Below are 141,724 nucleotides of genomic sequence, written 5' to 3' on the forward strand. Positions count from 1 at the left end.
TCCTTAAGGGGAGTGAAAGGTGGAATATCAAGTCCAAACTACTACTACTCTTCTTCTTCTTCTTCTTCTTCTTCTTCTTCTTCTTCTTCTTCTTCTTCTTCTTCTTCTTCTTCCAGCAATGTTCCACTGCCACTAAACATTTCACTAGCGGAACAGGTGCACTGCTAAGTGGCTTTAACTTACCTTGAATATAATCCTATATGTCAGCACGTGAAGTTTTAAAAAATATATATTCTTTATTGAAAAATAAAAAGTACGAAATTACAAGTGCACAGAATCACAAAAACGAAGAAGAAACAAGAAATAGTACCCATGTTGAAAACAAGCAAACAAAGAAATATTGTGTGCATTGCAAAAAAGGGGAGAAATTTGTTATTGTAGTTAACCAGACCTTAATCTAATACGGTATTTATAAAAATGAATTCCAAAAAATGTCAAATTTGTCCACGGCAAGTTTATGTTTCTACACAAAGTTTATACATGTCTTCGATCATGAAAGGGAGCTGCATTTTTATTTTTCCGGTTCATCAATGTGTGGAGCTTTTCAAAGCACGATCACGAGCATCGTCGCTTGACAATAAGGACCAGCCAAGCTGCTGTTAAAGGCACAGAAGCTGGGGTCATGGAAGAAGTTGGCAGCTTTCATGACCTCTGTTTGGAAGGGGAATCCCCCCCACCAGGTGCAGTGTATCCTGGAAAAGTGTGGCAGGGACTTGGGACCGGCGGGGCCGAAGGGCAGAGAGGTCAGTCGCAGACAAAGGCAGAGCCCAAGACAGGCAAGAGACAACGGGCTCTCCATTGATCCCTGTCATCCCTGCTGAGTTCTGCAAAGGCAACCCTGAGACTAAGGAAGAGAAGGAGGAATCCTTGTCATTGTCAGGGCCATCTTTAGTATATGTGGCGCCGGGGTGCAAAGATCCACCCAATGCCCCCCCTTTTTGGGGGGGGCAGGTCAAAGTTGTTGAGCTTTTTTAATGGGCGCAAATCTAAGTTGTTGAGCTTTTGAGGGGAGAACAGCGAAAACCTCTAACATGAAAAAAGCCATTTCTGAGCTTGGGAGGAGAGGGTGTTACGGGGCTATCCCCTCCCACACACGCAGGGGCTGGCCTTTTGCCCCCCCCCCAGAGAACAGGGAATCCCCGGGCGTGCCTTCGACCCAGCCTGCCAATCGGCGGGCTGGAGAGGCGGGGCCTAGCCTATTTAAGGCCATGCACGCCTGGGGACCGCCCTCTTTCCCCTTTCCAGCTGAGCGGGTTGTTGTTGTTGTTGTTTTTTTCTAACATGAAAAAATAGAAAGCAGCAGTGATAACACCCGTCTTCCGTTTTTGTGATCATGCGAAAATGAAAGACACCACTAGGGGGCTCTACCGGATACATTGATTCTGCAGCTCTTCCACAAAAGACAATGGAAATGATGATGATGATGATGGTGATAATAATTTATTATTTATACGCCACCCATCTGGCTGGGTTTCCCCAGCCACTCTGGGCGGCTTCCAACAGAACACTAAAATACAATAACCTATTAAATATTAAAAGCTTCCCTAAATAGGGAAGTCTGGTAGTTGTTTATCTCTTTGACATCTGATAGGAGGGCGTTCCACAGGGCGGGTGCCACTACCGAGAAGGCTCTCTGCCTGGTTCTCTGTAACTTGGCTTCTCTCAGTAAGGGAACCGCCAGAAGGCCCTCGTAGGAGGACTTCATTGTCCGGGCAGAACGATGGAGGTGGAGACACTCCTTCAGGTATACTGGACCGCTGAAAATGACCCAGCGATCGAATGCGATCACCCGGGGAACGACCTGTCGATCCCTCTCAACAGGTTGGGCATCCCTGAGGTAGATAGTGAAGAGCTTAGGTGGCTTCAGCGGCGGGCGCCTGGCACCCCCCAGAGTTCAGCGCCTGGGTGCCCCGTACCCCTTGCACCCCCGGGTAAAGATGGCCCTGGTCAGGAAGAAGGCAGGCAAGTGGGAACTGAACTGTGGTTGGGTGCTCCCCTGTTTGCCCTCATGTATGAGCCTCCTCTCCAGTGGCGTAGCGTGGGGGGTGCAGGTGGGGGCCGGCCGCACCGGGCGCAACATCTGGGGGGGGGGCGCTCGCCGCCTCAGGAGTCGCCGAAGAGCCTCAGGCGCAGGCTGTAGCAGAGCCCCATGTCTCGCGGAACCGCCGAGCTGTGAACGCGTCCGGGCTGAAGGCGTCCGGCAGGCAGCGGCTCTCAGCGCTCGCTGCGGTCCCCGCGCGTCAGGGCCGCGGAGGGCGCACCAGGCAGCCCCTCCTCACAGCCCCCCCGCCGCCGCCGCTGCTGCTGCAGCTGCTGGGCCATGTTGCATTTTCCTCGCCTCTCTGCCCTCCTCCTCCTCCGGGCAAGTGGCGTCGTTTGGGCAGCAGCGCCAGTGGCAACTCGCCTCAGATCACCTGACACGGACCCGCCGCCGCCGCTGTGGCTACCTTACCGTAAATACCCCAGCCCAGGCAGCAGCAAGAAGAAGCTGGCAGCGGCGGCAGGTTAGGGGTTAGGGGCGCAAATTACTTGCCTTGCCCCGGGTGCTGACAACCCACGCTACGCCGCTGCTGCTCTCTGCAAGAGACAACACTTGGCTACTTCGATGAATGGCAGAAGATGTGTTTATATAACATAGCTTAATGGGGCTTCCTCTTGTAATCTTGTGAGCATATCTAAAACTAGCAGACTAGGAGCACAGTCATATTATACCTGTCTGCTCAGGAATCCCATTGAGTTCAGTTACTCCCAAGTAAGCGGGTATACAACTGCAGCCTAAAAAGGCCTCTCCCTTAGGAGCTCTGACGATTGGGCAGGAGGGCAAAATAATATTTCAAGGAGTAATAACAATTCCTAGCATACTTTGGAGGAGGCAGTAATAACGGTTACACCCAGCTCTCTCCAAGTGCTGAGAAGTTTACTAGTGAGACGTTTGCTTGCTCTGTTTTCTCTGAATAAAGTGCCTTGAAGTTTAGTGGTGTTTTGAGACAGAGAAACAGACAGACTACATTAGATAGATAGATAATATATTACGGTCAAAGACCACCTCACATAACATAACACAATAAAAACAGCATTCATAAAGATAAAATATACAATCGGAGCAGATTGCAGCAATAGCTCGTGGGTTAAAATTGAGATATATACACACACCTGTACAACTGAGATTTGGGCTACCATAAAAAATTGACCCTGAGGCGCCCCAAAGGGAGATTTCATCATTTCCCTGGTAAGCTATTTAATTCTAGAGGATGATCTGTGCCTACAAATCTGGGTTGAGAATCTGACTACCAGCCAGGTCGTCTTGTGATCTTTGCCAAAGATCCATGCATTTGAAAGGCATCTAGGAACTTGCAGAAGGGCTCTGAGGAGTTTAGATTGCACTCTTTCAAGGGGAATAAACGAGGAGGGAGGCGGGCCCAGGACAGACTATATTACAAAAGTTGAGCATATGGTTCACAGCTCTAAACACACTCATGATTGACTGTTCCTCGGTCTGATTTCTATTGAGGGTGTTGGGTCACTGATGCTGAAGGATTCTTGCAGACAGCAAGTCGCCTTCTCCAGTGCTTCTGCCAGCCTGGCTTTAGCTGAAGATCCAGTTTGCACAGAGACAGCTGGATGGCAGCACCCTCACCCTGGCAGGGGGAAGCAAGAATGGCCACCTTGTACAAGGAACCTCTGTCCGTTTCTTTACTTATGCAAAGGACCACCCCTGCCAATCCCCCGGCAAAAAAAAAAAAAAAAATGCGCAAGGATAAGCTTCTCCAAACACACTGACCGACTCTAGCAATCTCTTTTTGCAATCGCAGAGTTGAGGGCAGGCAGAGAAATCATTCAGACCAGTCTGCCCCCCACCCCACCCCCTGTCTCATTATTATAGTTCAACTGATACAACTGGTCCAGTATATTTGAAGGAGCGTCTCCACCCCCATCGTTCTACCCGGACACTGAGGTCCAGCGCTGAGGGCCTTCTGGCGGTTCCCTCCCTGTGAGAAGCCAAGTTACAGGGAACCAGGCAGAGGGCCTTCTCGGTAGTGGCACCCACCCTGTGGAACGCCCTCCCACCAGATGCCAAAGAAATAAACAACTACCAGGCTTTTAGAAGACATCTAAAGGCAGCCCTGTTTAGTGAAGCTTTTAATGTTTGATGGACTACTGTATTTTAATATTTTGTTGGAAGCCGCCCAGAGTGGCTGGGGAAGCCCAGCCAAATGGGCAGGGTATAAATAATAAATTATTATTATTATTATTATTATTATTATTATTATTATTATTAGAGTGTGGTGCTAGTACTGAACGGTTGGCTGTCCCTGGACTTGATTTTCCTCACCCGGAAAACCAATAATTTGCTTAACTGAAAAGTGTGGCGTTTGTCATAATTTGCCTCAGGTGTGGGGAAACCGTTTGAACTCCCAGAAGTTGCTGAGGCTCAAAATATTGCTATTGACTTTTATTCGCAGAAAATAACAGAGCTGGCTCTACTCCTCCAGCTTTAGGCCGTTGCTGGAAATGTGATTTCAGGCCAAGGGTTCACTTTTTTTCATGTCTGGGATCTTGCATGACACCCCAAAACACATTTTTTTGTGTGCTGTGTGTGTGTGTGGAAACCACTTTCCCCAGGGCTGCAATCTTACACGGATCACGTGACTCACGCAGAATTGGGGTCCTGGACGATGGTGTCCTGCTTTTGGGTTGTGTCGCATTGCCTCTGTGCAACTCTCAAACTTTTGAGACTGTTGAAATATATACAGCGAAAAAGCAACTGATTTGAGTCATACAGACTAAAGCCACTTCTGGGGCTCCTCCATGATTAGAAGCTCTGAAGTTTAAGCTTTCTTAGTTTTGTAGTAGAGCCTTCATTGCATGTGCTCTAGACATGCTTAACAACCTTTTGCATACCCTCCACCATTTCCCGGATGAAAATAGGGAAGTTCTATTCATCGTCATCCTTTTACCCACTCTGGGGGTTTCCAACCTACATAAAAAAATAATAAAACATTTATTTAAAAACACAAAAAAATACTTCTCTATAGAGCAGGGGTAGGCAAACTAAGGCCCGGGGGCTGGATCCGGCCCAATCGTCTTCTCAATCTGGCTTGCGGACGGTCTGGGGATCAGTGTGCTTTTACAAGAGTAGAATGTGTCCTTTTATTTAAAATGCATCTCTGGGTTATCTGTGGGGCATAGGAATTTGTTCATATCCCCCCCCCCAAATATAGTCTGGCCCCCCACAAGGTCTGAGGGACAGTGGACCGCCCCCCTGCTGAAAAAGTCTGCTGACCCCTGCTACAGATGGCTGCTTTCAGACTGTTCAGGGGGTCAGATAACTCCGAAACCACCAATGTTTCTGAATAAAAAATAAATAAAAGTTGTCCAGTAGCACCTTAGAGACTAAGTTTGTTCTGGGTATAAGCTTTTGTGTGCATGCACACTTCTTCAGATACTTTGCATGCACATTAAAGCTTATACCCAGAACAAACTTAGTTGGTCTCTAAGGTACTACTGGACAATTTTTTTCAACTGCGTCAGACCAACACAGCTACCTACCTGAACGTTTCTGAAGTGTAGCAAGAACCTTTATTGAGCTACATAACTGGGAAACAGGGGCAAAGCAACTGCTTATATACATTCCTGAAAGCCTGGGCCACTCCCACTCCAATGTGATTGGCTGTCTAAGCTTCCAAGCTGCGAATCACGGCTCAGAGTTCAAGAGCCAATGGCAGAGGCCCAAATCCTGAAATGTTCTGTGATTGGACATCATGTATCGAATCAGAACACAGGGGCTCATAATCCTTAGTCCGGACTCAAACACAAACTACTGAACAGTTTCTCCAATGGAAGTAGGAACATCCTAAGGAAAAGGGGGACATTCTGGGATCAAATCAGAAACTGAGAGGGCTTCTGCAAATCTGGGATTGTTCCTGGAAAATAGGGACGTTTGGAGGGCCTGCATTTGGAATGCAGCTGGAAGGAGCAACTGAAGCTGTGCAGGTCCAGAAGCAGAGGTCAGCCTTGGCCCATTTTGTGGGAAATGGCTTTGTGTGTAATTTAAGCAGGGTGCAAAATAAGGCAATGTTGCAGCTGCTCTCTCTAAATCAATACAAATATGAGGTTCTGCACACTTAACAAAAGCCTGCCCCCCAACAAAAATCTTTGCTTATGCTCATGGCTGGAATGAGAAAAAGGACAAAGGAATCAAACTCAGATATGGAGGAATCATATTTATTTTGATACAATAAAAGTTGCTGTTTGGATCCATAAGAAAGTCGAGGAAGCGAGGCGGCGAGGGGGAGGGGAACCTCCTCACGTTTTTGGTTTTGCGTGTGGAAACCTCCATGTTCGAACCCCCAACTTTTAAATGAACAATTCAATACATTTGAATGTTGAAACCCGAGGGAGTGTTCAACTCTTTAGGGTGAGATCGCACCTGCTACTGGGAATGTCTCTCCTCCCCGCTGCCCTCATAAACAAATATTAAAACTCTAGTATCAAATTCCTCTCTTCTAAAAAAAAAGAAGCATTTTTTCATGAATAATAATTTGAGCTCTTCTTTGCTAGTGAGAAAACAGAAATATGTGATTTAAGGCGCTTTAATTATAATTAGCACACACTTTGGAAGGGGAAAAAAATCCACTTCAAACAATCAACGTGTTTGGATTTGCACATGGAAACCAAGTTTAGATTTTTTTAAAAAACATTGCCAAAGTACATTCTTCCCCTGCTACATGAATTACGAAACCCATTTCCCTACTTAATTCAATGCCCTGCATTGTCTGATATTTGTGAACTCCTGTCTCCAAATCTTTGATTATGTGGCCGGCATGAAATGTATGTCTTGTGGACAAAAAAATTGCGGTTTTTGAGAAGCTAAAAGGCAGAAGGAGAATGTTACTGGATCAGCCTAAAGGGTCCATTTTAATCCAGTGTCCTGTTTACAGTCAATTTCAGAAAGTCCACATGCAAGGTGTGAAGGGAAACAGAAAAGAGAGGAAAACGATTCTTGAAATGGTGAGGCTGGAGGAAAATAAAAGCAATAAAAGTGTGGCCTTGAACTGTTGAGAACGCGACTACACACAGCTCTCCCTTCTGACACTTGTAACGTAAGTAGGCAAAGGGCTTGTCTATACTTCTGCTTGTCCTGTGCGTAGAAACCAAGGGCTGAGAAGTTTTCTATTTCCCCCATCTGGCTTTCCTGAGGAAAACCTGATTGACGTTTGCACCAATTCAGCCGTAAAGACTGGGTTTCCCCGTGGGGAAGTGGTGGCACCGGCAGAAGTGTGGACAAGCTCAAAGTGTGTGTTGTGGGAACTAAGCCCATTTCTGCCTCCAGATGTGTGTGTGCAGTGCAGCTGCAAATGCACAGCTGGATGTTTGCAGGTGTGCGCTAATGGACACATCAGTCCCAGGTGCTTACCCCTGGGGCAGGCAAAATGTGGAGCTGTGAGCCCATCGCTGTGGTTGCAGCTCAAATGTCAGGGTTTCTTTCTCCCCTCTTTCTGTAGATGGGCACTTGGACACTACCCAGGTTGTAAAAGCGCCTTTTTTGTGGGGAAAGGGGAGGAGGGTTTTTTTTTTTACTTTGGATACTTGTACAGTTTAATTTGCAAACAGAATTTTTATAACAAATTTCATTTTTCCAAATCATGTCTACTTGTAAACTTTCCTCTGGGATCTCCCTCCAACTGTCTCCCTCATTGACACGCCGTTGTCATCAGGAGAAGTCAGGGGAGAGTAAAAAAGTATGTGATGAATCCCACAGCCACGTTGAGAGGGAAGGAGTGGTTATGAGTAACCATGTTATGGGTGATTCATGTGACAAAGAGACCGCAGACAGTTGTGAGGGAAGCACAACACCCCTTTTGCCGCCCTAGGCGGCTATAAAATGAAAGAGCTTATAAACAGTCCATTAACAACAATCAAAAAAAGGAAGAACGAGAGAGAGAGAGAGAGAGAGAGAGAGAGAGAGCGAGCGGAGCGGTCAAAGCAGAATGTGGAACGGAGTGTAAATGGTTGAAAAGGCCCAAGAACAGGTAACAAAAAGAAAGCCTGAGGAGAAAGTGTATCTGTAAAAAGAAAGGCAGGCACTGGACAAGAACGAGTGAAAAGGGAACAAGAGACAGAAGAATACAAAGAAGATGGAAAGGGAGGATGATGGATAAAACTAGGTCCAGTCTCGTGTTTTTATGGGCCCCAAGCAAAATATGAACATCAGGAGCACTGCCTGTGGTCTAGGTAGATCCCATGCTCAGCAATTTTGTGCAAAAAAGCACAAGGGACTCCCTGGCACTTTCATACTCTGTGAGCTCCTAAAATGGAAACTGCCAGACCTGGAAAAGTTCAGACAGGGAGTGGATGGAGGCAACTAGTTTACCGGCCATTGACACAATGCCATGTGTTATCCAATTGTCTAAAGCCACCTGGATGATCTGACAAACTACCTCAGGGCAAACGCTCTCACCCTGAGGTAGCTTCTTCATCTGTATCATCCCGCCAAGGACAGGAATAATTTTTACCATGGGCCAAGTGTGGCGAAATGTGTGGCACGTTGATAATCTCCAACCATTTTCTGTATTATTCTGTCAGGCGGTAAGCAGAATTTTACCACACACCAGGAGTTAGATGTGAGGTAAAAAGGTTGTCCGCAACCATTCTCTGTACCATCCTTAGGGGCATTTACATGCTTCGTTCAGTGAGGGTTGAGCCGTACGTGGATATATTTATTCACACGCAAGGTTCGACCCGTACACAACAGCTGAGCTGTACAAATCAACATTCATATCCACTCTTTTATACACATGCAAGTGCAGAGACAACTTTTACTTGTGCCCAAGGTGAACAAGCAAACTGCCATGCGGTTACAAGAATTTTATTTAACCGCTTGTCAGGTTGAAATGTGTGGTTAAAAACGACCCGTAACGAGGCTTTGTGTCTTCCTGTCAAATGGTAAGGAGAATTCCGCCACGCACCTGGCGCAGATGTGCGGCAAAACATAGAATAAAATGCCGCCTCTGCACCTTCTCGCGATGAAATAACAAAGCGGATGGGTAAAGCGTTGGCAGGCAAGGGAAGGAAGTTTTCTTCTCCTAACATGGCCCTAGTCTCTCCCTTCCAGCCTGTAACCTTACCCACTTGCACGTGGTTCTTGTTATCTGAGATAGGGAGCAGAAAAACACAGCCCACGATTCATAAACAAGTGCCTTTTTTAAAAGTATAGAGAAACAAAATGAAGGAAGGAAGGGGTAAATCTACTTGATACAGTGTTCGGTATGATTGGATGATTATTATTTGGGGGCCTTTTTTTTGCTATCCTGTAGAAATTGCTGCTGCTTCCTCCTCCTCCTCAGGAGAGGGCTTAGAGGAGGCGAATGAGCCAGACGCCCAGCATAGCCAGAGCCATTGGCAGGGAGAGACGGCTGGTGGGAAGGGTGGCAGCCGAGTTGCAGAAATCGCCTTCGCAGCAGTAGTAAGTGGTGGTGTACTTAATGCCTGCATAACTTTCAGTTTCGTTCTTGTTGCATTTGTCGCTAGCGACGCAGTTCCTCTTCATGATGAGCTCATGGCCAGCTGCAGCAAGGAACAACAAACAAACAAAAGGCAATGAATAAGGTGCATTTCATTGAACCTCACATGTTGGCAGCTTCTCTGCTTCCATCGCCTAAGGCCAGCATGGCTAATGGTTAGGGCATAGCTGTCAACTTTTCCCTTTTCTTGCAAAGAATCGTATTCGGAATAAGGGAATTTCCTTTAAAAAAAAGAAAAACGTTGACAGCTATGGGTTAGGGAGGATGGTGAGCTTTGGCCCAACAACATCTGGAGGCTGCCCTAGTTGAGGAAGACAAACATTTTGGCATGCGGGACCCTTTGTGTGTTTAGCGAATGCGTGAAAGTAAGGTTGCCATATTCCCAAAAGTGAAAATCTGGACAAAGCTCTTTTTTGTCAAGGTTGTTGAGCTTGCGGGGGGGGGGGCAGTGAAGTTGTTGAGCTTTGTTTTGGGGAGCATTTCAACTCAACGAAAATGTGCCTGGATGCAGTTTGGGCAGCCCAATTCCCAGACGCGTCCGGGAAAACCTGGATATATGGCAGCCCTAGAAAGGTTTTGCATGAGAAAGACCAAAGGGAGCTGAATGTGGTTTGGCGAGGCATTGCTTCCCAGGTAAGGCTTGTCTGCACCATGCTTGTCCCGTGCAGGGCTGGCTCACAGATGAGGCTGTTAAGATATTCCGTTCCACCTTAAGAGGAACAGGCTGTTGTGTGTCACATGCCTGTTTACTTTCCAGCACAGCTTGCTGGGAACATCCGTTTGTGTATAGCTGTTGCTTATGCTGCTTGCTTGGATGTGAAAGAGAGAAGTCATGTTTTTCCTTTGTCTTGAATAAACTGCTTGTAAATCTGCTTTATATATGCCTCTTTCTGCCCTTGTGAAGAGTTACTTACTCTGCTGATTAGAGTGTGCTCCAGCTTCTGAAGAGTTTTGAAGCTGCGGGTCGCTGTTTTATGCTATGCCAAGAACCAGAGATCGCTTGGCTGCCGGCCGGTGGGCTGGAGCCAGCTGGGGGCTTGTGAATTGCCCCAATTTCCTTGGACGCATCCAACAGAGGCAAGTTGAAGCGGCCGCCTCAGACAGCAGAATCCATAAGGGGGCAGCAGATCCGGTCTCCAAGAAATGCATCTGCCGCTGCACGGGCATGCGAGTTGGAGGCCAGATCTGCCACGTCCGCAGCAGCCCCCGCTATGCCACCTCCACAGCAGCTTCTTGGTAAATAGGGGACTCTACTGGTCTCCTCCCAGGGAGGAAATGGCAGGAGCTGCCCTCTGGGGCTTCTTGGGCTTTGCACCTGGCCAGCCTGATTCAGAGAGGGCCTCTTTCCCCCGCAACAGCCTTTGATTCCCAATTCAACCAACAGATAAGGTTGATTTGATTCCTCCCTTGTTCCTGATGTACATCTTCACTCACACCTTCCTTCATGGCGCGCGTGCGCAAACACACACACTCCATTTTGTGGTTCACCTCAGGCACCAAAATATCTTGGGCAAGCCTTGGTCCTGTGCCTACAAAGCATGGATTCAAGCGGTTTTCCACTTAGAATCATAGAATTGTAGAGTTGGAAGGGACCCCTAGAGTCATCTAGTCCAACCCTCCTGCAATGCATGTCCTTTGCTTTCTGGGCAGGGGTCCTAGTGCTTTTCTGTTTGCCTCACTGCTTCCCCCCAGGAAACCCCTCTTTACTGCAGAATCGGAGCAAATGTCCATCTGCAGAAAACTCGATTGATGTTTGCTCTGATTCTGTGGTAAAGAGCAGGTTTCCTGGGGGGAAGCAGGGGGCAAGAAGAGATGATGAGTCCATGGTCACTGTAGACCAGCTTTCTCTAATCTGATGCCTTCCAGATGTTTTTGGACCACAATTCCTTCCCATCTGCCTGAGCATAGGTGCCAACCGCCTGGGGCCCTGGGTGCCCAAGCACCCACAAGATTCCCCATGAAGGGGCCGGGCACCCACAAATTTCAGCGCCAGGGGCGTGCACGCTGCATGGCACCCACAGTTGTGGGGCCAAGTTGGCACTCCTGAGCCAGCCTGGTCTGCGTAAGTCTTGGGGGGGGGGGAGAAAAGGGAGTTTGCCACGGCAGCACAAAACGAACAACTCATCATCATAGACTTTCTGATTGGCAAGTCCTAGGCTCTGTGCTTTAACCCACAGCGCCACCCGCGTCCCTTATGTTGCAGAATATGCCAGTGATAAAAAACAAGCCTGACACCCCCTCCCCCCCCGAAAACCCAGGATCAAGCTTTGTCTTGAGTTCCAGAGAAATCTTGTTATGTACTAAGCTGAATAGGATCCAAAATGCAGCAGTCTGATTGGTCCTAGAACAATAGGAACCAAAATGTAGCAGTCTGATTGGTCCTAGAACAATAGGATTCAGAATGCAGCAGTCTGATTGGTCCTAGAACAATGCAGCAGTATGATTGGTCTGCAGGAGCCACCCAATCCAGCTCCAGGTGGAAGTGAATCCACGACCTGATTGGCCTACAGGAGAATCTTGGAATTAGCCAATCACGTGGGGCCCATTGTGTAAATAATGTACATAAAGCAGATATTTTGGGGGAACATCCATTCCTGCTCACCACTATGAGCTGAATAAGGAGCATGAAATCCTTCAAATCTTATGCACCACATCCCTGCCTCATGCTACTAGGATCTATCTGGCTTCAGCGGGTGGAGCTTCCTTACATAAACAGTGTTTTGTAATGAATGCTAAGGGAGAGGAAGACGTAGAATTACAGCGGTAAATTTTGTTTGATTTAGGGTGAAATTGAAAAGGAGAATGAATTTATATTTAATTGGCTAAAAGGGTTGTTGAATAATTGTAATAAAAAAAGGATGCAAAAAGGGGAAGGTATGGGGAAGTCCGAGAAAAGAGGCTTATGGAAATAAGGTTAAGAAATTATGATTTTTTTGTGTTTGTTTCCATGTTGTTTTTGTTGTGTTTGTTAAAAATTGGAAAATTAATAAAAAAAATTATTAAAAAAAATAATGTAATGAATCTGAGTCAGCCAGATTTAAGATGGCCGAGCAGCTTTAAGAAAATGGGAGAGTTTTTTGCCAGGCTTATGCATGTGGACTCTTAAATAGCAATGTAATTTATTCCACATGCGTGACTCTTTCATGGGGACCGGCCCAAACGCTCTCTTGGGAGGGGGGGGGAATTATGCCAGGAACGGCTCATTGGAAGACGGGGGACGGCAGGGCAGAGAACAGAAGTAGGAAAAGGGTGGGGTTTGAGGGGGGGGGAAGAGAATAATCTGAGAAATTAAAGAAGTATCTTTACCTGCTGCTCCCCGGATGGTAGCACAGACCTCTCCTGCTTGGCAGGTGGTGGTGGATGTATGGCAGGGCATTCCGTGAAACGTGAATGAACATTTCAAGCACTGCAGAGCAGATCCTGAAGCACAGAGAAATATATATTTTTAAAAGGTGAGAGATATAACTGAGAATTCTTCTGATCAGACATTAGGGCACAAGTCTTAAGACTCTGGTCAGGCTTAACCGGCGGGGGGGGGGGGGAGCAGGAGACGCCCTTGGCTGAAAGCCTCTAGCTGAACGGTGGACCTCCGATTTAGAAATTTGTTGGTTTGCAATTTCTTTTTTTAGGTGCACCAGTCCAAAATGTGGCATACACTCCCAGCTGGAAAAGCGTTTCTTTCTTAAGAAATATCTGTATTCTAGTGCTTTTATTTTGGTTTCATGTGCTGTCACTTTTAATATTTATTATGCTTAGGGGCATAGCTGTCAACGTCTTGCTTTTTTTTAAGGGAAATTCCCTTATTTCGAATAGGATTCCTCGCAAGAAAGGGGGAAAGTTGACAGCTATGCTTAGGGGCCTCAAAAGCTGGGAGTAACCTGGGCATCTCTGGCAGAGAATGGGGGCCGCACCCGACTTTTATGACAATATAATAACATACACAAAACAGTTATAACAATAATAACGATTTATTGTTTGTTCCCTGCCCATCTGACTGGGTTGCCCCAGCTACTCTGGGTGGCTTCTAGCATATATAAAAACATAGTGAAACATTTAACCTTAAAGAGCTTCCCTATACAGTGGTACCTCAGGTTAAGTACTTAATTCGTTCCGGAGGTCCGTTCTTAACCTGAAACTGTTCTTAACCTGAAGCACCACTTTAGCTCATGGTGCCTCCTGCTGCCACTGCGCTGCTGAAGCACGATTTCTGTTCCCATCCTGAAGCAAAGTTCTTAACCTGAAGCACTATTTCTGGGTTAGTGGAGTCCGTAACCTGAAGCGTATGTAAGCTGAAGCATCTGTAACCCGAGGTACCACTGTACACGGCTGTCTTCAGATGTTTCCAAAATGTTGTAAAAACAGTTTAAAAACCATGATATATAAAATGAGTGCGACAGCACTCTCCCTATTTGTGATCGAAGCACCTGACTATCTCTACCAACCTGGTGCCCCCCAGATATTTTGAACCACAGTCCTTATCAGCCTACGCCAGACAACAGATAGGGCTGTCTTTAGAGATGGTGCCTAATCTTGCCCAGGTCCTTTTTGCTCCGCCTGAAATTCCTTTGAAAGCTTTGCCTGAGAAGGGCTCAGATCTGCCTGTGATTTCGTTTGAAGTGAAATTTGGGGGCAACTCTGCTTAGGATACGGAGAGGCATACAGTGGTGCCCCGCAAGACGAATGCCTCGCAAGACGAAAAACCCGCTAGACGAAAGGGTTTTCCGTTTTTGAGGCGCTTCGCAAGACGAATTTCCCTATGGGCTTGCTTCACAAGACGAAAACGTCTAGCAAGTCTTGCGATTTTTTCCCACCCCCCCCCTTTTTCTAAGCCGCTAAGCCGCTAATAGCCACTTAGCTGCTAAGCTGCTAATAGCCGCAAAGCCGCTAATAGCGCTAATCCGCTAAGCCGCTAATAGGGTTGCTTCGCAAGACGAAAAACCCGCTAGACGAAGAGACTCGCGGAACGGATTCTTTTCGTCTTGCGAGGCACCACTGTATCTGCTAGAGATTCATAGCCCCCTCCTCATTTAAAAAAGCAACAGATCTCTGTGGCGAACGCCGCCTTTGAATGCTGTCACTGTAGCGGCATTTGACAATTTAGCAAGCTACGGAAATGTCTATCTTTTAATTCCATCATCGTTGCCAATGGGATTAGAAAATGACGCACTAAGAGGCGGGCTAATGCAAGACCTTTAAAAGCAATTGTTCCAGCTGTACGGGCTTGTCTGCCTTTAGAGCTGTGGCTTAATTACAAGTTGCAAAAAGTGTTGCTTCGGGACAAATGGTTAACTTTAGTGGCAAACTGGACGAGATGGGCTACAGGCATGATCCATCAGATTCTTCTTAAGTTTTGGGTTGTGGGACTGAAATGAGGAGGGCGAGAACCATGCATGCCACCTTGAGTGCCTTGGAGTAAAGAATATAAACGCAATAATAATAATAATAATAATAATAATAATATGCAATAATATGCAATAATAGCATAGAAATGTACTTTCACGGTCTTGCTTAGGTTCTCTAATCTTTACATTGAAGAACTGAAGGACCCAGCCCGCTTGGCTGAATAGACTTCCTAAATATTATCATTTTTCAGGAAATACAGGGAAGGGAAGACCTTCCAGGGTGAGAGACTGGGAGGTGGAAGGAAAGTTCCCAGGTTTAGAGTTGGGAGGGTTCACAACTTTCTGTGTGAATGAAGGGTTAGGACTGCAGGCACAGGCAAACTTGGCCCTCCAGATGTTTTGGGACTACAACTCCCATCATCCCTAGCTAGCAGGACCAGTGGTCAGGGATGATGGGAATTGTAGTCCCAAAGCATCTGGAGGGTCGAGTTTGCCTATGCCTGGTTAAGAGCTACCTTTGAGGGAGTACTCTGTGTTTTCTTTTCTCTCTCTCTCTTTTTGTTTATACTTGTGTGGCCGGAGACCCCCCCCCCTTCTTGTACACCCACACGTAATGCACAAGCACCACACTCACACACGCACATACCTCCCCACCCCGACCCTGGAAATGTCCCTTTAGAGGGCCATCTCCTAAAAGCCTTCCGTAAATAAGGAAGCGCGCTATTTGACAGTTCTACGGGAAACCCTATCCTTACCATATAACTTCTCCAGTAGACCGGGCACACCGTTCTCACCCTATCTTTATTACAGGAACCCCGTTTCGCCTATCTTTATTATGGGTTGACCGGGCGCCCAAACTCTGGGTCAGCCGCCCGCTGTCTCAACCAATCAGCATTAGCGAACAGCGCCCCTGGCGACGGCTACGCAGGTACTACAGCTGGCATCTACTACTTCCCCACTTTGACAGCTCGCTGATACAATATTTCCGGATTCAATTGACCGTGACTGATCTAATCAAAGTGTTGCAACATTGTTTCGGGAACTTGGGGGTACTTTGAACTTCAAAGTCCTTTTCCTTTAGATATTCGCCAAAAATCAGCCCTACATCGGATTTTCATCGGACCACTTCTATTCTGCTTCAGATTACAAGGACTACCAAAGGGGGGTGACCAGCCATAATCCCCCAACCGAGCAAGCACGTACACAGCGCCTCCTCCCAACTGACCTATCTACCCTGATAGCTTGCTTGATGGGCTCAGACAGCAAACGGCCAAGGACACAATGGACTGCATAAGATAGTGTATTCTGCTTCTGCCAAGACAAAGGGACTGTGTCCGGATTCCCTCAGGGGGCAGGAAACTGCGCCCTTTTCCTTTGTCTTCCAAAATGACTCACAGGAAAGGGGGAGAGGGACACTGACCAGGTGTTGAGATACTCGGGTTACCTGCCCGGTCCCTCCCCTGACTCCTCCTGTTTTCTAACATAATCGTGATGTAAATATGATGTAATTCTGAGGGTGTAGCTAAGGGGATTAGCAGTTAATAAAAGTAAGGGTCTCTCTTTGTTCAGGGCTTCCATCTTGCTTCACCTCGTGGGCGGTGGGAGTCCTGTCGCGACAGTCTTTCCTTAAATAAAGACTGAGCCTACTGGCTGCTGTTTTGCTCTGAATTGCTCTGGTTGGTGTCTTTGTTTTGTCCAAGGGAGCCCTCGGATTTTCCGGTAACACTTGGATTAGTTTCTTTTTTCTTATTGCACTATGAAAAAAGTTTTAATAAAACCTTTTTAAATAAGAAAAAAAAAGGAAATCAAGGTGCACGCACCACCAAATGTAGGCATTTAAAAAAGGCACACCCACCCGTCACAAAAGATTGACAGATAAACTCACAAGTAGGATTTGGTCCCCAGAGAGACAGGGACATGGGTCAAAACTGCCTGTGATTTTTGCATCCTTTAACTCTCTATTCCCTCATGCCTTCGGTGTTTTGCAGTGTGGGATTATGTGCATACACAGCTCTTTTAAATAAGCAAGCGATGCCCCGCCAAAGGCTCGCACAAATAAGACACTATAATCTCAAGCACACACACAAACAGAACCAGCAAGCAGTCTGCAGTGAGCTTTGCTGCAAGAAGCAAACATTGCAGACAGGAACCAAGTGGATGCCCAGTCTGGAAAAAACAGCTCCGCTCCAAACCACAGCCCTTCGTGGAAAACAAGACCTTTCCCAGGGCCTCTAAAATGTGTGTTTTCTGCAAAATGGAACAGTATGCCCTGTTTGCGCGCACCCTTGAAAGGGGTGGCGATGGCAACGTTTGTGGGGAAAGAAGGGATTCCTGCATGAAGGCAACTTTTCTGAGTCAGACCGGAGGGGAAGTATAACATTTGCTTGCTTGCTGTCCCATTCCCCACACTGCAGATCAGAATCCTTTTGCATATCAGATAATCCCTGCTGACAAGACACTATTTGGTTAGAGGACAGAATGACCGCTCCCCACATTAAACGGAGGGCGCCCTTTGCATGGTCGAGCACAGCCCCCTTGGACCCTATGCGGCACCATTAGCACAGGCTTGGCTTCGCCTCCCCCCAGGTGGGATACCTGGAGGTCTCCGCCTACCTCAGCCAGTTATCCAATCCCACCTGGGGAAGCGTTGCCAAGGAGACCAGTCCAGGAAGGGGATCGACTACCTGCCCACACAATAGAGGGAGGATATTACCCGGGAATCGTCACTTGGCTCCAGATTTTCTCCCACCCTACCCAGTTGAGACTTCTTTTGCAGGTTAACCTTTTCTCCACAGGTATGCGGGCGCTGCTGCATCAAGGTCACTGTTAAAGGGCCGGAAAGGAATTCCCCTGCATTGGCAGGTTTTGCCTTTCCCGTAGCCAAACGTCACAACTTTGGCGGTATCAGGCCTTGGACAGAATCCTTTAGTCTATCTTCCTGAATGGGGGGGGGGGGCGTGCAGCGGTGACCCACGCCCCCTCCTCTTTGCGGCGGCGATACCAGGGTTCCACGTTAAAGGGGTTTTTGAGGGGAGGCTTTGACCGTATACCGAGAGGTCGTCATTGCTCTCCCCTGCGACGGCAGCGTAACAGGGGTGGCTATCTCTGCTTAAACATATGTTCTCCAGAGCCGGCCCCCCCACCCCCCCACTGGATAACCCTGATGTTCCCTAGGTCCCCAGGTGGGGACTGGGAGGCATAAACGCCCAATGCCTGAGCCAAGGTCTACCCACATCTGAAATATAATAAAGTTGTGGCCAATTTTAATCCCACAGCACGTTGTCTTGAGTCGTTATTCCACATGACGGGGCACCGCCCAGGGTTTGGGGGACTCTGCCTGTCCACGAAAAGCACTGCCTTCGAAACGAGAGAGAAGTAAAGCTCCTGAAATCTACCTGGAAGCATCCATGTGCCTGGCCCCTGGTTCCCAGAGACTGTGAAGCCACACTGTGGTTTGGAAAACTCCCTCTTCTTCCCCACTGTGTTTCTCCTCATGGCTGAGCCTAGCACAGACATCAGATTTGGAGGCCGTGTTCACAGGGTGTAGTTCTGGAGCCAATCCCAAGCGACACATTATTTGCTAACAGATGCATCCGCTACCAGTTCCTGGGTTTGTTTTTAAATAGCAAGAGGGCAATTTGGAGCAGAGAAAAGTGTGTGGTGCGGTGTTTACTGCTTCGAATTGTAAAGGCAAGCAAGCGTTTGCAAGCTCCCAGAGAGGAACACAGATAGGACAGAGGCTCAGGCAGGAAAATAGAAATTACGGTATCTGTACATCCTGCCCTGAAGGGCACAAGGAGGAAAAAATAACGGTTTGGGGAAGTGCTGCTGGCACTTTAAAGATTTGGCTAGAGCCATTAATGCAACAAAGCGAACTCAGGTACCAAAGCTTAGGAGACAGCTAGACTGACGGGGTCATCCAGAGGACATCCAAAAGACCCCCCCAAAAAACCCTCAATGTTATAACAACTATATTTAAAGACTGCCTTCATGTTTTGGTGTTACTGCATAGAAGCCAGCCACACAAACAGATAAAAATTCAGTTTTTCATGTGCTACTTTCATTTTCCCCATTGGCATCAGGTTGGGCACACTGAGAAGATGATGGATTAGATGCCCCCTCTTAGGCCAAATCTTACAATTTTTAATGCAATCTGGCCATACGTTAGCACCTCCCTCTCCCTGATAACCAGTTTAAGTCTTGCACTTTTCTCTTTTTGTAGTGCGGTCGTCGCGGCCCAGTTGCTCTTGTGATTTATGAAAACGGCTTTCCAGCTTTTTTTATTTCCATTCTCCGCAAGGCAGAGGAAAACAGCCAAAAGGGTTTGCATAACAGGCAGCGTGTTTTGGGGTGTGGCAAATGAGTAACGGGGGAAGATTTTAGCAACGGCTTTCTCCGATAAATGCGAGCGAGTGAGTTGAAAGAATTCCACTCAGGAGGGATGCTGGCGAAGAAGGGCTGGGAGGGTGCCGTGTGTTTCTGAGTCATTGGGAAAATAACCGCAACACTCCAGCTTAGCTTGAGGCGGAAATTTCCAGATTTCTCTGTAAGGGTGGTAGCCTTTGATCAACAACCAGTTCCTGGCTGGACAATACTGTGACCCGTGGAAGTGAAGCAGGAAACTGGTTGAGACATGTTTGGGTTGCAAAGCGAAGGAGGGTTGCAATTTATTGTGAGGGTGGAGGGAACCCCCACAAGTTGTGAAACCGTTCTTGAAGGTGCTCGACTCTCTCTGTGTGAGAGCAGTTTTGGAATTCCTGCCCTAAAAGGCGGGGACAGATCGTGATGACTCAAGTGGACCATGTGAAGAAGACATTTTGGAGCAGGGGCCTGGCTGAGGAAAGGGGGTTGTTGTTTTATTATTATTATTGTTGTTGTTTTATTTATTATTATTATTGGGAGCCAGTGTGGTGTAGTGGTTAAGAGCGGTAGTCTTGTAATCTGGGGAACCGGGTTCGAGTCTCCGCTCCTCCACATGCAACTGCTGGGTGACCTTGGGCCAGTCACACTTCTCTGAAGTCTCTCAGCCCCACTCACCTCACAGAGTGTTTGTTGTGGGGGAGGAAGAGAAAGGAGAATGTTAGCCGCTTTGAGACTCCTTAAAAGGGAGTGAAAGGCGGGATATCAAATCCATTATTATTATTATTATTATTATTATTATTATTATTATTATTATTATTCAGCCTCTCGAGACAAGTGGGCTTCAAATGCTCCATCCTTAGGGAATCTTTTCAGCCTCAATTACATTCTTTGCCAAGGAAGTGTTGTGGTTTGGCTGGGAAATCGCTGAGTGCTTGAAAGAGACCCTGGGGTGTATTCTAAGATGTGGCAACAGTTTGGCCAGGCTGTGGGGTTACGCCTTGTTCCCACCCCTCAATAACATTCCTCTGTAGCAGCCACACAACGCAAGGGAATTTCAGTCACGTTGTGCAAGCTTTCTGCAACGATCTTCTCATGGAGGGTAAACTTTCAAGGTAGACCGTTGGTCTAGGGCCACATTCCACCATATGTTGAAACCACACGGCTTCCCCCAAATAATCTTAGGAACTGGAGCTTGTCAAGGGTGCATGGAATAATAATAATAATAATAATAATAATAATAATAATAATAATAATTTATTTGTACCCCACCCATCTGGTTGGGTCTCTCCAGTCACTCTGGGCGGCTTCCAACAAAGATGAAAAATACATTAAAATGTCACACATTAAAAACTTCCCTGAACAGGGCTGCCTTCAGATGTCTTTTTGTCTGGTAGTTGTTTTTCTCTTTGACATCTGGTGGGAGGGCGTTCCACAGGGCGGGCGCCACTACTGAGAAGGCCCTCTGCCTGGTTCCCTGTAGCTTTGCTTCTCGCAGTGAGGGAACCACTAGAAGGGAACTGCAGCTCTGTGAGGGGGCAAACTACAGTTCCCAATATTGTTTGAAGGAAAGCCTAGATCGAATGAACACTACATTTCATCCCCAACGTTAGCCGGCAGGGCTACATATTTATTTTATTTATTATATTTCTGGCTAACAAGTTAAAAGTCTTGACAGGGGGATTAGACAAATTTGTGGGTCAGGGTGGCTGTATGCTCCCTCTGATATTTGAAGTCGTATGCTGCCTCTGAATACCAGTTGCCTGGGAATTCAAGAGGTTAGAGTGTGGTGCTGGTAACACCAAGGTTGCAGGTTCGATCCCCTTATGGGACAGCTGCGTATTCCTGCATTACAGGGGGATTGGACTCGATCCTCAGGGTCCCCTCCAATCCTACAATTCCATGATTCCTGCGCTCCTGTGTGGCCTGTGGGCTTTCCCTAGGCAACTGGTTGGCCACTGTGGTAATGGGATTTTGGACTAGATCATACCTGTCAAAGTTCCCCTTTTTAAAAGGGAAATGCCCTTATTCCGAATAGGATTCCTCGCAAGAAAAGTTGACAGCTATGGACTAGATGGGTCACTGGCCCAATTGGGTTCTTCTTGTGTTCTGTCCTGATCCTGGGCCTCAAAACAGCTGGTTTAAGGAAATGGCAAGGGAAACAGCAAGAGAGCAACATGAAACGAAGCAACGTGCGCTAGGTTAAAAGTACAAATCTGAAAACAGGAGATCTGAAAGGCCATGGCAAAAAGAGAAAAGGGGGGAGGGAATTCATCTGGTAGTTAAAATGCCAGGAGGCTCATGAACCGAGCCAAGCAAGCCAACGTAGATAACTGTTCCAAAAATAGGGTGTCATGAGTGAAAAGGCTCTTTCTCTCATCACTCTCTCCCTCAGCTCCACAGGTGAAGCGGACCAGAAAAGGGGCCTCAGAGGAAAACAATAATATCCACGCAGATACACGGAGCACTGTAATCTCACATATTCCTATCTGGCAATAAGTCCCATTGAGCTCTTGTCAAACACAGTGATGACTTCGGTCGAAAAGTACGACCTCGGTCTCTACCTTAATAAATTCCAAAACAGTGTTTTTCTTCTCTTGGTTGAAACCTACTGGAAACATCTATTCCCATTTTGGTACTTAGGGTGTGCCTACCTGTGGTTTCTCCCAAGGGCAGGGCACACGTATAAATTTTCTTTTTATTGACTTGTTCCATTTATATCTTGCTCTTCCTCCTGGAAGAGCCTAGGGGCGGGTGGGAGGGGGGCAAAAAACACTTTGATAATAAAACATTCTGACCAAAAAAAGGAGAGAAACATTCTAAAAACAGTTTAAAAGATTCTAAGAACGATTTCCTCAGGGTTGCCAGGATTGGTATCTTTTTGGGTAAAGAGGAATGTTTTTTGAATCTCTCTGAAAGTCAACAATGACGCAGACTGTCAGCTTTATCTCTAAGCCACAGGTGTGCTGAGTTGATCCCATGATCACCCATCTGTGTGGCAGACAGAGATAACTGTGAAGTCAACAGCAACCAGCCCAAGACGTGACAGCAGATTCTAGGGCGCCGGGCCAGCTGTTAGGTAGGTGAGGCAACCATCCCAGCAGCCTCCTCTACCACCAGCAGAGAAGTGGCGCTGGCACTGATCTGAGGTGAGATCTCGTGTGCTCCACAAGATCTCTTGAGATTTTGATGAGATCTTGCCTGAAATTGGCCACTTCTCTGCCACCTGTGGAGGGCAGGTGGTGCAGGCAGTGGTGGCAGGGACAGACAACACTTCCTGTTTTGCCTCAGGTGGTGTAACGGGATGCACATCCCCCAGTAGACACACAAATGAGACTGTGAATAGATGAGGTTGTTTGCTCACCTTTTTACCTGCAAGGAAAGCAGGGTAAGGAGAAGAACCCTGATAGATCAAACCAAGGGGAGCCCATCTGATCCAGCATCTTGTTCTCAACCAGAGTTACAATGTGAATTGTAAAACCAGACGCCCCTATGGGAAGCCTGAAAGCAACAGCACTTTCCTAATTATTTTCCAATTTGTCAGATATGGAGGCATTTCTGCCTGTGTTTTAAGGCTTCTGAGAACCATGGAACCCCCTGTTGTTGGGGTTTCTGGGCCACTGTTTCTGCTTAAATGTGACCTCAGCTACCTCTCCTTCCTTTCCCTTCTTAATTGCTGATCCTGCTAGCTATTCCATAAGCAACCGATCCCTCTCAACAAGATGGACAAGCTGTCAGTGGTGGGTGGAGGTCTGCCCAGTGATGGCGATGTGATAGAAGCCCCACTCCCCTTTTCCCTGAAAACGTACTTAAAGAAGAAGAGTAGTAGTAGTAGTAGTAGTAGTAGTAGTAGTTTGGATTTGATATCCTGCTTTATCACTACCTGAAGGAGTCTCAAAGCGGCTAACATTCTCCTTTCCCTTCCTCCCCCCAACAAACACTCTGTGATGTGAGTGGGGCTGAGAGACTTCAGAGAAGTGTGACTAGCCCAAGGTCACCCAGCAGCTCCATGTGGAGGAGAGGAGACGCGAACCCGGTTCCCCAGATTATGAGTCTATCACTCTTAACCACTACACCACACTGGCTCTCTTAAGACAGTAACACAGTAGGTCATGAACTTATTGAAACCAATGGGCGTCAGCTGGTGACAAACAAAAATCTACTGATTTCAATGCCTTGGGACCCTAGGGACTAAGTGACTCACTGACCCAAGACAATGGGCGGTGAACTCAAGTTGGTCTGCAAAAGAAAACAGTTCATTGTGATATTGGGCAATTGACAGGTAAGCGGCCCTGCCTGGCAAACATAGGTATTAGGGGATGTCACGTTCTGGCTTGCTGTCTGGATCCAGTTCCGCACCCTTGATGTAGCTGGTTATACAACCCATCGCTTCTTTCCCGCATTCGCAATTGCGAAATTTGCATCTTGTTCTTTTGCTTCCTGACACGAACCACTTTGCGTGGCGTGAGAACGGAAGAGAAGCCCAATGAGATTAGGCCAAAGTCCCATTTAGTCCTGTATCCTGACCTCACAGTGGTCAACTGAAGAGAAATGAGGCTCTCCCCACTTGTAATTCCAAGCAACCAATGTTGAGAGGCATGCAGACAGTGTAGGAAGAACAGGGGTATTGGGTCTAGGAGGCACTAATAGCTGTATCTTCCAGGAATTTGCCTAATCCTATGGCCATCACCATGTCTCGTGGGAGCAAAACCCAAAGTTCAACTGTGTGAAGAAGTGCCAACCTTAATCTTCATTAAATGAGTTCATTGTCAATGAGTTCTAGTGTTATGAGAAGGGAGATAAGCAAGATATACAACATTTGTTGTTGTTGTTGTTTAGTCATTTAGTTGTGTCCAACTCTTTGTGACCCCATGGGCCAGAGCAAAGCAGGCACTCCTGTCTTCCACTGCCTCCCACAGTTTGGTCAAACTCATGTTAGTATACAACATACAAACATCTAAATAACAGCCTTTGCTACACCTTTGATTATAAGGATTGTTAGGCCTTCCTGCGTTCTCAGAGTCAACTGTCAAGGCACCCACACTGACAATGCTCTCACCCACCCACCCGTCTACCAAATTTCCCTTATCCATGCCCTCCACTGTAGGGCAGAGAGCTATCATGGAATGAGACTACCTGAAGGAGCGTCTCCACCCCCATCGTTCAGCCCGGACACTGAGGTCCAGCTCTGAGGGCCTTCTGGCGGTTCCCTCCCTCTGAGAAGTGATGTTACACGGAACCAGGCAGAGGGCCTTCTTGGTAGTGGCACCCGCCCTGTGGAATGCCCTCCCACAAGATGTGAAAGAAATAAACAACTATCTGACTTTTAGAAGACATCTGAAGGCAGCCCTGTTTAGGGACGTTTTTAATGACTGATGTTTTATTGTGTTTTTAATATTCTGTTGGGAGCTGCCCAGAGTGGCTGCGGAAACCCAGCCAGATGGGCGGGGTATAAATAATACATTATTATTATTATTATTATTATTATTATTATTATTATTATTATTTTCCCTCACAAAGAATTTTGAATTCACATCTGCCAATAGAAAAAAAACAAGGCCAACTTCTGAATTTCAGCAGAAATGTGAATGCTGAGGGCGAGTTTTAAAAAAACCAAAAAACTATCCTGTTTTTACTGAAGTGCTAAGGAAACAATTGTCAAAGGTCTGCATTCTCAGCCCTGTATTTCAAAACACCTATAAAAACTCAAGAGCATAATCTGGAATGGTGTGGGCTGAAACCGTGAATAAACGTTTATCCCACTGCTTTCCCCTGAGGGGGAAACGGCTATTTAGTGCTCAGATCGGAGCAAGTAACAATCGAGATGTCCCTCGGAAAGGAATGGTTCAAGTGGGAAACCGCTCAGACCTGCGTTGTCTAGAATCGGGGCAAGCCGAAGCGTGGAATATCCCTCAGTTCCAAAAGTTTTGTGTGGCACCCTAAGGGCTAGTCATTTTTACTGGAACGTCAACTTTCCTGCGTGAACACCCACTTACGATTACTTCCAGGGAGGAAGCCTTGCCTACACAATGCTGCAATACGTTTGGTAATCTTAAGGCTGGCTCAAGACTTTTAGACACCCTCGCCCATCGTTAAAGGAAGAAGAAGTGCTTGGGGAAGAAGAAAAATCCCCTGTTTTTTTCCGACTCTTCTTCGTCTTCTTTTTTGTCAAGTTGGCTGACCATGGTGTGAATAATGGTGTTGGGGAAGGAAAAACAGATGTCTTAAGAAGGGGAACCAGAATGCTACATGTTTGGATATGCATTTTGTTAACTAGTCTTTAAACATGGGAGCTATCCCTGGCCCATCCCTGATGTGATGGGTGTTTCGTCTGTTTCTAAAGATCCCCACCCTCTCTAGAGACTCCACAATATATCCTTTGTCTTGTCTGTGGCATTCCTCTTTTCTCTTTTTTAAAAAAGAAACTTGTTACCTGATTATGACTCCCCCCCCATTCCATCTTAAGTTCAATGCTTTCAAGCTCTCCACCTGTTCACTTTCTCCTTAAGCTCCTTAACTTATTTCCCCGTGCTTTCTCAACAGTTTCAAAGAGAGTTTCACAGCCATGACTCTTAAAAAGCAGGGTGGGGCAAGGCAGCATCAGGGAGGCAAATGACCTGTAGTTTTCCATGTAAAAGATGAGGTTTTAGTACATTAGAATAATGCTTAAAAATTGGGGTCTTCTTATACACGGATATATGAGTGGTTGCTGCCGTGAGCAGGAGATTGCCAGCGACGACGGTAGTGCGAGTGATTCAACAACTCTGGGCAATCCCCCCCCATTTTCTTAATTTTGAGTCCCCCCAAATAGGGGGCATCTTATACACAGGGGCGTGTTATGCACGGAAAAATAAGGTATTTGGCACAGTAGAAATATGGAGGTTTGGGGGTGATCCCAATAGGGAGGTGACCAGTTGGTGGTGCCATTACAAAAACAAAACACACACACAGGACTTGCAAAAATGAATGACGTAGGGAACATTGGGATGCCTTGGTTTTTTCTGAATTGCAATAGGGACACATTGCAGTAAGGTCATCGGTTACCTGTGCAAGTGGTCTTTGGAGACCACCCCCAAATGGCCAGAGGGGCATAAGAACCCAAGAAGAGCTCTGCTGGATCAAAGGTCAAAGGGGGCTCATGTCTTTTCAGCATCCTCTTCTCTCGGTGGGCAACCAGATGTCTATAGGAAGCCCACGTGCAAGAGCTGGGTGCAACAGTGCTCAGTCCACACCAGTGATTCCCAAGCAGCTGTGCATTCCAGCTCTGACAATGGAGGTAGAACACAGCCATCATGATTAGTAGGTAGCGATTGCCATGAGTTTGTCTGGTCCTCTTTTACGGCCACCCAAGTTAGGGGCCATCACTACCTATTACAGGAGCAAATCCCACAACTTAACTACCATATTGGCCTGAATGCAAGCCTCACTTTCCCCCCAAATTCTGACTATGAAAAGCTAAGGTGCGGCTTATATTCACGACTTTACGGCGCGGGGCAAACAGCGCCAGGAGCATGGCAAAATGGCGCCCACCCCATGCGTCTCTCCCCCAAAGCCAGGAAGGGAGAGAGCGAGGCTGTCGGCAAAGCAGCCCGGCTCTCTCCCCGCCACCCTGTATGCAGCCAGGAGCAGCAAGGAATGGAGTGCCTTATATTCAGGTATTTTTTCTTTCTTTGCTCCCCCCCCCAATTTCAAAGGTGCGGCTTATATTTGGGTGTGGCCAATATCCTGTGCAAAAAAAGCGAATCAAATCACCTCTTCAAATGGCCACTGGGATATATTTTGGGGGGGAATGGGTGGTAGCCAAGTAAGTTTTACTCAGAGTAGACCCACCCCATCCAATGGAGAAAACTGTCATGTGCATTAATATCAATAGGGTTTACTCTGAGCAAGGCTTACTTGGATACCACCCAAAGATCTGTATGCGTGTATCTCCATCTTAATCCACCTTGGGTGACTTTCAGATTGATCAGTCTTGACAAGTGAGAAAGTTTTGCCCTGAGAGAGTCTTGTGGCAACTTTAAGGATAACAAATTTCTTTGTTTTTTTGTTTATGGTCAAAATATAGCTCTCCCACTCTTCTGTCACCAGTGTGACCCCAGGGGCAGCAGCTGACAGCATCACAACATTGGCTTATACTGTGGCTTAAGCTTTTGTAGATTGGAACCCAGTTCAAGAGATGCACAACAGTTAGAGCCACAAATCTTTTTGTGTCTTTAAGATGCCACAAGAAGACACTTTTTTCCTGCCAAAAACTAACAGAGGTAAACCCTCTGAGCTGGTTGGAGTTGTAGTTCAAAACATCTGCAGGGCACAACTCTGGCAACTCAAAGATAAGGAGGAGGCAGACCATCCTGACAACTCAAAGATAAGATTCGGGGAAAGAGGTGCTAGAATCAAGGTTTGCTGTTTAGTAGCCAAAACCCAGGAGACTGGGACTCCTTGTTTTCTAAGGGATGGCACTGAGCCCATTTTCCCCCCTTTTAGTTTGCAATGTAGAGCTATTTTAATGTATTTATTGAGAATACTTCCACCCCAGTTTATAGCCTCAAGGGGCTCACAAAGCGACTTACAAAATATTTGCACAACATCACGTTCAAAAATATTGTACATATGCTCACAAATAATCCGGTGTGAAGTTTATTTAGGTAGCAAGGTTTTTTGCCCTTGTTTCCTGTCTTCCTTCGAGCTGTCCAGTTTGGAGGGTTTGTTGTTTTTTTTTTTAAAAAAAGGTCAAGCCTTTATTTGGCACAGCAAAAACAACCTTTTTCCTTCCTTCCCATTTTGTTGCAATCCATCCATTTTTTTTTTAAAAAACAACAACTTATTTCTTTATCCAGGTCAGATATAGTGGGAAACACATAGTTTGCCACAAAAGCAGAAGTTTTCTACTTCTCTTATCCAGCAGCTAAGGGAATGACAGCTTTGGTGACAGTTACCCCTTGCCCCAATATATAAAGGGCAATACCTTTGAACCCCCCCTTATGAGACTATTTCTACCAAGAATAAAGAGTTTGCTCTCCCTGCTGGTACATTTCCTAGTTTGATCAGTCGAATGAGGAATTGTTCCTAGTTAAAAAGATTCTGGCAAGCTACAAAGTAAAGGAATTTGGGGGTGGCAGAGAGGTAAAGAGATGAGAAACAAATGCATTAGGAAATATACAAGAACAGGGATAAAGCTGGATGTTTGCCTTACCAATACCGATGCAGGCAAGAACTGCAACACACAGGACAAGGAGTCTGGCCATCATGTAGCTGCTGAGCTGAGAAGAGTTGGGAATGGCAGATTTTCCAAGAGGAGCAATCCCAGTGGCTATGAGTCAGTGAAGGGGTTCATTTCATCTGTGCTATATATATGCATGCCCCACCCACCTGAGGCTAGGGAGCGTCTCCCAGCAGTAAACAGCCTGCCTCTGAGTGGCATATGATCCTCCGAGGCAGAGAATAACCACAAGGGCAAAGTGAGTCAGAGAGCAAAGTATTTGGAGCAAGCGGGAGAGGGATCCACTCGTGGCGGTGGGTGGGTGCATGTAAACACACACACACACACACACACACACACACACACAGTCCGGGTGGTACTACTATTTGTGACAAAGATGCTGGCACAACAGCTAGGCTCTCCAAACCACTTCAAACAGAGGGCTGCCGGATTTTGCCGGATGTTAGGCAAGCCATTCGAAAAGCGGCTCAGCAATTCTGGTGGTTTTCTTTTTATAAAAGGCTCAACAATTTGGGGGTCTTCCTAATAGAGCTTTTTGAAAGATGGCAACCCTAGACTAGATGATCCTCAGGGCCTCTGAGCTGGACTCCTTGGCAGTTTTTGAATAAACATACACAAATTTATTACTGGTAACATAAAAGGTAAAGGTAAAGGGACCCCTGACCATTAGGTCCAGTCGTGGCTGACTCGGGGGTTGCGGCGCTCATCTCGCTTTATTGGCCAAGGGAGCTGGCGTACAGCTTCCGGGTCATGTGGCCAGCATGACTAAGCCGCTTCTGGCGAACCAGAGCCGCGCATGGAAACGGCGTTTACCTTCCCGCTGGAGCGGTGCCTATTTATCTACTTGCACTTTGACGTGCTTTCGAACTGCTAGGTTGGCAGAAGCAGGGACCGAGCAACGGGAGCTCACCCCGTCACGGGGATTTGAACCGCCGACCTTTTGATCAGCAAGTCCTAGGCTCTGTGGTTTAACCCACAGCACCACCCGCGTCCCACTGTCCCTATTGGTAACATATAGATAGCTAAATTAAGGATCTTTACAATTCTTTAATATGCAGAGATTAACATGTGCTGAAAAACCAGAGAGAGGAGCTGAGGGAAGTCCAGGAGGGGGTGGGAAAGGGGGTTCTGGTTTGGGGAGGGGGGAAATGAGGATGATATGTTTTTGATAAATTGTTAAAATTCTTAATAAAATAAATAAATTTAAAAAGATGATCCTCAGGGCCTCTTCCAGCTGTATGATGCTATGATTCCTCTGTAAAGTAAGGCATGTGTTGACAGGGCTGTCTTAAGCATATGCGACACTAGGGTGCAAAGATCTGCCCAGTGCCGCCCCCCCCCCAGGTTGCCCAGTCTCAGGCGCACAGGAGGGTGGAGCTGGCTGTCTGCCTCAGCGTCTTGCTGGCTCAGTTGCCCCCGAACTCGTGGTGCAGAGCCACCTGCAGCAGAAGAGCTCGCCACGGCGCTCTGGCCAATGGGCAGGCTCTTCCCCAAACTCAACTCTCGGGCCCTGGACTCTTGGCCTTGGCACCCCTGAGAGCCCTGCGCCTGGGTGCCCCACACCCCAGCACCTATGGGTAAGACGGCCCTGCGTGCTGAACCTGCTTAGGGATGGCTGTCATAACTGGCCTGTCCACACGCAGAAGGACTGTAGATGCAATGATGCCCATGCTGCTTTGTAAAGCCCCACAGGGCTGGGGAGGTTGGGGGAGGGAGTTTGGCTTGTTCTCTAGGGTTAATAATGGGTTGGGTTCCACTGCCTCTTTACTAAACAGAAACTACATAATAGAAACCATATCCCTCCCTTTATGTATCAGACAGGTCCTTTCTAAACGGATAGTTTTTATTCACAGTTGGTGCCTGTGTTGGATCTGAATTTATTTTACATATGTGCTGTTGTTTGTTTCAAACTGATAGCTCATTCAATGGAGCATGAGACTCTGAATCTCACACTTTAATCATATTTATCGGAGAAGAAAAAATTAAAACTATTAATAAATCAAGCCAATGGAATGTGGTATTCTGCTGCTGGAAATTCCCCAAAAAGAGAGGAGTCAGTATTTGGATTTTCCATATTTCATTTTTAAAAGACGGGATTTTAAAAGACGGGATTTTAAAAGACCCAAGAGGATGTTTTATTTTCCTGAAAGGCACATTAAATAATTTCGAAGGAGAGAAGTAACAGGAGTACACTAATTTGAATAATTCCAAAGTTAAGTGCCACAGTCTCTTGTTGATGATTCTGTGGGCTTCAACATGTTTTTTTAACTCTTAGCTCAATTCAAGGCAAAGATGATGTAAAGCATGAATTTAAAGCTGGACTAAAGCATCACTGGAAAACACAGCCGGACGAAGTTGCAAACAGAACTTTGGCTGCTCAGTTTTTCCACACATGGTTACATTCAAGGCAGAAGAGGAAAACAAAAGCCCTGCCCCTGGAATCAAACTCGTGATTATAAAAGCTCTTCCACCGGGACGCATTTAGTCTCTTGCAAAAGAAAACGTTTTCGTCCTTGGTTGGAAACCGTCATAAAACACAGAAGTTAGCACCGGCTGCATTAAGAGTCCACATGTAAAAATGATCTCTTGGCATATTGCAAGAACTCAGGGTGCAAAACAGGCAGTCAAGTTTTCTTCCAGCTGAGAAACATGGCAGCGTCAACAGTAAGTCCAGCAACCATCTGGGAGGGTTACAAACCTAAGCAAAATAAAAAGGCCACAGCAGAAGAATTGACAGGATGGAAAAGTTTGAACAGAAAAGTTTGGTAAGAGAGCCAACATGTCATTCCACTCGGTAGTCCCAAATGGAATGGGACATCACAAGATTCACAGAAGCCATGGCAACTTTTGTTTGAATTCTGGGATGTCCTGCTTCCACTTCCTCGCTTCTACTGCCTCCTCTGGGGTGGCTGTGGCTGTCATGGCAGCCTCTGTCATGACCTCTGCCACCACACATCCAGAATTGGGCACAGCATATCCAGAAACACACTTCTGGAAGCAGGAACGCCGCTTCTTCCAGCTGCGGTGAGGCAGAAGAGGCCAGGAGAAGCCCTATGGCCGAGGCCTAGCTGCCGTGGCAACGGTGGCTGAGAGACAGCTGGTAAGGGCCTTTTCAGTGATGGCTCCGACTTGGTGGAATGCTCTGTCCCATAAGATAGGGCCCTTCAGGATTTAACCTCCTTCCATCGGGCCTGTAAGACAGAACTATTCCGCCTGGCCTCTAATTTGAATTCAGCCTGATCTTTTATTTCCCTTCTCTTCCCTCCCCCTCCCCTTTTATCACCCGCTCTGAGACCCCACAGCTAATTCTCCCCTGACCTCCTCGCTGGCCCAAGTAGCACCAATTCAGCCAGCTAGCCCTGGGGATTATCTAACTGATTTTTGAATTTTATGCTGCTTTTACAATAAAGTGTTTTAAATTTGCTGTTAGCCGCCCTGAGCCTGGTTTTTGAACCGGGAAGGGTGGGGTATAAATAAAAATTTATTATTATTATTAAGGTGGCGGGTGGAGGTGCTTGCATCACGAATATCGGGTGGGTGGAGGTGAAAAAGAACATGGCTTCCATTGGGGTGGGTGATAGAAGGAACGAGGAATTGGGGTGGGGCAGAGCCATAGCTAGGTGAACTTGACCCCAGATCAGGGGTCAGCAACCTTTTTCAGCCGTGGGCCAGTCCACCGTCCTTCAGATCATGTGGTGGGCCAGATTATATTTTGAAGAAAAAAATGAACGAATTCCTATGCCCCACAAATAAGCCAGAGATGCATTTTAAATAAAAGGACACATTATACTCATGTGAAAACACGCTGATTCCCAGACTGTCTGCGGGCTGGATTTAGAAGGCAATTGGGCCACATCCAGCCCACAGGCTGTAGGTTGCCTATCCCTGATCCAGATTGTACCCCCTAGGAATGTGGCACAGGAAAAAAATAGGGAAAAACTGGGCCCCCACATTTCACAAAGACCCACTATTTAAAACCTTTTATTATGAGACACTCATGAAATTAAAAGACTCCTGCTTCTTGGGAGAAAAGCAATGACAAACCTAGACAGCATCTTAAAAATCAGAGACATCACTTTGCCAACAAAGGTCCGTATTGTTAAAGCTATGGTTTTCCCAGTAGTGATGTATGGAAGTGAGAGCTGGACCATAAAGAAGGCTGATCGCCGAAGAATTGATGCTTTTGAATTATGGTGCTGGAGGAGACTCTTGAGAGTCCCATGGACTGCAAGAATATCAAACCTATCCATTCTGAAGGAAATCAGCCCTGAGTGCTCACTGGAAGGACAGATCCTGAAGCTGAGGCTCCAATACTTTGGCCACCTCGTGAGAAGAAAAGACTCTCTGGAAAAGACCCTGATGTTGGGAAAGATGGAGGGCACAAGGAGAAGGGGACGACAGAGGATGAGATGGTTGGACAGTGTTCTCGAAGCTACCAACATGAGTCTGACCAAACTGCGGGAGGCAGTGGAAGACAGGAGTGCCTGGCGTGCTCTGGTCCAGGGGGTCACGAAGAGACGGACACGACTAAACAACTAAACAACAAAAACAACAATTATGAGGCAATAATCAATATTTTCATTTATAGACATATTTATGGACATATTTTTTAGCTGATTTTGTGCCCTCCTCATCTGCACCCCTAGTGGGGGCCTTTCTCCCCACCCCCTAGCTATGGCCCTGGGGTGGGGACGAGAAAGAGCGTAACTTCGGGTGAACTGGGTGGGAGAAAGAGCAAGGAATTTGGGTGTGTTTTGTTTGTTTGTTTGTCCCACTTTCTCATCCATGGCATGCTAGACTGAAGGCAAGGCATGGGAGCAGCAACAGATTTGCTAATTGGTTATTTAAACTGGATGGGGACCTCGGGCCTGTTTTCTCGGAGCCCCTCTGAACGAAACTGCTTGGGGAGTAGGGAACGATGCGCAACTTGGAAGTGCCCGGAAAGAGCGGCTGCGCTTGATGCAACAGTGCAATTGTTTCTGAAGCAATCTGGACGACCAGGCCTGTCCAGACACCTTGCTCAAGCCGCTTGCGAAAGCTGCTGCAAGAGGAAGCCGTGGCTGGACTTTTGGCATGCTTACGTGGAAATGTATGGATTTTTAGGGGAAGGGCGATGGCTGAGCGGTCGAGCATTTGCTCCACATGCAGAAGGTCCCAGGTTCGATCCCTGGCGTCTCCAGATAGGGCTTGGAGTGGCCCCTGCCTGAAACCCCTAAAAAGCTGCTGTTAGGCCTAGAATCATAGAACTGTGGAGTTGGAAGAGACCTTGAGGGTCATCTAGTTTAACCCCCTGCAATGCAGGAATCTCAACTCAAGTATCCAAGACAGAGGGCTAAAATCTATGGTTGTTCCTCCTGAAGCAGGATGTGCCCTACTATTCTCAGCTACCTCATTCAGTGGCAATAACTCGCCTGTCCTCACCAGCAAGATCCATACACACCCCTTGGTAGTGCTTTGAGCTGTTAGCAAGGCTGTTTCGCACTCAGTTCTTACTTACCATCCCATCTTCTGTCTAGGGCCCCATCTACACTCTTCGTCTAAAGCAGGGGTCAGCAAACTTTTTCAGCAGGGGGCCGGTCCACTGTCCCTCAGACCTTGTGGGGGGCCGGACTATATTTTGAAAATAATAATGAACGAATTCCTATGCCCCACAAATCACCCCGAGGTGCATTTTAAATAAAAGGACACATTCTACTCATGTAAAAACACGCTGATTCCCGGACTGTCTGCGGGCCAGATTTAGAAGGTGATTGGGCCGGATCTGGCCCCCGGGCCTTAGTTTGCCTACCCATGGTCTAAAGCCATATTGTGGGAAGCCAGCACACATGACCTGAGCACAGGAGCCATTCTTACTGCAAAATGCATTGTGCTTAAATAAATAAATAAACTAATGAATTCTTGACCATTTGTTTTATTTTCATTACTGGATTAAAATGGCATGTTTCCTGAGCCTTTACAGGGCAAAGACTAATATGCCGTGTTAAAACGCAAGTGAATATTTAAAAGGTGTAAGCAAGAACAACAACAAGCAATGTGTAACACTTTAGATTTTTCAATACTTTTAATTGAACATATGGGAAATAATTGTGCACAGCTGAAAACGCTCGGCAGCATTAAGATAAATTCAGCAGTGTAAACAAGTTTTGACGGATGTAGCAATGGAATATTGAGTGGTTTGGTTTATGTAAAATAGGCAGGGGTTTTATGTTATGCAAAATGAACCACGGAAAGAGAAGAAGGGAAGTCACTGACATTTTAAGGTTGTTTAAATGAATATTCTAAATTGTAAAACAGAAAATTTAATAATATATCTATATCTATAACTTATATGCAGTGTTAAAATGCAAGTGAATATTTCAAAGGGTAAACAAAAGCAACAGCAAGCAAGATAACGATTTTGATTTTAAAAAAATACTTTTTTTGGGGGGGGGGGGCAGAGGCATTCCTACCCGTTAGCAGCCCCGTAAAACAAAACACAGCTTTCCCGAGATTTTTTGGTTTGTTTAAATGTGCCAGTTGCTTGAAAGGGTTGGGAGATTGGAAGACTCAAGATTTACCCACCCGGGAAGAGTGGCAGTTGAAGTTGATGGACTACATGGAATTGGCGGAAATGACTGGCAGAATCCGAGACCAGGGAGAAGAGATGGTGGAAGAAGATTGGAAGAAATTTAAAGATTATCTACAGAAATATTGTAAAATTAAGGAATGTTAGAAAGATGTTGGAATGAAGTTACATGGCTTTAGCAGAAATGTTATAAAGAATTAAGTACAATAGATTGTAAATGGATTAAAGGAAAAAATAATGTTAGAATTTGCCAAGTTAAATGATAGGAGAGAAAATTGAGGAAGATGGAAAGGATTTGCTGAAACAATTAATTGAAGTGGAATACAAAAAAAGGGATGTGTGAGGAGGTCGCTGAAACAAGTAAAAGAAAGTTAATAACATTGAAAGTATTGGATGTGGGTTTTTTAATTGTTTTTGTTTTATTTTTGTTATGTATATGTAGTATTTTTGTCTTTGTATTGTATTGTATGGTTTTGTTATGTTTAATTCTTTTTTTTCTGTAACTTTCAAAAATTTAATAAATATTATTAAAAAAAAGAAAAGAAAGGGTTGGGAGAATGGAAAGATCTTCACCTCGCACCAAAGAGGCTGTGCAGAAGGCCTCCGGTGAGCCTCAGCCAGAGACCCATTGCCGAGAAGGCTCTGCCTACCAGCCTTTGCTCGCTTGACAGTGACACACAAAGCAGGGCCCTGGCACCCTCCAACTGTTTTGGACTACGCCCCCCCATGAGCCCTAACCCATGCAGCACGTGACATTCCCCTTGCAGATGGGGAAGTGGACAGCAGGCTGAGGAGGACTGTGTAGGTGTCTGTGATGTTTGCCCACCTAGGTGTGTGACATCATACCGGGTTCATAAGGAAAGGGTTAACTAAGTGTAAAATGACTAGCCAATAGGAACCCAAGGGGAGGAGTTACGAGTTGTTAAGAAGTCAGTCTGGAGTTAGAAAAGAGGCAGAGAGGATAGGTGTGAGGGTTGGGCTAGTCGGATGTGAGAGAGTGAGAGAAACTGTTAAGTTGAGATAATCAGTCGGAAGGTATTAGGAAGGTATAGGCCGGTAAAGAAACTAAGGATAAGAAACAGACAAGAAAAATTATCTGAAACCATAAACTTGTTAATGCTTATAAAATAAACTTGTTTTTTGGTTCACTTTTAACAACTGGCTGGACTCAGTGTTTTACCAGAGAGTAACTGGTTGGTGGCAGCGGGGAAGCGAGCACAGTGGTGGCACAGGGATCAATAGACCATTAAACGTCCGGGCACCCTACGTGATCACCACAGTGTCCCTCACCCATTATTTTGTCCATGCAGCTGCATCTACAGCCCTGCTTCTAGAGATGGCCCTTGCCATTATGAATAGGAGCTCTCCCTGCTCTGCCAGAGCAGATAGCAGGACTCCCATACAGGCCTGAATCTTGGGGTGCCTGCTTTCAGACCCTCCAAGGACCCCTATTTTCCAGCAACATCCCTGATTTCTGATTCTGATTCAGAATGTTCCCCTTTTCCTTAGCATGTCTGTACAGTGGTGCCCCGCAAGACGAATGCCTCGCAAGATGAAAAACTCGCTAGACGAAAGAGTTTTCCATTTTTCGAGGCGCTTCGCAAGACGAATTTCCCTATGGGCTTGCTTCGCAAGACGAAACGTCTTGTGAGTTCTTGCGAGTTTTTTTTCCTTTTTCTAAGCTGCTAAGCCGCTAATAGCCGCTAAGCCACTAATAGCGCTAATCCGCTAAGCCGCTAATAGCTGTGCTTCGCAAGACGAAAAAACCGCAAGATGAAGAGACTCGCGGAACGAATTAATTTCGTCTTGCGAGGCACCACTGTATTTTCAATGGAGAAATGTTGGAGGGTATGGAGTTATCTGACCCCATAGTCGTCTGAAGGCAACCCTGTATAGGGAAGATATTTTAAAAAATGTTTAATGTTTTATTATGTTTTTATATACCCTGTCCATCTGGCCAGGCCTCACCAGCCTCTCTGGGCAGCTCCCAACAGAATATTAAAAACACAATAAAACATCAAACATTAAAAACTTCCTTACACAGGGTTGCCTTCAGATGTCTTCTAAAAGTCAGGTAGTTGTCTATTTCCTTGACATCTGACAGGAGGGCGTTCCACAGGGTGGGTGCCACTACCGAGAAGGCCCTCTGCCTGGTTCCCTGTAACCTCACTTCTCGCAGGGAGGGAACTGTCAGAAGGCCCTCAGAGCTGGACCTCAGTGTCCGGGCTGAACGATGGGGGTGGAGACGCTCATTCATAGCTTGGTATACCTGTCAGAATCAGATAAGACCTCCTTGGGACCTATTTCAGCCCAAGGCTTGCATTTCCTTCTGGTCAACCACCCAAGAGCCACAAATATCTTCCCACTCTTGTCTGGACAGCTCCCTTTCTATTACTGGAGAAGCTCCCCCCTCTCCCCCTAGGACAGGGGTCAGCAACCTTTTTCAGTCATGGGTCAGCCCACCGTCCCTCAGACCATGTGGGGGGCCGGACTATATTTTGGAAATAAAAAATGAATGAATTCCTATGCCCCACAAATAACCCAGAGACGCATCTTAAATAAAAGGACACATTCCACTCATGTAAAAACATGCTGATTCTCAGACCATCCGTGGGCTGCATTGATATAATAATAATAATAATAATAATAATAATAATAATATATTTATACCCCGCCCATCTGGCTGGGTTTCCCAAGCCACTCTGGGCAGCTTCCAACACAATATTAAAATACAATAGTCTAAAGTTACAAACTTCCCTATACAGGGCTGCCTTCACATGTTTATTTCCTTGACATCTGATGGGAGGGTGTTCCACAGGGCAGGTGCCACTACCAAGAAGGCCCTCTGCCCGGTTCCCTGTAATTTGGCTTCTCGCAGTGAGGGAACCACCAGAAGGCCCTCGGCGCTGGATCTCAGTGTCCGGGCTGAACGATGGGGGTGGAAACGCTCCCTCAGGTATACAGGACCGAGGCCGTTTAGGGCTTTAAAGGTCAGCACCAACACTTTGAATTGTGCTCGGAAACATACTGGGATTGAGACGGTGATAGGGTTGCATCTGGCCCCTGGGCCTTAGGTTGCCTACCCCTGCCCTAGGACATGGAAATTAGCCCAGCCTCAGAGTTGGTGGGAATGGGGTGCTGTGGATTCCATCATCCCTGTCCTAAAATACTTTGGTCAGGGCACAGGACTCCACACACACCAAGGGGAAAGGCATGCTGCCATTGAGGGAGACAGTTTGAGTCCTGAAGCTTCCAGTTGCCTGTACCTTCCTCTTAAGTTCATAAGATTGCTGAAGGCTGGGATAGGACGGTCGCCAGCTGTTTTTCTCACAAGTTGTGAGAAAAGTTCATATTATGTAAGAGGGCGATGAGAGATGTCTGGCATGGACATCCAAAATGCAGCTGTGCATGTGACTACAAAAAGAAGGGTGTTTAAAAACTCACCTGGGAATGATTATAAGCACAATAATCCTAAGGAAACAGGTAATGTGCTCAGAGCGTGGCGGCAGAAACATGTTCTGCTAGTAATACGAGGGATGAAGGGTGCTTTTCAGCTCAGAAAAGGAGGGGCAAATGCTTAAGTCAACGGTAGCAAAAACATTTAGACACCCAAAGGAAAATAGAAACCACATCAGCAGTGTTATCTTAATGACAGCGAGTATAATGCACAGCACCGGAAGAAACGTGAAGCTTCAGGTCCCTTTTGCAAAGAGATAGTCGAAAGAACAACAACGTCCCAGCATGCACTTCACCTTCCTTTGACTCATCTCTGAAAAGACCCTTTTGACTGACAGTCCAGAACTTGAGATACACTGCTGGCACAATCCTGACCTCTCTCTCTCCGCAATTGTTGACATATTTGTTGTTTATTGTTTCTTTGTGAAATGAGGATCGATTAAAAGTTATTTAAAACGACAACAGCAACAGTGTCCCCGCACCTCGTTCTGCAATCTCGCAGAGAAGTAGAAATGATGCCACGGAAAAGCATTGCCTTCTACTCCCAATCCCAGAAATGACCCATCACTTTGACAGAATCAAAAGCGTACAGCGATCAAGGCAAGCATAGGCAAACTCAGCCCTCCAGATGTTTTGGGACTACAATTCCCATCATCCCTGACCCCTGTTCCTGTTAGCTAGGGATGATGGGAGTTGTAGTCCCAAAACATCTGGAGGGCTGAGTTTGCCTATGCCTGATCTAGGAGACACTTCCCCTGTCTCTCTTTCTCAGGGTAGCTTTGAGGTCCCCAACATGGTGTCCTCAGAAACTTTCCATGCTCGCCAAAGCCCTCTGCCCTCCCCCACTTTTTTTTTAAATAAAAAAGAGTGACTTTTTTGGTTGGAAGGGATCTCTGTTTTTTTATGGGATGTCACCTGCTTTCTTTGTCTTGTTTTTTTGAGGTGCGGCAGGTTCTTTTGTTTCCGAACATCACTCGCTTTTCTTCTGTGAAATGGGTATTTTTGTGGTGGCTACAGCTGTTTATCGATTTTTCAAATGTGCTACCAGGCACAAAAAGGTTGGGTATACCTGTTGGAGGAAATCAGCCAATCCGGCCTGAAGCTGGATTAAAACTGGTTGTGCATTCTGTATCATCCCTCAAGCTGCCTTGAGCGTTTTGCCAAAGATTGTTCCACCATTGAGTAAAACAATGAGAGATAAGGAACTGTCCTGCAGTTCTTTTCAGTTTAAGGGGATCAATGAATCCCAAAGGGTGTCCTGAGACCACTAGCCTAGGATGGGTTTGCGTTGGATGGGTTTCAGTTAGTAAGGCTCGAGGAGCTGGACAAAGTGCTTGGATATTTATTTATTTTTTACATGACACCCTAAATTCACTCCTTGACATGGGAAATCAGCCTTGTGATTAGGGCGCATCCCTCCCCACCGACACCTTTTGAATAGCTTTGCCACTGTTTCTAACTTTATTCTCTTCTCTCGTACATCTTCCCAGCATTTGCGTATTTCAGTACCACCTCAGCTCTGACCACTATGTCCCAGTGAATCAGGAATAGGGAACCTTCGCCTTGAAAATGCTGTTGGAAGCTGATGTTTCCTCATTCCTGGCAAGACTTTTCCCACAGCCTATCTGTCGTGCTGTTGCTGGATGGGAAAACTTGTCACATCCCCTCAGGTGGCTTAGCCATTTGAACTCCCATTAGCCCCAGCCAGCAGGGCCTACAGACAGCGGTGTTGGGAGTTGTAGTTCAGCAACATTTGTGTGCCTGGGTGGGCAGCAAACATATGTTTTGGTATTTTATCACCCTGCAGGATGGCTTCTGCAGACAATACCTCTGGTGCAAGGCCAGGCCTCCAGGGCCCCTGTGCACATTCAGAGCAGCAACGTGGGGAAGGGGAAGTTGGAGGCGTTTATTTTGCTTCCACAATGGTCCACAGCAGCACCATGCCTCGTGGCTTTCCCCCCAGAGAATCCTAGGAACTGCAGTTCCTTACACAGCCACAACACCCAGCACGCTTCAGAAACGGCAGCTTCCAGGAGGGGAAAGCCATGTCCTTGGAATTGCTTGCCGTACCATGATTAGACAGAGACAGGCAATTGCCTCAGGCGGTTCGTTCTGAGTGGGCAAAAGATGGGTTGCCTTTTCACTGGGAGGGAGGAAGAGAGGTTCTTGTGGGATTTTCTACCTCAGAGGTATGAGTGTGTGTGTACTGTGCAAATCTCTCAATCTATGTTTCTCTGTTTCTCATTCCCCTCAGTCTTAAAGTAAGGTTACCAGACGTCCCCATTTACAAATCAGTCCCCTATCATTTCCACTATCATTCCGACGGAAGTTGAAAAGTATCACCGGATTCATTGAAAAAAACCTCTGGTAACCTTATCTTGGGACGCGGGTGGTGCTGTGGGTTAAACCACAGAGCCTAGGGCTTGCCGATCAGAAGGTCGGCGGTTTGAATTCCCGCGACGGGGTGAGCTCCTGTTGCTCGGTCCCTGCTCCTGCCAACCTAGCAGTTCGAAAGCACGTCAAAGTGCAAGTAGATAAATAGGTACCGCTCCGGCGGGAAGGTAAACGGCGTTTCCATGCACTGCTCTGGTTCACCAGAAGCGGCTTAGTCATGCTGGCCGCATGACCTGGAAGCTGTACGCCGGCTCCCTCGGCCAATAAAGCGAGATGAGCGCTGCAACCCCAGAGTCGGTCATGACTGAACCTAATGGTCAGGGGTTCCTTTACCTTTTAACCTTATCTTAAAGTCATGCCTCGTTTTCACATGCTCAGTGGTTGTAAAAAGAAAAGAAAAGAAGTCTTCATGAGAATTCATCTACACTTTGCAAAGCCTCCCTCGCAATCTAACCCATTTATGAATATAGTTTTGGCTAATATATGCATTTCTCTCTCATATATGCATCATTTGTACACACTGCTTGGTTGGAGAACTGCACTGCACAATTCACAGGGGTGCAAATATTGAAGGGCGGCTGTGGTTGGGTTCGCACATTGTCTCGGAAAGTGTGACTTGGGCATGTCTGCCTTTAAATGTGAACTGAACTGAATTTCCTCCTCCTGCCTCTTCATGCCCCTCCTCTGACATTGTTCTTGCTCTCGGGCTCATATGGGTCCAGTGTGGTGTAGTGGTTAAGAGCGGTAGTCTCGTAATCTGGGGAACCAGGTTCACGTCTCTGCTCCTCCACACGCAGCTGCTAGGTGACCTTGGGCCAGTCACACTTCTCTGAAGTCTCTCAGCCCCACTCACCTCACAGAGTGTTTGTTGTGGGGGAGGAAGGGAAAGGAGAATGTTAGCCGCTTTGAGACTCCTTAAAGGGAGTGAAAGTCGGGATATCAAATCCAAACTCTTCTTCTTCTTCAGCAAAACAATACTTGCAAGGAACATTTGAAATCTTTTAATTGGGAATTGTAGATAGACAAACAGAAACATACACAATCTTTTTAGTGCACCAGCACTCTGTTCATAAAAGACGTTGTTTCTACAGTATTATAATAATGGTATTTTTGAAGACTAGTGGTGTAGTGCACAACCATTTTGAGAAAGGTTTTCTTTCTTGAAAGCTCCCGACACGTCTAAGAGCTTGTGCAGGGTTGTAATCTGAGAAGGAAAAAGATCTCCCTTGCATGGTTGTGCTGGTGAGAGCCTGTGATATAGGCTAACCCTATGAAGCAGTCTGTATTTAAACCAGGGGTGGGTAACCTCCAGTTCATGGGCCAGCCCTGGCCTGTCAGGGCGGGGGATTTGGCCCATGAGGCTATTTTAAGGAAACCATGCCTACCTTCCCCTCCAATGAGGGGTGACGCCAGCTGATGGGACAGGGTTTGACCCTGCGTTGACTGCACGGACTGGTTTCACAGCCAAGCACTTGTAGGTGCAGTCAAATTGAGCAGGATTTAGTCCCTGCTCATCAACCGACCAGTGGGGGTTTAGGTTTGGTGAGACATTCCTGTTCTTCTGCTGGGAACAGGCACACACAGTCAAAGCTCAGTGTGAGGCTGTTTGAAAGCCCTTTTGCAAACAGCCCCGACTGCTCTTTAAACCTCCCACTTTCAGAGGTTCAAAGAGCAGTACCCCCTGTGAAGGAGGTCAGTGTTATTATCATTTCCATGTTGCCATTCAGCAAGGACACCGACATTGGGCCCCACATTGTGGCTGTCCAATGTTGGCATGCGCCCTGCAGTGCCATAATGACCTTGTGATGTGACGTGACGCCAGAAGACATGCACTGTGCTGTCATGATAGCACAGTGCATGTGTTCTGGTGCTGCGGCAGTGACCGGATTGGGGCCTCTGCCTCCATGCGCCACCCCCACCCCCCCACAGCCACCTACTGCCTTACCTCTAGGGCTCAGGCCCTGTCACCGCCATGGCAGGTGGTGCACAGAGGCAGCTACAGAGGCAGCAGACAGCAGTCATGGCAGGGGGTGGAGGCCTAGCACCCATAGCAAAAAAAAGTGTGGGTGCCCTGGCCCCTGGGGGCCCCTGGAGATGGTGCCAGTCAGAGAGTGCTAGAGAACAGGGACCTGGTTATTCCGAGTTCCTCATTCTGCGTTCCTAGCTGAGGCCACATTTGAACCAGGAAGTTTTGCGGCCTGTGGCTCGTGCTCTTTCAGCCTGATCCTAAACATGTTTATTCGAAAGAAAGTCCCAATGAATTGAATGGGGTTTGCTTTCAATGAAGGCATGCCTGGGATTGCAGCCTTAACTACTGTGCTATGTCATGAAATCTGATCACCTTGTGAGGTTCTAAGAAGTTCTCCCAAAATCTTTTGTTTGGGCAAAAGTAGCTTGCAAATCCCAGACAAAAGGACGGACGTACCCTTGCGTGATTTGCAGCACTTCAGGAACTTCAGGGACCGCACACCAGGGGGCGCCACCAAACCAACTCACTGTCATGACAATGTTTGGGAAGCGGCCATAACTCATCGTGTTATAACTGGCCATGAAGCGGCTTTTATCTCTTGTCAATAAATAAAATAAATAGGATGGGGACCTGCTGTCAGAAGCCCTACGGAGCCACGGCCAGACGAGCAGCAGTTTCCTGCATCTGTAGGGAACTTGGTAATAAACGAATTGGTTTGTTTAGAGGGCTAATTTGTGGGCCAGAAGGTAAAGACAGAAATATAAACCAGGAGTGACATTGTAGATACGAAAGGACGGCATTGTGTCCATTATAAGAAGCAGGGCCTTGGCTGTTTTGGAGACGGAAGGAGACATGAGCAAGAGGAGACGGTCACTGTGGGGAGTGGGTCAGTTTCATTACAGGGCGAGTGTGTTCTGGGTCTCACAAAAGGTAAGCAAGCAGCATGGTCATGATGGTGGCCACGCAGACCAAGGGGAGGCGGGGTGCCCCGGAGTAGCCGCCGTTGCAGTAGTCGGTGTTGCAGCAGGAGTAGGTGACGCGGAAAGGGTTGTTGGAGTAGCTGATTCTGTCCAAGCCACTGCACTTCCTGGCGGAGATGCAGCCCTTCCCGTAGATGGATTCGTGGACTTTGTAATCTGCAAGGAGCAAGCGGGTGCAAAGTTACAAGAGAGCATCTGCCTAGCAAGCGGAAGGCTCCGGGTTCAATCCCCGGCGTCTCCAGGTAGGGCTGGGGGAGAGTTCTGCCCGAAATCTCAGAAAGCTGCTGCCGGTCCGTGTAGACAGTGCTGAGCTAGATGGACCAGTTGTCCAACTCAGTATAACACAGTACAGTGGTACCTCGGGTTACATACGCTTCAGGTTACCGACTCCGCTAACCCAGAAAGAGTACCTTGGGTTAAGAACTTTGCTTCAGGATGAGAACAGAAATCATGTGGCGGGTGTGTGGCAGCAGTAGGAGGCCCCATTAGCTAAAGTGGTGCTTCAGCTTAAGAACGGACCTCCGGAACGAATTAAGTACTTAACCCAAGGTACCACTGTACATATGTTCCTACAGAGGTTGAGGATCGGCAGGACGTACCGGGGCTGATAGATACTCCTGATGATAATGGGAGAGCATAGGCATGCTAAGCCAGAAAAGTTGCCATGAGAGACGAAGCCCGAGGTGGAATGAGATCATTGCACTGCACCCAGAATGCAAGCGCAGGTCTCGCCTAATCTTTAAAAAGGGATTTCACAGAGGCTGGCTTGGAAAGGGGGATTTAAACACATGAAAGCTCTCTCTCTATGACCTCCAGAAGCAGAGGCAGTATATATACCGTATGGTAGTTATTGGGGAACACAGTGGCATAGCGTGGACTGCCAGTGCCCGGGGCAGGCAAACCACCGACACTGCTGAAGCGATCCCTCCTCTGGAGCCAGGTGGGGCTGCACAGCGCTGCTTAAATGCCTGCCCACACAGGGCAGAGTTCAATCGGCCAATGCGGCCAGTGACGGGTGAATTCCCCCGATGCCCGCAGAGAGGTTGCACTGGGACCGCCCCTTGCCTGCCTGCCTCCATCCTTGCCCATTCACTATGGGCCTGATCTGCTTCCACAACTGTGTGGGGATAGCAGCATGCTGAGCGAAAAAGCACCTCCGCTGTTGCTGGCTCCTGCCAGGGACAGCAAGGCCAGGCCAGACTCTGGGACCCAGAGACCCCCGGCAGCAGGCAGGGAAGGGCAAGGAACCGGGGAGAGGGCCTGCCAGGATATGCCTGGGTGGTGGCCATGCCTCTCGCCCGCCTCCTGCCTCCTGCCAGCCTGCCGACTGGAGTAGACACTCGGTCCGGCCTGCAGGGTACCCATGAAGCCCCACGCCACCTCCGGGCAGGCCATGGCGGCACACGAGCTTCCTGACTGGAGGCTGGAGGGAGGGAAGCCCATCCCTGGGACAGTGGCACCAACCTGAATGCCCTCTGATGGTACTGCAGCTCTCTCCTTCATTGCAGGTCACACTAATCTCTGAGCAGGGTTGATCGAAGTCGCATTTGAAGCAATGGAGCCCTATTCTTGGCTCCGTGTTGTTTTGGCCCAGGGCTAAAGTGAGGAAAAAGGGAGAATCATGCCGTGACACGCAGACCCTGCATTCCAAGTGCGGAGAAACCTCCATGGTCCCAGCACATGCCCTCAGGGTCTGGGCCATAGCTGTCAACCGTCCCTTATTTGGTGGGAAACTCCCTTATCCCAGCGCCGTGTCCCGCTGCTGTCCCTTACTGATGATGTCCCTTAAATTTGCCGGGTTTCAAAGGAAGCAGCTCCTCTCCCTCCCTTCCTGCCGGCCAGGGAGGAGGGAGGCTCCAACTGTATTGCTTGGTTGCCCGGCCCACCCCCCTCCGGCCTCCTCTCGCCAGCCTTGGCCCCTGGGAGCCCCTCCCCGCCGGGACTAAGGAGCCTTGAGAAGAGAGCGAGGGCAACCATAGAGAAAGCACTTCCGAGAGAGGAGAAGGAGGCGGAGGCGCAGGCAGGTGTTCCAAGGGCTAACCATAGAGGGGGAAAGCGGAGGAAGGACCGCAAGCGCTTCTCCCATAGATTTGTAGTGGTAGACTAGCATAGATGGTCTGATCTGCGAGTTTACTTCGGGCGCTATTCCCCCCCCTTCCTCCCGCCCCGCCTGATGGAGCTGCAGATGGAGCACGAGAGAAAAGATACAGAACTGCAGCAGCATCTTCGTAGCTTGGACTTCTTTTTGCGCAAAAAGTGGTTGCTGCTTGTAGTTATTTAATTGCAGCGTTTCATCAGCTGGTGTCTTGAGCAGCAACCTCTGGAAACGAAGGGCTAAAAAACGGTGCTGCTCTCCCAAATTATCTGGTCCCTTTTAGCTTCGTATTTCAGCTGGTTGACTAAAATCCCTTATTTTGGCTGCTGATCCCTTATTTCTGAGGCTGCTGGTCCCTTATTTTCAGATCTGTAAGTTGACAGCTATGGTCTGGGCTCCTTAGAACAAAGGTCGTCGGAGCGGGCGCTCCTGCCTTTGTGATGCTTGGTTTGATCTGCACAGAGATGCAAGCTTGCAAACCGCTTTGAGGGTTTTTTTGCGATCGAGTGGCAGATGCATTTTGTGACATGAAGAAGTGAAACGCGGCGCTGAGCTCAAAGCACTGACCATCCCAAACTGCTTCCCCTTTAGTTTTTTCTTGGGTTCTGCCCAGAGAGGAAGTCTCAAGCCTCTACAGACACATCCGTACCACAGATTTTAATATTGGGGGGACCGTAATTCTGTAAGGCTCATAACGGCAAACAAATAAATCAAAGCCTCCTTCTTGGTTTCCCCAGAAACTCCTGTTTGGCCATTGTGGCAAACAAGATGATAGAGACAGAATCTGATCTGATCCAGGGACCCAACAGGTCTCTCCCTTCACCCCCATTTAGGCCTTTATTTGGGTATAAACGGCCTTGGCCCAGTATACCTGAAGGAGCGTCTCCACCCCCATCGTTCTGCCCAGACGCTGAGGTCCAGCGCTGAGGGCCTTCTGGCGGTTCCCTCATTGCGAGAAGCAAAGCTACAGGGAACCAGGCAGAGGGCCTTCTTGGTAGTGGCACCTGCCCTGTGGAACACCCTCCCACCAGATGTCAAAGAGAAAAGCAACTACCTGACTTTTAGAAGACATCTGAAGGCAGCCCTTTTCAGGGAAGTTTTAAATGTGTGACATTTTAATGTATTTTTAATCTTTGTTAGAAGCCGCCCAGAGTGGCTGGGGAAACCCAGCCAGATGGGTGGGGTACAAATAATAAAGTATTATTATTATTATTATTATTAATTATTATTATTATTACAAATGAAGAGAGAGATCATAGAATCATAGAATCATAGAGTTGGAAGAGACCACAAGGGCCATCGAGTCCAACCCCCTGCCAAGCAGGAAACACCATCAGAGCACTCCTGACATATGGTTGTCAAGCCTCTGCTTAAAGACCTCCAAAGAAGGAGACTCCACCACACTCCTTGGCAGCAAATTCCACTGTCGAACAGCTCTTACTGTCAGGAAGTTCTTCCTAATGTTTAGGTGGAATCTTCTTTCTTGTAGTTTGGAACCATTGCTCCGTGCCCGCTTCTCTGGAGCAGCAGAAAACAACCTTTCTCCCTCCTCCATGTGACATCCTTTTATATATTTGAACATGGCTATCATATCACCCCTTAACCTCCTCTTCTCCAAGCTAAACATGCCCAGCTCCCTTAGCCGTTCCTCATAAGGCATCGTTTCCAGGCCTTTGACCATTTTGGTTGCCCTCCTCTGGACACGTTCCAGTTTGTCAGTGTCCTTCTTGAACTGTGTTGCCCAGAACTGGACACAGTACTCCAGGTGAGGTCTGACCAGAATAGAATACAGTGGCACTATTACTTCCCTTGATCTAGATCTAGAACACAACCATGTTGTGTTCTTTAGCCCCACCTGGGAGCTCTTCAAGTTCAAATGCCCCCATTTGTGCAGAGCCTGCACACATAAAAACTGAAGGTCGTCCCAGGTCCTCCTCCCTGCTATTTGAGATCTGCCATTCACCCTGATTACTGGATTGTGTGCCTGGGAGAAGCAACCTCAGCTCTTTTTGTACTTGAAACCTGACTACGCAGATGTCAGGGGTGGGGCCCTTGGGATTGACTTCAGTTGACCTCACATGTACACACCTTGGTTTTCTTTTGCACTTGAAGGAGTGCTTAAGCAGGATTCCTGTGCTCTGAGAATTCCCTGGGGAGGGACGAGTTAAATCGCACTGCCACTCACCTCACCTTGACGCCTGACTTCCTTGTGGTTATGCAATTTGGTTATGTCTGGGCTGAAGTGCCTGTTCTTTGAAGCTACTTAGCTTCTAACCAGCCGCCTTCTCTTTATCTCTACCTCTCTCTCAAGGTAGGGAGCACAGGAAAGGCACTTGGGGTTCCTCAGAAAGCAGAGCCAAGAGTGCTGAAGATCCAGCCCTCCGGCGCGATCTTGCTGAGGAACACAGTGCACTTTGAATCTTCCCACATTGGAAAGTCCGATCATTGGGAGGAGAAGAAGAAGAAGAAGAGTTTGGATTTGATATCCCGCCTTTCACTCCCTTTAAGGAGTCTCAAAGCGGCTAACATTCTCCTTTCCCTTCCTCCCCCACAACAAACACTCTGTGAGGTGAGTGGGGCTGAGAGACTTCAAAGAAGTGTGACTGGCCCAAGGTCACCCAGCAGCTGCATGTGGAGGAGCGGAGACGCGAACCCGGTTCCCCAGATTAGCAGACTACCGCTCTTAACCACTATACCACACTGGCTCCTCCACCCCCTCCACCCCCTCAACGTTCAGGAGACCTGGCTCCTTACCCCCAGATATTGAGGGGATCCCAAGACCCCTCAGCCCCCTGTAGCTACTGCAATGCGCTCTATGTGGGGCTACCTTTGAAGGTGACCCGGAAACTACAACTAATCCAGAATGCAGTAGCTAAACTGGTGACTGGGAGCGGCCGCCAAGACCACATAACACCCGTCTTGAAAGACCTACATTGGCTCCCAGTATGTTTCAGAGCACAATTCAAAGTGTTGGCGCTGACCTTTAAAGCCCTAAACGGCCTCAGTCCAGTATATCTGAAGGAGCGTCTCCACCCCCATCGTTCAGCCCAGACACTGAGGTCCAGCGCTGAGGGCCTTCTGGCGGTTTCCTCATTGCCAGAAGCCAAGTTACACGGAACCAGGCAGAGGGCCTTCTCGGTAGTGGCGCCCCCCTGTGGAATGCCCTCCCACCAGATGTCAAAGAGAAAAACAACTACCAGACTTTTTGACGACATCTGAAGGCAGCCCTGTTTAGGGAAGCTTCTAATATTTGATGCATTACTGTATTTTAATATTGTGTTGGAAGCCGCCCGGAGTGGCTGGGGAAACCCAGCCATATGGGCGGGGTATAAATAATAAAGTATTATTATTATTATTATAGCTGGTCCCATGCCCACAATCTAATTCAGTTTCCAGCTTTTCTCCATCTTGGGTCCCCAGCTGTCATTGGGCTGCACTTCCCATTAACCCTAGCTAGCAGGACCAGTGGTATTTCTAAATTTGCATTTGCTAACAATCATTTTGTGCAAATATGTGTCCTCATCTGGAGTGAAGAGTTTTCTCTCGGCGATGCTCGTGTGTGTGTGTGTGTGTGTGTGTCACCCTCTCCAAGAATGTGGTGGTGAGATCAGCTTGAGGAGCTTTGCAATTGAAAAAGTGGAAGGCAGGGAAAATGCAAAACTCCCCTCTCTTGCCTTAGGCTTCTAGCATTCATGCCATAGCCGCTTTATCATACAAAATGAGCAGAACACAAGAAGAGGCTGCTGGATCAGCAGCTCAGGGCTCAGCCGCCCTGAGCCCGGCTTCGGCTGGGGAGGGCGGGATATAAATAAAATTTATTATTATTATTATTATTAATTCTGTGTCCAGGGCAGCTGTTTATCAGCTCCATCTGGTACGCAGGTTGAGACCCTACCTGCCCGCGGACTGTCTCGCCAGAGTGGTGCATGCTCTGGTTATCTCCCGCTTGGACTACTGCAATGCGCTCTACGTGGGGCTACCTTTGAAGGTGACCCAGAAACTACAACTAATCCAGAACGCAGCAGCTAGACTGGTGACGGGGAGTGGTTGCCGGGACCACATAACACCAGTCCTGAGAGACCTGCATTGGCTCCCAGTACGTTTCCGAGCACAATTCAAAGTGTTGGTGCTAGAAAGATCTGGAAATATGGTCAAGGTTGAAACTTTCCTTGTTAGGCCGAATTGCTACTATTAAGATGAATGTATTGCCTAGAATGCTATTTTTATTTCAGACGTTGCAGATTTTGGACAGGATGGATTGTTTCAGGAAGTGGCAGAAAGACATATCAAAATTTGTCTGGCAGGGCAAAAAGCCCAGAATTAAATTTAAGATTTTAACTGATGCAAAGGATAGAGGGGGGTTTGCCCTGCCGGACTTAAGACTATATTATGAATCGGCAGCTTTCTGCTGGTTGAAACACTGGCTACTTTTTGAGAACACTGACATTTTGGACCTGGAAGGGTACGACAATAGCTTTGGTTGGCATGCATATTTATGGTATGACAAGGTAAAGGTGTACAAAAGTTTTAAAAACCATATTGTGAGGAAAGCATTGTATAATGTTTGGATTAGATATAAAGATTTGCTGGAAAGTAAAACCCCTAGGTGGGTGTCACCAATGGAAGCTAGGGAAGTAAAAAAGCTTAATATGGATTCTAAATGGCCAAAATATCATGAAATTTTAGAATATGATGGTGAAAGGGTGAAACTTCAGAGTTATGAGAAACTAAAGCCTAAGGTTCGAGATTGGTTGCATTATCATCAGATAAATGAGACATTTAAACAGGACAGAAAAATAGGATTTCAGAAAGAGAAGTCAAAACTAGAAACAGAACTGTTGGAACCCAATACTAAGAACTTATCAAAAATGTATAACTTGCTGTTGAAATGGAATACACAGGATGAAATGGTGAAATCAGCTATGATTAAATGGGCACAAGATATCGGTCATGATATTATGTTTGCTGACTGGGAACAGTTATGGACCACCGGTATCAAATTTACTGCATGTAATGCTTTAAAAGAAAATATTATGAAAATGATCTATCGGTGGTACATGACCCCAGTCAAGCTTGCAAAAATTTACCATTTGCCTAATAATAAGTGCTGGAAATGTAATGAGACTGAAGGCACCTTTTACCATCTTTGGTGGACCTGCCCAAGGGTTAAAGCTTTCTGGGAAATGATCTATAATGAAATTAAGAAGGTCCTTAAGTGGACTTTTCCTAAGAAACCAGAGGCTTTCCTTTTGGGCATGGTTGGCCAAGTGGTGTTAAGGAAGGATAGGATTTTTTTTATGTACGCCACTACAGCAGCAAGAATTCTACTGGCAAAGTATTGGAAGACGCAAGAACTACCTACTCTGGAAGAATGGCAAACAAAGGTGATTGACTTTATGGGACTGGCCGAGATGACGGGCAGAATCCGTGACCAGGGGAAAGAGACAGTGGAAGAGGACTGGAAGAAATTTAAAATATATCTTAAGAACAATTGTAAAATTGATGAATGTTAAGATGTCAGGGGGTAAGAGGTAAAGAAATTGCAGCAGTAATCAAAAAAAACTAAAGGAACTTTTATGAAAGGGAATTAAGATAATGGACCTAAGGGTTGCTAAAGAATCAATAAACAAGGATGCAGGGATGGGGAGGTATGGGGAAGTCAAAAGAAAGAAGGGTATGAAACGATCAGTTGGAAATTGTGTTGTTTTGTGTTGCTTTTGTTATCTGTTTGAAAAACGAATAAAAATTATTATAAAAAAAAAAAACAAAGTGTTGGTGCTGACCTTTAAAGCCCTAAACGGCCTCAGTGCTGTATACCTGAAGGAGCGTCTCCACCCCCATCGTTCAGCCCAGACACTGAGGTCCAGCTCCAAGGGCCTTCTGGCAGTTCCCTCACTGCGAGAAGCAGTGGCGTAGCGTGGGGGGTGCAGGGGGGGCCGGCCGCACCGGGCACAACATCTGGGAGTTAGGGTTAGGGGGCGCAAATCCACGGGTTAGGGGGCGCAAATTACTTGCTGACAACCCACGCTACGCCACTGGCAAGAAGTAAGGTTACAGGGAACCAGACAGAGGCTTTCCCTGTGGAAAGCCCTTCCTTAAGATGTGAAGGAAATAAGCAGCTATCTTATCTTTAAAAGACAGCCCTGTTTAGGGAAGTTTTTAATATTTAATGCTGTATTGTTGTAACACTCGATTGGGAGCTGCCCAGAGTGGCCTGGGAAACTCAGCCAGATGGGTGGGCTATAAATAAATTATTATTATTATTATTATTATTATTATTATTATTATTATTATTATTATATTTCTAGAAACTGCTATTCAGAAGCATTCAGAGCTCAGCCATCATGGCAAGTAGTCATCAATAGCCTTGTCCTCCATAAATTTGTCCCATCCTCTTTTAAGGAGAGGGAAGCAGCAGACTCACTCTAGCTGGGCAGCAGTTCAGGGACTCTCTTACACCAGATCTCCAGGGAGAAATATTCTTGCACACATTTTCAATAGGTCCTTCGGATGTTCGCAATGACTTGGAGGGGGGTGGAAGACATGCTTGTGGTTGACCATAGCCAGAGGCCAAAGTGGACTTAGGTGCTGAAATCCCAAAGGAGCAGAAAATACTATTTATGTATGTGACCACGGGCTGCACAGATGTTACTGGCCCAAAGATGGAGAGAAGGTAAAGTTCCTACCAGAGAAGAATGACAAATGAAGTTGATGGACTACGCTGAAAAGTCTTCTGACTGGAAGAGTCAGAAATCAGGAAGACCAAAATTTTAACAAGGGACGGGGAAAATTTATAACTTATCTTAAAGACTACTGTGAACAGTTAAAATCGTTAGTAGTATTGGAATATCACTTGTGGTTTAAGGTTGATTCTGAGCATAAAGGAAGAAGTAAAGGGTTTGGATTGCCATATAAAATGCGGGAGGAACTGATTAATAACAGGGGAGGATGGAAGTCCAGGAGATTCCTTGGAATCTTGCTTTATGATTTATGTTTGCTATATCTCTGCAAATTTTAAGTTGAAAAATCAAATACCGTATTTTTTGCTCTATAAGACTCACTTTTTCCTTCCTAAAAAGTAAGGGGAAATGTGTATGCGTCTTATGGAGCGAATGCAGGCTGCGCAGCTATCCCAGAAGCCAGAACAGCAAGAGGGATTGCTGCTTTCACTGCGCAGTGAAAATTCAGAATATTTTTTTTCTTGTTTTCCTCCTCCAAAAACTAGGTGCGTCTTGTGGTCTGGTGCGTCTTATAGATTGAAAAATACGGTGAATGTTTTTTTTTTTTTTAAGTGGGCTGAGCAACAAATGTAAATTCATAGGTTGGTATATTTATAGGACTGTAGAGTTGGAAGAGACCACAAGGATCATCTCATCCAACCCCCTGCGATGCAGGAATCTTTTGCCAAAACTGAACCATTATTGTGCAGCCGGCTGGTTTCTGCCCACTCTCACATCACCATCCAGGTAAGCGGAAAGCATTATTGGAGCTCAGAGATGCAGCCCAGCCACTCCAGGAGAGTGAGAACCAGGGTTAGTGAGAACCAAGCCGTGGTCTGGGAAGAGGACCAGTTAGAGAGGCATTTGGGGGGCTGCCTTTGGCTTCCCCCCTGATCCTGAGGTTCCCCTACCCCAGGTGTGCACAACCACAGCCTAAACCACCTGCCGACCTTGCAGTTCACAGACCCTCACTGGAAATAAGCAATGCCCACAGCTGCGGTCGGGTGTGCAAGTCTGGTCCAAGTGGCCTTCCACCTCCCATCTCTTCTTACCTATTTGTAAGATGGATGCTGTGACAAGCAAGGCAGCGGCAGCTCTCCCGGCCATAGTCCCGAAATATTCACAACGGAGGCAACTGGAAGGTAGACGGGTAGAAAATGACACCTCTTGAGGAGCTGCGAAAAACGCCAGGCACAGATCTGTCGCTACACGGGCTGGAGCTGAATCATGACAGCCCTATATATTGCAGCGGCAGTCCTCTGTCACAACCTCGGTGTCTTCGAGCTGACAGTGGGTGGAGATTAGTTTATTGTACCAGACACACCCTTTTCATCTTGGTGTTGAGTTCTGCCGTGGCCAAGCATGTGATGAGACACCCTCCCTCAGTAGGTGTGCATCACATGAGCCTTGGAGATGTTTTTTTGCCAACCTCAAGCAGGGTTTTTTTTTTTTTTTTGCATGTTCTGGATTGTTTTACAACTTCTGCTTTTCTTCTGTGCTATAATTAACAATGTGCAGAGCACATCTCCCCGTCTTGTGAAACCATCACGGTTTGCCAGAGTTTCCACGCTCGTCTCGAGTTTTGGTACAGACAGTGATTTAAGTAAGCACGGGTGTGAATTATTTATGTCTTTTTAAAAGGTTTTTGTTTATATTTTTCAAATTTATACATTTCATTAGTTTTACAATCATTTCAAAGCATGACTTCCTTCCCCCTCTTTTGGGGGTTCCTTAAATTTATTTTTTTTAAATATCTTCTGCATATCCAAATTCATTTAATTTGCTCATTTAATTATCTACTTTTAATTTATACTCTTGTGAAACGGCAGGTTATTGCAATAATCCTGCCAATGTTTTTATCTGTTTGCAATTTATCTGTAAATATTCAATAAACCATTTCCATTCTTTTATTATGTTATCTTGATTTCTTATTCTTCCGGTTAAGTTTTGCCATTTCTGTGTATTCCACAAGTTTTTGTGTCCATTCTTCCTTTGCTGGGACTTCTGCTTCTTTCCATTTCAGGGCAAGTAGCATTCTTGCCACGGTAGTCGCATATATAAATAAATTTCTATGCAGTTTAGCTAGTACTGTCCCTATATTTCCCACAAGATTATTTATGTCTTAGTACATCCTTTGCCAACCTCAGAGCACCCACAGCCATAACCCCCTCCCCAACCGCCTCGTTTTAACCGGGACATCCCAGAAAAAAGAAGCCTCTGTTTGGATCCCAGAATGCCGTGTTTAAGACTGGCACCCTGGCGCGATTCAGCAGGGTTGCGCCCAATCCTGCTGACGAGTGTCAGAGCGCCTTCTGGGATCACTCTGACATTGCCAGGGACTTGCCAGGATGAAGCCCCTTTGCCCAGCCACATCCCTTTGACTATTGGGATGGTGCGATGGGCCTCTCAAAGGGACACCCCAGAGTGCCTCTGCGGGCCTTGCGGAGGGGGAACAGGCTAGATTTGGGACACAAAATGTCAGAACGTATGCCCACAGCTCCCATCAGACCCAGTCAATATGTTCTCAGCACAGACTGGAAGAGCTCAAGGCTTGGACTTGGGGATCGAGGGAGATTCCTCTCGTGTGGGTCCCAGCATGGAAGACTTCATGAAGACTGTGAGGAGACTAGGTTTTGGGGAAATGGGTGAAGGGCGTTGTATGTGAACTGAGAGGAATAAAATCTGTGCCAAAGGAGTGACTATTTCAGTTTGTTTTTTATGTGGGCACGACTAATTAGCCACTTCTCATAACCCTCATTATTTTGGGCCTAAAAGCAACAAAGGCTTGTGACATCTTATTGCCCAATCCAAGTGACTCCCACAGCTGGGCAGACACCTCTCAGGTTAGCGACAGAGCCAAGCAACACCCAAACTATTGGGGTGTTTGAACTACAGCAGGGCTGAATATGCCCCCCGTACATTTTTGTAGAGCCATCCCGTCCCCCTCATAAAAGGAAGCATCAGGTGTGTGAGGTGGGTTTGAAAAATGAAAATCTTTGCAGAGGGTGGTAGTGGAGGCAGCCATTTTCTGCAGGTGCCCCAAGCATAGCTGTCAACTTTTCTCTTTTCTTCTGAGGAATCCTATTCGTAATAAGGGAAATTCCCTTAAAAAAGGGGAAACGTTGACAGCTATGGCCCCAAGAGGCATCTGGGAGGCCAAAATGAGAACAGGATGCTGGAGTAGATGGGCATTTGCAGGCCCTCCAAGTGCCCCCATTTTCCAGGGACAGTCCTGAATTTACAGAGGCCATCCCAGTTTCTGCTTTGATCCCAGAACGTTCCACTTTTCCTCAGGACTTTCCTATTTTCATCGGAGAAATGTTGGAGGGTATGGAGTTATGAGGCCCCCAAGCCAAGGAGATAACTATACAACCTGCCCTGTTTTTTAACCTTTAATGTTTTATTATGTTTTTATATATGTTGGAAGCTGCCCAGAATGTCTGTGGCAACCCAGTCAGATGGGCAGAGTATAAATTGAATAATAATAATAATAATAATAATAATAATAATAATAATAATAGTAATACAATGGTACCTTGGTTTTCAAATGTAATCTGTTCTAGAAGACCGTTGGAGTTGTGAGATGTTCAAAAACTGAAAACTCAATACAGAAGTGTCAATACAGTACAGAAAACTCAATACGGAAGCCTCAGTGCAATACGGAAAACTCAATACGGAAGCCGCAAAGCATGTTCGACTTCCGAAAAGTGTTCAAAAAATGAAGCACTTACTTCTAGGTTTACGGCGTTTGAAAACCGAAATGTTTGTCAACAGAAAACCAAGGTACCACTGTAATAATAATAATAATAATAGGATAGGATAGGATACCCCTATTTACATGGGAGAAATGTTGGAGGGTATGCCTTTGGCAGAGATCTTCTTATGTTATTTTACCAGCAAAATCCACACCCAAGGCCGAATTTCCTGGTACCTCCAAGTTTCTCAATCTGATCAATTTTCCCCGCTGACAACGGTACCTCCATCTTGTTTGTGTCCGACTTTTTCTGACCCCAAACTGGGACACACATCTTCCTGGATGTGTTCCTAGACGAGTCACATGACCCACACCTTGCTCCCACTTTTTTTGTGGGGATGGGGACCAAGAGTGCAGCAGAACAGTGTGTGAGATTGCGGCACCCAAAATGGCCGCCGAGATCTCGCGTAAAAAACAACTGGAGGTCCCTTTCTCCCCGGGACTCTTGGAAGGTGTGCATCTACTGCGGGCATTAAGCTTCATCTTCATGGTGTTGCTGTAAGAATAAAATGGGGAGTGGGAGAACCACTGAAGGAAAGGTGGGCTATAAAGGGAGGTCCGGGAAGATAAAACAGGACTGCATTTGCTTTTCCTCCCAGCTAAGATGGCCGACAAGAGTGATCAACACAGCTTTGATCCCCAATCTGGGCTATAAGCCAGGCTTAAAAGGGGTTAGATAAACTGTCACTCAGGAAATCCTGCTTTGGACAGAAATCACTCTCTCAAGCATCTTGCTTTAAAAGGGGAGATAAGGGAACACCCAATAATGGGAGAAAATCCTGGGATGCAGGTAAGGGTTTTGTTTTGTTTTTTAAAGAAAAAGTTGGCTCACAACAGCCAAGAGTTATACGTCACCAGGAAATAATAAATGCGTCACTAAAACGAGAACAACTATTTGAGTAAAATTTACCTGTGCTGATTTACAGCGCTTTTTTGTGGCAGTGCTCACCGGTTCAGAGTATCAGAACCTCTTCCTTTTTGCTGCCCATGGCAGCCTTTATGTGCTGGCAACTACGACAGTCATCAACATATGAGTACCAGGATCTCATTTTGTTTTTATTTATCAAAAATAGCACTGCTATTTTTTACATATAGATGTGACTTCAGAGGTGCCGGGAGGAATTTAACATCAGGTTGCTAGAAATGTTCACCTGCGTGAGTATTTCAGCATTCCCCGATAGCAGTATCTCTCCTTTTCTCCCACCCACCCCATTCTGTTCTGAGGGGGTGGGGTTCTGCCGACCCCCTCCAATATAATTTGGGGAGGTGCGGGTGAATGGGGGGGAGAGATCTGGGGGAAAGCCTTGTGGCTCTAGCAGACCCCCTCATGTGAGTTTCCACCAACAGGACCAATTAGTTGAACCTGGCCCAGTTGTTGTTGTTTAGCCGTTGAATCGTGTCCGACTCTTCGTGACCCCATGGACCAGAGCACACCAGGCACTCCTGTCTTCCACTGCCTCACGCAGTTTGGTCAAACTCATGCTGGTAGCATCGAAAACACTATCCACTGCCTATCCACTGTCTTCCACTGCCTCACGCAGTTTGGTCAAACTCATGCTGGTAGCATCGAAAACACTATCCAACCATCTCGTCCTCTGTCATCCCCTTCTCCCCCTGTGCCCTCAATCTTTCCCAACATCAGGGTCTTTTCCAGGGAGTCTTCTCTTCTCATGAGGTGGCCAAAGTATTGGAGCCTCACCTTCAGGATTGGAGTCTCAGCTTCAGGATCTGTCCTTCCAGTGAGCACTCAGGGCTGATTTCCTTCAGAATGGAGAGGTTTGATCTTCTTGCAGTCCATGGGACTCTCAAGAGTCTCCTCCAGCACCAGAATTCAAAAGCATCAATTCTTCGGCAATCAGCCTTCTTTATGGTCCAGCTCTCACTTCCATACATCACTACTGGGAAAACCATAGCTTTAACTATACGGACCTTTGTTGGCAAGGCGATGTCTCTGCTTTTTAAGATGCTGTCTAGGTTTGTCATTGCTTTTCTCCCAAGAAGCAGGAGTCTTTTAATTTCGTGACTGCTGTCACCATCTGCAGCGATCATGGAGCCCAAGAAAGTAAAATTTCTCACTGCCTCCATTTCTTCCCCTTCCATTTGCCAGGAAGTGATGGGACCAGTGGCCATGATCTTCGTTTTTTTGATGTTGAGCTTCAGACCTGGCCCATTTACTATAATTTAAATGGAAAAACAGTCGTACCTTGGTTCTGGAACGCCTTGAGACTCGAACGTTTTGCCTCTCAAACGCCGCAAACCCAGAAGTGAGCGTTCCGGTTTGTGAACGTTTTTTGGAAGCCGAATGTCTGACACAGCTTCCAATTGGCTGCAGGAAGCTCCTGCATCCAACCGGAAGCTGCGCCTTAGTTTTCGAACATTTTTGGAAGTCGAAGGGATGGATTCCATTTGAGAACCAAGGTACGACTGTAAATCTCATGTGAGCTTCTGGCTTGTGTGCCTGCCCACTCCAGCTGTGTTCTCCCTTCTAGTGGTACACACACACACACACACACACACGGGCTCCAGCCGCGGGATCTCTCTGAGGCCTCTGCGAATGTCGGGAGCCAAGCTGATTGTGATTGCGGAAGAGGACCCTGAGCCCCCATCCAAACAACGACTATCATCAGCGCAGGTAAGGAGGGGAAATCACATTTTCATTTTGTACTGTTTTATTGATTTCATTTTATGGATCAATGGCCTCGTTAGATAGTAAAATTCGTGTAAAATTGCTGTTTTAGGGGGCGCTTTTCATCGTCTGGTTCCTGCTGAGTGTGTTTTGTTTGTTAATTGAGTCCCTCGCTGCTAATCAGAAGCTTCCTATTGAGTCTGCCAGCTGTTGAGTCCTAAGCACCCACACAACAGAGAAGTTATATTTGGAGGTTTTGTTTTTGCTAGTTTTTTGCCTTTTGGTTTGTGTGGCTTTTTCGGTTTTTTGGCTGTGACTTGTTCTTCATTTTATGGGACTGACTTGTGACTTAGCTTTTGTGACTGTGGTTTGTGACTTCATTTTTGTGACTGTGTGGAACTCAGTTTAGCTACTGGTTGATTGTGTGACTGCAGAAATGGATAAAAGCCCCCCCATCCAAACTGACTATCATCAGTGCATGTAAGGAAAAAAAATGTTAATTTTTTTTTCATCTAAAATACTGTCTTATTTATTTTATAGTACAGTACATTGATTAGTGCCTTCATTTTATGGATCAATGGTCTCGTTAGACAGTAAAATTCGTGTTAAATTGCTGTTTTAGGTGGTGTTTTTCATCGTCTGGAACGGATCAATCCACTTTCCGTTACTTTCAATGGGAAAGTCCGCTTCAGGTTAAGAACGCTTCAGGTTAAGAACGGACTTCTGGAACCAATAAAGTATCGTATTTTTTGCTCTATAAGACTCACTTTTTCCCTCCTAAAAAGTAAGGGGAAATGTGTGTGCGTCTTATGGAGCGAATGCAGGCTGCGCAGCTATCCCAGAAGCCAGAACAGCAAGAGGGATTGCTGCTTTCACTGCGCAGCGATCCCTCTTGCTGTTCTGGCTTCTGAGATTCAGAATATTTTTTTCCTTCCTTTCCTCCTCCAGAAACTAGGTGCATCTTGTGGTCTGGTGCGTCTTATAGAGCGAAAAATACGGTACTTAACCTGAGGTACCACTGTATAAATAAAACCAGCAGTTCAAAATATACGTTATTTTTAAATGGAAAGCTGCCTATTAAAATGCACGTCAATCATATTTTTAAAAATTTGTTTTTAAAATTTGTATATTCTTCTTTATTGTCAAAACCTCTAAGCAGTTCTTATGGGAAAAATTTGTCCTCACAAAATTGCAAACATTTGCCATGCTATGTGGCAAAATCTCATTGGGTGACTCTGAAAGATCCCGCCTCATTCTTATGGTTCTATGAGCTGGCCTTGGACGGAACCTCTTTCAAATGGAGGACTGCCAGTTCTGGAAATTAGAGGAACATCCTCTGCAAAGCAAGACAAGCTGGCCACCCTCTCCTTCCATGGTGTCCAAAGCTGTGATTGTCATAGTCACCGGACCGAGCAACACCTGGTGCAATCATATCACTTGCTTGGTATTTGGCAGACAGTTGTTGCGATGCTGCAAGAGGCAAAAAATTGCAGCCAGTGCCAGATTTAGGTATAAGCTAAACAAGCTATAGCTTTTGGGGGCCCCCAAAAAAATTGAAGGAAAAAAAACTTGGGTGTACATTTCCAAAATATAAGATAAAAAACAAATACGGTGGTACCTCAGGTTACAAACACCTCAGGTTACAAACACTTCGAGTTACAGACTCTGCTAACCCAGAAGTAGTACCTCGGGTTAAGAACTTTACCTCAGGATGAGAACAGAAATCGTGTGGCGGCAGCAGGAGGCCCCATTAGCTAAAGTGGTACCTCAGGTTAAGAATGGTTTCAGGTTAAGAATGGACCTCCGGAAGGAATCAAGTTGATAACCAGAGGTACCACTGTAAAATAAAACCTACATACAGCAACAGTGTTTTGTGTTGTGTAGGCTCCTATGATGTAAGTACAGTGGTACCTCGGTTTAAGAACAGTCCTGTTTATGAATGATTCGGTTTGAGAACTTTACCTCGGTCTAAGAATGGCATCTAAACGGTGGAAGGGCAGCGGCAGGAAGCCTCATTAGGGAAAGCGCACCTCAGTTTAAGAACGGTTTCAGTTTAAGAACGGACTTCCTGAACGGATGAAGTTTGTAAACCGAGGTACCACTGTAATGGGCCCCACCTGCTGGCCTGCTCCCTAAAATATCACTTTGTTTTATATACCTATTGGGTCCATAAATTACCATATAGCATAAATTCAACACAAAAAACAGTGACAATTTGTTGTTGACAAAGGACAGCTGGACATATAAAGGGCCCCATTACCTTCAGTTACAGATAGGTAGCCGTGTTGGTCTGCCATAGTCAAAACAAAAAAATTCCTTCCAGTAGCACCTTAAAGACCAACTAAGTCAGTTCTTGGTATGAGCTTTCGTGTGCATGCACACTTCTTCAGATACACTGAAACAGAAGTTTCCAGACCCTTCTATATAGTGAGAAGGTGGGGAGGGGTATTACTCAGAAGGGTGGTGGGAATGGGTGATTGGCAGATAGCTGTGATGAGCCTGTTGACGACTCTTAACGACTGCAATAGGTCTTACAGGAAAAAGCAAGGGGTGAAAAGGTGAAAAATGGCTTTGTCATGTATAATGAGATAAGAATCCAAGGTCTTTGTTCAGACCAGGTCTCTCCATGGTTTTAAGTTTGGTGATAAGTTGCAATTCAGCAGCTTCTCTTTCCAGTCTATTTCTGAAATTCCTTTGTAGTAAAACAGCTATTTTGAGATCTTGTATAGAATATCCTGGGAGATTGAAGTGTTCTCCTACTGGTTTCTCTGTCTTGTGATTCCTGATGTCCGATTTATGTCCGTTTATTCTTTGGCGTAAGGTCTGGCCTGTTTGTCCAATATAGAGAGCTGAAGGACACTGTTGGCATTTGATGGCATACACAATGTTAGACGATGAGCAATTAAATAGTCCCGAGATGGTATGTGTGATGTTGTTGGGGCCAGTAATGGTGTTGTCCGGGTGTATGTGGCAGCAAAGTTGGCATCTGGGTTTATTGCAGGCTCTGGTGCCAGTGTTAGGTGTTAGGTCTGGTATTATTGTGGGTTAGGAGTTGTTTAAGATTGGGTGGCTGTCTGTAGGCAATGAAAGGTCTTCCTCCCAGAGCTTGAGAAAGAGAACTGTCATTGTCCAGGAGAGGTTGTAGATCTCTGATGATGCGTTGTACTGTTTTAACTTGGGAGCTGTATGTGATGACTAGAGGTGTTCTGTTATTTTCTTTTTTGGGTCTGTCTTGCAGCAAGTTCTCTCTGGGTATCAGTCTGGCTCTGTTGATCTGTTGTCTAACTTCATCTGCTGGGTATTTTAGTTCTAAAAAGGTTTGCTGTAGATCTCTTAGGTGAGAGTCTCTGTCTGTAGAATTGGAACAGATGCGGCTGTAACGTAGTGCCTGGCTGTATACAATGGACTGTTTGGTATGTGTGGGATGGTAGCTAGAGGCATGTAGATATGTTTGTCGGTCAGTTGGTTTACGGTATAAGGTGGTGTCTATGTGCCCATCCTGTATTTTTATAGTAGTGTCCAAAAAATGTATTTCTTGCATAGATTGATTCATTGTTAGGTTGATTGTGGGGTGAAAATCATTGAATTTCTGGTGGAAGGTGTTCAGGGTCTGTTGACCATGTGTCCAGATGATAAAAATATCGTCAATGTATCGCAGGTACAAGAGAGGTTTGATTAGGGAGTCCTTCAGCTCTCTATATTGGACAAACAGGCCAGACCTTACGCCAAAGAATAAACGGACATAAATCGGACATCAGGAATCACAAGACAGAGAAACCAGTAGGAGAACACTTCAATCTCCCAGGACATTCTATACAAGATCTCAAAGTAGCTGTTTTACTACAAAGGAATTTCAGAAATAGACTGGAAAGAGAAGCTGCTGAATTGCAACTTATCACCAAACTTAAAACCATGGAGAGACCTGGTCTGAACAAAGACCTTGGATTCTTATCTCATTATACATGACAAAGCCATTTTTCACCTTTTCACCCCTTGCTTTTTCCTGTAAGACCTATTGCAGTCGTTAAGAGTCGTCAACAGGCTCATCACAGCTATCTGCCAATCACCCATTCCCACCACCCTTCTGAGTAATACCCCTCCCCACCTTCTCACTATATAGAAGGGTCTGGAAACTTCTGTTTCAGTGTATCTGAAGAAGTGTGCATGCACACGAAAGCTCATACCAAGAACTGACTTAGTTGGTCTTTAAGGTGCTACTGGAAGGAATTTTTTTGTTTTGCCCATTACCTTCAGTAGCTTAGGGCCACATCAAACTTAAATCCGGCCCTGATTGCAGCAGGTGCATGACCCTAGTGATGCTGTCTAGTGAAGCCCATCTGAATCGGCACCACGGCTCTCCCCTGCCTTTATTCTCTTGGCAGGTGAGGCCAAGAGAAAGCCAATGGTCCAAGGTTACCCCGTGAGCTTCAAGAACCCAGGTTTCCCTCCGCCCAGCCCAACATGGGTGCTGACTCTGTATAGAGAGGGTTAGGGATCATTCCTCAGAAATCAGGAAGACCAAAAGTTTAACAAGGAATGGGGAAAATTTAATAAATTATCTTAAAGACCATTGTAGTTAAAACCATTAGTAGGATCAGAATACCGCTTGTAGTTTAATGGTGGATTTTGGATACAATGGAGAGATAAAAGATCTGGATTATTATAAAAGATGCAGGAGGAAATGATTAACAGTAGTACACACAAAGGGGAGGGGGAGAAGTCCAAGAGATTGCTTGGAAGACTTTTAGAAGACATCTGAAGGCAGCCCTGTTTAGGGAAGCTTTTAATGTTTGATGCATTACTGTATTTTAATATTTCGTTGGAAGCCACCCAGAGTGGCTGGGGAAGCCCAGTGAGATGGGCGGGGTATAACTAACAAATTATTATTAATAATAATATTATTGGAATCTACTTTTTATGTTGTATGTTGGATATATGTGACTGTAAAGTTTCAACCTGAAAAACCAAATATATAAATTTCTTTTTAGAAGAAGAAGAAGAAGAAGAAGAAGAAGAAGAAGAAGAAGAAGACGACGACGAAGGGATTATTTATCAGGCCTTAGGGCTGCATTACACCCTGGGTGAATCTTCCACTTGTGGGTGGAACCAGAGGTCAAAGCAGGGAGGGCAACAAGCGTAAAATGTTGCCTTTGTCTAGTAGACTAGTTTCTACATGCACTCGCACACAGAGGCGTAGTTAGGGGTTGGCAAAACTGGCCTCTTTTAGGGTGGTGTGCTCAAAAAAACCACCCCACAATTCTGTTTATAGTTATCTGTTTCGGGATGTCGGGAATAGAGGGCAAAAGGGGCTTCAGTTCTCCCAATACGTTGGGGCAGGGGGCACCCCCCCCCCAGTATTGAGGGGGCCGCCACCCGCTGCCACAGGGCGCCCTCCATGAGCCCAGCAGCCCAGGAGCCAGGTAGCAGCTGAAGCAAGCAATATCTTTGCTTTGCTCATCCCAGCATACACCTGGGAGCTTGGGATCTGGGTGGCGGCTAGGACCAACAAGTGTGAAGATTGCCCTCCATGCGTCCTGCCCCCGCCTGGCACATGCTGGGCGGCATCACGTGATGTGTCATGTGATGCATCACGTGGCCGCACCCCCTCAATGGGGGGGCAAGTCAGCACTCCTGATCTACGTAAGGTTGTGTGTTTAGGCAAGAGCTGGGAGCTGAGCAGTAGGAGAAATAGGCCTTTTCTGCAGAGGCGCCCTATTTGTGAAATGCCTGGCACCTTCATTATACAGTGGTACCTCGGGTTAAATACTTAATTCATTCCGGAGGTCTGTTCTTAACCTGAAACTGTTCTTAACCTGAAGCACCACTTTAGCTAATGGGGCCTCCTGCTGCCGCCGCGCCGCCGGAGCATGATTTCTGTTCTCATCCTGAAGCAAAGTTCTTAACCTGAAGCACTATTTCTGGGTTAGCGGAGTTTGTAACCTGAAGCGTATGTAACCTGAAGTGTATGTAACCTGTATATCTTTAGCCGCCAAGTGAAAACATTTCTTCCCAACCAAGCCTTGGGCTGATTAATATTCTACAGCCTTTTAAATGTGTTTGTGAGAAAGGGTGGGGGGCTTATTGTTATGTTTTTATTGTTTTAATTCTCTACTTGTGTTTTCGCCTTGTGTTTTCTCCTGTGAACTGCCCTGAGATCTTGCGACGAAGTGCCGTATATAAATCTAATACATAAATATATAAGATAATAATAGAAACGGCAAGGCGGTATGAAGGCTAACTGCTGGCGTGTACTGTGTGTGTCGTAATGCACCGTTACTGTCATGGCAAGATCAAAGTGGGAGAAGAGATTTTTTTCAGGAGGGGGGCACCCAGGGGAGCCTAGCTGCACCTCTGCTTGCCCAGATTTCTCTCCCTCCATCCAGGCAAGGAAGAGTAAGGATCAGAGGGAAAGGACAAAGTCCAGCCAGGCAGAAACACTAAGGATGGTGAAAAGGCAGAGGGGAAGGGGAGTGGCTAGGGAAGGGGTGTGGCCTCAGGACTGTCTTAAAGGCCAGACACACTCCAACTCCCATCATTACTGAGCTCAGTGAGTAAGCAATTTGATTCAGGTCTCAGCTGAAGCCAAATGTACCAGTCACCTTTTCTGAAACAATATGCAGGCTGAAACAGCTGTCCTTTGAAATTTGCACTTACCCACCTTTCTGTAGGTGCCCGCCAACGCTGATTCCATAAACTCAACCTCAGTGCCCGTTACCTGACCTCACCCTACAAAAAGCATTATTCAGAAAAATCACAGACACACAAAATGCATTGTGTTAGGGAAAACTGGCAAAAATGTGTACATCAGTCAAAATCACATCTAGAAATGTGTGTGTGTGTGTTGGGAGGAATTTGTGTCAAATGTTGGTGAATTTCGTGAGGATTTCTTTTACACACACACACACACACACACACACACACACAACCCACAAATTGCTGCAGAAATGTGGAGAATCAAATTTAAGATTGCAAAAATTATGAACTGAGGGAACAAGAACCAGCCGGTTCTTCCACCTATTCCCTGGAGCACTGGCTGTGCAAATAAAAAGTTTTACTCCAGCTATGCCAGTCAATATCCCTTGGTCAAGGGATTCGCATTTCTGTGTCGCCTCCGCTTTTGAACCCCTGAATTCCACCTGCAGTTCTGTCGAAGCTCCCTTGCTGAAATAGCTTTCTAGGCACATGGCATCGTGCCAACTTGGTTTCTTAACAGAACTGATGGGGTGTACTTAGAAATATCTAAGTGCCTAAGTATCTAATAGGGATGCGGGTGGTGCTGTGGTCTAAACCACTATGATTGGAAGGTCAGTGGTTCAAATCCCAGCAACGGGGTGAGCTCTCGTTGCTCGGTCCCTGCTCCTGCCAACGTAGCAGTTCGAAAGCACATCAAAGTGCAAGTAGATAAATAGGTACCGCTCCAGCGGGAAGGTAAACGGTGTTTCCGTGCGCTGCTCTGGTTTCGCCAGAAGCGACTTAGTCATGCTGGCCACATGACCCGGAAAAACTGTTGGCGGACAAACGCCGGCTCCCTCGACCAGTAAAGCGAGATGAGTGCCACAACCCAAGTCTTGTTCACGACTGGACTTAACTGTCAGGGGTCCTTTACCTTTAAGTATCTAATATCTGAATACCTACCTGAACCTTTACAGTGATCCATGGAAAATGAAGGAAACCTTTTGTTTTGTTCTGGGGAGTTCCTACAGGCCTCTCCCTCCATTGAAACAATGATTCAGAAATGTGGAAGGATAACATTGTAGTGTTGCATTTCCACAGTTCTCTTAATCCATCCTGGACAGGGCTTTCCTTTTTTCTTTTCTTTTTTGCAAGGCACTACTTTGTGCAGTTAGGGACGCAGGTGGCGCTGTGGGTTAAACCACAGAGCCTAGGACTTGCCGATCAGAAGGTCGGTGGTTCGAATCTCCACGACGGGGTGAGCTCCCATTGCTCAGTCCCTGCTCCTGCCAACCTAGCAGTTCAAAAGCACGTCAAAGTGCAAGTAGATAAATAGGTACCACTCCGGCGGGAAGGTAAACGGGGTTTCCGTGCGCTGCTCTGGTTCACCAGAAGCGGCTTAGTCATGCTGGCCACATGACCGGCTCCCTCTGTACGCCGGCTCCCTCGGCCAGTAAAGCGAGATGAGCGCCCGAACCCCAGAGTCGGCCACGACTGGACCTAATGGTCAGGGGTCCCTTTACCTTTTTTTATGCAGTTATATATTAACACACCCAATTTGTAGCCACGGTCTACATCTGAGATGTTGTCTAACTTTAGTTTCACAGGGTTTTCCTCCTTTTCTTTTCAGAGTCTCTAAGGTCCGCTGATGGGCTTCGAAATCACGATCGCCTGACATTTACTACCATTGCTCTATTAAGCACACTTTGGCCCCTTCTAGGCTGCTGCTATTTTGCAGGTGGGATTAAGGGCATGAGACGGATGGTTCAAGGCCATAGACCCATCTAGTCCAGGACCTTCCTCCCACTGTTTTCGTAGCAGAACAGGACATGTGACCCATGAAAAAGTCTGGCATGCACCTATTTTCCACAGAACAACAACTCCTACCTCTATGGAAATAAGAAAAGCCTTCTGGAATAAGCCAAAGGCCCATCTAGGTCTGCACATACTGTCCCCGTGAGGACAAGGTGCATATTATTAATATTTTTAATTGCTTTTATTATTTATATGCTGCCCATCTGGCTGGGTTGCCTCAGCCACTCTGGGCGGCTTCCAGCAAAATTTAAAACACCACAAAGCATCAAACATTAATAATTTCCCAATTAGGGGACCGCCAAAAGACCCTCAGAGCTGGAGCTCAGTGTCTGGGTTGAATGACGGGGGTAGAGACGCTCCTTCAGGTATTCTGAGCCAAGGCCGTTTAGGGCTTTAAAGGTCAGCACCAACACTTTGAATTGTGCTTGGAAAGGTACTGGGAACCAGTGTTATTTGATCCTGGCAGCCGCTCCCGGCAGTCACGAGTCTGGCAGCTGCATTCTAAATTAATTGTGGTTTCCAAGTCACTTGGTAAATCTACCAAAGAATGGGGGGGGGGGGGGATGGGATTAAGGGGTTTTCACTGGATGAAAAAGGGCATGTGTGCTGTGTCCCATTGGTGGCGGCACTTCGCCCTTCTTATGACAGGAAGTGCTTTACCAGGGGGACACACACACACACAAAAAAAATAAAAAAATAAAAAGTGGGTGGGGGGGGGGGTTCCAAGGAGGGTGAGTTCCCAGGGTGGGGAGTGAAAAAGTCCCTGTTTCCATCTGAGGAATGTTGGAGGGTCTGTTTGATGTGTAACTTCAAATTTTGCTTTGCAAATACATAAGGGGTATTGCCCTCCAGTTTTAACTCACAGATTCTGGAGAGATCATTATTTCAGATATTATCCCAGCTATGGGGTTGTTGCTGCTTGTTTTTGTTTGTTTGTGGTGTTGTTCTAGCAATGATGTAACCGAGCCCAGCTTGTCACATTTGCTCCCCTTGATGCAACTGGGTGAATGTTTCTAGAAACAATACCTGCCCTCCGAAAGGTCTTTGTTCTGTCTCAGGGTGTATCACCTGTCGCTACAAGAAGTTTTTACAATGGCTTAACAGGTGACTCACTGGTGTTCCCCGCCTGCCTGCTGAAAGGCCTTGATGGGAACGACGACGGCACTGTCGGCCACCCCCTGAATAAGAATGAGAAGCATCTTTGTTATAATTTCAATGGCCGAATCCACTTCAGGAGGAGAGGTGTGCAGGGCCGGCTCAAGACATTTTGCCGCTTGAGGCAAGGCAGAAAATAATAATAATAATAATAATAATAATAATAATAATAATAATAATTTATACCCTGCCCTCCCCAGCCAAGAAAGGGCTCAGGGCGGCTGACACCAGGTATAAAAGCAATTGATAGAAATACAACTTAAAAACAATATTAAAATACGACATTAAAATATTAAAATACAGCCTCATTTCATAGGAACTCAAATCAAAAAGTTTTTTTTGGGTGGAAATAGGAGTTCCATCACAGAAAGAGAAAGGAAAAAGGAAAGAGGGGGAGGGGGATCAAGTTGATTCCAAGCCAAAGGCCAGGCGGAACAACTCTGTCTTACAGGCCCTGCGGAAAGAAATCAGATCCTGCAGGGCCCTGGTCTCATGAGACAGAGCGCTCCACCAGGCCAGAGCCAGTGTTGAAAAGGCCCTGGCTCTGGTTGAAGCTAATCTGACTTCCTTAGGGCCCGGGACCTCTAGGGTGTTGCTATTTATGGACCTTAAGGTCCTCCGTGGGGCATACCGGGGCATACCCCCTTGCCATTGCCTCTTCCTCTCCTGCTCCGTCCCCCTTGCCTCTTCCTGAGGCGACCGGGAAGATGGTTCAGGGAAGCCCCAGCACTCTGAAGGGAGCAAAATGGAGGCTGGAGAGGAGCAGGTGGTGGTGACTGGCATGCTACTGGGGCCGCCGAACCTGCCACGGTTTCCAGCTGTCTCCTGCCTGCCACCTGAGGCAACTGTCTCACCAAGGCTAAGGGGGGGGGAGCACATGAGATCTCCAGACCATCGTGTCATAGAAGGTGGGTATTTATCCTTCCTGTCAGGGGAGCTGACAGGGCAAGCCGGTTGTTCGGAGGTCAGAGAAAGAAGAGAGGGACACTTGGTTGACGTGCAGCTAGCTTCCTTATTAAGGAAATCAGGACAAAGAACACACAGAGACTTCTAAAGAGTAATCCTGCCTTAATGAAGCAGTTCTTTGGGCTGACGTGTCTCTCTCCTTTTCCACTCCCTAGTCCTTTGTGTCCAGCCCCTCCCTCTGTGCTCTTCTTCTATACGGCAAGCCCCAAGGGATTCGCTCTGTGTCTGCCTGGCCCTGGCAACATGCAATAAATGCCTCGTTCTAAGAGGAGACGGGGCCAGCAAGCTGCCAGCAGAGAAGCCCTCAGAGTGGTCCTGGGCGAGAACTGCAGGCTCTACCTCCCCTCTGTCATCACTGTTGGCGCCTTCATCCAAACTAGAAACCCGTTCATGCTGTCTTGTCTCTTCACTATCCTCCAAGGGTCCTGCGTCTACCACTTCCCAGCTCATTCCCTCCTCTGAGTTGTGGCCAGTGTCCCTCCATCAGTTCCCAGGCTCGAAATCCTTCTCCTCTGTGCCTTCCCTGGGGGTGGGCGGCTCTTGGCTGGGTCGATTTCCCTGCTCCTCCTCATCCAACCAGTCCCTGACACTTCCAGGCTTGAAGTCTAAGTCAGCAGCTAAAAGGGCTTGCAGAGTCTGCTTTCATTGCCCTGCCTCTAATCCCCATTGTTACGAAAAAATCTAGGTGTGAGGCTGCTCAGTCACCCAACTCGTTGGGCAGAGCCCGCGGGTCCCTGCGGAATGAAGGAGTCCAGCTACTGTTGTAAACAAAAATTGTCCTTTTCCCTTTTGGTGTATCCAAGAGCCCATAGAGTCCTTACATAGGTTCCCTATTGGTAGGAGAGAATAACAAAGGCCAACCAGAGAATATTGAGAAGCAAAGCAGCTAGTAAGCTTGATCTTTATTGATCTGTTGCAACAGGGTGCTCCCCTCACATGCAGGAGAGGAGGAGGGACCCAGAAAAATGGCGCGCAAGGCCTTATAAAGACTTTTGAAATTCCCATCCTGTAGATCAAGACCACCCCTCAGATACATCATACCTACATCACAGAAAAGGCGGTTTTAAAACAGAAATTTGAATGTTGTTTTTCTTCTGTCATTGTTTATCTCCTGTCTGGCAGGTTACTTGTTTGGATTGACTGGGGAGCCTGGCCAGCCTTTTGTAGTGATAAATACTTCGTTCCTGGGCCAGGTCACAGGCTCACACCCTATTCATATCCTAAATGTGCCCTTAAGACAGGATTTGTGAGGAAAGAGACAATGGGGAGGTTTCCCACTTTGACCTTGAGGAGAAAACATTTACTCATTTTAGGAATCAAAATGGTTCCAGGTTGGTATTCCTGTGCTGATCTATGTATGGGCTGTTATGAACATTACCATATATCTAAGACCTCAAAATTCCTATCACACTACCAACCAGAGCAAATAGCTGTAGACCAAAGTTTATTGCGCAACAGGTTCAAAGAGGAATTTTGAACCCCGAGGATGGGGTGACAAAGACTTTAAAATCTTTCCCACCATATCCCAGATGACAGTTCGTACAGCATCATTGCTACATCACTGACATGTCATGAAAGGGGTTACACTAGTTTAACCTTGACAAACTTGTCCAGACAAGTCCTTGGTACAAGATTAGCATAAGCAGACATGGCAGCGCAAGACCCAGGTATAAGATTAGCATAGGCAAACACCACTGAAGTCCCACCACCCAGGGTACAATAGAACTTCCTTTGCATGTCTGGACCCCTTGGCAAGTCTGGTGATGGAATTAAGCTTTCCTTGGCCAGCAATCAGCTCAGCAATTGTCACCTCTGGGCACTTCCTGCAGTCCCTTTTTCAAGGGTAAAATAGCGTTGGAATGGAGGTCTCTGGCAAAGGAGTTGATTTTATATTATTTTTAAAGCTAGGTAACTTTCCTGAGCTGTCAAGTTGAAAGGATACATTTATGCATAATATTTGTAACATTTAACAACTTTAAAGATGTGCCCCTCCCCGTCATTTTCATAACACCATACTACAGGAATACAGTGGTACCTCAGGTTACATACGCTTCAGGTTACAGACCCAGAAATAGTGCTTAGGGTTAAGAACTTTGCTTCAGGATGAGAACAGAAACCGTGCTCCAGCGGCGCGGCAGCAGCGGGAGGCCCCATTAGCTAAAGTGGTGCTTCAGGTTAAGAACAGTTTCAGGTTAAGAATGGACCTCCGGAATGAATTAAGTACTTAACCTGATGTACCACTGCATAAAAGTACATAAACATCTGCGAAGATCAAAGATTTCGCCAACACAAAATTGATTCAGATAACAACACCAGATCAGAAAGTCATATATTGCACAAAGGTAAAACCCACATTTCTTGTTCTGCCTACTTTTGCCCCTGGTCCATGCTCCCATTGACATGTGACTTTAGAAAAGTGCCCAGAAATGAATGCATTTGAAAAAGGGCTGGAAAAGGCTCCTCACCTCTACAAAATGTACCATTGCTTCCGAGAGTTGAGTTCTGAGACAAAGAAACCTGGTTCTGCAAGTGTACTATGGGCATCAGCTACGCACAGCACTGATTGTCCGTTAACTGTGATGCCACCATGACTGTCTCTCCCCCCCCCCTTGGAATGGGCTTGCACTTGGAAAAATTAAATGTACACCTGATGCATTTAAAAACACAAACTCAAGGGCCCAGACTGACAGATGAACCAGTGTTTGATTCACGGGTTTGCATATCTGCCGTTTCAGTTGTCAGAACAGAACACTGCTGGAATCAGGAACACACAAGGAATGTGCCCCAAGAATGCATTAGAGATGCCTTAGCAATGCAATTTTTTTTGGGGGGGGGGAAGGTACAGAAACTAAATCACAGTTCTGCTCAATGGGAATAAACATTAGAACATTAGAGTCCTGCTGAATCAGGCGAACAACCATCTTGTCCAACAACCTGCTCTCACAGTGACCAAACAAAAGCACACACCCCACTTGTGATTCGCAGCAGAAAGAAACAGCAAGTCATCATTGGTGTTTCTCATTCCGTGTTCAATCCTTGTGACTCCAAGGAGATCATGGGCACTTCTGTTGTTGTTGATGTTTAGGCCTTTAGTCGTGTCTGATTCTTTGTGACCCCATGGACCAGAGCAGGCCAGGCACTCCTGTCTTCCACTGCCTCCTGCAGTCTGGTCAAACTCATGCTGGTAGCTTCGAGAACACTATCCAACCATCTTGTCCTCTGTCATCCCCTTCTCCTTGTGCCCTCCATCTTTCCCAACATCAGGGTCTTTTCCAGGGAGTCTTCTCTTCTCACGAGGTGGCCAAAGTATTGGAGTCTCAGCTTCAGGATCTGTCCTTCCAGTGAGCACTCAGGGCTGATTTCCTTAAGAATGGATACGTTTGATCTTGCAGTCCATGGGACTCTCAAGAGTCTCCTCCAGCACCAGAATTCAAAAGCATCCATTCTTCGGCGATCAGCCTTCTTTATGGTCCAGCTCTCACTTCCATACATCACTACTGGGAAAACCTTAGCTTTAACTATACGGACCTTTGTCGGCAAGGTGATGTCTCTGCTTTTTAAGATGCCTTCTAGGTTTGTCATCGCTTTTCTCCCAAGAAGCAGGTGTCTTTTAATTTCGTGACTGCTGCCACCATCTGTAGTAATCACGGGCACTTCTAGACTGCCATTATTTTTTGGTGGTTTCAATCACATATTTCAGGCTTCAGAGTTATAGTTAATCAGAAGGTCTTGCACAACAAACCCTCTTCCCTCCAAAATTTTACCCTTTTTTGCAGACAGAAATGTGGTGGGAAAGTGTACTGGAAAGAGTTGGATAACACTTGCCTTAAGAATATTTCAACAAAAACAGATGTTGATAGATTGGACTCCACAATGCTGAGACTGGTTAATCCTTCACCAGGGCTAGAGAAATTATTACTTTATTGAGGACAGAAAACACTCTGTGTGGCCCAGCAATCTTCTGGGCACACTGGAGTTTTAACTCCTTGCTTTACAGATTTTGCGAAGTGTATCTGAAGTCTTCACTTTATGATAAAACTATCTTCTTCTGCCATCTAGTGGCAGATCATGGGGTATGCTCAATTTCTTTATGCCTCAAGGCAATGAACAACCTATTTCAGCACTGTCGTACCTTGGACCTCAAACGCCTTGCGACTCAAATGTTTTGGCTCCCAAACAATCAAAAACCAGAAGTGAGTGTTCCGGTTTTCGAACGATTTTCGGAAGCCAAACATCTGGTGCGGCTTCCATGGCTTCCGATTGAGTGCAGGAAGTTCCTGCAGCCAATCAGAAGCCGCACCTTGGTTGTCAAACGTTTTCAGAAGTCCAACGGTTTTCTGGAATGGATTCCGTTTGACAACCAAGGTACGACTGTACTGGCTTCAAGACACATCCACTTGGCTTTGACATGGGCCAGTCTATATCACACCCAAATATATATCAGAGAGGACATTTCACATGTAACTTCACACTGGCAGTACCATAGAGATGTACACAGAGTGTGAACACTCCACTAACTCAAGTTGCATGGACACTTTACAAGAATTTTCAATGCTATGTGGGTGGAGGTAGCAGACATTCCAATGAGACTCTGTTAGGCACGATGCAGTCTTCTTCAAGTTGCACCTGAGATTGATGGTAAGATGGAAATTGGAATGTGTGAAACCCCTGTATCTGGGAACATAAATTCCAGTTGGGTTCCTTGGCAGGTAGAAAAGTGAAATGCAGAGAAGTAGGCAGTGTTTACATTAACAATCTGGAGATTCGTTTTAGGTGGTGAACCTAGTTAGCATTTTTAGAGAATGGAACGGACCAAAGTTCAGTTCTCATCATGGACTGGTTGGACATGGTGGAGAAACCTGCTCTCCGTTCTGCTCAGGCACCACCACTGCAAATTGCAGAAAGACTGCAGCGATGAGTCCAGCCAGGATGAGAACCAGTCTGAGATGTTTTGAGTCCAAACAATTAAACCCCTGTGTTGCAAACAATTATCAGTAATATCCAAGGCAACACGATGACCAAGTACAACAATACAATATCAATATAAACTCTTTATATAATCTATACGGAACATTGAACAATATGAAAAACCAAATAAACAGAAATCTATACATCTCTGAAAGTCACAAAATGTGCACTCTTGATGGATTCTCTTGAAAACATAGAACCAAATAAACATAAGATGCAGTGGGTCAGATTCTTATCTGATGAAAACAAGCCGTAAAGCTTTGTTTTATGACGTCCAACGCTGCTGAAGTGGTCCGCAAACAGACGTAGTGAACAGTGATGCCAGATATAGCCACTGTTTTGTAGAATTCTTCAGCACAGCAGAAGGATACAGAAATGCTTCATAAACCCATCTATATGGTGAATGGAATTGTATAACAACAATATCTATGGAGCAGTGGTCATAAAATGCTACTCCAGAGTGGTACAGTAAAGCAAAGGACAGGGCAGTGATACAACGACTACTGTTCATATAGTGAACTCTTCATTTACTGTGTTTGTAATTGTTTAAAAACCAATTTGGGAAAGAAACTACTTTTTGCCATTTTGATGGACCTTTATTGTTTGTTTACAGATAGTTGCCTTGGTGATATTATCTTGTGTCAACTACAGGAGGGTGGCAGGAAAGGTGCCGTGGGCATAGCAGCGAGAGTAGGAGTGCTGGGTCAGCAATGAGAGAAGCCATGGTGGGCTCAGGAAGAGGGTGGGGAGGTGGATCCAGATGTGAATGGCTTCCCCTCGCCTCATGCACAGGCTGTCCCTGGCCAGGATCACCGGAGGCCAAAGTATGGCCTAATTCCTCAGCCCAAGCATATTGTCTTTTGCATAAATGCTGAAGTGTCAGCAGCCAGAGATGGTGTTGAACTTTCAGCGGAAGAGAGGAGAACTAGCCCCGCTGTACATTGGGGAGAGCTGTGTGGAGAGAGTCTCTTCCTTTAAATCCCTAGGAGTTTATCTCAGTGAAGACCTTACTTGGAAAATCAATACAACCCAGGTGGTTAAGAAAGCCCAACAGAGACTCCCATCTCCTCAGAGTATCGCGGAAGAATGCTGTCAATCAGCATTTGATGATCTCCTTCTACCGGTCAACAATAGAAAGTGTCCTTTCATACTGCATCACGGTGTGGTACGCTGGTTTGACATCAACTGATAGGAAGTGCCTACAGAGGGTGGTGAATACAACACAAAATATTATGGGCTGTCCCGTGAATCCACTGGATGACATTGCGGAAGACCGTTGCCTCTGGAGAGTGAGGAAAATTCTCAGGGATGATTCACACCCTGGCCGGCACTTTCTTGATCTCCGGCCCTCAGGCAGAAGATATAGAAGCAGGATTAGTCCCACCAACAGGGTAAAGAACAGCTTCTATCCGTGGGCTGTTAGGCTGCTGAATGAAAAGATCACAACAGGGCAAATGACTTTTGGGTTTGGTGGGTGTGCATCAGTAAATGAGGGGATTTAAGACTAAGAGAGCTGAGGGGGGGGGGGTTGCTCGTGTAATCTCACTGTATACAAGTTGTACAAGTGACAATAAAGCATTTCAATTTCAATTTCTTTGCTTATCTGCTGCTATGCCTCTTTAGCTTCCATGTTATGCTTGTTGGGTCTGCCAAGATAATCTGTATACTTTCGGCTTTATCTCCTTTTAGACAAAACAGAAGCCTCCCTGAACCACTTTCTTTCGTCGTATCTCTTTCTGTACATCTGAGCCACTGAAGCCACACGGTTGGGGAATTAGCTCAAATGGTAGAGCGCTCGCTTAGCATGCGAGAGGTAGCGGGATCGATGCCCGCATTCTCCAGTCAAGACTCTAATTTCTCCCTTTTGGTGTGCATAGAGCAAAGCGTCTTCGGGTCATATTCGGTACAGAAACTCTGGCCTGGGCCCACTTTCAGGGATATTGCAAAGCTGGACAGCCAGGGAATTAGCTCAAACAGAAGAACAGCCTCATCTTGTATCTTGTGCTGTGGGCTGGCTCTGCTGGACAGCTGAGGAATTAGCTCAAGTGGTAGAGCACTCGCTTGGCATGCGAGAGGTAGCAGGATTGAATCCTGAATTCCCCAACCAAGCTTCTGCCCTGTTCCTTTTCCAGCCTCCTTAGGTTGTTTTCCGCATGCTTGCAGAAGTGGCCCGATAAAACAGACTGCATCCGGGAAGGAAAAAACTTGGCAAGCTTTACTGAGCCACAAGCTGCTAGGTGAACCACACAGATCAGGCCAGACCCTGGCAGAAATGAAAAGCACAACTGCAGCTAACATACCGTATTTTTCGCTCTATAGGACGCACTTTTCCCCCTCCAAAAATGAAGGGGAAATGTGTGTGCGTCCTATGGAGCGAATGCAGGCTCCTTGGCTTCAGCGATAGCAACGCGAAGCCTCCGAAGCGCAGAGGGAGAGCTCCCCCCGTGCTCCGGAGGCTTCGCGTTGCTTTCGCTGAAGCCGCCTAAAGTCCCCGGAGCACAGGGAACTCCCGCTGCGCTCCAGGGGCTTCAGGCAGCTATCCGCAAGCCTTCTGAGCGCAGCAGGAGTTCCCGCTGCACTCCGAAGGCTTGCAGATAGCCGCCTGAAGCCTGGAGAGCGAGAGGGGTCGGTGCACACCAATCCCTCTTGCTCTCCAGGCTTCATTTCGCTGGAGAGGCGTTGCACAGTTTCCCCTCTCTGCTCAGATCCCCTTCAGTGAAGCGGGAGGAGAAATGGAAGGGGCTCCGTTTCTCCTGCCGCTTCACTGAAGGGGCGCTGAGCAGAGAGGGGGAGAATTCCCTCCCCCCCCCCCCCCCGTTCTCCACCTCCCATGGTCCGGTGCATCCTATAGAGCGAAAAATACGGTAAATAGTGGACCTGCTACTCTCTTTTCTTTGGATAAAAGGAAACCCGAGCTGGAGGAATCGTCTGTCGTTCTACCCAGTTGCTATGCAGCTGAGCCCATTTTGCACCAAAGGCCTCTAAATGCAACCATAACTATTATTTAGTTCTGCACCCTGAGTGGCCACTGTCATTGCACCCACAAACTGCTTAAAAAGCAAGCCTTATCCTGCATCGTGGGGTGCCATCCTTGGCCACCACTGCTCCAACGGTGCAGGGCATCTAAGTTCTGTCTCATAGAATCATAGAGTTGGAAGAGACCACAAGGGCCATTGAGTCCAACCCCCTGCCAAGCAGGAAACACCATCAGAGCACTCCTGACATATCGTTGTCAAGCCTCTGCTTAAAGACCTCCAAAGAAGGAGACTCCACCACACTCCTTGGCAGCAAATTCCACTGTCGAACAGCTCTCACTGTCAGGAAGTTCTTCCTAATGTCTCCTTCTTGGAGATATTTTTGGATGGTTCTGCTGGGCAATCAGCTCAAATGGTGAAGTGCTTGTTTTGCAGCAGGACTTATGCGTTCGTTCTTCAACCAATCTTCCACTCTTTTCCTTTTGCCTACGAAACCTCCCTGGATCATTTTTTCTGGATCCATTTCTAAAGTCTGCTCCCTCCTCTCTTTTTTGTATGTCTAAGAATTGATGCTTTTGAATTATGGTGCTGGAGGAGACTCTTGAGAGTCCCATGGACTGCAAGAAGATCAAACCTCTCCATTCTGAAGGAAATCAGCCCTGAGTGCTCACTGGAAGGACAGATTGTGAAGCTGAGGCTCCAGTACTTTGGCCACCTCATGCGAAGAGAAGACTCCCTGGAGAAGACCCTGATGTTGGGAAAGATGGAGGGCACAAGGAGAAGGGGGCGACAGAGGACGAGATGGTTGGATAGTGTTTTCGATGCTACCAGCATGAGTCTGACCAAGCTGCGGGGGGCAGTGGAGGACAGGAGTGCCTGGCGTTCTCTGGTCCATGGGGTCACGAAGAGTCGGACACGACTAAACGACTAAACAACAACAAAGACTGGTGATGTTAGGTAGCTGGGGAATTAGCTCAAATGGTAGAGCGCTCGCTTAGCGTGCAAGAGGTAGCGGGATCGATGCCCGCATTCTCCAGGCAAGCCTCCCTTCTCTTTCTTTTGCCATACATAGAGCGGAACCTGGCTGAAACACGTTCTGTGTAATGAAGAAAATGTTTAAATGGGCTATTCCCCAGAGACCAGAAGGTTTCCTTATTGGTGTAATAGGGATGGAGCAGCTAGAATATTATATTTACAGAAATGGGAAGAAGAGAAAGTTCCAGTAAAGGAAGAGTGGCTTTTGAAACTAATGGGCTATGCAGAAATAGCAACGCTGACAGCAAAATTAATAGATCAAAACAATGAACTTTTTATAGAAGAATGGAGGCCTTTTGTGGACTATTTTTTTTTTAAAAAATATTACAGTCGAATGAAATTGCGGGCAGGATTCGAGATAAAAGCAGTGGAAGAAAAATGATAATATAACTGTAATGGAGAAACTTTTTGTAATAGATAAAGATAAAACACAGTGGAAAAGTTTGAGTAAAAATGCTGTGGAGGTGAGGGTGGGAAGTCAAATTATGAAACAGAGTAATTATTTGATTGGAATGTTATTGTGAAAATGTTTGGAAAAATGATGATAAAATCAGATATAGATAGATAGATAGATAGATAGATATAGATAGATAGATAGACAGACGATAGATAGATTGTTGTTGTTGTTTAGTTGTGTCCAACTCTTCGTGGCCCCATTGACCAGAGCACGCCAGGCACTCCTGTCTCCCACAGATAGATAGAGAAACATGTTCTGTGTGACATCTTAGATATGTCATGCATGAGCCAGCAATGGCAGACAGCTCAGGTCTTGTCTCCAAGAGAAGAATAGTCTCTTAGTATCTAAGAGGTATTGGCACTGATACCCAGCTAAATTTCTCCTCCTCCTCCTTTTGCTCTGCAGAATATGAGGCTAGTAGATTTTCCTGTATACAACACAAACAGAAGAATAGGAGAGACTTGGTGGCCGTGTATATCACCTTAAAGATGGTGAGAGCTGACACCGTGCAGTCTCAGTGGACCAAAGACACACCTGGCCATACAGGAGAAAAATTGAGTCCATGAGCCTCCTCAGACCGCAAACCTGATAGCGCTGCACCCTGAGGGACCTCTCAGACTACACCCACCTGCAGCTTTAAAAGTTTAACTCTTTGCTTGGACTTTGGGGTGTGATCCCTTGCCATCACTATTTCAACATTGCATGGCACCCAGAGCCAGCCTGCAGGCGATGAGCCAGCTCTGCAAACGGTCCCACTCCTCCCCCCCCCCCCGAGAAGTGTTTGCAGAGTCTTGCCCTCTCTTCTCCCGATGCCAAGGTTCTACAAATAGAGAAGCACTTTTGGAGTCCCATCACTCCCTGGAGAGGTGAGAGAAAGATCCGCGCTCAGGCATCTGGGTCATAAGCAGGCACAGGAAAAGGTCTGCCAGGCAGCTGGGGAATTAGCTCAAATGGTAGAGCGATCACTTTGCACGCCAGAGGTAGAAGGATCGAATCCTGAATTCCCCACCTGAGCCTCTGCACTGTTCCTTTTGCCAGACATTCAACAAAGCTTTCCTGATTCCTTTTCTAGATCCGTTTCTGAGATCTGCCTCTTGTTCTGTATTTCTGGGCCAATGGAGCCAGGCAGCTGGGGAATTAGCTCAAATGGTAGAGCGCTCGCTTTGCATGCGAGAGGTCGTGGGATCGATGCCCACATTCTCCAGATAAGCTCACAAGCTCTTCCTTTTGCCATACAGTGGTGCCCCGCAAGACGAATGCCTCGCTAAACGAAAAACCCGCAAGACGAAAGGGTTTTCCGATTTTTTAGCGGCTTCGCAAGACGAATTTCCCTATGGGCTTGCTTCGCAAGACGAAAGCCCATAGGGAAATCTCCGGGGACAGCGGGGAAGCGCAGCACCTGTTCTGAAGGCTTGCGGTGGGAGGTCCGGGAACAGAGGAGAAGGCGCGCAGCGATTCTCCTCTGTTCCCGGGGCTTGCGGTGGGAGGAGGGTTTTTCCTCCCCACCGCCAACCTTCAGAACAGCCTCCTCCCACCACAAGCCTTCAGGACAGGTACGGGAACAGAGAAGAAGGCGCGCAGCGATTCTCCTCTGTTCCCGGGGCTTGCGGTGGGAGGAAGGTTTTCCTCCCCACCGCCAACATTCAGAAGGCTGTTCTGAAGGCTGGCGGTGGGAAGAAAAGCCCTTCTCCCCCGCCAGCCTTCAGAAGAGGTCCGGGGACAGACTGTCCCCGGATCTGGTCTGAAGGCGGTCTCCCTAGGAACGCATTAATTGCTTTTCAATGCATTCCTATGGGAAACCGTGCTTCGCAAGATGAAAAATTCGCTAGACGAAAAAACTCGCGGAACGGATTAATTTCGTCTTGCGAGGCACCACTGTACTTTCAACAAAACCTCTATGAATCCCATTCTGGATCCCTTTCTGAGATCTCTCTTTCTTAGTATGTCTGGTCCATTGAAGCCAGGCAACTGGGGAATTAGCTCAAATGGTAGAGCGCTCGCTTAGCATGCGAGAGGTAGCGGGATCGATGCCCGCATTCTCCAGCAAACCTCATGACCTCTTCCTTTTGCCAGGCATTCAACAAAGCTTCCCTGGATCCCTTTCTGGACCCTTTTCTGAGATCTGCCTCTTTTTCTGTATGTCTGGCCCAATGGAGCCAGGCAGCTGGGGAATTAGCTCAAATGGTAGAGCGCTCGCTTTGCATGCGAGAGGTAGCGGGATCGATGCCCGCATTCTCCAATCCCCCCTCCGCTCTCTTCTTTTTGACATGCACACAACAGGGGCTCCAATACCAAGATGAAGATCTACCAGTGAGCGTGTTGATCACACTTTTTAATGAAAGTGAGTCATGGGCAACTTATCACCCTCAGGAGTGGTGCCTCAATAGCTTCCACGTCTGCCACATCAGGAAGAATTAGGTGTTGTTATGTATTGAGCTGAATCCTAGAACAATAGGATCCAGAATGCAGCAGTCTGATTGGTCCGCAGGAGCCACCCAATCCAGCTGCAGGTGGAAGTGAATCAGCGACCTGATTGGCCTGCAGGAGCAGCCAATCAGGCCTCTGGAGGAAGTGAATCTGCAACTTGATTGGCCTACAGGAGCAGCTCGGAATTAGCCAATCACATGGGGCCCTTGTGTAATGCATATACAGTGGTACCTCGGGTTAAGAACTTACCGTATTTTTCGCCCTATGGGACGCACTTTTTCCCATCCAAAAATGAAGGGGAAATGTGTGTGCGTCCTATGGGGCGAATGCAGGCTTCAGGAAGCTCTCCGCAAGCCGTGGGAGCCCACGGGAATTCCCGCCAGGCTCCCACGGCTTGCGGAGAGCTGCCTGCATCCCGAAGCCTGGGGCACACGGTGGAGCGCACCCCGGGCTTCGGGCAGCTCTCCGCAAGCCTGGGGAGACCGGCACAACTTCCCACTGGGCTCCCTAGGCTTGCGGATAGCAGCCTGTTCTGGGGGCTGGGGTCGGGGGAAGCTTGGGCTTCCTGGGGGGGGGGGAATATATTTTTTTTCTTTATTCCTCCCCCAAACTAGGTGCACCCTATGGACCAGTGCACCCTATGGGGCGAAAAATACGGTAATTTGTTCTGGAGGTCCGTTTTAAACCTGAAACTGTTCTTAACCTGAAACACCACTTTAGCTAATGGGGCCTCCTGCTGCCGCCGCGCCACCGGAGCATGATTTCTGTTCTCACCCTGAAGCAAAGTTCTTAACCCGAGGTAATATTTATGGGTTAGCGGAGTCTGTAACCTGAAGCATATGTAACCCGAGGTACCACTGTATAGCTAGACATTTTGGGGAAAGTTTCATTCATTGCTACTACGAGCTGCATAAAGAGCATGTAATTTGCACTCGACTGCGAGTATATTTCAGGTGTGTTCCTCCAAGCCCTCATTCCCAGCATGTTCACACTCCTGTTTAGATGACATCTACACTGGCTTGGTCATGCCCACAGAATGGAAGATTGCAGGATCCCCAAGGATGTGTTGTACAAGGAGCTGGCTTCAAGCACCAGGCCCATCGGCAGACCAACTCTGTGTTACAAAGACGTCTGCAAACGGGGCATGAAGGCTGTCAACATCAGCCCCGCCATCTGGGAATCCCTTGCAGACGACTGCAGTGCCTGGAGACAGACAGTCAGGTTGTACATCCACAGTAGCGGCCAGAGGAGGAAGGACTGCTGGGAGGAGCACAGAGAGAAGATACGCCATGGTGCATCTCTTGGGGAAAAGAGAGGACCCAAATAATTACCGCCCAGTCAGTCTGACATCAATACCAGGGAAGATTCAGCAGTACATGTGAAAAGGATCTAGGAGTCTTGGTTGACCACAAACTTGACATAAGCCAACAGTGTGACGCGGCAGCTAAAAAAGCCAATGCAATTCTGGGCTGCATCAATAGGAGTATAGCATCTAGATCAAGGGAAGTAATAGTGCCACTGTATTCTGCTCTGGTCAGACCTCACCTGGAGTACTGTGTCCAGTTCTGGGCACCACAGTTCAAGAAGGACACTGACATACTGGAACGTGTCCAGAGGAGGGAAACCAAAATGGTCAAAGGCCTGGAAACGATGCCTTATGAGGAACGGCTAAGGGAGCTGGGCATGTTTAGCCTGGAGAAGAGGAGGTTAAGGGGTGATATGATAGCCATGTTCAAATATATAAAAGAATGTCACATAGAGGAGGGAGAAAGGTTGTTTTCTGCTGCTCCACAGAAGCGGACACGGAGCAATGGTTCCAAACTACAAGAAAGAAGATTCCACCTAAACATTAGGAAGAACTTCCTGACAGTAAGAGCTGTGGAATTTGCTGCCAAGGAGTGTGGTGGAGTCTCCTTCTTTGGAGGTCTTTAAGCAGAGGCTTGACAACCATATGTCAGGAGTGCTCTGATGGTGTTTCCTGCTTAGCAGGGGGTTGGACTCGATGGCCCTTGTGGTCTCTTCCAACTCTATGATTCTATGATTCTATCTGCAGCAGCACAACTGGATGCCTGTCTCTCCTGTATTGGTCCCTACAGCTCCAATAGGCGCTGCATCCGTTCAACAGCTTGATGCCCCCTCCCAATGGCGCACTTTTTCATTGTCTCCTGAGATGGATGGATGCCAACAACAACATACCGTATTTTTCGCACCATAAGACACTTTTTTCTTCCTAAAAAGTAGGGGGAAATGTCTGTGCGTCTTATGGAGTGAATGTGTGGTCCCTGGAGTCGAACTGCCCAGGGACAAAAAGCAGATCATACTTTTTTTTAAAAAAAGAGGGAAGTAGATGTTGAAACAAAGCCGCTGATTGGCAAGTGATCGGCAGCGAGATAAGGGACGCTAGCAATAAAGGAGGCTGCCTGGGAGGGGGGGAGGTAAAGACAGCAAACTTGCAAGGAGAGGAGACAGGAAGACCAAATCAATGAGGAGAGAAATTAGAAGAAAGGAGGAGCAGAAAACTGCTCCAGCTAAGGAAAAGACACTAAGGCAAACAAGAGGGAAGGGGGTGTTGAAAGGAAGCAGCTGATCAGTAAGGGAGATAAAGGATGCTAGCGATAAAGGATAAAGGAGGCTGCCTGGGAGGGGGGAGGTAAAACCCGATGGATCCTCAGGATTTTTACATTGGGTCACCCCAAATTCACCATCAGATCACATAGCATGTCCATGGCTACAGCCTGCACCAAAAAAACACACACTCACCGTTGCCTGGGGCCGCAATGGCGCAAAAACGTGGTTAGAAAGCAGGGATCCACATGGATCCTCAGGATTTTTGCATCGGGTCACCCCAAATTCACCATCAGATCACATGTCTGTGGCCACAGCATGAACCACAAAAATCATATATCCACTGTTTCGTTCAGAATACTTTTTTTCTTGTTTTCCTCCTCTAAAAACTAGGTACGTCTTATGGTCAGGTGCGCCTTATGGAACGAAAAATACGGTACCTCAAAAAGTATAGAAAAGCACCCAAAATACTCAATTGACTGAGCTTCTGTCCCTCCCCAGCAGAAGCCTGCCCCCTGTAATGTCCTCTTTTGGGGGGATTTTTACCTGTGATCTCCCAAAAAAAGGCAACAACTTTTTGGGGTAATCTCCCCTCCCCCAAAAAAGCTCAAAAACTTTTTGGGCTCCACCCTATCATAAATCCTGGCCACACCCACGAGCAACAACAAATCCTCCCTCAGTCCCTTTCTGGACCCCTTTCTGAGATCTTCCTCTTTTCTGTATGTCTGGTCCATTGAAGCCAGGCAACTGGGGAATTAGCTCAAATGGTAGAGCGCTCGCTTAGCATGCGAGAGGTAGTGGGATCAATGCCCACATTCTCCAGCAAACCTCACGACCTCTTCCTTTTGCCAGGCATTCAACAAAGCTTCCCTGGATCCCTTTACGGATCCCTTTCTGAGATCTGCCTCTTTTTCTGTATATCTGGGCCAGTGAAGCCAGGCAACTGGGGAATTAGCTCAAATGGTAGAGCGCTCGCTTAGCATGCGAGAGGTAGTGGGATCGATGCCCACATTCTCCAGCAAACCTCACAACCTCTTCCTTTTGCCAGGCATTCAACAAAGCTTCCCTGGATCCCTTTACAGATCCCTTTCTGAGATCTGCCTCTTTTTCTGTATATCTGGGGCAGTGAAGCCAGGCAACTGGGGAATTAGCTCAAATGGTAGAGCGCTCGCTTTGCATGCGAGAGGTAGCAGGATCGATGCCCGCATTCTCCAATCCAGCCCACGCTCTCTTGCTTTTTGCTCTCCATGCTTTGTAACCACGTTTTTGTGGCCCCATGAAACAGTGGATGTGTGATTTTTTGGGTGCAGGCTGTAGCCATGGACATGCTATGTGATCTGAGGTTGAATCTGAGGTGACCCAGTGCAAAAATCCTGAGGATCCATGTGCTTTTTCCTCCCCCCTCGCAGACAGCCTCCTTTATCGCTAGCATCCTTTATCTCCCTCCCGATCGCTTGCCAATCAGCTGCTCAGCGGCTTTGTTTCAACACCACCTTCCCTCTTGTTTGCCTTAGTGTCTTTTCCTTAGCTGGAACAGTTTTTTGCTCCTCCTTTTCTTCTAACTTCTCTCCTCATTGCTTGTTTTAGTGTTCCTGTCTCCTCTCCTAGCAAGTTCACTGTCTTTACCTCTCCCCTCCCAGGCAGCCTCCTTTATCGCTAGAGTCCCTTATCTCCCTCCTGATCACTTGCCGATCAGCTGCTCAGCGGCTCTGTTTCAACACCCCCTTCCCTCTTTCTAAAAAAAAAAAAAAAAAAAAAGCACGACCTGCTTTTCGTCCCTAGGTAATTCGGCTCCAGGGACCACCATTCGCTCCATAAAACACACAGACATTTCCCCTTACTTTTTAGGAGGAAAAACGTGTGTCTTATGGAGCGAAAAATACGGTACTATAACAACTTCCTGGTGAGTACTGGCACCATTTTTCCCTATTAAAAGATGTAGTCTGTATGCAGAGTGCCCTTTGCTAGGAAACAGCTTCACCTCCGCAAATGAGGGCAAAAGGTTAGCCATGATCAGTGCTTTTTCTCTTGGGAGGGGGGAACACAGGGGTACGCATACCCCTAAACACTTTGCAAATCTAAGTTTGGCCTCATTGAGGGGGCAGTATTTCAATATGAGTAGGAAAATGAGAGTACCCCTAAACATTTTATTGGGGGGGGAGCACTGGCCATGACCACGTGCAAAGTGCGACCTCACCGAAAAGGTGCCATATTTCTCTTTCTTTTTTGAAAGGCGTCAAATGAAAAGTAGAGAAATAGCGATGGCAGTATTTAGTAATGTCTTTTTGGGGGGCGGCACCTGTCCCCCACCCAGCACTAGCAGTGGCTTTTTCCCTGGAAGGGTCGTAGCATGAGCATGATGTGTCCCCCGCCAGAGGAACTTGCACCCCCCACTAACACCCCATACAGCTGGTAGCTGTGCACAGTTGTGAGCGAAGGAACTGGCATGAGGTCTGTGGGAGTTGTAGACTCACACATCCTAGCTCTGCAATGGCCTTAATTCCTCAAGATGATTGACTTTCACCCCACTTCTTCGCTTAAACTCCTCCTTCTCTTTTCTCTTTCTCCTTCTCCACCTTCTCTCTCTCTCTCTCTCTCTCTCTCTCTCCTTCTCCTTCTCCTTCTCGCTCTGTCTCTGTCTTTCTGTCCCTCTCTCTCCATCTCTTGATCTGCACATCCCCTACTGGTAAACTGCCAGAGGCTTGTGTGGATGTTTCGCAAGTGCTGGATATCAGACAGGAACGTCATTTTGGGGAATTCGAAACTTAGACCATGCTCGGGGAAGGGGCCAAAGGGGTTTTATTATCGCTGTTTTCAGCGCCAGAGAAGCAGTAAGGACAGAGCTTAATCTTCACATCCTTCACATCGCATCTGTCTGACCCTCCTTCCCACTCAGAAGAGAAATTCAAAGGTACCTGCAAAGGGCTTATTGTGGGGGGGGGGAGCAATTTGGGGTACTAATAGGGATGGCGTTAGTTATTTTTATAAATGAAATTATTTTATTCTACAAATAAAACAAAAATTGATTTCTAGAAATAGAATAAAATCAGTTCGTTATTTTAAGAGTAAGAACCTAATCGGCAGGGAAAACAGAATCTAACCTTTTCTTATCCCCAAGACGCATCACACCTCTCCCTTTCATTTGTTCCCCTCCACTCCAAATCATTTCTAAACTTCGGTGTGACAGATATAGATTCTATAGTGAGGTCTACTTGGCTCTAGGGGTGGGGAAATCTGTCCTGTCCTTTCTCTCTCGGTCCGGTCTGGTCTACTCTTCAGTTCTTCACATCAGTTTGCAATTCTTGAAAGAAAAGAAAAGAAAAGTCCTCAAAATCCACCAGCATTTTAGTGTGAATTGCTTCTAATACGCACATTTATTTATGCAGTTTTGCCTAATATACACACTTTTTGCACAGCGTTATTTTCTGTAATGCATTTTCCCGAAAGTAATCCATTTCTAGGCATACAGTGGTACCTCAGGTTAAGTACTTAATTTGTTCCGGAGGTCCATACTAAACCTGAAACTGTTCTTAACCTGAAGCACCACATTAGCTAATGGTGCCTCCTGCTGCTGCCGCACCGCCGGACCCCGATTTCTGTTCTCATCCTGAAGCAAAGTTCTTAACCTGAAGCACTATTTCTGGGTTAACGGAGTCTGTAACCTGAAGCGTATGTAACCTGAAGCGTATGTAACCTGAGGTACCACTGTAATCTGCTCAAGTCTATGCAGTTTTGCACACAACACTCAGCTGAAAAGCGACACTGCAAAATTCAGAAAAGTGCAAATTCCCAAAAGATGTCTGTGTTTTGGTTGGTGTATTGTTTCAGAAGGTGCAGATCAGGGAGGTCACGTGAGAACCGAATCCACTTTGCCCTCTCCCATCCCTACCTCAAGCCAGGCAAAACCATATTTCTTCTCCCATGTATTTGACGGAGTCGGATAATCTTACTGTCATTTGTTTCTGCTCTGCTGCTGAAGTTCTTGCAGTTTTTTTAAAGGTTATCATGTGGATTTCATTGCAATGCATTGTGCTTTTTCTGATTTTATGTTGTGATTTATGCTTCTGAAGTTTTCAAAGTTTTGTAAGTCACTTGCAGATTCCTTATGTGGTGAGTGAATAATACATCGGAGGAGGAGGAGGAGGAAGGAGGAGGAGAAAAAGAAGAGGGGGAAGAATAAGAAGAGGAGGAGGAGAAGGAAGAGAAAGGAGGGGGGAAGAGGAGAAGAAAAAGGAAGAGAAGAAAAAGGAGAAGAAAAAGGAGGAGGAGGAGAGGAAGGGGAAGGAAGAAGAGAAGAGGAAGCAAAAAGAGGAGGCAATAATAATCCAGTGATTGTTATATAAAGAGCCGAAATATATAAATACAAAGTGTCAAGGACCTCCCTGCCATAAGCGACAGAGAAACCTCCGAAGAAGGAAGAGGGCTGGATGGGGGGAGGTTCAGTTTGAGCTCCCCTCACAATGAGAGGGAGGAAAGCCCTTTCCGTCCGGAGACACAAGCTGTAAATTCACAAGAGCCAGCAGAGGCTGTTGCAGAGCAGCGACCGGGGTTAGATTCAACTCCAGAAAAGGGGGAAGGAGGGGGCGTGCGCGCGAGTCTCCCCTTTCCAGAAGACTTGGCAGACTGCAGGAAAGGCGTCAGCCACACAGGGGAGCATCGTAAAATCGTGACACACAGTAAGCCAGGGGTTGGGAACCTGTGGTCTTATATTCCAACTCCTATCAGCCCTAGCAAGCATGACCAATGGGGTCAGGGACGGTGGGAACTGTTGTCCTGCAACATCAGGAGGGCCACAGGTTCCCCACCCCTGAAATAAATCCTATGTAAATCCCAACACCCGTCCCCCAGGCCTCAAAAGCAACTAACTACCTTGTAGCCCATAGTCCCACAAAAGTAAGGGCTGGGTTTTAGCACACCAATACAACAAACCACCTGGGGTTTTTTCCGCTCAGTAAGACGCAATTTTCCTCTTCAAAACCTATGGGGTGCGTCTTATGGAGCTTATGTGTGGTCCCTGGGGCTGGGGGGGGGGTTTAACCCGGGCTTCCCTCGCCAGCCCCACAAGCTCGGGGATCAGCGGAAAGGCTGCGCGTAGCCTTCCCGCTGCTCCCCGGGGCTGGCGGTGAGGGAAGCTTGGCTTTCCCCACCGCCAGCCCTACAAGCTCGGGGAGCAGCGGGAAGGCTACGCACAGCCTTTCCGCTGCTCCCCGACCTGCTCTTTGGGGCTGGAGGTGGCTTTCCCCAAAGAGCAGGTCGGGGAGCAGCGGAAAGGCTTCTCCCCTAGCTTGTGGGGCTGGCAGTGCGGGAAAGCCACGCTTCGCCCACCGCCAGCCCCAGGGAGCAGTGGGAAGGCTGTACACAGCCTTTCTGCTGCTTCCCGACCTGCTCTTTGGGTCGAGCAGCTCTGGGGTAGCTGGCAAAGCCTCCGCAGGACAGCAGGAAGCCTTCATCCCGCTGCCCTGCAGAGGCTTCGCGTGGCTATCCCTGGCTTTTGCGGGAGGTGGGGGAAGGGACAGAGCGAGGCTCTCTCACTTCCCCTACCTCCCGCAAAAGCCCCCAAGAGCCGCATATTTTTTTCCCTTGAATTCCCCCCCCCTCAAAAAAAAGTAGGTGCGCCTTATGGTCAGGTGTGCCTTATGGAGCGAAAAATACAGTATTTTGCTCATCAGCCAAATGGCAGCCATGTTTGTGGCTGCTGGCTAGCTGGCTGGTGGTCATGATTTCTTTGCCTCCAACAAAGTTTGCCATCAAGCCTCTCTGCTGATGGGGAACCTCAGGACGAAAGCACTTCTCTACCCAGCCCTTGAAATTTACCAGGCCACCCCCCCCCCAGCCGTGCTGGACACCCTCCTCAAGCTCTTCTGCCTAACTGGAACATGTCATCGAAATGCGAAAATGGCTTTTGCTCATCTGGTTGCAGTGTGTGTGAATGCAGAAAGAACCCCTGGCCTTTGGCAAGACTAAAATGTAATTTACCGTCCAAAGATAAGAGTCTCAGCTGTTCTGTAATCTGCTTTTTATTCTGGCCTGGCCCAGAAGACATTTATTTGGAGCAATTATAACCCACTTTTCACTGGATGTTTTCAACTCCAGAGGAGGAACAGAATACCCACCCACCCACCCACCAAGGTCCATTAGAAAGGCAGGCCAAATAACAAACCAGAGCTCTATTAACATGGTTCACAGTCAGTCTTCACCTCGTCCGGACTCCCACCTTGAGCAGCGTGAATTGCAGCCCATAAGCATCCACTGCACAAACCTCCCTCCCTTTTCTATACTAGGTAAAGGTAAAGGTAAAGGTACCCCTGCCCATACGGGCCAGTCTTGACAGACTCTGGGGTTGTGCGCCCATCTCACTTAAGAGGCCAGGGGCCAGCGCTGTCCGGAGACACTTCCGGGTCACGTGGCCAGCGTGACATCGCTGCTCTGGCGAGCCAGAGTCGCACACGGAAACGCCGTTTACCTTCCCGCTGGTAAGTGGTCTCTATTTATCTACTTGCACCCGGAGGTGCTTTCGAACTACTAGGTTGGCAGGCGCTGGGACCGAGCAGCGGGAGCGCACCCCGCCGCAGGGATTCGAACCGCCGACCTTTCGATCGGCAAGTCCTAGGCGCTGAGGCTTTAACCCACAGCGCCGCCTGCGTCCCTCCTTTTTTCTATACTAGCAACAGCTAAAACCAAAAGGTGAAAGAGAAAGAGGATGACAATAAGCCACAGCTCATATCTGGCTGCACCTGCTGTATCTAGCACTAACTTGTTTGGTTAGCTGTGTATACAAAATCCGCACCTATCCTGCAGTTTCTTGTGAAACACTGCGCTTTGATGCATTCTTCCACTCCCTCTCAAAAAAAAAAAAAAACCCTACCACAATTTGGTTCTAAATTAGGGTGAAGAAAAGTGAGCCCTCTGGTGTGGACATAAAGCAGGTGACTTAGGCTCTGTTCACACTCCCGTTTAATGTCCACTCACTGTGTTTCCAGTGCAGGGGGGAGTGTTAATCCATGTTCACACAACGTCATTCCAATTGCATATGTATCCCGTACTTTGTTATGACCAGGGCTGTCTTAAGCATATGTGGTGCCGGGGTGCAAAAATCCACCCATTGCCCACCCCACCCCCCAGTTGCCCAGTCCCAGGTGCACTGGAGGGCGGAGCCGGCAGGCCGCCTCAGCTTCTCGCTGGCTCAGTTGCCCCCGAACTCTTGGTGCAGATCCGCCCACAGCAGAAGAGCCCACTGCGGCACTTCGACCGGCAGGCGGGCTCTTCCCAGCCTGGTGCCCCTGAGAGCCCAGCGCCCAGGTGGCCCGCACCCCTAGTGCCTAGGGGTAAGACGGCCCTGGTTATGACATCCTGCTGTTGTATGCATTGCTTCCCAAACTAGCACCAGTTGCAGTCCTTGAGTCAGTGGTTTTCAACCAATGTGCCATGGCAGCCTCGGGTGCCTTGAATGATGGTCAGGGGTGCTGCTGGCAACATCGGCCTCTGTCCCTCTTTCCTTCCCTCCCTCCTCTGATGTCCTCTTGCAGGTCTGCCTCCCAAAGGCTTGTGCAGCTGTTTGTTGCAGCAGCCCAGCTCCCCAGGAGAACGGTGCCTCTGGGGCTGGCCAGGGGGTGCTGGTTGCCAGGAGTCGAAGCTGTCTTGGAGTAAGCAAGCAAGTGGGTGAGAGAGCCCAGCCAGCCGGTCCACAGGCCCTTGCTGTTGGGAATGGACAGACCAGTGGGAGGCCAGGCAAGCAGATGCCATGCTGGCCTTTTGTGTGCTTGCTGTGGGAGCTGAGTGCCCGGTGTTGAAGGGGAGCCTTTCCACTTTGCAGGCCTGGCAATGCCCACTGCTGCCACTGCTGCCTCCCAAGGTAAAATGTTGGCCTCACGTCTACCTTTGGCCAGTCTCTGTTGAGCCACTAAGGCTGGGGGCATCCTCTTCACAGCCCCCTGTGGGGTGGTGTGAGAAGGAACTTCTCTTTGGGGTGGGGGCCAGCTCAGAGACCGGAGCAGCAGTGGTGACTGCCCAGAGGACTCCCAAGAAGAGGGGAGAGGAGAGGAAGCTGAGGGAACCCTCTACAAGGGAGTGTATCTGAAAAGGGGTGAGGGACTACCGGCCCTGCAGGCAAGGGGTGACATAACTAGGTGCCTGAGCCCCACAGGGGAGCTGCAGTTGGTCAAGGGAGCCTTGGATTTAGAAAGGTTCAAAACCTCTGCCTTAAGCCATTCCTTGTTCATCTCTAGCTATAGTACAGTGGTACCTCTGGCTAAGAACTTAATTCGTTCCGCAGGTCCTGTTCTTAACCTGAGGTACCACTTTAGCTAATGGGGCCTCCTGCTGACGCCACGCGATTTCTGTTCTCATCCTGAGGTAAAGTTCTTAACCCGAGGTACTATTTCTGGGTTAGCGGATTCTGTAACCTGAAGCGTCTGTCACCTTAAGCGTCTGCAATCTGAATCGTCTGTAACCTGAGGTACCACTATAAAGACATATTTGCATAGTGGGGAAGAAATCCCCATTAATGCCTCCTGGTGTGTAGGCCGAAAGAAATGAATCTGACACTAATGAAGCCATGCTGATGTGAACAGCTGGTGGGGGGCAGCTGTGAAATGCACCATTACTGTGAATATGCCCTTGTATACACATCAAACTGTGCTGATGTGTACAACAAGGCAGCAATGTGGTTTGAAATGCAGCAAAGAAAGAAAGAGAAAGAACCTCCTTGCTGCAATTTTAGGTTGGTATTGAGTAGACTTCCTTCCCTTCTTCCCAGTTCTCACAAGACTTACGAACTTTGAGGCCAGTAGGGATACAAGCAGTGGCGATTTGCTGGCTTCCTGCAGTGCTGTGCTGCATATTGGCTAAGACAAATGGTGTTCAGCCTCAGGAGAGCAGAGGCCTATGGCAACGGCTCCTTCAATTGTCAAGGCTAAAGATCTGTCATAAGTCACACGTCATTTTCTCCTCTTCCTAGATTTCACCAAGAAATCTGCTGACAACAGGCTATAGATCAGCTTCTGATTCAAAGCAGAGAATTAAGGTAAGGTGGAGCCTTCCTTTGATGCCTCCTCAATCCTATTATTATTATTATTATTATTATTATTATTATTATTATTAATGGGATAAGGTGGGAGGGAGGGGGGGGGCAAAGGATAAATGTCAGCATAATTCAGGCTGAGAAGTATTCTTTGCAGAATAAACGCCTTTGTCTATTTTACAAAAAACGTTGCTTGACTCCTGCTCTTCTTAATATAATTGTGGGGGTGGGGGTGAGGGTGGGGTTGACGTTTTTCAGCCCAAAGGCCATATTATTCCCTTCCGGTCAAATGTTTGAGGTAGGCCAGGCCAAACGCGGGAAGATCAGCGAGTGCTATTTTTTACCTTTGTATGCTGGGCTCATTTCTACACATACCTGCGAACCCCTCTCTGTCCCCCAACTCAGGCAGGTGAAAAGCAGCATCAGAGTTCAAGGGCTCATTCAAGGACTGGGGAAAAGCATTCAGGGAAGGGTGCAAAGCAGGCTGAGGTAGGGCTGTGGCCTGAGAGAGTCCCAAAGGCCAGAGATAGATAGATAGATAGATAGATAGATAGATAGATAGATAGATACCAACAGTGTACAGTATATTTACATAGGAACACAGGAAGTAGCCTTACAGTGAATCAGTTGTTGTTGTTGTTGTTGTTTAGTCATTTAGTCGTGTCCGACTTTTCATGACCCCATGGACCAGGCACTCCAGTGAGTCAGAGTACTGGTCAACTCACTGGTCAACTGTCATGGACTGTTAGGTCACAGTGGATTGTTGGGTGGCACCAACTGAGTGGTCAGAGGGAGAAGAGGGAGCAGACTGAGAGGGAGGAGGTGTCAGAAGCTGAAGAAGAGGCAACAGGGCTTAGTGAGCAGGAAGAGTCTGTGGTAGAGAGGAGTTCAGAACCAGAGGCAGAAGTGGAAGCAGGAGAGTGGGATGGGGGTGGCTAAGAGGCAGAGATGAGTCAAGCTGGAGAAGAAGCACTGGGGAGATCTACCCCTCCTGCTGTTGTGGTAGCAGCCCAAAGGGCCACAATAAATGTGATAATGTGTGCCCCTGTAAATCCTTGAGTGTGCTTCTAATAGAGAATGGGCATAAATCTGACATCAGGAATCACAAGACAGAGAAACCAGTAGGAGAACACTTCAATCTCCCCAGGACATTCTATACAAGATCTCAAAGTAGCTGTCCTATTACAAAAGAATTTCAGAAATAGCCTGGAAACTTAAAACCATGGAGAGACCTGGTCTGAATAGAGACATTGGATTCTTACCTCATTATACATGATAAAGCTATTTTTAGTCATCTCACCCTTTGCTTTTTCCTGTAAGACCAATTGCAGTCGTTAACAGTCGTCAACAGGTTTACCACACCTATCAGCCAATCACCCATTCCCACCACCCTTCTGAGTAATACCCCTCTCCACCCTCTCACTATATATAAGGGTCTGGTGACTTCTGTTTCAGTGTATCTGAAGAAGTGTGCGTGCACATGAAAGCTCATACCAATAACAAACTTAGTTGGTCTCTAAGGTGCTACTGGAAGGATTTTTTTTTAATTTTGTTTCGACTACGGCAGACCAACATGGCTACCTACCTCTAACAGCCCGTTCACAGCAGAAGACCTTGGTCCTTTCTCCAGGATGGTGTGTGTCTAATTTACCCTGCAGGCCTTGTTTGTTGGAAAGCCTGTTTATCCAGGTCAAATGGAGAGCAAAGGTTGGAGAGATTAAATGGAGATATGGAAATATGGAAACATCGATGAGAGGCAGGACTGAGATCTGGATATGCTTTGAAGACAATTTGATTTATTTATTTTATTGGATTATGATTTGATATGTTAATTGGATGTTTTTTATTGGAAAACAAATAAACGCTCTAACAAAAAAAAAATGGAGAGCAAAGGAACCAACAAGGGGGGTGATAGGTACTTTTTCATTTCTAGAAAAGCTTGAATCATACATTTAAGTGTCCTTTAATTAATTTTTTTTAAAATTGTCCCAGTGCAGGGATCTGAACGAGGATGGCTACATTTGATGGAATCCCAACCTGTCTCTCAGCGGACCTCTTTTTCCGGAACATGCTGCTGGCCAAGACCAAGGAAGAACCCAACAGCAAAATGTTCTCCTGTTTCAGCTGCGCCCTGGAGAACCTCCAGAGGGAGCCACCATGTGTGAGAAGCAATGCCCATCTCACCGTTTCTGATGGGCGCACGCTGATGGAGTTCACCTCGGGCGACGGATCGGTCGCAGTCACGGTCTTCCACAATCAAGGCAAAGTGCACTACAATGTCTTGGTACCCAACTGGGACCTCTACTTTGCTCGTCTCTGCTCTAATCCACAGCCTCTCAGCCTTAGTAAAATCCTTAGCATCCGTGGCCATCTACATAACTGGGGTTCCTTTAGGAAAGGGTTTTCTCCTTTGGCCTGCTTTGACCTAGCAGTGGAAAAATTCTGCATGGAACCCGATACCATCCAGAAGGATGCTGAGATGTTGGTGGAATGTGGTGGGCGGGTGGTGAGGTTCGTCTCCGGCCAGGAAACCTATAAGATTTCGGTCTTCTTTAAACAAGGCGAGGCAAAATATGAAGTCCACGTAGACAACTGGGATGTGGTCATGGAGCGTTTGCAGACTGGGGTGGAGGCGCTAAGCTTGGAGAACTTGTTGCGTGTGAAGAACAGGCTGAAACTCCAGAAATGGCGGGAGCTAAGGTCTTGCCTGGATGAGGCCGTTAGTCGGTTCTCCCAGGAACCCCGTTGCGTTCAGGATAATGCCAAAATGTTGATTACGACCAGTAATGAGAAAGTTGTGCTGATCTCTGGGAAAGGGGAGAACCTCATCACAGTGACATATGGGTATGGAAGGGTTGACTACAAGTTGGTAGAACGAGGCTGGTGGGAGGTGGCTGCCAGGGTCCTCCAAAAGAAAGAGACACATACAACAGAACTTATTTGAAAGACCAGCTCCACCAAACGCTTCCTAGAAATAAAAATGTAGAGGGCAGCATCATGGTGGTAAGCTTTCGCCCTTGACTTGGGTGTATTCATTAGCATGACTGTGGAAAAACTGCAGGCATATCACCTTACAGTCGTACCTTGTTTTCAAACGCCTTGGGAGTCAAACGTTTTGGCTCCCGAATGATTGAAAACCGGAAGTCATTATTCCAGCTTTCGAAAGTTCTTTGGAACCCGAACGTCTGACGCGACTTCCGATTGGCTGCAGGAGCTTCCTGCAGCCAATCGGAAGCTGCACCTTGGTTTCCGAACATTTTGGAAGTTGAACGGGCTTCCGGAATGGATTCCGTTTGACTTCCAAGGTACCACTGTATATATAAGGCAGAGTTCCTCCAAGGCCAGAAAGCGGGAAGGTTGGGCTACCCCCATGGTCTTCAACCTCTCATAGGCCCTTGTGACAGGCAGGTGGAGCCACCCACCTGTCAGTCACCCAATGTCATTATGATATCACATGGCAACTTCAAAAGGGCTCACTGAAAGTGATGGAGAACACCAATGGGGAACTCCTTACTGTGGCCAATCGTAGTGGGGCTTGCTGGCAGTGCCGATCAGCTGATCAGTGCCTTCAGCGAGCCCCGCCTTCAAAGGAACATTCAAGATCTTGTTTTCAGCACTCATTCGTTCATTTGCAGCGGTGTCTGAGCATGCACACACATGCACGCACACACATGCCTCTTGTGAAGGTGCTTCCCAGCCAAAGGAACCCACACGACAGTTATCGTTTATTGTGAACACAGTCACTTCTGCATCCTTGCATACCTGCACACAGCAATCTAGAATCTAGGCAGCTCTTCCCAGGTTTGCACTCTATGGAGCAGTTGCAGCAACAGGGGGCCATGCCCCTTCTGTCAGTTTATGCGCCTACATGCAGCTGGAGACTGTGCCTGCGTGGCAACATCTGTGGGATGTAACATGTAGCAGTCAAGCACAACATTTCCCTGTTTGCCCAGAGTGGACACATAGGGGGATGTTCCTCCATCCAGGAGGACTTCCTGTCACACTTGTCTGGAGCATCCTGCCCCCACATATGACCCTGGGAGACCCCATTAAAGGCTGGTCACTCAGCCACCTTCCCTTCTTCTTGACCTTCTTTCTCTTGGTGCTGTTCTCTGAATGTCTTTTGCTGTGTGCTGGCTCTCAGCTAGCAGCACATGGAACGAATCCAATCTGGACAAGCCAAACTGGATTGCTTAACTCAAGAGATTCAAATGATTCTACCAACTAGCTTCCTGTGATGTACAGGGAATGTGCTCTGCTACTAACTCACTAGGAGCAATATATCCTCTCCTACTATCCACAACAATTGGGACGCTGTGGCGCTGTGGGTTTAAACCACAGAGCCTAGGATGCGCCGATCAGAAGGTCGGTGGTTCGAATCCCCGCTACAGGGTGAGCTCCCGTTGCTCTGTCCCAGCTCCTGCCAACCTAGCAGTTTGAAAGCACACCAGTGCAAGTAGATAAATAGGTACTGCTCTGGCGGGAAGGTTAACGGTGTTTCCGTGCGCTGCTCTGGTTTGCCAGAAGCGGCTTAGTCATGCTGGCCATATGACCCGGAAGCTGTACGCTGGCTCCCTCGGCCAATAAAGCGAGATGAGTGCCGCAGCCCCAGAGTCGGCCACGACTGGACCTAATGGTCAGGGGTCCCTTTACCTTTACCTTTACTATCTACAACATGCCCACAACATCCTCTGCTCATCCCCTTTCAACCCTCTCTTGGTTCTGGGACACAGTGGCTCAGGAGAGGGGGTGGGAGGAACCTGGCCCTCTGCTTGCCTGACCTGCTTCTTCCTCCTCTTCCTCAGACCCATTCTGTGCTCCACCCTCCATCTCTGAAGCTTCCCCACAAATCACCAACCCCCTCTTCCAAGTCAGGGTCCCACCCCCTTCCCCCAGTGGGCAGTCATCAGCATCCTGTCAGTCCCTGACGCCTCTCAATTCCCCATCCAGGAAAGCAACAAGCCTTGACTGACTTCAAGGACACATTCCAGCAAGGTAGAAACATGCAGAGAGTTTGCAATGAAAGGTTGGTAAGGCGCTAGGCCTGGGAAGAGGAGGGCTGGCTGAGCAGTGGGTGTGGCCTGATGAGAGTCCCAAGGGCCAGTTAAAGAGTTCTGGGGTCCATATTTCACCCCCAGACCTGTGGCTCTCAATCCATTGTCTACTCTTGGGCACGTGGTTGTTTGCTATATGTAATTCACTATGGCTATTTTTCCCCCCTCCTGTGAAAAAGCGTTCGGGAATTTAATGCCCCCTGCCTGCCATGGGAAAGTAGTTCAAACTAGTGCTGTTTGTGGAACCTGATCTTTGCAAATCCTGATGCGAATCGAACAGGGGCATACGCACCCCCTGGACCCAAATGTGTATAGGAGCTTGATTATCTGTATCCAATTTCACTTTCCAAATCTCCAGATGCTGTTTCTTGGTTCAAAAATTGTATTCAGTATGGTTTAGAAATGCATACAGTGGTACCTCAGGTTAAGAACTTAATTCGTTCTGGAGGTCTGTTCTTAACCTGAAAGTGTTCTTAACCTAAAGCACCACTTTAGCTAATGGGGCCTCCAACTGCCACTGCGCTGCCAGAGCACGATTTCTGTTCTCATCCTGAAGCAAAGTTCTTAACTCAAGGTACTATTTCTGGGTTAGCAGAGTCTGTAACCTGAAGCGTATGTAACCTGAAGCGTATGTAACCTGAGGTACCACTGTATATTGAAAGGCACGTACATTTTGTAGGAAATGCATATTTCAATACTGATTAAATACAAATTCCTATGAGGATTGTGCTTGTTTATTCTTTATTTCCTTGCCTTTGTATCCCACTTTTCTTCTGCCATTGAACCCGAGGCCGTATTCTCAGGCAATCTCCCAATTACTAAGCAGACTCAGATCGACCCAACTTTCAGACTGTACCCTGTCATTAAAAATAGTTAGATATAGATAGATAGATAGATAGATAGATAGATAGATAGATAGATAGATGATAGATGATAGATAGATAGATAGATAGATAGATAGATAGATAGATAGGTGATAGATAGATAGGTGACAGATAGATAGGTGATAGATGATAGATCGATCGATCGATCGATAGATAGATAGATGATAGATAGATTGATTCATGCTGTGGACTACTAAAATTTTGCATCCTCTGACACTGTTTGGTTAGAGTGTCTGCCAATATTTCCTCCCCAAAGAAAACATTTACCAAACCTTTGTCCTGTGTACATCGCTGGCTGTCCCCAGAGGCTTGGAGCGTGGTACACAGTAAGTAAGCAAAAGAGCTCCCAATCTGTCTAGGATTCTGCAGCCCTGATTCATTCTTAATATCTGCTTGGGAGACTGTTTACATTATTGAGGATGAATCAGATTCTTCTCCTTGGGGTCTCCATGCTGCTCTCTTCCTCTCCTGGCGAATGAAAATGTCTGTGAGAGCGTGTGCATAAGTGTTCAGGGGACTACAGAGAGAACGGGCTACAGTTCCTTATGAGAAACAGTTGAGGGAGTTGTGTATTACAGGTTTGCGGGTGCTGAACACATGGGCTCTGTAAAAAATTTAATTGGAACTTGTGTGTTAGGAACGTCACAGCCATGTGTGTATTTGACCTGCCGTTTCTAATCCCTCTGGAATTTGCATGTGATAAGTGCTAATCAAGGCTGGTGCTAAGAAACTTGAACTAATTTCATTGGAGGTGTTAGCCTGGGGTTATGGGTTGTTAACACAACCAGAGCGTCAGAGGTCTGGGGAAATCCAGGTGTTGGGCAGCCCATGATGGTAGTGTAGATTTTGCCGGACGTAATTAAAAATAGTTCAAAAATTCAGAGCTCAACAACTTTGGGCCCCTGTCCCTCCCAAAGCTGAACAATTTTGGTCAAAAAAAGAAGCAGCTCAAAAACGTTGTCGTTTCCCTCCCCCCCCCCCAAATGCTGAACAACTTTGGTGAGAAGTTGAAGAAGAAGAAGAAGAAGAAGAAGAAGAAGAAGAAGAAGAAGCAGCTCAACAACTTTGCAAAAACAAAACTCAACAACCTTTGTGTCCAGATTTTCGCTTTTTGAAATATGGCAACCCTAGTCAAAAGGAGCAGGGTCTCTCTCTGCCTGGGGTTTAGAACCGAGAGGGAGAATATAATGTGGGCAGAAGTTTAGTGCAGAGTGTTAGAAGTTAAGCAACAGAGTTAGGAAGTGGTGGCTTGGAGAGAGGAGGAGAGAGCAACGTCTGAGAGCCCAACAGGCAGGGTCTGTTTAGGTCCATTGCTGCTGTAGCTATAGGAGAAGCCAGAAATTCTTGGGGTATGAATGCTGAGGACTCTTCTGTAGACTCAGGCTGTATATATGTGTAAATAAACAAACCGTATATCTTAAAGACACCACAGTCTCTGCTGTGCCTCGTTTCCCCTAGGAAACTGAGACCCTGGTGTGTAAAGCGGGGCTGTAGCTCCTGGAATCTTGTACTGCTGTGGAGACTGGAGAATCAAGGAATCATACAATTGTAAGTTGGAAGGGACCCTGGCGGTCATCTAGTCCCGCCCCTGCAATGCAGGAGGAGGTGCGTAAAATCTTGTTTTGCCTGGAGAAGAGACAACTGAGAGCTGATATGATATCTGAAGGACAGTCTCATGGGAGATGGATCATGGGGCAAGCTTGTTTTCTGCTGCTCCAGAGAGCAAGCTAGAGATAGATGGGTACACATTTTGCAGATTAATGCAGATACAGGACAGAATGGACTTACGCAAAGTTGATAGAGGTGGAAACTTTGTCTGGATCCTGTTAACTGGCACCGTTTAGCAACAGCGTCTGCCAGCATTTCTGCCCAAAAGAAAACATTTGCACAGCACACCTTTGCCCTGGACCTCACTGGCTGCTTCCATAGGCTCAGAGGGCACAAACTGGTAAGCCAAAGAACTCTAGACCTTCCTAATATTCCACGGCTCCATTTTCATTCTTGATATTCACTTGGGAGGCTGTGTACATTATTCAGGATGAATCAGATTCTCCTCCTTGGGGCCTCTGTGTTGTTCTTCTGCTCTCCTGGTGAGTGTGTGTGTGTGAGAGAGAGAGGGGGGGGGAAGGAGGGAGGGAGGAAGGGACAGAGGTCTACAGAGAAAATAAGCAGAGGTATGCATGAGTTTCCAAGTGCTTTGTGAGCCTTTTCCCCCTTGAAGGTACAGAATCGGATAAAGTTCCATATTTCTGTATGTACGTATGTTTTATAAAGCCTGACGTACACCTCTGAAAAAGTGACCTGCTTTGCTCTTAGAGCAGCCATTTTAAGGATAAAAAAATTGTGGGGATGGTAAGTTAAGTTCTTCAGGGAAGCAAACTCTCGTCCGACAGGATGTCTCATCTTAATAATTATCTAAACTGTGCAACAGATTTCATTCTGCTTTATGTGTTTTATCTTTCGTAATGGCTGACAGCCAAACAAAGACATACTCTTTGTATTTGTATGCATTGTGTGTCCCGTAAACTGAACGGATGGGGTTCAGTGCATGAACAAATTCGTTCCATGGAGAGACTCCTGCTCACGGAACAGGTTTTCCCTTTCCTCTCCTCTCCCTTGCAGCCCCCTGTGCCGCTGGCTCTCATCTGCCCTGGGGTGTCCTCCAAGCATCCTGGGCAGACTTGGGACGGAGGGCAAGAAAAGGCAAGCCTTGTTGTGTGAGTCAAAGTCCACTCCACTTGTGTGCAGCACTGCATCTGCAAATGGCACTTCCATTTTGGTGACCTAGAAGTACCACTTTCAGGCTGAAGGTGGTGCTTGTTTCTTAAGCATCCCTGGTTACAAGAATCCATCCTTAAGGTTCCCAAAGGGTGGGGAAACATGAACGCATCCCAATTTTCAAAGAGAGAGGAGGGCAGACGGTTCCTTGGCTTACGGCGCTCAGAGCCACACACGGCTGCTCCCAGATTATCCCCGTCCACCCCTTCTCTTGTTTTTCACCCTCGTTCCTGCACGAGAAAGGACCATCTCCAAGCCCTCACTTTCAATAACTTCTTTTCAACCTCAGCTCAAGGCCTCGTGTGTAAGCTCTGTCATTCCGGAAATGGCAAGGCCTGCTATTCAACAGAAGAAACGTGCAAGATTCGCTTCGGAAAGTGTTTCACGTACACCAGCTACCTTGGTAAGACCTGGCGATAGGCCGCAGCTCAGCGGTAAAGCGCCCTGTTCCCAGTATCTCCAGACAGGGGTGGGAACGGACTCAGCCAGGAATCCCAGAGGGTTGCTGCTAGTCAGGGTAAGTGGCCCTGAGGCGGATAGGCCCACAGTCTGACACAGCCCAAGGCAGCTTCTTAAAGCTGTGGATTCAAACCAGAAGCTGCTGTAACCCAGTCAGATTGTTGGGTGATGGTGGTTTACAAATACAGTGGTGCCCCGCAAGACGAACGCCTCGCAAGACGGAAAACCCGCTAGACGAAAGGGTTTTCCGTTTTGGAGACGCTTCGTAAAACGAATTTCCCTATGGGCTTGCTTCGCAAGACGAAAATGTCTTGCGAGTTCCTGCAGGGTTTTTTCCCTTTTCCCCCCTTTTCCTAAGCCCTAAGCCGCTTATCAGCTGATCCGCTGATAAGCCGCTTATCAGCTGATCCGCTAAAAGCCACTAAACCGCTAAGCTGTCAATGGGCTTGCTTCGCAAGACGAAAAAACCGCTATACGAAGAGCCTCACGGAATGGATTAATTTCGTCTTGCAAGGCACCACTGTAATAAAGGGCCTGGACGCGGGTGGCACTGTGGTCTAAACCACTGAGCCTCTTGGGATTGCCGATCAGGTCGGTGGTTCAAATCCCCACAATGGGGTGAGCTCCTGTCACTCTGTCCCAGCTCCTGCCAACCTAGCAGTTTGAAAGCACACCAGTGCAAGTAGATAAATAGGTACCACTGCGGTGGGAAGGTAAATGGCATTTCCGTGCGCTATGGTTTCTGTCATGGTGTTCCGTTATGCCAGTAGCAGTTTAGTCATGCTGGCCACATGACCCGGAACCTGTCTGTGGACAAAGGCCGGCTCCCTTGGCCTGAAAGCGAGATGAGTGCTGCAACCCTATAGTCTCCTTTGACTGGACTTAACAGTCCAGAGGTCCTTTACCTTACAAGTAATAGCATTATTATTATTATTATTATTATTATTATTATTATTATTATTATTTCAGTGGCACCTCCACTTACGTTCTCCTCTACTTACGTATCCTGCGGGATACGTACTTGGCAAACCCGGAAGTATTTTTCTGGGTTTCACTGCGTGCGCATGCGCAAAAGTGCTCTATGCGCAGAAGCAGCACCTCTGGTTGTGAGTTCCTTGGGATGCGACCAGAGCTCCGGAACGGATCCCGTTCGTAACTGGAGGTACCACTGTATTATTATTATTATTATTATTATTATTATTATTATTATTATTTCTGGGTGTATCCATAAAAAGACAAGGAAATGGAAGGTGGCCTTCTGGATTATGTCATCCTGGTTTTTCCTTTTGACATGTTGGAGGGCATGGAATTGTATGATGGCCTTAAGCTGACCATGACGTCACTCGTTTTTCTCCTTGGTCATATTATTGTCTTTCCCCTCACAGATGATGAGCTCTATTTCATGAGTTATGGCTGTGTGAGTGATGAATATTTGGAATACTGCAACACAGTTCAAAAGGACGGAAAATACACACACATTGATTCTTGTTGTGACACCGACAAGTGTAATGGGAAAGCCCTACCTCTGCCTCATGGCGGAAATTAAACTGTGGAGAGGATTGCCAATGGCTGCAGTTGTCTTTACTCCACCCTGCTGTGTGTCTCCTGGAAAAAATGGGATTCTTCACTCTTACGTACCCAATGCCATTGTCTTACTCTCACATCGCTACCTTTGGTCTACACAATACCATTCTCCTTCCCACACATACATACCATCATATATATTTATCACTATTATATATTTTGGAAAGCAGCTTGCCAATCTGTCCGTCTGCTGCCTATAGGTTCAGCCACCTCTAGAGATATTGTCATCAAACTTGGCGTGAGGGTTCCTGAGGTGAGGGGTGGTGTTTGCAGTAGCTGTTTGGATGCCGGCCGCCATTTTGAATCAAGATGGCGGAGGCTAGGTACGCCTCTGCTCTTAAGAAAGCTTAACCAAATTTTGCAGCACGACTCCAGAGATCAAGGAGAAGGTCTACGTTTTGGACACAGTCAGATGCTATTTTGAATCAAGATGGTGGACTGGGCTGTTCAGAAATTTTGCATGGTGATTCCTGAGACCAAGGAGCAGGTTCCTTGTTTTAACCACCAATTTCAAAACTGCACTGGTTTGGGGGCAGTTTCCTGAGCAATGCCTGTTAAGAGGCAGCTGTCCCTGTCTTCTTTGGCATGTAGGCCATGTGTTACGAATGCGGGTTGAATTATCACTCTTTTTATTTACCTGGCGCCACCAGTCTACAATGTGCTTTCCAGAGCACAAAATCCGCTCTGCCCCTAAGGAGCTCACAATTTTAAAAATCTGATGAAGGGGAAACAAAACAGGGTGTGGAGGAGAGGGGGGCAGGGGTGAATAAGGAAGCCACGTCCTGTGGTCTGCGTTGCACCTACTTAGGCTTAATGAGCACACTGGACAAGGCATGCAGGTCTTTCTGCTTGGGTTTACTTTCATCATCAGTTTGAACAAAGCAGAGAATAGTTCACGGGTACAGCCTAAATCACCTGGTTTTGGATTTTCAAAAGCTGCTTGGTAGGTGGGTGATGCATGGAGAAATTATAAGATCTCTCTAGGCCACAGCCCCTCTCCCCAGGACACACACACTCCACCAACTCTCTCTATATGTTGGGATTACATATCTCACCAGCTGCGAAGAGCAGCTACAGTGTTGACATCATGTGATGTCTCTGAGCGTGAGACAGGAAGTCTGCCAGTTCTCATGTAACCAGAGAGTTACTTTCACTTCTGAGCCGAAGTGTGAGTCAAGTCGGAGACTCTTGTGTTTGCTGCTCAGGAGAGCAGTCATGCTTGTAAGAGCTGCGTGTACAGTCTTAATAAAGTAGTGAGTAGACTACAGACTGTTTCTTTCTTCTGTGATGGGATGCCAGAAGATTAATGTGCTCCTCTCAGGACGGAGGGGTCTCTCTGGACTAAGGGATGATTCCAGCCAGAGAGTGACCACCGGAGAGAAGCCCGGGTCTTGGGAAGTTGGCATGCTTCCTGGGGGCATTTTTCCAACAAGTGGTAGCAGAGGATGGTTGATGTTAGTTTCTGTTTCTCATTGTGCAGCTGCTGCAAGTCACAGGACTGTTTACATTCCACAAACAGTCCAGGCTATTGGCAGTCTCACTGGTTTCCTGTTTCCTTTGTTCCTTTGTTCCTTTGTTCGATTGCTCTCTGCTTCCTTCGAGAAGCACTGCTGCACAGTGAGAAACAGAAACTAACACTATCTTCCCTTTGGGCAAGCAAGAGTGTGAAGGCACATTCCAGTCAGCAGAGGGTGTGGAGGGGCGTGCGAGTGTGCCCATAAACGATCCTACTGTGCAAAGGAGGGGAGGAATTGCACCCGTTGCTCCTCCCACTTTTGCCTCTGGCCCCGCCCACCACTGCCATGTGGCCCCCAGAAGGGAATATGGTGCCCAGTCTGGAAAAAAGTTTCCCCAACCCTGATACACAGAGTAGGCAAGGCCTAACATTCCTGTGACCCAACAAGCCAAACACAACCCACCAGCTATGCTTGTCAAAGCTCCCCAGGCAGAGTAGAGGGAAGAGGAGACTGGTGAATTGGTGGACCATTGCTGGTGGTCCTCTGGTGGACCATTGCTGATGGCAGGCAGGTTGCATTGGGCTTGGAGGGTCCACAAGTTAACCAAGCCTACAGGAGAGGCAGTGAACGAGGTGGGAAGATTTGAAATCCGCACATGTGCGGGAAATTTTGGCACATGGGCACACGCCGCAGCCTCGAAGGAGGTCGAGGTGATGCAGAGGGTCTGTTAGTGGGAAGAGCATCACTGCTACTCCTCAATGTTAGTGGGCCAGCCACCACCCCAGGGCCAAGCTGAGGCCAGCGAAGAACGGGAGACTGGGATTGGTTGCGGCTGCTCCATTGCACAAGTCGTAGTTGCAGCACGTGCGGTTATAGTTCATGTCAAAGACGTTGTCCCTCTGCTCAGTCTTGTTGCAGAGCTCTGCGTACTTGCCACAGCCGTGTTTGGTGAAAAGCTTTATTCTACCTGGTGGGAGAGGAGGAAGAGGTGTGTGATGATGATGATGATGATGATGATGATGATGATGATGATTTATCATTTATACCCCACCCATCTGGCTGCGTTTCCCCGCCACTCTGGGTGGTTTCTGGCAGAATATTAATAATAATAACAATAAAGCTACAAAACATCAAACATTTAAAACTTCTGCAAACAGATGTGAAGGAAGGAAAGCTCCTTTGAAGAGGCACTTTCAGCACCAAGCAGCTGATCGCTACTGGAAGGGCACCTTCAAACAGATTTGCCGTAACTGCCGATCAGCTGAGTGGCAGCTACTGCCAGCCTCCTCTGAACTTTGATTGGTAGTTGCCAGGAACCCCTTTGAAGTCCATTCAGAGGGAACTGTTTGAATCCACAGCACTTTTTCTGAAGGGGGGGGATGCTCCATTTGGAGGGAGCAGTTTGAATGCAGGAGACCTCTGCAGAAGGAAGAATGCTCTGTCAGAAGGCAACGTGCCTCCGAATTATCACAAGCAGGAGCGTGCTACTGCAATCATCTCCTACTTGTGGGGGGTGGGGTCAAGAGTGGCACGAGGTTGACTATTGTGAGAATCAGATGGTTGGCTTGATGGGCCTTTGGTTTGGTCCGGCAGGTCTCGAATGATTTGGGTTTATTTATTTTTTTAAAAAAATCCAGAAGTGGCTCAGTTTGTACAGCATGAATCTCTTAATCTCAGGCTCGTGGGTTCAATCCCCACGTTTGGCAAAAGATTCCTGGATTGCAAGGGGGGGGGGGTTGGATGAGATGAACTCTTGTGGTCCCTTCCAACTCTACAAGGCTATGATTTTATGAAATCCAATCCTGTGTTACAGAGATATTTGGAGAGATCTGAGTGCTGCACTCTTTCCTTTGGGGGAGGGGGTCATTACTCACCACTGCACAACTGATATATCCCAGCACTGCCTTGATCAGAAGTTTTGGACTACAACTCCCATGAGCCCCAACCAGCATAAGGCTGACCTGGACCGTTCCAGGTTGTGGAAGGAGGATGGGAGGCTGGGATTAGCTGGGGTGGCTGCATTGCAGGGGGGGTTGGATTAGACGACCTTTGGGGTTCCCTTCTAACTACAATTCTATGTATTGTATGCTCAAACACCAGAGGAATCTCTCTTTCCCAGTCTCACCTGAATACACTTTGGTTGTTTCGCAGTACTGGCCCTCATCGGCTTTGCAGGGTTCATCGGAATCGAAGCAGAGGTCGCCGACTTTGAATTTACAAACTTTGCACATCAGACCTTGTGCTGAAAAAAGAAGAAATAGACTTGTCGTGGTTTTGGTTTTAGGGGAGGAAACCGCAGGAAGCTCATAAATCTTCGCTGCAAAAGGTTGCCTGTTTGCCCTGTGTTGATAACAGCTGTGATTATAGCGAGGTATATTTAATAAAGCAGCCACAATGAACTCTTAAAATGCACTGGGTGATATTTTAACACCGTTCATATTCAGGGCAGATCCGTTAAAATCCATGCACCTAAGTAATTCATGTTCATTCGTTTCGGTGGGTCTGCTCTTGAGTATGATGTAGCTGGATAACCCTCATACTTTTTCCTACCCCTGCAATTCATTTCTGAATCTTTGAGTGGGACTTAGAACCTTGGTCACCCTCCTAGCAGAAAAGGACAGCTACATATTCCTGTACTGCAGGGGGTTGGACTAGAATCAGCCTTTCTCAACCTGTGGGTTCCCAGATGTTGTTGGACTACAACTCCCATCATCCCTGAGCTCTGGCCTTGCTAGCTAGGGGTGATGGGAGTTGTAGTTCAACAACATCTGGAGACCCACAGGTTGAGAAAGGCTGGACTAGATGATCCTCAAGGTCCCTTCTAACTCTACAATTCTATGATCTCTATGAGCTTAAGGAGGGTTCGGAGTAATGCCTATATAGCTTTGAGCAACTTGGAAAGTTGGGTGGGTTATAAATCTTGTAAACAAACAACTTCATTTACAAGCGTTCTGCAGTCTGTTTTAGTATCTCTTTGTGTGTATATCTTTTGATTAAAATAAAAGTTACCTGAAATTAAAAAAAACAATACAAAATATTTTTAAAAACTAAACGCAAAGTTGATTTTCTAAATATTTCTATTATTTTCTGTTAACCTAAGACTAGTCAAAGGCAAAATGCTAAGAGCTCAACATAAATAAAAAAGTTAAACACTGAGGCTGGCCCCTCCCTAAACAATAAGAATAATAAAGTTTAAAAAGAGAGAGGTAGACCAGGACGTCCCAAAAGAATAGTCCCACGTTTGTAAGAGAGTTTAATTAACACCACTGAGAATGCTCTAGGATAGCACATGAATCATTGCTGGGATTAACACACATGGTAGAAATAACAGCAAGCTGGAACTGGGACAAGAACACTCTGGTGAGAGGCATTTTGCTAATTTGCTCAAGCGACTCTCTCCAGCTTTGAAGCAGGTCCTGTGGAAACATTGTGCTCTCTTTCCCAACAGAAGATTAATTAAAAGCAGCAGCAACCGCCCCCTTCACTGTGAGAGGAACTATGTTTCAAAATGCCAGTGGCTGGGAATCGCAAGTGAGGTGTGTGCTGCTGCTTGCAAGACTTTCCACGGTCATCTGGTTGGAGTTCGTGAGAGAAGGATGCTAGGCTAGATGGGCTTTGGGCCTTATCCAGTTCTTCTGTTCCTAAAGCAGAAGGCTTCGTTTCCCTGCCCAGCTTGGGGAATGGATGCTTCCCGTCACAGTACATGTACCAGAAACCTGTCAAACATTCACTTCACACAGTGAAACATGAAATAGGGAACCAAGAGGCAAGTATGCCTGATCCACAAAAAGTCCTCATCTATCAGTCAGAAGCACACCTATAGTAATCCTGGGTCAATTCCTTGTAGGTACAGTGGTACCTCGGTTTAAGAACTTAATTCATTCCAGAGGTCCGTTCTTAACCTGAAACTGTTCTTGACCTGAGGTGCCATTTTAGCTAATGGGGCCTCCCGCTGCGCCACCAGCACACTATTTCTGTTCTCATCCTGAGGTAAAGTTCTTAACCTGAGGTATTATTTCTGGGTTAGTGGAGTTGTAACCTGAAGTGTCTGCAACCTGAAGCGTCTGTAACCCAAGGTACCACTGTATTATGTTCTGGAAAAAGGGGATTCCCTCTAGCCGTTGTTGGGCTAGAACTCCCATAATCCGTGGCCATTGGCCATGCTGGAGCCGATATGAATTTTATGTCTGGCAACAACTAGAGGGCAAAACATTGACCACTCATGAAAATACATAAAATGGAGTTGAGCAGACCAGATCCGTGACCAGTTCCTGATATGGGTAATTTCACTCACTGAACTGCAATATTTTGAAACAAAATTTAAATATTCCTTCCAGTAGTACCTTAGAGACCAACTAAGTTTGTTATTAATATGAGGAATAACAAATTTAGTTGGTCTCTAAGGTGCTACCGGAAGGAATTTTTTAATTTTGTTTCGACTACGGCAGACCAACATGGCTACCTACCTGTAACCTGCAATATTTTGATTACTGAAAAGAGAGGTAATCTTGGGTTTTCCAAAATAAAGTCTGATGTGCAGAACTGTGTCTAAACATCCTCCTCTCCTGACCTTTATTCCACAGTATTGTAGATCTTTTGTCAAATGGTTAAGGTAACCTTTTAAAATTACAAGTCAATTTTTAAAAAGAGGATTCATGTTATCATAGGCACTGCCCAATAGGGACTGCATCATTTCTGTGCAGGGGTGGAAAGGGCTAAATAGACTGTTTTAGGCAGATTATTCCGTGGTGAAGTGTTATTACAACTAGCATCTTCTTTCATTCTAAATACAGAGGTACCTTGGGTTACAGACGCTTCAGGTTACAGACTCCGCTAACCCAGAAATAGTACCTCGGGTTAAGAACTTTACCTCAGGATGAGAACAGAAACTGCACAACAGCAGCAGGAGGCCCCATTTGCTAAAGTGGTACCTCAGGTTAAGAACAGTTTCAGGTTAAGAACAGACCTCCAGAGCAAATTAAGTTCTTAACCCGAGGTACCACTGTACCCAGCTCAATAGTTCTTTGATCGCATCCATGTAATACACTGAAAGCACTTTTAAAGTGGCTTCCTCCAAAGGATCCTGTAAACCACAGTTTACCCCTCACAGAGCTACAATCCCCAGCATCCTTAGCAAACCATGGTTTCCAGGGACATGTGGGGAAAGTCAAGTGTCTTTAACGTATGATATGGATATGGCCTATGTTTTATGCAAGCAATTTGGAACGGGTTGGGGAAACTTTTTCAGTCCTTCTGGGAAAAGTTTTTGAGGACCATAGTGGGCAGTTTGAGGTGTGGCTGCAACCATAGTTTCGAGATGCCAGGGATTTTGATTGGCTTTCATGCTCCTCATCTTCTTTTCTCCTCCAGACTGGGCTTCCTTCTTTTACAGAGGGCAAGGCACTCGCGAGAGACCTTTTTATAAGGCTCTGTTTTTCAGTGGCTGAGTCATTCACCCCACCCTAGCACAATTACCAACACTCCCCTTTCCGAAATGAATGATACACCTGTGGTTAAATGGATTGTTCTTCAAAGCTCCAAAGCAATGAAGATTCCACACCCAAACAGATTTCTCCAGCAGGCAGAACTGGATATTATGGTTAGTGCATTTATTTTCCATTATGGAATATGGCAGATGGGTGGGTTAATGTTGAGATGAAGGGGGATAACTGTTGTACCTGGAGCTGAAATGTGAACGCTGTGAAAATCCTAGCTCCTCCATTGTGGGCTGGATGTGCTGAGCTGAGAAATAGATGGAAAGATGGCAGAAAGGGGCAAAGAGTAATGGAACGTGTGGAGATGTAAGCAGCTTGGAGAGATTTCCGAGATTGTTAGTGGTGCCTGGATATGCTGAGGGGGAGCGACGCCTTGAAACAGGCACACCTGTATGGAGTCCTGTTCCTCTCCCAAGAAGCCCAGGCAGTCCTTTAAAAATGGGGTCCATGAGACATTTCACGAAGGTGTTAAAATCAGGGAAGGGAATATGAAGGGGGAGGTTGTCTCTGGAACATTGCTTGATTTGTTAAAAGTAACTACAGTGGTACCTCGGGTTACAGACACTTCAGGTTACAGACGCTTCAGGTTACAGACTCCGCCAACCCAGAAATAGTACCTCAGGTTAAGAACTTTACCTCAGGATGAGAACAGAAATCACATGGCGGCAGCAGCGGGAGGCCCCATTAGCTAAAGTGGTACCTCAGGTTAAGAACAGTTTCAGGTTAAGAACGGACCTCCAGAGCGAATTAAGTTCGTAACCAGAGGTACCACTGTATATGTCACTTCTCATAGAATATAATGGCCTTCTACAGCCCTCTCTCTATGTGCGTGCGCTCATGTATATAGATATATACACACAGAATAAATAACAAAACACTATTAAAAACAATGCAGAATAATCATTAAGATCATTGCCTTATCAAAACTCATTAAGTAGTAACAGTTTTTGTTTGTTTGCTTGCTGGCTTGCTTGCTTGACTCAAAAGAGCCTCCACTAGAACTGTCGTAAACAGAAAACTATAAACCTCCAGCAACACTCACAAGGGGGCGAAAAAGTATCCTTATTCAAAATTTCAAACTTAACATGAACACAAGTTAATGCCTGGCTCACCTTTCTGTTCACAATCCTTTAGATTCACTTTTTTTTTTTAAGGGAGGCAGCCAGTGTTAGTCTTACCCAGAGTAGACACATTGAAATTAATGGACATAACTAACTTATGGCTAATCGAGGGTCTCCTCTGAATATGATTTGGTCGGATCCAGCCCTATGTACTCCCACTAGTAAAAGGTGGATCGGTTGATTTCAGTTTCTGTCAGCATTTCATCTTTCCAATTAGATTCAGCTAAACACATTTCCACTTTAAGTGTCCTCACAAAAACATTCCCGCAGGTCACTCCCGCTCATACAATGTGTTTCTCTGTGTTATTTGCACGAATAGACTCATGTTGTGCACACATTACCCTAATGCACACATTGTTGTATGCATTACTTGCCTGGAGAACTGCATTGCAAAATTCACACAGGTGAGTTGTTTTGGAAGGTGCAAATTAAGTAGTTTTGCATTTAAATGCTCTCTGAGGTGACCTGCTCTCCTTTCCCTAACCCCTGCACACACTATAACTGTCAGAGCTTGTGCTGCTGAACCACCAACACCACATAGAGCAGAATGGCAAACCTGAGGCCAGCTACAGACAGATTATTCTCTTCAGGTGAACTCCTGGAGTGTAGACGAAATGAGGGAGATAAAATGCCCCCCCCCCATCTCTCCCTCTTTTCTTAAAACTTAATTGACTACAGTGGTACCTTGGGTTACATACGCTTCAGGTTACATACGCTTCAGGGTACAGACTCCGCTAACCCAGAAATAGTGCTTCAGGTTAAGAACTTTGCTTCAGGATGAGAACAGATGAGAACAGAAATCGTGCTCCGGCGGTGCGGCAGCAGCAGGAGGCCCCATTGGCTAAAGTGGTGCTTCAGGTTAAGAACAGTTTCAGGTTAAGTACAGACCTCCGGACCAAATTAAGTACTTAACCTGAGGTATCACTATAGTCTGACATCTATCTATCTATCATCTGTCTATCATCTATCTATCTATCTATCTATCTATCTATCTATCTATCTATCTACCTACCTATCTATCAATCATCTATCTATCATCTATCTATCTATCATCTATCATCTCTCTATCTTTTTTTTTTTACACAATCCCTTTCCGTTCACTATTATTTGCACAAATGTTTCCAGGAAACACACACACACACACACACACACACACACACACACACACACACGGCCCTCCTTTCTTATAAAAGCTGGCACTTACCAACTGAGCAGAAGATCAGAACGGAAAAGCCCAGGAGAAGGTACTTGTTCATCTTGATAAATGTCACAAGAGGGAAAGAGAGAGGAGGAGATGATGGAGAGGCGGCAAGGAATGTGCCTATGGAAATGGCGAGGAGGCTAAGAGGAGAAAAGCGCCCAGCTCAGCTCTTCTGCAACAAGGACTCTTTCAAGTAGGGCTTCAGAGAAGAGAGGCGTTCTAGAATGAAGCCTTTATTCTCGTCGAGGTTTCGGCGAGCATCCAATGGAAGTGGGAGGGGAGGAGTGACACACCTTTGGGAGAAGAAGAGGAGGGTGGGTGGTTACATGGAAATAAAATGCAGGTGCAACTGACAGCAAATTTCCATGATCAGGAGACACAAATGATGAGTCCACACCCACAGCAAATCCTCACACCGCATTTTACAATCCCTCCTATTCTCTGAGCCATGGCTTATTCATAGGAAAGGAGTGGAAAGGAGACCAGTATCTGTGCTGGTGCAGGAATTGATAATTATAATAATACTAATACTAATAATAATAATAATAATAATAATAATAATAATAATAATAATTTTTATTTATATCCTGCCCTCCCCAGCCGAAGCCAGGGTCAGAGCGGCTAACAACAGTAAAATAATACAGCATTCTAAAACCAATTCATTATAAAATCAGTTCAAATCAAATCGATGGCAACCGTTGGGCTAGAGTTCTGTGAGGATTACAGAAGGAAGGGGGTCAGACTGTGCCTTGGCCAAAGACCTGGTGGAACAGCTCTGTCTTGCAGGCCCTGCGGAAAGATATCAAGTCCCGCAGGGCCCTAGTCTCTTGTGACAGAGAGTTCCACCAGATCGGAGCCACAGCCGAAAAAGCTCTGGCTCTGGTTGAGGCAAGCCTAACCTCCCTGTGGCCCATGACCTCCAAGATGTTTTTGTTTGAGGACTGTAAGGTCCTCCGTGGGACATACAGGACATGCTGTCCTGTAGCTACGAGGGTCCTAGACTGCATGGGGCTTTAAAGGTTAAAACCAGCACCTTAAACCTGATCCTGTACTCCACCAGTAAGACGAGACCTGATGGAGCAGACCAAAGTCCCATCTAGTCCAACATTCTGTTCTCATGGTGGTCCACCAGATGCCACCAGAGCCAGTGTGGTGTAGTGGTTAAGAGCGGTGGACTCGTAATCTGGTGAACCGGGTTCGATTCCCCGCTCCTCCACATGCAGCTGCTGGGTGACCTTGGGCTAGTCACACTTCTCTGAAGTCTCTCAGCCCCACTCACCTCACAGAGTGTTTGTTGTGGGGGAGAAAGGGAAAGGAGATTGTTAGCCGCTTTGAGACTCCTTAGGGTAGTGATAAAGCGGGATATCAAATCCGAACTCCTCCTCCTCTTCCTCTGGGGAACCCACAAGAGGGTTCTGAGTGCAGTAGCATCCTCACCAGTTGGGATTCCCAAAAAGTGTCATTCAGGGACTTACGGCCTCCAACTATGGAGGAGGGACATAGTCACTGCAACCAGCAGCTATGGACAGACTAGAAAGCAAGGACACACTGTGGTTTTCCACCTTGTGTTTGCACACCAGGCATCAAAGATCTGTGTAGGTGACCATCTGCCATGGCTACAAAGCCCCCCTCTTGTATTCTGACCCCACCACCACCATCACAACCTGCTTGTTCAACCACGTCATGCTCTGGCTTAGACAATGTCAGACGTCAGGGAATCTGAACCCCACGGCAGGCTGTCAGTAATGAAGAAGAAGAGTTTGGATTTGATATCCCGCTTTATTACTACCCTAGGGAGTCTCAAAGCAGCTCACAATCTCCTTTCCCTTCCTCCCCCACAACAAACACTCTGTGAGGTGAGTGGGGCTGAGAGACTTCAGAGAAGTGTGACAAGCCCAAGGTCACCCAGCAGCTGCATGTAGAGGAGCGGGGAAGCGAACCCGGTTCCCCAGATTACAAGTCTATCGCTCTTAACCACTACACCACACTGGCTCTCCAGTAATGGAAAGACAAGAAGCTCTTACCAGGGACTTTTATTCAATATTCACAGAGAGAAACGTAGAAATGCCGTCTCTTCGATAATGGTGTTGCTCCAAGTAATTTCCTCACACACACTCCTCTTCTCGGTTGTCCACAGTCCCACCTCCCTTACAGTGTCTGCTTAGGGACAGTCAGTCAGGCAGGCAGTCAAATTTATTGCTTATAGCCAAAGGCTGCTGCAATGTTTACAATGTCATTCAATAAAATATATACTAGTTTGATACAAAAACTTAAAACATTTACATGGTCAACACATGACCTAATCTGCACAAAGCTATAGAAACTCCTTAATATACAAATTGAAACATTAGACAATAAAATTTATAAGCTAAAATCACCGCGGGGCCACTAATATATTAAAAGTAATGTTAAATTATACAATAGATAATTATGTACAAAGTTTAGTGCGAAAGATACAGTTTGGTGTAGATGGGGTCAAATAGCTTAGGGACAGGACAGGGCCAGACTTAGGTCTGATGAGGCTTTAAGCTACTGAAGGTAATGGGGCCCTTTATATGTCCAGCTGTCCTTTGTCAACAACAAATTGTCACTGTTTTTGTTGTTATTGAATATATGCTATATGGTAATTTATGGACCTAATGGGTATCTAAAGCCATTTGCACATAACAAAATACAGTGGGACCTTGGGTTACAAACACTTCAGTTTACAGACTTCCCTAACCCGGAAGTAGTACCTCGGGTTAAGAACTTTGCTTCAGGATGAGAACAGAAATCGTGCTCCGGTGGCGTGGCAGCAGCAGGAGGCCCCATTAGCTTAAGTGGTACCTCAGATTCAGAATGGTTTCAGGTTAGGAACGGACGTTCGGAATGAATTAAGTTCGTAACCAGAGGTACCACTGAAACCAGTCCATGCAGAATGTAGGGACCCTGTATATAGAAATGAGCAAACCAGTGATATTTTAGGAAACAGGTTAGCAAGCGGGGTGCATTACTTACATCATAGGAGCCTACAAAACACAAAATACTATTGCTGTGTGTAGGTTTTATTTTATTTGTTTTTTATCTTATATTTTGGAAATGTACATCCAGTTTATTTTTCCTTTAATTTTTTTTGGGGCCCCCAAGAGAGTGGGGCCCTAAGGTATAACTTGTTTAGTTTATACATAAATCCAGCACTGCTTAGGGACAATTGCCTCTGGGCTCTCTGCTCTCCTACTTTTATCGCTCGCCATGTTCTGGGAGAAGGGGGGTCTGGAATGCTCTCTAGTGATAATGTGTCATCCAGCTGTTCCTGCTCTGCTTCTCCCGTTACTTCCCAGCTTTGCCCCTCTTCTGTCCCTGAGCTGTGACCCTCTGCAAACCACCGTTGTAAATCTATACTGTCATCCTCCTCTCGGGAAGGTTCAGAAGGGAGAGGTGGTCTCCATCATTCCTTCTTAGCCCAGTCCTTGACAGACAACGAGGAGGAGGAGCAGATGCCACTTCTTGCTTGCTCATTGGCTCTCTGCCTGGCAAGCCAGCCAATAGGAGCAATGATGAGGAAGCAGCTGGCGATAATTGTGGCAGAGTGGGACCAGGGACTGGGTCTGGTCCAAAAGCCCTAAAAAAACCTGGAATCAGTACTAACCAGGGAAGGGGGATAAGCTCAATTCAGTTCACATTTAAAGGCACACCCCCGTTTTCTGAACCACACCCACCTTTAAAAATTCACACCTCGCCTGGATTTTGCAATGTGGTTCTACAAGGGCTAATCCGCACTGTCCCTCAGGACGTAGAGGATAAAGTCTGTCACCTCCTTTGGCTGGTGCTTTTACCGGAGAATAATAACAGTTGATCTCCTGCGGAAGGGTGTTGCTCAAAACGCGATAATATAATGATAATTTATTATTTATACCCCGCCCATCTGGCTGGGCTTCCCCAGCTACTCTGGTTGACTTCCAACAAAATATTAAAATACAGTAATGCACCAAACATTAACAGCTTCTCTATACAGGACTGCCTTCAGATGTCCTCTAAAAGTCTGGTAGTAGTTGTTTTCTTTGACATCTGGTGGGAGGGCGTTCCACAGGGCGGGTGCCACTACCGAGAAGGCCCTCTGCCTGGTTCCCTGTAACTTGGCTTCTCACAGTGAGGGAACCGCCTGAAGGCCCTCAGCGCTGGACCTCAGTGTCCGGGCAGATAGATGGGGGTGGAGACGCGATGGGACGGTGGTATCTTATACCACATTTTCTCAGGCCTTTTTTTCCTTGGTAGCATGAAAGAAGAAGAAGAAGAAGAAGAAGAAGAAGAAGAAGAAGAAGAAGAAGAAGAAGAAGAGTAGTTCGGATTTGATATCCCGCTTTATCACTACCCTAGGGAGTCTCAAAGCGGCTAACATTCTCCTTTCCCTTCCTCCCCCACAACAAACAATCTGTGAGGTGAGTGGGGCTGAGAGACTTCAGAGAAGTGTGACTGGCCCAAGGCAGCTGCATGTGGAGGAGCGGGGAAGCGAACCCGGTTCACCAGATTACGAGTCCACCGTTCTTAACCATTACACCACACTGGCTTAACTGTGCACCTGTGGGGCTTTCCATAGTTCTCCCCCCCCCCGGCTGTCTTTTCTGGGGAGCTGTAGTCAAACGACACATGGAGGGCACATTGTTGTCTAGCTACCCCTCTTCAGAGAGATGCCTCTTGTCACTCAGTGAGTATGAATGTACTGCACAAACCCTGGGATGTATCAGGGTCCTCGGGGTAGACCTATTGAAATGGACTGAATCCGGCCCATTCATTCCATTGAGTCTACTATGAGGAAAACTGAGATGAAGGTCACCTCCAAAGCATTTCCCTTTGTTTAGCCAGCCCTTTCACACAGTTAGGGAGGTTTGCTGTGAATCATCTAGCCTGCTAATGCACGATAAACTAAGTTTTCCTAGCTTATCTTTAACCTCGAGAGCAACACCCTTCCAAGTGAAAGAGGGAGACGCCTGACAGATTTTATTTGCATTTTCCTTTTTCGTGTTGAATAATTTATCTCCTCCTTCTTTATGGAATCTGTATCTGTCCCTTCCTCTCTCCTCCCCCCACACAACCCCCTTTCCCAGAGCTCAGGGTGGCAAGCAGATACATGATTTGAAACAGGGCAAAATGAGAAACGTTATTCATTCGTTCATTCGTTATACGTCTAAGATCGGTTACAGTTAAAAACATCCGGAAATCAATTGCAGTTTAAAACATACTGGTACTTCCATTCACTGGCCAGGAACAGGATTCTTTAGCTAGTAAGTGCTAAAGAATGGGAAATGGTAACTAAACAGTGAGTAAATGGTGACTCCATCCACACCATGAACTGAAGTGGTCTACCTACCGTTATTAGTGCTAGCATTAATTAAATTTGTATACCACCTTACATCTTAGTGTTTTTGTACGCTCCTTTTTATTGTTGTATGGGACGCGGGTGGCGCTGTGGGTAAAAGCCTCAGCGCCTAGGGCTTGCCGATCGAAAGGTCGGCAGTTCAAATCCCCGCGGCGGGGTGCGCTCCCGCTGCTCGGTCCCAGCGCCTGCCAACCTAGCAGTTCGAAAGCACCCCCGGGTGCAAGTAGATAAATAGGGACCGCTTACTGGCGGGAAGGTAAACGGCGTTTCCGTGTGCTGCGCTGGCTCGCCAGATGCAGCTTTGTCACGCTGGCCACGTGACCCGGAAGTGTCTCCGGACAGCGCTGGCCCCCGGCCTCTTGAGTGAGATGGGCGCACAACCCTAGAGTCTGTCAAGACTGGCCCGTACGGGCAGGGGTACCTTTTTTTACTTTTATTGTTGTGGTTTTGTTTCTCTCTTCTCTGTTGTTCTTTGATTTTTTTAAATCTTTTTCTTGCTTTTCTACCTTGTGAAATTTGCAGATGAAAATTATTATCATTATCACTTATTAAACTTGTACAAACACACCCACACACCCCATTTAGCCGTAGATCTCTGGGCAGTTCGCAACATAAAAAACACAATATAAAACACAAAAGACGTAATAAAAAGAAGAACAAAAAAAACCCCAATATAATCCCCTCTCCCACAACACATTTTAAAAGAGTATCACATGTTAATCAAAATTATTCATAATTATTCATAAATAAAATAAATTTAGGGACGCAGGTGGTGCTGTGGGTTAATCCACAGAGCCTAGGACTTGCCAATCAGAAGGTCAGCAGTTCGAATCCCCGTGATGGGGTGAGCTCCCGTTGCTCGGTCCCTGCTCCTGCCAACCTAGCAGTTCAAAAGCACGTCAAAGTGCAAGTAGATAAATAAGTACTGCTCCGGCGGGAAGGTAAACGGTGTTTGCGTGCGCTGCTCTGATTCTAGAGAAGCGGCTTAGTCATGCTGGCCACATGACCCGGAAGCTGTATGCCGGCTCCCTCAGCTAGTAAAGCGAGATGAGCGCCGCAACCCCAGAGTTGGTCACGACTGGACCATTGTCCTTTACCTAAAATAAATTTATTATATTATCATTATTAATAGGAAGTGATTTGCATGGAATCTCTAATGAACTGAGCAGGTTTCAGTCTGTGTGCATCAGCTGGCATCACGAGCTGGAATGTGCCCTTCCTTACCTTGGATGGAGAATGGGTACAAAGGCATGCAGAGACAAGAAACACATCTCTTACTGTTCCCACAGGCACACCTGCCACTGACATGTGGCTCCTGAAAGGTTGACCACAAGGGACTGCAGCTCCCAGGCTGAAAAAGATTTCCCGCTTCCAAGAGCTGGTGTGGTTTACTGGTTTAGAATCAAAGAATTGTAGAGTTCGAAGGGACCCCAAGGATCATCTAGCCCAACCCCCGGCAATGCAGGAATCTCAAGTAAACCACCCATGACAGATGGCCATCAAGCCTCTGCTTAAAAGCCTCCAGTCCTGAGGGAGTCCGTTCCACTGCTGAACAGCTCTTACCTTCAGAAAGTTCTTCCTGATATTTAGTCGGAATCTCCTTTTCTTGTAACTTGAAGCCATTGGTTCGGGTTCTGCCCTCCGGAGCAGGAGAAAGCAAGCTTGTTGCCTCTTCCATGTGACAGCTCTTGATATATGGCTATCATATCTCCCTCTCAGTCTCCTCTTTTCCAGGCTAAACATAACCAGCTCCTTCAACCACTCCACATAAGGCTTGGCTTCCAGACCCTTGACCATCTTAGTTTCCCTCCTCTGCACACATTCCAGTTTGTCAACATCCTTCTTAAATTGTGGTGCCCAGAACTGGACACAGTATTCCAGGTGTGGTCTGTCCAAGGCAGAATAGAGTGGTGGTACTACTACAGTGGTACCTCGGGTTACAGACGCTTCAGGTTACAGACTCTGCTAACCCGGAAGTAGTACCTTGGGTTAAGAACTTTGCTTCAGGATGAGAACAGAAATCGTGTGGCAGCGGCACGGCAGCAGCAGGAGGCCCCATTAGCTAAAGTGGTACCTCAGGTTAAGAACAGTTTCAGGTTAAGAACGGACCTCCAGAACGAATTAAGTTCTTAACCCGAGGTACCACTGTACTTCCCTTGACCTGGACTCTGCACTTCAGTTGATGTAGCTTAGAGCAGCATCAGCTTTTCTTTTGCTACTGCATCACACTTTTGACTCATGTTAAGCTTGTGGTCCACTAAGATTCCAACGTCCCTTTTCACATATACTGCCAGTAAGCCGGGTGTCCCCCATCCTATATTTGTGCATCTGGTTCTTCCTACCTAAGTGCATAACCTTACATTAGCCCCTATTGAAATTCATTTTGTTAGCTTGCTCCCAGTTCTCCAATCTGTCAAGTCCATTTTGAATCTTGATTCTGTCTTCTGAGGCATTAGCTACCCCTCCCAGTTTGGTGTCATCTGCAGATTTGAGAAGCACCCCCTCAGTTCCTTCATCCAAGGTGTTTATAAAGTTGTTGAACAACAACGGCTCAGGACAGAACTCTGTGGCAACCCACTTGATCCAGGATCAGCGGTTTGATCAGTCAGCCAGCTACAATTCCACCAAACAGTTGCCTCGTCCAGCACACATTTTACTGGCTTCTGCTATCATGGGGGACTTTGTCAAAAGCCTTCCTTAAATCAAGATACACTACATCCATGGTATTTCCCTGATCTACCAAGCTTGTAACTCTATCAATAAAAGAAATGAGATTCGTCTGGCATGACTTGTTTTTGAGAAACCCTTGCTGGGTCTTAGTAATCATAGCATTCCAGTAATCACTGGAATACAACTCCCATAATCCTTGACCATTGGCTATGCTGGTTGGGGCTGATGGTGGTTATGGTGGAGCGCAGGTAGATAATAATAATAATAATAATAATAATAATAATAATAATAATAATAATAATAATAAATAATATATTATTTATACCCCGCCCATCTGGCTGGGTTTCCCCAGCAACTCTGGGTGGCTTCCAACAAAATATTAAAATACAATAGTCTGACAAACATCAAAAGCTTCCCTAAGCAGGGAAATCATCTACCACCTCACATGTGTGGTCATCTATGCTGATGCACGGAGTATTTCTCCTAACACAATGCATTTTTGCATGCCATTTTCATGAGTATATTCATCTTGACGCACATTTATATCTTAGATTAATTTTTGTAAACACTGGTTGTTAGAGAACAGCATTGCAGAAATCAGATAAGTGGATTTCTGTGGATGGCTGCATTCTGGTTCTCGTGTTGTTTTGGAATATCAAATTGTGAATTTGCTAAATCCGGCTTTAAATGCAAAGTTTATTTTATTTGTCCCCGATCCCTAGTGAGGGAACCTGGAGGAGGGGCTCTGATGACCTCAAGGATTGAGCTGGTACATATGGAAGAAGGTGATCTTTCAGGCGACCTCGTAACATGATCCCAAACGATTTCTTTTCCTCTGCGACCAACTCCAAAATCAGGATACTGAGAAAGCGTGTTCTCCTTCATGGAGAGCACGTGTTGCGGTGGGGTCTGCTGAGCCACCCCTCTGTTACCAGGCAGGGTCTCTAAAGATGGCCTGGGGCAGTGATTGGTTCACTGGGTTGCTGGCGTAAAAGTTATGTTGCAATTTTGGTGGGAGGGGTAAAATGTTTAAATACTCTGCACGCAGCCTGGAGCTTTCTCTTTGCTGCGTGCAACGGATCACCCGTCCACCCACCCTTGAGTAAGGGGTTGTTGCATTGACCTTGCTATGCCTGTCATGGGGTCGTCTGCCGTTGGGGCAGGGGCTTGGTAGGAATTTTGTCCATCTGGCTGATTGGCTGGGCCATTTGGTTTTTGCCTACTGCGTAGCAAATCGTCACAACTTGTAAGGTTGCGGTTAGGCATTGGTTATAAATTGGTGGAGGAGGGGTTAGGATAGGCTGGGCCTGCCCCTCCATGGTTGCTGTGGAAAGGGAATTCCGTTAAAGGAATCCTGGGGCTTGCCATCTTTTCGTCCAATCCCTGGAATGGGACTAGGGCCGGCAAGCCTTCGGGGAGCAGGCGGGTGAGAGTTGAGGGTCTGTGTCTCAGCTCCAATTCTTCCCCGACTTGCTTTCCCCCGCACTGTCTTTTGGTGGTGCCCGGAAGTCAGTTCTGTCCCCAGGCGGGGGGACAGATAGTCTTAACCAATGCCTAAACAACCACTCACATTTTTGTATTTAAAGAAAGTTGTGGCCAAAATTATGCCAAAAACCTTAAACAAAAATTAAGTGTGCGTTGTGAGTTATTTGGGGGGTGGCTTGGGAACCTCGACACGCAAAAGACTGATACCACCAAGATCTGGTGCATATGCAAGGTGTCAGTTGTTCCTGCAATATATTCTGGCCTGGGAAACAAATTGGTGTGAAGACACCCACGAAATGCAAGGTGTGCTCTGAATACGCCCAGAATGGAAAACGGGTTTGCCTGTTTTCCTATGTGAAATTCCTCCGAGGGAATGATGTTCCAAAGATACAGAAGTGCGGGTTCCCTGTACACAGGAAGTATAATTCCTCCATCATTGAGCAGAATTTTCCATGATCTTCACCTGATAACTGAGGTCGCCTGTCCAGAAAAGGTCTCTCTTGCACACACAGGCACACCACTCAACATGCAACGTCCCCAGTATGAGGACAGCAACTGGCATTTCTGCACAGGGCGTGGGAGATGCATGTATAAAATAAATAAAATAACTGAGAGCTGTATATCTGAGGCTTGTAGGTGTAACACCTAGTCTCTGTGAGACAGTATGTTTCTTGAGGCAGAGATGTCACTAAGGGAGGTTGTCAGGGAGGAAACACGTGCAAGTTTGGACTGGCCTTTTTTAATCGCATGTTTGAGTGTGTTTATGCCCATATAAAATGCCAAAGGAAAACCAGCTGGATTTTCGCAAGCAGAATTACCACGAAATATTTGTGTGGAGCAGATTAAAAATGTGGTGTGGGTGTTTGGGTCTGCTATCCTGTCAGCAACCAGCCTGTATTTCCTGATAGAAACCTGTCTGGCTGCAAATTCTGATTCTAAGAAAGTGGGGGGGGGGGCATTTTGTTTTTTACGATACGATAATCTTTATTGCTATTGTCCCATACAGAACAACGAAATTGAAAAAAATCTACATCAGACATTCAAAACCAACAAGCCTGCTATCCCAGCTATCCCAGCCTGTTTAGCCCCCTAAAAACTCTTATACCCCATAATTAAATAATTAAAGACCAGCTTACACTGCGTTTAAAACCAAAATCGCGTTTGGATAGAAACTGTTTCTAAGGTGGATAGTCCTAGTCTTAATAACCCTGTAGCTTCTTCCAGAAGGTAGAAGCTGAAAGAGATCATTTCCAGGGTGCGCACTATCCTGCACTATCTCTGCAGCTTTCTTATGGCACCTGGAAGCGTAGATTTGATCCAAGGTGGGAAGAGTGCACCCAATTATTCTCTCTGCAGTCTTTACAACCCTGGACAGCATTGTTTTTCCCCTGGCCGTGCAGCTCCCAAACCACACACACAGACCATAAGTTAATACACTCTCCACAGTACAATGGTAAAATGCCATCAACAGGTCCTTTGAGAGATTGTTTTTCCGGAGGATTCTCAGAAAATATAACCTCTGCTGTGCTCTCTTCATGAGGTCTTTACTGTTTTCTCCCCAGGTTAGGTCATCTCTCAACTCCATTCCCAGAAATCGAAACACCGAGACCTGTTCCACACACTTCCCCTCAATAATGAGTGGCTGAATATTCAATTTACATTTCCTAAAGTCCACAATAATCTATTTTGTTTTCTTTAAGTTAAGGAGTAAGTTGTTTTTCCTGCACCACTCCCCCAACTGCTCAACTTCCTTTTGTGTGTTGTTTTTTTTAAAAAAACTTCTTCTGCCTGTGGGTCCCCAGATGTTGTTGAACTACAACTCCCATCACCCCTAGCTAGCAAGGCCAGAGCTCAGGGATGATGGGAGTTGTAGTCCAACGACATCTGGGAACCCACAGGCTGACAACCGCTGTGTGGGGTAAATTGTTCTGCAGAGGAAGCACATGATGCTCTGCAGTCCTGACATGTGACCTAAATTTGCACTGAAATGCTGAAGCGTTTTCATAAGGTTGTTTTTTATGCAAATGCCTTTAGAAATGTGGAGAACTGAATTTAAGTTTGGGGGGGGAATGAGAAACAAAGGAGAGAATCTTCCACCTCCAGGAACTATGTATAAGCAAAGCCTCGGATTCACACTACAACTATTTCTGCTCTTGAGGTAATTTATTTTCCATCTGATAACTTAAAGATCAGTTTCTGCATGGAAAAGCCCTGTGTAAAGGTTGCGACATCTTTGGTTTTCCCAGGAGATTATGAGGTCGACTGAAATCAGATAACATCAGGTGCTTCCATCGGACTGAAAGGTGCGGTTATTATGTGGGTTTGCGTTCAGACATCATATTCTGTGACCCCAGAAAAGCGATGAGCAATGAGGAGGGAATTTGAGCTTCCCAATACTGCAGTGCCTTGTGTCATCTCACCACCACAACCTCACTCCTTAGCAGGGCCGGATTTATGTATAAGCTAAACAAACTATAGCTTTTGCTTTTTTTTTTCAAAAAAAAATTATTCATTTTATAACACAAATAAAAAACACAAACAGAAAAGACAAACAATACAAATTCTTGTCATATCCTTATTTTTCTAAACATTGTTAAGTGGGATTCCCCAAGTCCCACCTATCTGATTTGCATTTTACTTCATCTTTAGAAGTTTACATATCTCATAGTTTCTAACCATCTTTTTTTAATCACACTTAAAATAAGGCTGATCGCCGAAGAATTGATGCTTTTGAATTATGGTGCTGGAGGAGACTCTTGAGAGTCCCATGGACTGCAAGAAGATCAAACCTATCCATTCTTCAGGAAATCAGCCCTGAGTGCTCACTGGAAGGACAGATCCTGAAGCTGAGGCTCCAATACTTTGGCCACCTCATGAGAAGAGAAGACTCCCTGGAAAAGACCCTGATGTTGGGAAAGATGGAGGGCACAAGGAGAAGGGGACGACAGAGGACGAGATGGTTGGATAGTGTTCTCGAAGCTACCAGCATGAGTTTGACCAAACTGCAGGAGGCAGTGGAAGACCGGAGTGCCTGGTGTGCTCTGGTCCATGGGGTCACGAAGAGTCGGACACGACTAAACGACTAAACAGCAACATCTTCTTCTTCTAACCCTACAGCCTATATCCACTTCCAAAGCTATTCTATGATTTAAATATTAACATATTTTTTCAAATATTCCTTAAACTTCTTCCAGTCTTCTTCCACCGTCTCTTCTCTCTGATCTTGGATTCTCCCAGTCAGTTTGGCAAGTTCCACATAGTCCATCATCTTCATCTGCCATTCTTCGATAGCTGGTAAATCTTGTTTCTTCCAATTCTTCGCTAACTGTTGTGGCATACAGAAAAAAAGTAGCATCCTTTTTGGGGATTTCACCCCCCTAAACAAACTATAGCTTAGAGTCCCACTCTCTTGGGCCCCCCACCAAAAAAAAAAAAAAAAAGAAAAGAAAAAACTGGGTGTACATTTCCAAAATGTAAGATAAAAAACAAATAAAATAAAACCTACACACAGCAACAGTGTTTTGTGTTGCGTAGGCTCCTATGATGTAAGTAATGAGCCCCACCTGCTAGCCTGCTCCCTAAAATATCACTGGTTTGCTCATTTCTATATATAGGGTGCCTACATTCTGCATGTGCAAATGCCTTTAGGTACCTATTAGGCCCATAAGTTACCATATAGCATATATTCAACACAAAAAGAAAGCAAAAATTTGTTGTTGACAAAGGACAGCTGTATATATAAAGGGCCCCATTACCCTCAGCAGCTTTGGGCCTCATCAAACCTAAATCCGGCCCTGGTCCTTAGCCATTCTTCCCTTCACTGCTCAAAAGTGCCTTGGCTCAGAGCAGGTGCTTTTAATTCTCACAGGAGAGAAAATTTACAATTTACCTTAAAAACCACTGTAAACAGTTCAAATCGTTAGTAGGATCTGAATAACCCTTGTAGTTTAATGGTGAATTTTGGATATAACTGAGGGACGCGGGTGGCGCTGTGGGTTAAACCACAGAGCCTAGGACTTGCCGATCAGAAGGTTGGCGGTTCGAATCCCCACGACGGGGTGAGCTCCCGTTGCTCGGTCCCAGCTCCTGTCAACCTAACAGTTCGAAAGCACGTCAGAGTGCAAGTTGATAAATAGGTACCGCTCCAGCGGGAAGGTAAACGCCGTTTCCGTGCGCTGCTCTGGTTCGCCAGAATAATAATAATAATAATAATAATAATAATAATAAGAATAAGAATAAGAATAAGAATAAGAATAAGAATAAGAATAATAATAATTTATTTATACCCCGCCCATCTGGCTTGGTTTCCCCAGCCACTCTGGGTGGCTTCAATAGGAACCAAAAAACCACTAAAATATCACATATTAAAAACGTCCCTGAACAGGGCTGCCTTAAGATGTCTTCTGAATGTCAGGTAGTTGTTTATCGCTTTGACATCTGATGGGAGGGCTTAGTCGTGCTGGCCACATGACCTGGAAGCTGTACGCCGGCTCCCTTGGCCAATAAAGCAAGATGAGCGCCTCCACCCCAGAGTCGGCCACGACTGGACCTAATGGTCAGGGGTCCCTTTACCCTTTATTTTAAAGATTTGGATTATTATAAAAGGTGCGGGAGGAAATGATTAATAATAGGACCCACAAAGGGGAGGAGGAGAAGTCCAGGAGATTCTTTGGAATCTTGTTTTTATGTTGTATGTTTGTGATTGTAAAATTTTAACTTCACGTGTCCTTGTGTTTCATTCCACTGCGCAGGGTTCGGGTCCTCGAACCACAAAGACTCTCCTCCTGCAAGAGAGGGGAGTGGTTGTGGCCAGGAGCCGGACTCCGCCTCAAGCAGGGGGGCGTTTGCCCCCTGCCTCCCACTCACCTGGCTGGTGCCCACGCCCTCGACCAGGCACCCAACCAGGTGCCTTCAAGGGGGCGTGTACAGCAGCCTAAATTGCTGTGGCGCCAGCCTCCAGCCCTCACTGTTCATTGTCCCGTCGCGAGTCACCCACCCTCCACTCCCTTAGAGCAGGGTTTCCAGTTTTCTTTTGGCCTTGCTATGGACCTTAGGTTGGTCGCCCTGGTTGTCCGGGGGACCTGGTAGGAGTTTTTCCATTTGGCATTAGGCTTTTTGGGTTTTTTGCCTACCTCGTAGCAATCGTCACAACTTTCGTAGCATTGGTGGGTAGGTTAGGCATTGGAATAATGTGTTGTGGTGTCGAAGGGCTAGGTGTGGCCATCACCTGCGTCTTCAATTTTTGGGTATTCCGTTAAAGGAATCTGGCGGTTGTGTATTCTGTCCGATGCCTGCTTGGCAGGAGGCCATGGCATGACCCTCGGTGACATCAGGGGAGAGCCTGTAGTTGGATTAGCATCAACAGACTCCACCTACTGGTGAATAAACCCCCCCTTGTTTCAGACTCACCCCTCTCTGGGGGGGGGGGGTGGAGTCAGCTGACGTAATCCAATGCCTAAGCCAATACCTTTTCACTTGCTGTAATCAATAAAGTTGTGGCCTTTTCTTGCCCATTAACCTTATATCACGTGTCCTTGTGTTTCATTCCACTGCGCGGGGTTCGGGTCCTCGAACCACAACTTAGAATCATAGAGTTGGAAGAGACCACAAGGGCCATCGAGTCCAACCCCCTGCCAGCTTGAAAAACCAAATAAATAAATTTATTAAGTTGTTGTTGTTGTTGTTGTTCTCACAGGAGCGGAAGAGAGACAGCTCTGATGGCATAACAGTCCTACTTCTTGTGTAGGCCCGGCCTAGACTTTTAGAAGGATATGGGCAAAGAACTCTCCCCAGCAGAAATGGCATAAAAGTTTATTATCAAGGATTACCAACAACATCGCTGTGTGCGAATGTAAGGCCCGGCTGCACCATATATCTAAAGCAGTGTCTTTTTAAAAAAATGGTTTTTATTTGATTTTTCATATATAGATTTATAACAAAACCAAATACATTTCCACATACAGAGATTTCTCTGACTCTCAAGATCTCCCCCCATCCCCTCTGTGGGTCATTGTCAACCTTTTCACCTGCATATTATATCAAATCTATATTTTATATCTATCCATATTATCCATAAAGTTTGTTCCATTACAAGTGAGATTAAAATCCTGCTGATGTTTTCATCTGCTTTCAGTGATCTCCTAAATAAACATTTAAAGCAATATCATGCCACTTTAAACAACCATGGCTTCCCCCAAAGAATCCTGGGAGATGTAGTTTGTGAAGGTTGTCAGTGAGGGTTGTTAGGAGACCCCTGTTCCCCTCACTGAGCTACAATTCCCAGAGTTCTGTGCAGATGGTTGTTAAATCGCTCTGAGAAGTTGTAATGAATCTATGGGGGTTGCTCGTGCGTAAGTTGCCACCACACCTGGCTAGATAGCCTGGTTAAACCTTTCCTGACTGGACAGCCCTTCACTTCGTGGCTGTTCAGTTGCTAGCAGAATCCGTCAGTGGGCGTTTCTTAAACTTCTTCCAGCACAAAAGCTCTTTGACGCCAAGTCTATGCCTACTTTCCCTGCGCAGAAGACTTCTGCGCAGGGTGGGCGTGGGCAGAGGAGGACCTGTGCTCTCCCCGCTGGTCTCCAGCGAAGAGTCCTGGAGACCCCTCTCTGATTCCCCCAACCGCCCCCCTTTATCCCTGGTGTTACACTGATTTCCTTCCCCAGCCAATGAGTTCCCTCTCTCCCTGCTTGGCCCTTCTCCGGCATCGCTTGGGAGCCCTGCCTCCACTTCTGGCTCCGATGTCAGTTCCTTGACATGCACCTCCCCCCCAGGACCCCCTCCACCCCCGGCCCGACCATTTGACCCAACTTCGTCCCTTTCCTCGGCTGAGGATGCTGGGAATCCCCGGAAGGAGCTGTCGTCATCCCCTGAGGATTCAAACTCCGCTTCCCACCCGCTCCGACTTCTTCCCGCGGGGTGGCCCTCCCAGTCCGATTCCTCTTCCTCTGACGCCTCTCTTCCCTCCTCTTTGGAGGCAGGAAAACCCACAACCCATCCTCCGTGGTTCCAAATTGCTCCTCCCAGAATCTCGCTAGTGGTTTAGGTTTGTCTGTGTGATGGCCTGGGATTCCGATTCAGAGGCTGAACCAGAGGAATCCCGGCCTGCACAGGAGTCCCCGCCTCCAGGGCCGGCTGAACTGGGGCAAGGCCTAGATTCTGAGGAGCCTGCACCTGTGTCAGATCCTCAGGAGCAGGCACCAGGTGAAACCATTCTGGCCCCAGAGGTGCTTGAGGACTCAGTGGCTACAGGTGAGCCTCCTCCGGGGCCCAGTAACCCTTTGGCCTCTCCTGAACTGCAGAGGCTTAGGGCAGAGAGGCGAAGGGAACTGGTTGCTCCCAGGAGGAGTGCTCACCTTAAGGCCAGAGGAGGCGGGGCTCCTGGGGGCCGGGACCGCCCCTGGCCTTAGAAGAAGATAAAGGTCAGTCAGCCCGGTCCCAGGTTGCGGGAGCAACGTCGTTGTTGGCTTCAGATCTTCCAGTGTTCCTGTTCCCTGCCCAGCCTCCTGCTCCTGACCTTCCAGTGTTCCTGTTCCCTGCCCGGCCTCCTGCTCCTGACCTTCCAGCGTTCCTGTTCCCTGCCCGGCCTCCTGCTCCTGACCTTCCAGCGTTCCTGTTCCCTGCCCGGCCTCCTGCTCCTGACCTTTCAGCGTTCCTGTTCCCGCCCGGCTCCCAGTTTCGGACCTCACCTCTCATCTTGTGAACTCTGACTACGATCACGGTACCTCCCCCCCGGGACCAGCACAGTCTGGGAACAGGCGGTGGAACTCCTCCACAAGATACCCATCATTGATGGCCTCCACTGGAACCCACGTGTTTTCTGACTCGGGTTCTCCCTCCCAGGCTACCAAGTCCTCCACCTGGCGCCCTCGCCACCTGGAATCGAGTATTTCCGTGGCTTGGTCGTGGTGTTCCCTCTCCTCTACCTGCGGGTGCGTGGTGACTTCTTCCCCTTGCCCAGGGAATTCCCGCCCCTCCCTGTACGGGTAGGGACCTATGGAACACCGGGTGTATTTTCATGCTGTCATGCAACTTGAGCTTGAATGCCACGGGGTTCACCTGCTGTGTTACCTCAAAAGGTCCCAGCCACCTGGGCCGCAACTTCTTGCACCCTCCCTTAAAAGGTAACCCTTGGGTTGACAACCACACCCGGTCTCCCACCTGTATGGTCTCCCCTTCCCGGCGGTGCTTGTCTGCCTGCCTCTTGTAAAATTCCTTGGCCCTTTCCAAGTTCATCTTAAGTTGCTGGTGCAAGGCCTCCATTTCTTCCACAAACTGCTCTGCCGCAGGTACGCTCCACCCTTCCTCCCCCTTCCCCGGGAAGGCCCTGGGGTGACACCCATAATTGGCCATGAACGGGCTCATTCCCGTGGACACATGTTCAGCATTATTGTACGCAAATTCAGCCAGCGCTAGTTTCTCTACCCAATCGTCCTGTCTCTCGCTGACGTAGCAGCGTAGGTATTGCTGGAGTATACTGTTCGCTCTTCCTGCTTGCCCGTTGGTTTCCGGGTGTCTCGCCGTCGAGAAGCCTACCTCGACCTGCAGCAAGCCCATGAGCTTCTTCCAGAACCAGGAAGTAAATTGTTTCCCGCGATCCGAGATGACCCTTGAGGGAGCCCCATGCAGCCTGAAGATGTGATCTACAAACAACCTGGCAGTTTCCTCTGCCGTTACCGCATGTGAGCAAGCTATGAAATGGCACATTTTTGTTAGCAGAGCGACTACTACCATGACTGCTGTCTTCCCCCTTGACTTGGGCAAATCTGTCTTAAAATCTATGGATACCACCTCCCAGGGTCTTCCCGGCGTGGGTAAGGCTTCCAGTAACCCTGCGGTTGCAGCCCTCTCCCCCTTTGCCCTCTGGCAGCGGTCGCACCCCCGTACATATTCCCGTACATCTTCCCTTACCCTTGGCCACCAGAACTGCCTGGTGACAAGCAACATGGTTTTGTGTTGACCAAAATGCCTCGCTGTTGGGTTGTCGTGGAGTTGTTTGAGTACCCTTCCCCTCAAGGTCTCCCCCGGTATGTACAGCGTTCCGTTGTAGTACAGTACCCCTTCCTTTTCCTCAAACCCTCCCTGGTTTTCCCTTCCGTCCCGGAGTTCCCTGATTTTTGTTTGAGCGAATTCGTCATTTCTAGTAAGCCCGGCTAGTTCTCGTCTCCCAACCAACACTCCCCCACACACCCATCGGTCCTCGGAGAACACGTGTCTGACTTCCGGTGGGCCCTCTCCTTCCATGTACTCCGGCTTCCGGGAGAGAGCATCTGCTCTTACATTCTCTTCTCCCGGCACGTACCGGATCTCGAAGAAAAACTTGGAGAACTCCTGTGCCCATCGAATCTGTCTCTGGTTGAGTACTCGCGCAGTCCTCCTGTATTCAAAGTTCTTGTGATCCGTACACACCTGGATCTTGTGCTGCGCCCCTATTAGCAGATGTCTCCATCGTCGAAATGCTGCATAAATTGCAAGCAGTTCGCGGTCATACACCGTGTAGTTTTGCTCCGACTTGCTCAGCTTCCTCGAGAAAAAGATGCATGGCCTCCAGCTCTGCTGGGGCCCCGGCTGCAACAGTACCACCCCTATGGCCCGGTCTGACGCATCAGTCTCCAGCCTCATTGGCTTCTGCAGATCCACGTGCAGGAGCTGCTTCTTCCGAAGTGAACGCCTTCTTCAGCCTTTCAAAGGATTGCTGGGCACTTTCTGTCCAGACGAACTTCTTTTTGCTACTGAGACAATCTGTGATGGGCGCTGTCAAGTGGGCGAAGTTCCTGGTGAACTTCCGGTAGAAGTTACTGAACCCTAGGAACCTCTGCACGTACTTCCGGGTTTTGGGGGTCTTCCATTCCAGCACCACTTGCACCTTGCTGGGGTCCATAGCTAGGCCCTTGTCTGACAACTTGTACCCCAGAATCCCGACTTCTCTGACATTAAATTGGCATTTTTCCAGCTTGACCCACAACTGGTGCTTCTGCAGTCTCTGTAGCACTTCCCTGACGTCTCTGACATGTTGCTTCTCATTGTCCGAATAGATTAAGACGTCGTCCAAAAAGGCTACGCAGTTCTTGTACAGCAGGGACCCCAACACGTGGTGCATGAAAGCTTGAAAACAGGCGGAGCCCGACTGTAATCCAAATGGCATAACTAAGTACTCAAAGGCCCCCAGAGGGGTGAACATGGTGGTTTTCCATTCGTCCCCCTCCCTCATTCTAATCAAATTGTACGCTCCCCTGAGGTCCAGCTTGGTGAAAATTTTCCCCTGCCTCACCCGTGTTAAAATGTCATCAATCCTGGGCATTGGGAAAGTCACGGGTTCTGATACAAGGTTCAAGGCCCTGAAGTCTACGACCAATCTGGGCTGATTAGTGTCTTTTTTGTCCACAAAGAACACCGGACTGCCCCCCACCGCCTTTGATTCTCTTATGAAACCTCTTTTCAGGTTCTTGTCAATAAATTCCCTCAACTCCTGCATTTCCCGGTCAGACATGGCATACAGTTTACCCACCGGCAGCTGAGCCCCTGGGAGTAAGTTGATTTGGCAGTCAAAGGGCCTATGGAGAGGTAGTCTATCCGCCTCCTTCTCACTGAAGACCTCCTGCTGGTCAGCATATTGTGGTGGCACCTCCCCTTTAGGCTCCACAGCCATCCCAGCCACCCTGGCCACGGTCATCCTTGGGTTCCCCCCCCCCAGACAGTGTTCCAAGCAGTGAGCTGATCCAAAGGTGACTGTCCGCTGATGCCATGCCACTACTGGATCATGTAGTGCCAGCCAGCTCATCCCTAATATTATTGGGGGTCCTGCCAGTGAGGCTACGTGAAAGGCAATGGTTTCCGTGTGCCTGGAAACCCTCAATTTCATTGGTGGGGTCTGGTGCGTCACTTCCCCTCCCAAAAGTTCTCTGCCATCGATGGTGGTCACTTGCAAGGGGAAATCTAGGGGCAGCAGGTGGAGTTGGTGCTCCAGAGCGAAGTCCTTGCTGAAGAAATTGCAGGAGCTGCCTGAATCCAGTAGCCCCTTCACCTTGACTGGTTGCCCATTTGGGAGTTCTAGCACCACTTTTATGGCTATAGCTGCCTTGGGGGGGTCTAGCTGGGGCACTTCTATTGGTTGCTGGCCTGGCTGCTGTGCCCGCTGAATGGCAGCCAAGCGTTGGCGTTTCCCTGCTCCTGCCCCTTCTCCCCCTCCTCCTCACAGCCAGCGGCTCCCACCATCCCTTGCCATGCCTTTCTTTGAGAGCAGACCCTGGCAAAATGTCCTGGCCGTTGGCAGAGGAAACACTTCTTGGTGGTTTTCCAATCCTTTCCCTCCGTCTTGCGACCTTCACTGAAGTTAGAAACCTTGCGCGCGCGCGCGCCATCTATTTCCATTGGCTCAGCCGGCTGGGAAGGCTGCTTCGGCATTTCAGGAATGCGGTAGTCATGGCAACGTTCCCCTCTCCCTTCGCGCTTCTCCTGAGCCCGCACTTCCTGTCGTACTCCAATCGCAAGTACAGCCTTGATCAGCTGATCCATCGACTGCGGGCGGGGCGCGCGGGAAAGCTCGTCCTTCACTGTTGGGGACAACCCCTCCTCAAACAACATTTTAATGGGCTCAGAGTCCAGATCCCACCCGAGCCGGTGGATCAGCATGGCAAAGCGTGACCAGTAGTCTCTAACTGATTGGCTCCCCTGCTTGCACCCCATCAATTGCCATTGAGTCACATCTTGCTCCACTTGACTGGAATACATTGCGTCCATCGCGCTAAAAAATTTCCTAAGGTCCTTCAAGGCAGCATTTTGCGTCGCCATTAGGGGCCTGACCCATTCCCCGGCCCCATCCTGTAGATGCCCAACAATATAGGCTACCCTTTCCCCATATCAGCAAAGTCATTATGCTGCAGTTCCAAAGCGTACTCTATTTCCGTTCAGAACGCGTTATAGTATTGGGGCTTCCCCCCAAACTTGTGTACCAGTCCCGGTACCTTCCTTGCGACGGGGGTGGGTCTGACCTGTGCATCCTGAGTCCACCTTCGTCTAGCCGCGCCATCAGCAGAGCCACCTGCTGTTCCAAAACCCGGTTCCTCTCCACCAGATTTTGCACTCCAGCTGCTTGCTCCGTGGTGCCGGCTCCTCCGGTTTGACTCATGATGCTGCCTGCCTGTTGCTGTGCACAAGCAACGTCAGGGACTGACGGATTGCTGTAATGAATGTATGGGGGTTGCTCGTGCGTAAGTCGCCACCACACCTGGCTAGGTAGCCTGGTTAAACCTTTCCTGACTGGACAGCCCTTCACTTCGTGGCTGTTCAGTCGCTAGCAGAATCCGTCAGTGGGCGTTTCTTAAACTTCTTCCAGCACAAAAGCTCTTTGACGCCAAGTCTACGCCTACTTTCCCTGCGCGGAAGTCTTCTGCGCAGGGTGGGTGTGGGCAGAGGAGGACCTGTGCTCTCCCCGCTGGTCTCCAGCGCAGAGTCCTGGAGACCCCTCTCCGATTCCCCCAACCACCCCCCTTTATCCCTGGTGTTACGCTGATTTCCTTCCCCAGCCGATGAGTTCCCTCTCTCCCTGCTTGGCCCTTCTCCGGCATTGCTTGGGAGCCCTGCCTCCACTTCTGGATCCGATGTCAGTTCCCTGACAGAAGTGTAACCCAATGAGGGGAATCAGGGTCTCCTAAAAACCTTCACCACTCTTCACAAACTACAGCTCCCAGGATCCTTTGGGGGAAGCCATGGTAGTTTAAAGTGGTATGATATTGCTTTAAATGTGCAGTGCAGACGGGGCCTAAGAGGCAGCTGTTCTAAATGGATTTACCAGTGGAAGCTGGTATAACCCAGATGAGGAGACAAACGTTGGAAGTCTGGGCCCTCAGATGCAGATATGAGGCATGTTTGGTGGCCCTGCCCTTCAATAAAGAAATACTGGGAAGAAATGATTGGCTTAATTATGCTCGCAACCTTTCGATCCTCTGTCAGGTGATCCAGGTGGCCAAATCAGATACAGTGGTAACTCGGGTTAAGAACTAGGTCCGTTCTTAATCTGAAACTGTTCTTAACCTGAAGCACCACTTTAGCTAATGGGGCCTCATGCTGCTGCTGCACCGCCAGAGCACAATTTCTGTCCTCATCCTGAAGCAAAGTTCTTAACCCAAGGTAATATTTCTGGGTTAGCGGAGTCTGTAACCTGAAGCGTATGTAACCTGAAGTGTATGTAACCCGAGGTACCACTGTACAAAGAATTTGTGCAAAATGCACTACAGTGGTACCTTAGGTTACAGACGCTTTATGTTACAGACGCTTCAGGTTACAGACACCGCTAACCCGGAAGTAGTACTTCGGGTTAAGAACTTTACCTCAGGATGAGAACGGAAATTGTGCAGCAGCAGCGGGAGACCCCATTACCTGAAGTGGTACCGCAGTTTAAGAACAGTTTCAGTTTAAGAACAGTTTCAGATTAAGAATGGACCTCCAGAACGAATTAAGTTCTTAACCCGAGGTACCACTGTAGTTGCTTGCCTGTATGTTAGTGGCTTGCAGGAAGGGGAGAAAACCGCCACGAAAAACCAAAACTCTCTGTATGCTTTGGAAATGGCCGTCAGGGCTGGCCCAGGACATTTTGCCTCTTGAGGCAAAACAGAAAATGGTGCCTGTTCCCCCACATCTCCTGCGGTGCCCCCTACCTTCTCCAATGCCCCACCACCATGGCAGGGGCTCTGTAGGAGCAGAAAGCAGTAGCAGGGGACATTAGAGGCGTTGGAGGCTGGCAACAAGAGCAGGTGGCAGCCAGTGGCACATACCTTAGTGCCCAAATCTAGTGCTCCTACCAACTGTCTGCCACCTGAGGAAACTTCTTCCCCAAGCACTGCCTCTTGGGCAGGCTGACCTGCTGCTGTGTTTGGCTTTTCTATATGTTTTCCAGTAGTTTTCCCACTGTCAGTGTACCCATGCAATTCAACATCCCACTCCAGCACTGTGAATGGGTTCCAAACAGGCCCTGCTCCATAGATTTAAGTTCTCTCGCTCAATGCCCAACCGTTGATCTGGCCTCTTTTCCAGGTAGCCAAAGAGGTTTGCTGCCCGGGAAGCCATCTGCAAGACGCACCACGATCCAAAACATTTGGCTGGCTGACTCTGAATGACGGCATCCTTGCCGACAGGTGACTCCAGATTAGCAAATACATTGGTGATGCAAGAACTACTTTCATAAACAGATTTAAGGTATGCATGTGAAACACAGAGAGGGAGAGGCAAACAGCTCACTTAGTGATATTTATATTGAAATTGCATCTGTCTGCATCTGTAAGATGTCCTATTTGAATTGAGACGAATGCAGTCACAACGCAAGCAGCTACTGCTGAAACTTAGCTCTGGGCAATTTTGCAGCTGTGTCTTTGGCAGTCAGGATATTATTTCAAAACACTGCATTGTTTCACTCATTGTTGCATGAAGTTTCCATACATACCCCAATTTCCACCCTCTCCACTTTCCCAGAATTTCAGATCAGCTTTCCTTTCCTTTTTTTGATCTTTCTAGAGTTGCTAATCATGCAACTTTACATCTGGAAGGCCACTGGCTCCCCAGTCCTTCCCTCCATGGAAGGCTCTACAATTCCCATCATCCTTAACTACCACCATGCTGCCTGGGGCTATTGAGAACTGTAACCCAAAAGCGTCTGCATGGCATCATGTTGGCTTCCACCCTTAGACTCTGCCTTGGTTATTATGTAGACACAAGTTATGTGTGCTAGGAAATGATGACTCACTGTTGCTTCCTTGCATAAACCTAGTTGTTGGGCTAGCTGGTCTCTTCACTCCTCCATATTTTCGAAAAGATGTAGAGAAATATGCTTGCGGGATCAGCTTCTGCGCGCTCTGGTGTTTGAAGATTCTTAAGTCCATCAATTATGGAGCAGTGCTTTAATTGGATTGAAACTCCATTTCCATGCCGCCACCAACACACCTCCTTTCCATTCTCTAAGTATCAGGTGTGCCTATTGTTCCCATTCCTTCATCCCATTGGTTGCCTCCAAATGGAAATCAGTTCTTGACCCTAATACCTCCCATCTCAAGACCTTTTAAGAGGAGTCTTGTTTCAGAGTCAAAGTTAGATTCTTCTTCTTGTCATTGCCACACACACATTCCTCCTTTCTCTGTCACTCGTGAAATCTCTCAAGATGAACAAGCGTCTTCTCCTGGGCTTTTCTCTTCTGCTCTTCTGCACAGTATGTAAGTACCGGGCTTTAAAAGGAAAATAGGGGGTGTTGTTTTGCAAAACATTTGCATGGGAATTTAGCCAGCCAGAGGGCCTTCTCAGTAGTGGCACCCACCTTGTGGAATGCCCTCCCATCAGATATCGAGGAAATAAACAACCATCTGAAGAAGACATCTGAAGGCAGCCCTGTTTAGGGGAGTTTTTAATGTTTGGTGTTTTATTGTGCTTTTAATTCTGTCGGGGGCTGCCCAGAGTGGCTGGGGAAACCCAGCCAGATGGGTGGGGTATAAATAATAAATTATTATTATTATTATTAATTAGCTAGTGCAAATGGATGGGTCCATCTTTCTGAGCAGCTCAGGTGCTGCATTGCCACACCAATCTGTGAGCGGTGTGAGATTTCAGCGGTTCTAGGCTTGCATACCCAGGGTTTGTGTTTCCTGCTTGGAATGAGTCACAGCGGAGGTGTCGTTAGGTTTATTAACACATATATACAACCTGAACCTATGGTGGAGAGGTTCCAGCATAATCACTCCAAGAGGGTTTGGCTTCTCCCATAGGCGCAACCTTGGATCCAAACAGACATCAAACATTGTGCTGCTGCTTTGTGTCTTGGTCCCGTAACTCCTAACTCCAATCTCTCTACTCTAAAGTCTGGCTTTATCTGTTGAGGGAGGGGCCCCACTCATTTGTCTTCCCACACCAGGTCCCTTTGGATCCTTTGTTGTGTTAATGGGTCATCCCCAGGCATAGGCAAACTTGGCCCTCCAGGTGTTTTGGGACTACAATTCCCATCATCCCTAGCTAACAGGACCAGTGGTAAGGGAAGATGAGGATTGTAGTCCCAAAACATCTGGAGGGCTGAGTTTGCCTATGCCTGCCCTAGGCTATCATCTGAACCCAGGAAGCTAGCCTGGTTATTAAATTCCCCTTGTTATTAAATTATTGCTTTGAAAGCTTGCTGATTCCAGCCTAATACCCATGGATCCAGCACCCAGTTTTAACACCCTGAGCCTTAATTAAATTCTAATACTAACTTGATCCGGAGAGAATAGTGGTCTGGCACCCACAAATTCATAACTATATTTAAGTATTTAGGAATGGTGAGTCCTTTTGGGTCGTACCCATCTATTTTTATCTCAGAGTACGTAAATCAATAGGTCTAAGTCGTGTCCACTCATTTAAATGTGTCTGCTCTGAGTAGGACTAACATTGTACACTTTGTTACCTGCTGGTGGGAAAGCCATCTTCCAGGGGTGCTGCAACCACAAGATTCCTGCATTGCAGATCTTGAATTCAATGGGGGATTGAACAAGATCAGCCTTGGCCAACTTGGTGCCCTCCAAATGTTGCTCCCATCAGCCCCAACCTGGTTGGCTAAAGCTGGAGTAGATCACATCAAAATTTCTTTCCAACTCGATGTGTTGTGTCCAATGCTAGTCCTAATCAGAGAAGATCCATTGAACTTAAGAGACATGAATATTTTGGGTTCCTTAATTCCGATGGATCTAGTGTGAGTGGAAGTTAGTTGGAGGCAACCCTGCAGTTCTGGAACCTTTGTCCCTCTAAATGTTGTTGGACTACAACTCCCATCAGCTTTGACTATTGGTCATGCTGGCTGGGGCTGATGTGTGAGTCGTAGTTCAGCAACATCTGGAGGGACAAAGGTTTGTCACACTGGATCTACAACTTTTTCCCATTTATGTGTGAGGGTTAGGAAGTGAAATCCAAAGACTGTTGATGGGGGGGGGGGGAAGCATTCAGTGCAGAGGAGGGCAGCCAAGATGATCAAGTGTCTGGAAACTCAGCCTTACGAGGAATGCTTGAAGGAATGTTTAGCCTGAGAAGTGATATGATAAAGGTAAAGGTAAAGGTACCCCTGCCCGTACGGGCCAGTCTTGACAGACTCTGGGGTTGTGCGCCCATCTCACTTAAGAGGCCAGGGGCCAGCGCTGTCCGGAGACACTTCCGGGTCACGTGGCCAGCGTGACATCGCTGCTCTGGCGAGCCAGAGCCGCACACGGAAACGCCGTTTACCTTCCCGCTGGTAAGCGGTCCCTATTTATCTACTTGCACCCGGAGGTGCTTTCGAACTGCTAGGTTGGCAGGCGCTGGGACCGAGCAGCGGGAGCGCACCCCGCCGCAGGGATTCGAACCGCCGACCTTTCGATCGGCAAGTCCTAGGCGCTGAGGCTTTAACCCACAGCGCCACCTGCGTCCCAAGTGATATGATAGCCATCTTCAAATATTTTACTGGCTGTCATATGGAAGAGGGAGCATGCTTGTTTTCTCCTGCTCTTCAAATGCAATGGCTTCAAGTACAAAAAAAAAGGAGGAGATTCCAACTAAACATTCAGAAAAATTTTCTGACAGGAAGAGCTGTTGGGCAGTGGAACAGACTCCCACGAGAGGCGGTGGACTCTCCTTCCTTGGAGGTTTTCAAGCAGAGGGAGGATGGCCATCTGCCATGATTGCTTTAGCTGAGATTCCTGCATTGCAAGGGGTTGGTCTAGATGACCCTTGGGTCCCTTCCAGTTCTAAGATTCCATAATTCTAATTACAGAAGTAATAATAATAATTTATTATTTATACCCCGCCCATCTGGCTGGGCTTCCCCAGCCACTCTGGGCGGCTCCCAATAGAATATTAAACACACAATAAATACAACAAACATAAAAAACCTCACTAAACTGGGCTGCCTTCAGTTGTCTTCTAAAAGTCAGATAGTTGTTTATTTCCTTGACATCTGATGGGAGGGCGTTCCACAGGGCAGGTGCCACTACCACAAAGGCCCTCTGCCTGGTTCCCGGTAACCTCACTTCTCGCAGCGAGGGAACCGCCAGAAGGCCTTTGGAGCTGGACCTCAGTGTCCGGGCTGAACGATGGGGGTGGAGACGCTCCTTCAGATATACTGGGCCGAGGCCGTTTAGGGCTTTAAAGGTCAGCACCAACACTTTGAAGGCTTGTTTTCTCTTGAGTTCACTTCTTGCTATTACTTTATAGTACTTAGGGTTGTCTTTGCTTCTCCACATCAGCAGGACTAATCAGGCCCCAGCGCATAATTTCTAAAATTCAACCACCAAGGGTTGAATTTAATTAAACTAACTTTAATTAATTAAACCAAGCGACAGAAAACAAGCTGAGGAAACAAAGTGGAGAAGGGAGGGAGAAAGGAAGGAATATTTGCAACAACAACAACACCCCAAGCTAATCCTATAGAGGCAACAGTTTTCTTCCCCTGTGAAAAAGGGTTCAGTTTTACTGCCCCATTCTCAGGGCAGCTAAGAATTTCGATGCATGTGAGGTTTTGAGCTTATATTATTCTTGTAAGATGGCCGAGGATGGGATGTGTATTCTTTCTACCAAACATTTCTCAGGCACTATTCAGCCTCTCCCAATGTGCTTCACCATCTGAAAAAGGCAGATGGAGACATTTTCTCATGATGTCCTCCACTGGGGTTTGATTTAAGGTGAGCAGCTGGGAGATTATTGCTCTGTGAGATGTAAACCACAGTTCCCAAGTTTCTTTTTTGGGGGTGGGAAGCATAACAGAGTTATGAGTTTGTGGGTGCCAAACACCCTAAATTTCTGGGTCCGGTAGCTGTTAGAATTCAAGCAATGCTTGGAGTGTTGAAACTGGGGGTAAGACTCATGTGATTTAACTGTGGGCTAGACAATGCTCATCTCCAGGAATCAGCAAGCGTTAAAAGTGAATTAAGCAAGTTTAACTTCCTCATGAGGTGATAGCCTGGGGATAGACCATTATGAAGATCAAAGGATCAAGGGACTCTGTCTGGGATGGCAAATGAATGGGGCCCCTCCCTCCCTCAACAGACAAATCCACAGATTTTAGAGAAGTTAGAAACTATGTGACCGAGAAGCAGATGAGCAGCAGGCAGAGCTACGGCTGATGTCTGTTTGAATTCTAAGCCGCAGC

The 141,724-nt window shown here is 47.1% G+C and overlaps 5 protein-coding genes and 2 long non-coding RNA genes across 13 annotated transcripts in view; 3 read left to right on the plus strand and 4 right to left on the minus strand.

The window, feature by feature from the left end:
- Positions 1-6,209: 6,209 nt before the first annotated feature.
- LOC307209095 (sperm acrosome membrane-associated protein 4-like) lies at positions 6,210-28,577 on the minus strand. Its single transcript, XM_079964199.1, has 3 exons — positions 28,419-28,577; positions 12,831-12,944; positions 6,210-9,567 (listed from the first exon to the last, which is right to left on the minus strand). Exons 1-3 carry the CDS (start codon positions 28,471-28,473, stop codon positions 9,356-9,358), a joined length of 381 nt encoding a protein of 126 aa, XP_079820325.1. The 5' UTR covers positions 28,474-28,577; the 3' UTR covers positions 6,210-9,355.
- A 13,269-nt stretch (positions 28,578-41,846) lies between these two features.
- LOC307209077 (protein Bouncer-like) lies at positions 41,847-93,098 on the minus strand. 4 transcript variants are annotated; one of them, XM_079964175.1, is made up of 5 exons: positions 93,002-93,098; positions 87,251-87,339; positions 53,676-53,758; positions 45,274-45,405; positions 41,847-43,965 (listed from the first exon to the last, which is right to left on the minus strand). In XM_079964175.1, exons 3-5 carry the CDS (start codon positions 53,728-53,730, stop codon positions 43,751-43,753), a joined length of 402 nt encoding a protein of 133 aa, XP_079820301.1. In that variant the 5' UTR covers positions 53,731-53,758; positions 87,251-87,339; positions 93,002-93,098; the 3' UTR covers positions 41,847-43,750. The 4 variants fall into 4 exon arrangements, with proteins under 4 accessions (XP_079820301.1, XP_079820303.1, XP_079820302.1 ...); XM_079964177.1 differs by having other exon boundaries at positions 92,810-93,092; XM_079964176.1 differs by lacking the exons at positions 87,251-87,339; positions 93,002-93,098 and having other exon boundaries at positions 53,676-54,105.
- Positions 62,775-96,052, plus strand: LOC307208935 (uncharacterized protein). Of its 4 annotated transcripts, none has more exons than XM_079963981.1 (3): positions 86,769-86,949; positions 92,995-93,060; positions 95,055-96,052. In XM_079963981.1, the coding sequence occupies exon 3, from the start codon at positions 95,069-95,071 to the stop codon at positions 95,999-96,001; it is 933 nt and encodes a 310-aa protein (XP_079820107.1). In that variant the 5' UTR covers positions 86,769-86,949; positions 92,995-93,060; positions 95,055-95,068; the 3' UTR covers positions 96,002-96,052. The 4 variants fall into 4 exon arrangements, with proteins under 4 accessions (XP_079820109.1, XP_079820107.1, XP_079820106.1 ...); XM_079963982.1 differs by lacking the exons at positions 86,769-86,949; positions 92,995-93,060 and adding exons at positions 93,575-93,686; positions 93,768-94,227; XM_079963983.1 differs by lacking the exons at positions 86,769-86,949; positions 92,995-93,060 and adding an exon at positions 62,775-62,831.
- On the minus strand, positions 70,482-74,788 carry LOC307211259. Its single transcript, XR_013836359.1, has 2 exons — positions 71,866-74,788; positions 70,482-71,646 (listed from the first exon to the last, which is right to left on the minus strand). It is a non-coding gene; the product is annotated as an uncharacterized lncRNA (long non-coding RNA).
- Positions 96,053-100,949: 4,897 nt separating the features above from the next.
- Positions 100,950-103,792, plus strand: LOC307209133. The gene is made up of 3 exons (XR_013835323.1): positions 100,950-101,085; positions 102,063-102,176; positions 103,618-103,792. It is a non-coding gene; the product is annotated as an uncharacterized lncRNA (long non-coding RNA).
- Positions 103,793-104,442: 650 nt separating this feature from the next.
- Positions 104,443-113,338, minus strand: LOC307209098 (lymphocyte antigen 6 complex locus protein G6c-like). The gene is made up of 3 exons (XM_079964201.1): positions 113,094-113,338; positions 107,399-107,515; positions 104,443-106,240 (listed from the first exon to the last, which is right to left on the minus strand). The coding sequence occupies exons 1-3, from the start codon at positions 113,143-113,145 to the stop codon at positions 106,035-106,037; spliced, it is 375 nt and encodes a 124-aa protein (XP_079820327.1). The 5' UTR covers positions 113,146-113,338; the 3' UTR covers positions 104,443-106,034.
- A 24,306-nt stretch (positions 113,339-137,644) lies between these two features.
- Positions 137,645-141,724, plus strand: part of LOC307209105 (lymphocyte antigen 6 complex locus protein G6c-like) — a 17,596-nt gene continuing 13,516 nt past the window's right edge. Inside the window, exon 1 of the mRNA XM_079964208.1 lies at positions 137,645-137,801. Coding sequence (XP_079820334.1) covers positions 137,750-137,801 — 52 coding nt within the window. The 5' untranslated portion in view covers positions 137,645-137,749. The remainder of the gene's footprint in view (positions 137,802-141,724) is intronic.

This window comes from Podarcis cretensis (assembly GCF_951804945.1).
Source record: "Podarcis cretensis genome assembly, chromosome: 2".
In the NCBI taxonomy this organism is placed as follows: domain Eukaryota; kingdom Metazoa; phylum Chordata; class Lepidosauria; order Squamata; family Lacertidae; genus Podarcis; species Podarcis cretensis.

What these genes read in the sequence shown, in the direction of transcription:
- LOC307209095 (XM_079964199.1), bottom strand. Translation starts at nt 28,473, where the DNA reads ATGATGGCCAGACTCCTTGTCCTGTGTGTTGCAGTTCTTGCCTGCATC. An exon ending in TCTTGCCTGCATCGGTATTG is followed by an intron (nt 12,945 to 28,418) that starts GTAAGGCAAACA and finishes TCTGTGCTTCAG; the next exon opens with GATCTGCTCTGCAGTGCTTG. An exon ending in TACCATCCGGGGAGCAGCAG is followed by an intron (nt 9,568 to 12,830) that starts GTAAAGATACTT and finishes TCCTTGCTGCAG; the next exon opens with CTGGCCATGAGCTCATCATG.
- LOC307209077 (XM_079964174.1), bottom strand. Translation starts at nt 45,511, where the DNA reads ATGGCCCAGACCCTGAGGGCATGTGCTGGGACCATGGAGGTTTCTCCG. An exon ending in TACCATCAGAGGGCATTCAG is followed by an intron (nt 43,966 to 45,273) that starts GTTGGTGCCACT and finishes TGCTCCTTGCAG; the next exon opens with ATTACAAAGTCCACGAATCC.
- LOC307208935 (XM_079963983.1), top strand. Translation starts at nt 95,069, where the DNA reads ATGGCTACATTTGATGGAATCCCAACCTGTCTCTCAGCGGACCTCTTT.
- LOC307209098 (XM_079964201.1), bottom strand. Translation starts at nt 113,145, where the DNA reads ATGAACAAGTACCTTCTCCTGGGCTTTTCCGTTCTGATCTTCTGCTCA. An exon ending in TCTGATCTTCTGCTCAGTTG is followed by an intron (nt 107,516 to 113,093) that starts GTAAGTGCCAGC and finishes TTCTTTTTTCAG; the next exon opens with CACAAGGTCTGATGTGCAAA. An exon ending in AACAACCAAAGTGTATTCAG is followed by an intron (nt 106,241 to 107,398) that starts GTGAGACTGGGA and finishes CTCTCCCACCAG; the next exon opens with GTAGAATAAAGCTTTTCACC.